General features: G+C 44.7%; 1 protein-coding gene across 3 annotated transcripts; it reads right to left on the bottom strand.

Moving 5' to 3' along the window:
- Positions 1–33,083: 33,083 nt before the first annotated feature.
- On the bottom strand, positions 33,084–111,594 carry eml2 (EMAP like 2; the record flags this gene model as incomplete). Of its 3 annotated transcripts, none has more annotated exons than XM_084313592.1 (22): positions 33,084–34,208; positions 38,208–38,338; positions 39,616–39,711; positions 41,730–41,817; positions 42,360–42,457; positions 42,935–43,023; positions 43,337–43,404; positions 44,766–44,897; positions 45,149–45,274; positions 45,822–45,976; positions 54,290–54,389; positions 54,865–54,999; positions 58,573–58,668; positions 59,684–59,794; positions 59,919–59,988; positions 63,057–63,206; positions 63,629–63,758; positions 69,060–69,088; positions 82,089–82,190; positions 84,570–84,687; positions 88,670–88,894; positions 111,519–111,594. In XM_084313592.1, the coding sequence occupies 22 exons, from the start codon at positions 111,592–111,594 to the stop codon at positions 34,083–34,085; spliced, it is 2,451 nt and encodes an 816-aa protein (XP_084169718.1). In that variant the 3' UTR covers positions 33,084–34,082. The 3 variants fall into 3 exon arrangements, with proteins under 3 accessions (XP_084169718.1, XP_084169719.1, XP_084169720.1); XM_084313593.1 differs by lacking the exon at positions 111,519–111,594 and adding an exon at positions 104,122–104,340; XM_084313594.1 differs by lacking the exons at positions 82,089–82,190; positions 84,570–84,687; positions 88,670–88,894; positions 111,519–111,594 and adding an exon at positions 77,276–77,380.
- Between the last annotated feature and the right edge of the window lie 32,585 nt (positions 111,595–144,179).

The following is a 144,179-nucleotide window of genomic DNA, read 5'->3' as shown; positions in this document are numbered from 1 at the left end:
CAGTGTTCGCTAGTTTTTGGGCAACAATCACACACCTTCCAAAGCGAGAGGTCTAAAGTTGCTTACCTGTCGGCCCTGCTCACGGGTGCTGCGCTGGAATGGGCAACCGCTCTCCACTTCAGTAATTCTCCCCTCTGCGAGTCATATTCTGCATATATTGACGACATGCGCAAAGTCTTCGACGACTACGATTCCTAGCGGACCAGCGCCAGTTGGCGGCGGGGGGTGCTTTGGGATTCTTACCACGTATGGCTACAGAAGTGCCATATGTCGGCGTGGATGGAGAGAACGCTGAGGGCGGGGCTTGTGTTACAGTTTGCACACCCCCACCCTGCGTTTTTGGGTTTGGTACAGACTCTATTGTCAGGGTCCGCGGCAGTGACAGCCCTGGCCGAAGAGATTCGTTCTCTGGTGGCGAAGCAGGCCATCGTCGTAGTCCCATGGGAGGACGTGATGAGTGGCGTTTACTCCCGATATTTTCTGGTACCCAAGAAATCGGGAAGTGTCAGACCCATACTGGACCTGTCTGCGTTCAATTGGTTGATTGTGGCAAGAAGGTTCAGAATGTTGACCGTCAAACACCTGTTAAGCGCTGTCAGAGTGGGAGACTGGTTCACCTCCATAGACCTGAAGGATGCGTATTTTCACATCCCGATCTTCCCTCCTCACAGAAAATACCTACGCTTCCTGTTTCAGGGCATAGCGTATGACAGGGCTATTCAACTGGCGGCCCGCGGCCCGCGGGATGATTCTGACCGGCCCGCCAAAGATTACATGATAATAAAATATATATATATATATATATATTTTTTTTTTTTTACTTTTTTCTTTTCATGTCAACGTTAACACGCACAATTGAGCCAAAAGTCACTCAATTAATGACAGATTTCATTGATAAATTGAGGGAAAACTTTGCAAGTCGATTTGATGAATTTGACATGTCCAGAGAATTGATGCATTTTGTGAGCAACCCATTTGCCAATGTAGCTGCTATTTCCACAAAAGGACAAGAGTTCCTTGCATCACTTCACATTGATGAAGGTCTCCTGCAACTTGAAATAATTGACATGCAAGCATCACCTGCTCTGAAGCAGGCACTTGAGAATGAATCCACCACAACATTTTGGATAAAGTGTATTCATGTCAAGACATTCCCCAAAATAAAAACGCTGGCAATATCTGTGCTAACAATGTTTGGCTCAACATACACCTGTGAATCCAGTTTCTCTCACATGAATGCCATTAAAACAAGCAACCGTGCCTCCTTGACAAATGAGCATTTGCATCACTGTTTGCGGGTAGCCCTCACTTCCTATGAACCCTCTTTCTCTGCCATTGCCCAGTCAAAGAAGTGCAATCGCTCTCATTAGATGTGTGTATGTAGGCTAGGCCTGTCTGCCCCCCACCCCCCTGATGTTTGAGAGTTAAGAGTGGACAATAAGTGCTAATAAGATGCTGTGATTTGCTGTTGTTGCACAGACATGAAGCACTTTTTCATAAGCTCAGCTGCACTATAAATGTGTTTTTTTGTTCAAGTGTTGATGTTAGAATGTTCAGATGCACATCATGCACTTGTTTGTTTTTTATTTTATTTTTATATTGAAATGTTGAAGAGGAGATAAATGAAGCACTTTTTGCAGGAGATGTTGCAGATGTGGCACATAAATTAAGCACTTTTTTTGAAAAGTATACTACTTTTGCAATGTAGTTAAATAAAAGTTGTGAAAATGTGGTTGCGTGTTGTGTCAAGTGTACATATATTCATAGCACGGGGAGGCGCCGTGGCAGTCCGGCCCCTGGCCCCTTGGGTTTCTGACAATGTGGCCCCCTGAACAATTTAGTTGAATAGCCCTGGCGTACGAGTACCAGAGGCTGCCATTCGGCTACTCTCTGGCTCCTCGCACCTTCACCAAGTGCGTGGAGACCGTGCTGGGACATCTGCATCGTCAGGGGATACAAATTTTATTCTACCTAGACGACATTCTGGTCCTCAGCCGGTCAGAGGAGATCGCCAGGTCTCATACCAGGCAGGTGGTGGAATTCCTCACCAGCCTGGGTTTTGCTGTGAACTGGAAGAAGAGTACTCCTCTTCCCAGTCAACAGGTGGAGTACTTGGGCTTAATTCTAAGCTGAAGGTCTATGAGGGCAACCCTCTCAGAACGGCGGCGAGAGGATATTCTCGGCGCGCTCGGGAGGTTCCGTCGTGGCAGGACAGTTACGGCGCTGTCCGTGATGCGCCTGCTCAGTATGATGGCATCTGCTCAAACTGTGGTCCCTCTTGGCCTCCTCTTCATGAGGAGGATACAGAGGTGGTTTTTCAGTATGAAAATAGACCCTGTGAGAGGCAAGTGGAAGCAGCTGAAGGTTCCCGTGTCAGTACTGGGGGACCTCAACCACTGGGGGGGGCCTGGGGCCCTCACCAGCGGGGTCCCCATGGGCAGCAGGCTATCACACGTCACGGTCTTCACCAACGCCTCCCTCGCGGGATGGGGGGGACGTGTCGGACCGACGCAGTAGGGGGAAGCTGGCAAGACCATGCTGCCCGGTCTGCACTACATATCAATGTGTTGGAATTGAAGGCAGTGCTTCTAGTCCTCAAGCAGCTCGGCCACCGTTTGGTGAGCGAGCATGTTTTGATCAGGACGGACAGCACGACATCGGCGTCGTATATCAACAGACAGGGAGGAGTACGCTCCCCCCATCTACACGCGGTCGAACTCTGGCTATGGGCGTCTCTCAATCTGCGCAGCCTGAGGGCTCTCTACATCCCCGGCAGGGAGAATGTGGGTGCAGATGTGATATCGTGGGGCGTTCCCCCCTTGGACGAGTGGGGACTACGTCCAGACATAGTCAGACAGGTCTGGGACCGATTGTTAGGTTTTACCTCATGGACATGACTGGGGGCTCTGTCTCCCAGGCAGTACTGAGGGCCGGGACCTCTCCTGCTCCCCGCCATTAGGTGGGCTAGCAGGTGTGTGTGGGTGTGGACCACGGAGTGCTCTGTCACACGTGGTCCCGTTTGCACTGTGCGTTCTAGGGTGACTGGTCCCTTTTTCGCACATTGGTTGTAGTTGACTGCCTCCCCCCCCCTCGTTAGGACGGGCGGGTGGACGCGACTCCCCTCCTAACCTGGCAGGGGCTTATGGGCCCTCAGGGGGTGCATTTGATGTGGCCACACGTCCGCTCTGCCCCTCTGATCTCATTATGGCAGAGCGAGACGCGATGTCAGTATATGAAATATAACGAAGGTTATTCTATAACCCTAGTTATATGAAAACTGACTGAGCGTCTCGCTCTTCAGCGCCCTGAGGACCCTTGGATGTTTTTCACGCATGGAATTCAGACTTGGAAGGGCGTGAGCATGACCACTTCCTGTGTTTTGTAGGTACACACGGGAGTAGGCGTGGTCACGTGCAAGTGACGTGCATGTGTCAACTTTTTCACGTGCACAATAAGTGCATGGAGATGACATCTCATTATGGCAGAGTGAGACGCTCAGTCAGTATTCATATAACTAGGGTTATAGAATAACCTTCGATTTCAGCCATACCTTGAGTCCTCTGCTGAAGACGTTGGCATTGGACTCCAGTTTTAAGCCAGTAGGCAGAGAGTTCCATAAGTTTGCCCTGTTAACCGAGAAGGCAGACTGTCCAAACGAACTCTTGCACATGGGAACAGTACAGTCACCATTATTGGAACCACAAAAAATAACCACAAAAGCAGATGCCTCTTATATGAATGTTACTGATGTTGTACAAAGTTCGCTATTTGAGTTGCGCGTGTGATGTATCTAACAGCAGTGTTGTAGTACTCAAGTCCAGGACTCAACTCTGGCTCTTCTTTGATAACTCAGACTTGGACTCGGACTCGAACACTGGAGACTCGAGACTCGACTCGGACTTGAGATTTAGTGACTCGACTACAACACTGTCTAACAGGTCAAACACATCATGGGCCAAGATGTGGTAACTTTAACTTCAGCTACACAGAAAGCTGAGTAGTTGATTGACATGTCTTGAAGCAATATTATTGCTGCTGTCTTGGAATTCCTGGCAAATATCAATGGGTTTTTGTTGTTTGCATAATTATATCCTTGCATTCTCACTGAGGGCAACAGTGTAGAGATGCTGCCCAGACATTTTCAGTCGTTTATTGAACAATATGGTGGAAAAAACACATTTATACAATTTGTAATTCAATAGGGAAATTCTAAGGGTTTAAAATACATGTGGCCTGTGGGGGTGATTTTAATTTAATGAGTGGTTACTGCTACTGTTGTATTTTGATCTCAATAATAGTAGTAATAATAATAATAATCAACTTTATTTGTACAGTATAGCACCTTTCATACAAGAATTGCAGCCCAAAGTGCTTCACAGCAGTAAAGTACACATAAAATAGACACAGGCATAACATTTGCATAAAACTGGCACAAATATAGACAGGCATAAAATGAGCAATGGGAATTTACTAAATAAAAGCAATGCATAAAGTGCAGACATAAAAAAAAGATCAATACTGCAATACTGTGCACAATCTGTTTCACTGCAACACACAACTGTACTGTAGGTGTGTGTGTGTGTGTGTGTGTGTGTGTGTGTGTGTGTGTGTGTGTGTGTGTGTGTGTGTGTGTGTGTGTGTGTGTGTGTGTGTGTGTGTGTGTGTGTGTGTGTGTGTGTGTGTGTGTGTGTGTGTGTGTGTGTGTGTGTGTGTGTGTGTGTGTGTGTGTGTGTGTGTGTGTGTGAGGGGAGCTTGGAAGAGAGGCCCTTCTAACTACTAACTTTGTGTGCTTGTGTGTGTGTGTGTGTGTTCGCAAGTGATTGTGTTCACAAGTGAGTGTGTGTGTGTGTCTCTCTGTCTGTCTGTCTGTGTGATCTGTGTGAGTGTGTGTGTCTGGTATGTGTGTGTGTGTGTCTGGTATGTGTGTGTGTGTGTGTGTGTGTGTGTGTGTGTGTGTGTGTGTGTGTGTGTGTGTGTGTGTGTGTGTGTGTGTGTGTGTGAGTGCGTGCGCGCGTGTGTGTGAGAAAGAGACAGAGATCACAATCTACAAAGGTTCTGTGAGTGTGAGCGTGTGTGTACCCATGTGCATGCGTGGTGTGTACCCATGTGCATGCACATTAACGCCACTACTGTGTATCTGTGTGAACCTGGTGACCCCGACATGCTGTGTCATAGGGAACGTGTGAAACGCCAAATAGAAACAGGCTCAGCTGATGGACGCCACTTCTGCAGACAGAGCGGCATCGCAGCGGAGATGAGAGAGACACTCTGCGGTCAAAAGAAACGATGCTTACACTGTGTTCTAGAGGACAGAGCTCTTCCCAGGCCGACTGTACAAGTGTAATGAATGAATGAATGAAAACGTTTATTTAAAATGGACACCATGCACAACCACATTGGACCAGCCACAGTGGACAGACCAGATGCGCTGTTTTGCGTGTTTATAGCACACGTGCTAGTTTTCGACACCAGTCCATTGAGGCTTTTCTAAAAGATATAATAAAATCAACAGTAAAATACAGAATTAAAATCACAAATCAGAACAAATTGTTATCAGAGCAAGAGTCCATGATCAAAACAACAAAACCAGTCCGCGTCTACATATGTGAGCACTGCTGCGTTGTTATATTTCATATACTGACATCGCGTCTCGCTCTGCCATAATGAGATGTCATCTCCATGCACTTATTGTGCACGTGAAAAAGTTGACACATGCACGTCACTTGCACGTGACCACGCCTACTCCTGTGTGTACCTACAAAACACAGGAAGTGGTCATGCTCACGCCCTTCTTCGTCTTTTTCCAAGCGAGACTGTTCATATGCATTTCAACCAGTGGAAGTTATTATGAAGCGAAAGCAGAAATTAAACAATGTTGGACTTCGCCGGAGGTTCGCCAGCCCCCGGACCCTCCTCGGCGTGTCCAGACGGAACGGCGGCCCTATTCTGGTCTGTCCTCGATTCCTGACAGTGGACCGACTGTCATAATCACAGCGAGAGCGTACTTCACCCCTCCTCCTTCTCCCCTCACATTCGCCACGCACTCCTCTTCATCCTCCCTTCCATCCACCACGCACTCCTCTTCATCCTCCCTTCCATCCACCACGGAAGCCTCACGCCCTTTTATGGTCAGCATCCCTTCACCTCCCGTCACTCAACCCAGCTGCACCTCATCCCCTGATTCACACGCTGTCAGGCACCTCACTCCTCACAGCTGTATCCCATCCCCTGATGATGAGGACCCTACTTCAACCGGACGACGCTGACTAGAAGTCGTCGTGGTGTTAGTATCATTACCTAGGTACGACGCCTCAGTCCGAAGACCTGCTAGGCATCCCTGTGTGATTATTCCCTGTTCTAACTTTCCTCTCTTGTGCCCAGGACCTCCGTGCCAGCGTGTCCCTGTCTGGAACCCCTGGAGCCTACCAAGGAGTTCCTGCTCCCTCTCTCAACACGGACCCGTGTCTTCCGTCTGCAGTAGCACTGGAGTGCACCTGCTCCCTTTATCCCCAATTCATATCTGTTGTACATTTCTGGATGTAATTCTTGCCTACTTGGGAATACCATTAAAACAACCTGAAACACTCCATTCTCCTCTCCTGTGTTCAGCGATTGGGCTCTGCTTAAAACCCATTCTCACAGAACACCACGACCAAGATGTCAGAACCAGCTGCACTCGAGACCGAGGATGAGGAGGACACACGTCCATCACGTAAAAGGAAGTTTCAGAGGCAGCCCGTGAGTATTATCAACGACCAGACTGCTCGGGTAGCCCAACTCGCTCACTCGTTGGATGAAATCATTGCTCAGCTTACCGCTCTCACACACGGCTCTGCGGAGCGAGACAGACTATACGGCCGTTTAGAGGCATACGTCACGGCTCAGCAAGCCCCGCCAGACTCCCCACCCACTGCTGCGATTCCCCTGCACACAGAGCCCCACGTCCCCGCGCCGGAGCGTTATGACGGGAGCGTCTCCAAATGTCGAGCCTTTATCTTTCAGTGTTCGCTAGTTTTTGGGCAACAATCACACACCTTCCAAAGCGAGAGGTCTAAAGTTGCTTACCTGTCGGCCCTGCTCACGGGTGCTGCGCTGGAATGGGCAACCGCTCTCCACTTCAGTAATTCTCCCCTCTGCGAGTCATATTCTGCATATATTGACGACATGCGCAAAGTCTTCGACGACTACGATTCCTAGCGGACCAGCGCCAGTTGGCGGCGGGGGGTGCTTTGGGATTCTTACCACGTATGGCTACAGAAGTGCCATATGTCGGCGTGGATGGAGAGAACGCTGAGGGCGGGGCTTGTGTTACAGTTTGCACACCCCCACCCTGCGTTTTTGGGTTTGGTACAGACTCTATTGTCAGGGTCCGCGGCAGTGACAGCCCTGGCCGAAGAGATTCGTTCTCTGGTGGCGAAGCAGGCCATCGTCGTAGTCCCATGGGAGGACGTGATGAGTGGCGTTTACTCCCGATATTTTCTGGTACCCAAGAAATCGGGAAGTGTCAGACCCATACTGGACCTGTCTGCGTTCAATTGGTTGATTGTGGCAAGAAGGTTCAGAATGTTGACCGTCAAACACCTGTTAAGCGCTGTCAGAGTGGGAGACTGGTTCACCTCCATAGACCTGAAGGATGCGTATTTTCACATCCCGATCTTCCCTCCTCACAGAAAATACCTACGCTTCCTGTTTCAGGGCATAGCGTATGACAGGGCTATTCAACTGGCGGCCCGCGGCCCGCGGGATGATTCTGACCGGCCCGCCAAAGATTACATGATAATAAAATATATATATATATATATATATATATATATATATATATATATATATATATATATATTTTTTTTTTTTTACTTTTTTCTTTTCATGTCAACGTTAACACGCACAATTGAGCCAAAAGTCACTCAATTAATGACAGATTTCATTGATAAATTGAGGGAAAACTTTGCAAGTCGATTTGATGAATTTGACATGTCCAGAGAATTGATGCATTTTGTGAGCAACCCATTTGCCAATGTAGCTGCTATTTCCACAAAAGGACAAGAGTTCCTTGCATCACTTCACATTGATGAAGGTCTCCTGCAACTTGAAATAATTGACATGCAAGCATCACCTGCTCTGAAGCAGGCACTTGAGAATGAATCCACCACAACATTTTGGATAAAGTGTATTCATGTCAAGACATTCCCCAAAATAAAAACGCTGGCAATATCTGTGCTAACAATGTTTGGCTCAACATACACCTGTGAATCCAGTTTCTCTCACATGAATGCCATTAAAACAAGCAACCGTGCCTCCTTGACAAATGAGCATTTGCATCACTGTTTGCGGGTAGCCCTCACTTCCTATGAACCCTCTTTCTCTGCCATTGCCCAGTCAAAGAAGTGCAATCGCTCTCATTAGATGTGTGTATGTAGGCTAGGCCTGTCTGCCCCCCACCCCCCTGATGTTTGAGAGTTAAGAGTGGACAATAAGTGCTAATAAGATGCTGTGATTTGCTGTTGTTGCACAGACATGAAGCACTTTTTCATAAGCTCAGCTGCACTATAAATGTGTTTTTTTGTTCAAGTGTTGATGTTAGAATGTTCAGATGCACATCATGCACTTGTTTGTTTTTTATTTTATTTTTATATTGAAATGTTGAAGAGGAGATAAATGAAGCACTTTTTGCAGGAGATGTTGCAGATGTGGCACATAAATTAAGCACTTTTTTTGAAAAGTATACTACTTTTGCAATGTAGTTAAATAAAAGTTGTGAAAATGTGGTTGCGTGTTGTGTCAAGTGTACATATATTCATAGCACGGGGAGGCGCCGTGGCAGTCCGGCCCCTGGCCCCTTGGGTTTCTGACAATGTGGCCCCCTGAACAATTTAGTTGAATAGCCCTGGCGTACGAGTACCAGAGGCTGCCATTCGGCTACTCTCTGGCTCCTCGCACCTTCACCAAGTGCGTGGAGACCGTGCTGGGACATCTGCATCGTCAGGGGATACAAATTTTATTCTACCTAGACGACATTCTGGTCCTCAGCCGGTCAGAGGAGATCGCCAGGTCTCATACCAGGCAGGTGGTGGAATTCCTCACCAGCCTGGGTTTTGCTGTGAACTGGAAGAAGAGTACTCCTCTTCCCAGTCAACAGGTGGAGTACTTGGGCTTAATTCTAAGCTGAAGGTCTATGAGGGCAACCCTCTCAGAACGGCGGCGAGAGGATATTCTCGGCGCGCTCGGGAGGTTCCGTCGTGGCAGGACAGTTACGGCGCTGTCCGTGATGCGCCTGCTCAGTATGATGGCATCTGCTCAAACTGTGGTCCCTCTTGGCCTCCTCTTCATGAGGAGGATACAGAGGTGGTTTTTCAGTATGAAAATAGACCCTGTGAGAGGCAAGTGGAAGCAGCTGAAGGTTCCCGTGTCAGTACTGGGGGACCTCAACCACTGGGGGGGGCCTGGGGCCCTCACCAGCGGGGTCCCCATGGGCAGCAGGCTATCACACGTCACGGTCTTCACCAACGCCTCCCTCGCGGGATGGGGGGGACGTGTCGGACCGACGCAGTAGGGGGAAGCTGGCAAGACCATGCTGCCCGGTCTGCACTACATATCAATGTGTTGGAATTGAAGGCAGTGCTTCTAGTCCTCAAGCAGCTCGGCCACCGTTTGGTGAGCGAGCATGTTTTGATCAGGACGGACAGCACGACATCGGCGTCGTATATCAACAGACAGGGAGGAGTACGCTCCCCCCATCTACACGCGGTCGAACTCTGGCTATGGGCGTCTCTCAATCTGCGCAGCCTGAGGGCTCTCTACATCCCCGGCAGGGAGAATGTGGGTGCAGATGTGATATCGTGGGGCGGTCCCCACTTGGACGAGTGGGGACTACGTCCAGACATAGTCAGACAGGTCTGGGACCGATTGTTAGGTTTTACCTCATGGACATGACTGGGGGCTCTGTCTCCCAGGCAGTACTGAGGGCCGGGACCTCTCCTGCTCCCCGCCATTAGGTGGGCTAGCAGGTGTGTGTGGGTGTGGACCACGGAGTGCTCTGTCACACGTGGTCCCGTTTGCACTGTGCGTTCTAGGGTGACTGGTCCCTTTTTCGCACATTGGTTGTAGTTGACTGCCTCCCCCCCCCTCGTTAGGACGGGCGGGTGGACGCGACTCCCCTCCTAACCTGGCAGGGGCTTATGGGCCCTCAGGGGGTGCATTTGATGTGGCCACACGTCCGCTCTGCCCCTCTGATCTCATTATGGCAGAGCGAGACGCGATGTCAGTATATGAAATATAACGAAGGTTATTCTATAACCCTAGTTATATGAAAACTGACTGAGCGTCTCGCTCTTCAGCGCCCTGAGGACCCTTGGATGTTTTTCACGCATGGAATTCAGACTTGGAAGGGCGTGAGCATGACCACTTCCTGTGTTTTGTAGGTACACACGGGAGTAGGCGTGGTCACGTGCAAGTGACGTGCATGTGTCAACTTTTTCACGTGCACAATAAGTGCATGGAGATGACATCTCATTATGGCAGAGTGAGACGCTCAGTCAGTATTCATATAACTAGGGTTATAGAATAACCTTCGATTTCAGCCATACCTTGAGTCCTCTGCTGAAGACGTTGGCATTGGACTCCAGTTTTAAGCCAGTAGGCAGAGAGTTCCATAAGTTTGCCCTGTTAACCGAGAAGGCAGACTGTCCAAACGAACTCTTGCACATGGGAACAGTACAGTCACCATTATTGGAACCACAAAAAATAACCACAAAAGCAGATGCCTCTTATTTGTATTTTATTTTTTTTATTCTTTTTTAAACAAACATATAAACAAACATGACAACACACGATAAGATATACAAGCATTAATTGTCAGGGCACATCCAATGGGATCACCTTTTGGTTAGTTGTTTTATATAAGATATACCCATAATACCTGTTATCTAAAAAAAAAAACCTACATACATATGCTCAGCTCGAACCCCCCCCTCCCGGACCCCACCTTGAGAAGTACCTCCACTATCCCTCGCACCTAACCAGACACTACCATTATAAGCTAGCTTTTATTCTCTCCACCACTTCTAACCACATTGACATTTTGGATTCATTGAGACCCAGAATTCTTGCTGTAGATATTTCATGGTAAATTACATCGAGATATGTAAGAAACCAAACTTTACGGCAAATTTTTTCCGGTTGAAACCAGCGTGATGCGATCAGCTTTTTGGCTACTGTGATACCCGATAAAACCAATCTCTTTAGCTGTGGATTCACTGCAAACTCAAAAACATCATTCAACAGCAATACCGAGGGGTGTACAGGTATATTCCAAGATACGAGTTTTGATATTTGTTGGGTCACATCTTTCCAGAATGCCTTAACTGGTGAGCAGTCCCAATACATGTGCATAAATGTCCCTTCGTCCCCATTTGTACATTGGGTGCATTTGGAATCTTGTTTGAGCCCCATTCGGCACAGTCTTATAGGAGTCAAGTATGTCCTGTGAATATAGTTAAGATTGATTTGTTGATGATCCGGGTTCCTTGATGTAAGTCGGACATTTGCCCAGGCTCCTTGCCAATCAAAGTCGTTTTCCAGGTCTGGTATATCCCTCCTCCAGACAGAGTCAAGTTGGAGGGTTTCATACGAGGACGTTAGTAATTGATGATAAAATTCTGAAACAAAACCTCTCGATGTCTCTCTTGAGTAGAAGAATTTGTGGTATCTGTGGTGTTCAATTGGTCTGTCTAATGGAACACCGTGAGACTTCAAACATAGCTCTAACTGTTTGTGAAAAAGCCATGTGGACTTGGTGAGATTAAATTTTTTGCGTATTTCTTTATCACTACAAAAACCCTCTTTGTTAAAAATATCCCCTAATGAGTGTATGCCTTGCTCTTCCCATATAGGGAATCTTATAGGTCGTTTTCCAATTAAGAGAGCATTGTTATTGAATAAGGGAGTATGATTGTGCCATTCTTGTGGGTTAGGATTTTTTTTTTGTGATTCACGCCATATCCGGATCGCATGAGTAATTATGGGGCCAAATTTTCGTTCACAGTGCTTGATTGGTAGTTTAGTGTATGCTATGTCCTTCAGTCTATGTGGGGCTACTATGTTTTCTTCTATTTTTCTCCAAGATGCTAATGCTTGGGAGTCAAACCATGTTGTCAATGGACTTAATGAGTACGCCTTAAAATATAGGAAAAAATCTGGAAATGCCATGCCACCATCTGCTTTATTTCTCTGTGCGGTGGATCTTTTTATACGTGGTGGTTTGTTATTCCAAATAAATTTGTATGTGGAGGAGTGTAATCTTTTCCAGTAACCCTCTGGAGGGGGTAACGGTAGCATTGAACAGAAGAAGTTGATTTTAGGTAGTACATCCATCTTAACTATTGATATCCGTGCTTGTACTGTGTTCTTAAGTTTTGCCCATCTATCGAGGTCGTCTTTGATTTTGTTTTGGATTTTTGTGTAGTTGTGCTTCACCGTTTGTCTTATGGTAGGGAATATTTCCACTCCCAAGCATCTGAAATGTTTTACCATCGGTATCTGTCCTGGGAGGGTTGTATCTTTTTTTGCAGGGGTGTTAAGTGGAAGGAAAGCCGACTTCGGCCAATTTATCTTAAATCCCGATAAATCACCAAAGTCCTCAATCAACTTGAGCAGATGAGGCAATGTGGTGTTGGGGTTTTTCATGAACAATATTACATCGTCCGCATATAAACAAATTTTTTGTTGTGTGCCCTTGATTACGATAGGTTCTATGGATTGGGATTGTCTTATATATTGTGCTAACGGCTCTAATGATAGATTGAACAGACCGGGACTAAGAGGACAACCCTGTCTGGCAGAGCGTGATACCGGAAATATTTGGGAGATGATTGTGCCTGTTGTAATCATGGCCGATGGGTCTTTGTATAATACTTTAATCATATCGATGAATCCTTTTCCTAACCCCATCCTTTCTAGCACTGCCCACAGATACGACCATTCCAGCCTGTCAAAGGCCTTCATAGCATCCAGGGACAGCATCGCCTTAGGTATGGTGTCCTCTTTGTCGGCATCAAGTACGTGCAGTATACGTCTTATGTTCTCAGTGATCAGGCGGCCTCCTATGAAGCCAGTTTGGAGCAGATGCCTCTTATATGAATGTTACTGATGTTGTACAAAGTTCGCTATTTGAGTTGCGCGTGTGATGTATCTAACAGCAGTGTTGTAGTACTCAAGTCCAGGACTCAACTCTGGCTCTTCTTTGATAACTCAGACTTGGACTCGGACTCGAACACTGGAGACTCGAGACTCGACTCGGACTTGAGATTTAGTGACTCGACTACAACACTGTCTAACAGGTCAAACACATCATGGGCCAAGATGTGGTAACTTTAACTTCAGCTACACAGAAAGCTGAGTAGTTGATTGACATGTCTTGAAGCAATATTATTGCTGCTGTCTTGGAATTCCTGGCAAATATCAATGGGTTTTTGTTGTTTGCATAATTATATCCTTGCATTCTCACTGAGGGCAACAGTGTAGAGATGCTGCCCAGACATTTTCAGTTGTTTATTGAACAATATGGTGGAAAAAACACATTTATACAATTTGTAATTCAATAGGGAAATTCTAAGGGTTTAAAATACATGTGGCCTGTGGGGGTGATTTTAATTTAATGAGTGGTTACTGCTACTGTTGTATTTTGATCTCAATAATAGTAGTAATAATAATAATAATCAACTTTATTTGTACAGTATAGCACCTTTCATACAAGAATTGCAGCCCAAAGTGCTTCACAGCAGTAAAGTACACATAAAATAGACACAGGCATAAAATTTGCATAAAACTGGCACAAATATAGACAGGCATAAAATGAGCAATGGGAATTTACTAAATAAAAGCAATGCATAAAGTGCAGACATAAAAAAAAGATCAATACTGCAATACTGTGCACAATCTGTTTCACTGCAACACACAACTGTACTGTAGGTATGTACAGTATGTGGACTTCAACAGCTGTATCTACTCTCTCTAAAAAAGTGCGGCTCTCTTTGAAAAGTGATTGTTGTTGTGATGAAGAGAGCACTCTGCAGGATGCGTACTGTAGCTCACAACGCCTTCAGCTCACAGTGCCTTCAGCCTGTCAGCAGTTATTCAGCTCCGCCCCGTACATCAACAGTAGTTGTTTAGCCCACCGCCAGCAACAGAGAGCCCCTGGTGAGACACAGAGTAGGCTGTAGTGTATTTTTAACATGCTCTGCTCTTTTCCTCTATTCCACTCCCTCTCTCTCTCTCTCTCTCTCTCTCTCTCTCTCCGTATCTTCTATCTCTTTGTGTCTCCACATTCATGGTTTATGCCCGATATTGTTATGAGAGTGTCTAGTGTTATTAATTGATGTTTGCATTAACCAAAACACAAGGTCTTGGCAGCCGCCGTGATGTATCAACTGAACGGGAACACTTGCACGCATTCGCACATTTTGTTGGCCCGACCGAATGTGTCAAACTACTAGTAAATACACAAACAATGAAGGTATTGAAGGCTACTTGCCAATTCTGAGAAGAAGCAGTATTAGCACATTAGCTGGAAACTGGGGTAGGGTAGAAAAAGGGGGTAGATAAATTGATAAGATGAGCACAATTTTGATGGGTAGAAAAACCCCACGGCTTCCCACTCACGAATACTGCAGATTGTGTTCGTAGGGATGACTGACCTAGCCGGAGGTACCACTGCCAGGAATTGAACCCGGGTCTCTGCTGTGCTAGGCGAGTGCTTAGACCTCTACACTCCCTAGCCACACCGGGGATCAGAGTTTTACCTGACTGCACAGCCCTGTTCCTGCGTGCCTTGGTAGGTAGAAAGGGTGGGTCCTCCCTCTTCAAGTGGATCTTCAATTCTCCATTCAAGCTGTCCCGTGGTGTTATAAATGGTAGTGGACCCAGAATTGTCAAGCTGAAGCTACAGTATCTCACTGGAAAAGGGGGTAGATACAAAATTTAGATTTGTAGAAAATGGGCATGGTCATTTTCAAAGGGATCCCTTGACCTCTGACCTCACGATATGAGAATGAAATTGACTCAATAGAACCACAAGAGTCTCCCCTTTATGGCCAAATGTATGCTAGTTGTGGGCCAAAACCATGCATTATTTTACATGCAGTACAAATGTGTTATTTAAGCTGCAACGTCCCTCATATGGGACGTTTTTCTGACTTTTTGCAACCGGCACATTGGCGACCCCTAGTGGCTCGGGTGTGCATATTTTGTAATACAATATATCAAATTGAAGGCTTATTTGTTGCCTGTCGATAGCGACAAAATCTGACAAAATCCGTTCAGCGGTTCTCGAGTTACATGCCGGTATTTGAGGCTTGTGCAAAGTACACGGTATTGCACAAAATACCACTCCCGACTCAGGCTGCAGTAGTTCCGTCAATCTAGATCCGATCTCAAAAATGATTGTGGGTCGTTGTAGCCAATGAGTGTGGCTTTCCAATGATACCCACATGGGGATCTAAATTAAAAAACAAAAAACACGAACAAACACGAAAAACAGGAAGAGCAAAACAGCCGAATGAATTGAAGTCTATGAGAAAACTGAGTTTTTCTTTGTACACAGTTTACCAAAATCACTCCTAATCACTCATTTCTGAATGGATATTTATGAAATTTGGATATGTACTACATAAGGCTTCAGGCTATGGCTCCGATTTGTAAGCCATACCACCTTCTGGGGAAATACTACCTCTGGACAGTGGACTTGACAGTGGACTTGACAGTGAAACGTGTCCAGGACACTGAATGCATGTGTTGTGCCGGATTATGTCATGGACCAGATGGACACCAATACTGGAAATCGCGATCAAACAATTGGAATATTCTTTTTGGAATAGCCCCGATCAAAGGTAAGGACTATCTGACGTCAATTCCACCTTGATCCTGCAATGATTTCATATCGATCCGGCTGATCAGTGTGTGTGGTGTTCAAAACGAATGCCGTTACTGGCAATCAAAGCATCAGAAACGACCCCCCCCCCCCCTTTCATGCATTCACGATGAAACATAATACCTATTATATACATTTGATTTGGAAATAGTAGCGTGTCCAGGGATGAAACGCCAATGCTTTTAGTAGAATTCACGTAGCGCCCTATAACTCAGCTTTTCAGGAATTAGCCCGGATCACTCTGAAATTATACAATATTCACCACGGGATAACGCGCGAACGTATACATGACATTTTTATTTCTTTTTTGCATGTTTGACGGAAGATACTGACTGTCAAATGACCATAGTATTGTCTCCATAGCTATAATATAGAATATAGATATAGCTCTACAAACAAGGTGACGCACCCCTATCTTTAAAGCGTGGCCTAGCTAGAACGGGATAAGGATAATGGCCGGCGCTGTTAATGTCTGATTGGGCTGTGGGGGTTGCTTAATGTCTGATTTAAGTTACAGTTAATGTCTGATTAAGTTAAATCAAATACCAGTCGACTATTGGCAAATTTTGGCTAATCAAAGTCGACTATACAAATCCTTAGTCGGGGACAGGCCTATAGTGCTAATCAGATGTATGTATACATAATTTTATTATATAAATAAAGACAGTAGGACTACTACTGGCCAGCAGTGTAACAAGTAAGAGTAGGATATGTACAGATATAGATATAGTAAAGGACTATGTGCAGGTAAGGACAGTTGTACATAATACTGCTGCAATGTGCAATTTATATATATTGGATTAAATAAAACAATATAATATATTGTTGATAATGGTATTTTAACTTTGCACAGCTCCATGGCTCCCTGACGAAGAAAACAATGTTAAAAACCTCTTAACAGGTGGGGCCCCGGGAATGGGCCGCCATGCCCATGCGCGGAACGCACACAAGTCACGGCACTTTGCAAGCGTCTAGCGGCTCTGGCTGCATTTTTCGCCGAACATATAATATACCTTTCGAAAGATCTGTTTAAGGCCGTTTGAACGCCACCTCACTCGACCAGATCCGTGCCACGGTTCTTGATTTACATGACGATATGACTCAGGCAAGCGTCTTTTTACGCACATCAGATGACCACCCCGGACTCCAGATGTTCTAGAACGGCCAATCATCCGCTGAGGGCGAAAATTATTGGTCAGCATTGTAGCCAACGAGTGTACATTTCCAACGATAGTCCAGGTGGGGGGGGGGGGGGGGGGGGGGGGGGTGCGAATAAGGGAACTAGGTGAAAATTGATGAGCGAAAACCAGAAGTGATTCAGACTTCAGAACACATGGCGGTGGATGAGGAAATGGATTTTGGAAAGCTTTTTCTTTTGTCGTCGGTTTTACTCACACGTCTCTCAAAAACCCATCTCTGAACGGATTTTTATCAAATTTTGACCTGTACTACATACGACTTCAGGCTCCAGTCTGACTATACCTCTGTGCTGGAATATTGGAATATGGAATCTTGCAATCACTACAGAAAAATGTGAGTACACAAGTTCAAGTTCAACTCAAGTTCAGACCTCTGCTGCTCTATTTCATTAGCACTAAAAGTGATTTTCCTTTTTTGCATTAGTAACTTCAGAATGTTATCTTTCAAAAGAGACCAGGCTCATGCAAGTGCTATAAGTATAAAGTATAAAGCTAAGCTTTGCAAAAAAAAGTATGCAGTCTTCAAGTAAAACATTTTTTGAGGAAGAGCTCTAAAATCACTGGCTGTGATCTGAACGACCCCTGCCTTGTTTACCAGAAGAGGGTCATTAAGAAAGCTCAGGATGTTGTTCAGGACCCTCTCTGCACCTTCTTTATCCCGAGTGCTCCCTCCTTCCCTCTGGGCGTAGGTACAGGATGCCCAGATGTAACAGGAACAGATACGCTCTCTCTTTTGTCCCAGAGGCTGTTCCCAGTTTGAACTTGTAACCGGAGGGCATGCAGACCTGGATTGATTAATTGTGATATTGTTTTTGTTTCTGTTAGTGTCTAATTTCACTTTGTATGGTCTGGTTATACAGTACTGTAACTGTAACTTTAACTGTATGTCCTTTTAACTGTATGCTATGGTTATACACTACTGTAACTGTAATTGTAACTATAACTGTAACTGTATGTCCTTATAACTGTATGTTTTGGTTATACACTACTGTAATTGTAATTGTAACTGTAACTGTAATTTTAACTGTAACTGTATGTCATTTTAGCTGTATGTTCTGGTTATACACTACTGTAACTGTAATTGTAACTGTAACTATAATTGTAATTGTAACTGTAACTAACTGTATGTCCTTTAGCTGTATGTTCTGGTTATACACTACTGTAACTGAAATTGTAACTGTAACTAGCTGTAAGTTGTAACTGTAACTGTAACTGTAACTGTGTGTACCTTTATCTGTAGGTATTTTAGGACTCAATCCATTAGTGTTTTAATGTTTCTCTTGTAATGTTTTTACCTGTGTGCTGCAAGATGAATTGCCCCAGTGGGGATAATAAACATGTCTCTAATCTACTCTACTCTAAGTATCCCTTTTCTTTTTTTCTTTTTTTGGAACAACTGACTAACTCAGTCTTGTTTTGTATTCTTAGTAGACAATGTGCTTACCCAAATAATTAAGTAGAAAGTCATTGACTTATTGTCCTATAGGCAGGTGTCTATCTTGCTTTCTCTCTCACAGAGCTGTCTGTGGTAGTGTCTCTCTCTCACAGAGCTGTCTATGGTCGTGTGTGTCTCTCACAGAGCTGTCTGTGGTAGTGTGTGTCTCTCACAGAGCTGTCTGTGGTCGTGTGTGTCTCTCACAGAGCTGTCTGTGGTCGTGTCTCTCTCTCACAGAGCTGTCTGTGGTCGTGTTTCTCTCTCACAGAGCTGTCTGTGGTCGTGTGTGTCTCTCACAGAGCTGTCTGTGGTCGTGTGTGTCTCTCACAGAGCTGTCTGTGGTAGTGTGTGTCTCTCACAGAGCTGTCTGTGGTCGTGTCTCTCTCTCACAGAGCTGTCTGTGGTCGTGTTTCTCTCTCACAGAGCTGTCTGTGGTCGTGTGTGTCTCTCACAGAGCTGTCTGTGGTAGTGTGTGTCTCTCACAGAGCTGTCTGTGGTCGTGTCTCTCTCTCACAGAGCTGTCTGTGGTCGTGTCTCTCTCTCACAGAGCTGTCTGGTAAGTGTTTGTCTCTCACAGAGCTGTCTGTGGTAGTGTCTCTCTCTCACAGAGCTGTCTGTGGTAGTGTCTCTCTCTCACAGAGCTGTCTGTGGTAGTGTCTCTCTCTCACAGAGCTGTCTGTGGTAGTGTCTCTCTCTCACAGAGCTGTCTGTGGTAGTGTCTCTCTCTCACAGAGCTGTCTGTGGTAGTGTGTGTCTCTCACAGAGCTGGTAGTAGTGTCTCTCTCTCACAGAGCTGTCTGTGGTAGTGTCTCTCTCTCACAGAGCTGTCTGTGGTAGTGTCTCTCTCTCACAGAGCTGTCTGTGGTAGTGTCTCTCTCTCACAGAGCTGTCTGTGGTAGTGTCTCTCTCTCACAGAGCTGTCTGTGGTAGTGTGTGTCTCTCACAGAGCTGGTAGTAGTGTCTCTCTCTCACAGAGCTGTCTGTGGTAGTTTATCTCTCACAGAGCTGTCTGGTAAGTGTCTCTCTCTCACAGAGCTGTCTGGTAAGTGTCTCTCTCTCACAGAGCTGTCTGGTAAGTGTCTCTCTCTCACAGAGCTGTCTGGTAAGTGTCTCTCTCTCACAGAGCTGTCTGGTAAGTGTCTCTCTCTCACAGAGCTGTCTGGTAAGTGTCTCTCTCTCACAGAGCTGTCTGGTAAGTGTCTCTCTCTCACAGAGCTGTCTGTGGTACATATTGTTGCTGTTGTGCAGAAAACCTTTTATCTCGAAAAGTACACCTTTCAAGCATTAAGAAAACAACCAGGCTTTTATGTTGATAACCATGTATATTCAAAATTCTACAATGGGATAATTATTGAATTGCAAGGTTTTCATGCAACAGCAAACATTTTATTAGATTGATATATCAATTGTATCATTATTACCATTCTCCCCTCCACATTGCCTATGGTGCTTTTTTCCTATTGCTAGGTTTTGAGTGAGTTTTTCCTTACCTGCGCGTGGCCGTGGGGTATGTCTGGGAGTGTTGCATTTATTTATTTAACATTTTATTTTAGATTTCATGGTGTTTTCTTTTTGTTCTTGATTTATTGTGATGTTTGAAGACGTGTCCGGCACATTAACGTGTGTTGGCGGGCCTTACAAATAAATTTGATTTGATTACGATTACCTCTGCAGGGGGGTTATGTTTTCGCCCCCTGTGTGTGTGTGTGTGTGTGTGTGTGTGTGTGTGTGTGTGTGTGTGTGTGCGTGCGTGCGTGCGTGCGTGCGTGCGTGCGTGCGCGCGCGCGCGCGTGTGTGTGCGTGTGTGTGTGTGTGTGTGTGTGTGTGTGTGTGTGTACCTGTTCTCAAGATATCTCAAAAAGTTATCGAATTGCCATGAGATTTGCTGTGCACATTTATGACCCCAAAAGGAAGAAACCTCTCGATTTTGGTGACCCCATGGCCTTTCCTCTAGCGCCACCATCAGGCCAAACATTAAATTTGGATCTACTGAATAGTCATACAGATGATCCCTATTGATCTTCGTCCTGGTAGATTATCTTTTGTCCTCTAGCGCCACCATCAGGACAAACTGAGAACAAGATATCTCGAAAAGTAATGGCCAGATTGCCATAAAATGTGCTGCGCACATTCATGACCCCAAGGGAAGGAAATCTCCTCTAGTATCCCCATCAGGCCAAACCAACCATTTTCAAATGAGCATATACATTTACATTTAGTCATTTAGCTGACGCTTTTATCCAAAGCGACTTACAAGTTCTGTACGACAAGTCATCAGGAAGGGTACAACTCTATCAGCTGAGTAACAATGTTCATCAAAGTGTTGCATGTTACAGTGTAGGTTCGTTTATTAGGACAAGTGCATGACAGTAAGGTTAGTTGGGGTTAGATTTTTTTCATTTCTTTTTTTAATAATTTGTTTTCCCCATTATTTCAGATAATGGTTGAAGAAGTGCGTCTTTAGTCGACGGCGAAAGATTGGACGGGATTCGGCTGTCCTAACTGGGGTGGGTAGTTCATTCCACCATTGTGGGGCAAGGACTGAGAATAGGCGGCTTCTCTTTGATGACCCTCCCGGAGCTTGGATAGGAGTAGGTCTGAGGCGGCCAGAAGATGCAGAGCGTAGGGGTCTTGAGGGTGTGTAGTTAGAGACCATTGACCGGAGGTAGGCGGGAGCAGTTCCCTTTGCCGCATGGTATGCTAGGTCGAGGGCCTTGAAGCGGATACGTGCAGCAATGGGGAGCCAGTGCAGGTCCCTAAGAAGTGGGGTGACATGGGCCGACTTCGGTAGGTTTGAGATCAGGCGGGCCGCTGCGTTCTGAATGAGTTGAAGAGGCTTGGTGGCAGTGGCCGGGAGGCCAGCGAGCAGTGCGTTGTAGTAGTCGAGGCGGGAGATGACTGTTGATTGGACGAGGAGTTGGGTGGCTTCTTTTGTCAGGAAGGGGCGGATCCTTCTGACGTTGCTCAAGAGGAATCTGCAGGTTTTGGTTGTCGCTGCGATGTGAGCAGAGAAGTTCAACTGGTCGTCGAGGACAACACCAAGGTTCTTGGCAGTCGGGGACGCGGTCACAGCTGCATTCTCGACTGTGATGGAAAGGTCGGTCAGGGGGGAGGATTTGGCTGGCAGGTGGAGCAATTCTGTTTTGCTTAGGTTCAGTTTGAGGTGGTTGGTCGTCATCTCATTGTTATAGAATTTCTTCTGAATATTCATGACTCCAAGAGGGAGACACCTGTTGGTGACCCCTTTGACCTTTACCCTAGTCACATAGTGACATGTGGTTCTGTTGAGAAGGGTATTATCAGCAACTCTTGTCATCTACGCAGTGAAAGGTTGCATGTGAAGGTAATAGCAGAGTGGGGAGGGTTAGGCCTTGGCGGAGGTCTGCACTCTACTGAGTGCCTTCTTCTACTAAAAATCAAAGATATATTTTTATAACTGAATAAGATGTCCTCAGAGGATAACCGGATCCCTTGGAACACTGTTTGAAGCTAGAAAGCTACTTGAACCACTTGTTACTGGTTCATTGTTGTTGTTGTTTACAAAGGCAGAGCCTGCAATTCTGTTTACAGACATATTATTGGCTGTTTCATTCACACAGTGCTTCAAAATGATTTTAGACATACGATGGAATAATTCTAAGAATTACATATTGTGAATATGCTCAAACTGTAAACTAATTGCAGAAACTACACCTTTAATATTATTATTCTTGATATGTTACTCTGAAGTCTGAACTGAGGCCACAGTCAGTTTGCTTACTCAGCTGAGGGTGAAACGTGGACAGCTTGGCTGTTCAGGGGGTAACGTCTGTCTATGTGATCACAGCGGTATGCATTCTTTGAGTTTGTGTAGAAATCCAATCAATCTTTCATGTTAGAAATTACATCAGGGCTTCAGGGCTTCAAGAAAAAATACGATAAAATAAGATATGATATTCCTTTATTGATCCCCTTGGGAAAATTCAGGAGGTACTTGATTGATCCCAGGGCGGCGAAAGATCCAATCAGTTTGCTACTCTAGGTATTAATGTTTGTGGTGGTGGTGATAGTGAATCAGAGTTTAGCATGTGGATCAGTCAGAGCAGGGTTATAGAATAACATAGAAGTTATTTAAACATTTTATTTAGTCAATTCAGGAGGTGGATTTTCCTCAACATAAGATGTGTGCGTGTGTGTGTCTGTGGGTGTGTGTGTCTGTGGGTGTGTGTGTGTACCTGTCTCCAATATATCTCGAAAAGTAATCGGATTGCCTTGAAATTTGTACATTTATGACCCCAAGAGGCAGAAACCTCTGGTGACCCCATGGCCTTTCCTCTGGTGACCCCATGACCTTTCCTCTGGTGACCCCATGGCCTTTCCTCTGGTGACCCCATGACCTTTCCTCTGGTGACCCCATGGCCTTTCCTCTGGTGACCCCATGACCTTTCCTCTGGTGACCCCATGACCTTTCCTCTGGTGACCCCATGGCCTTTCCTCTGGTGACCCCATGGCCTTTCCTCTGGTGACCCCATGACCTTTCCTCTGGTGACCCCATGACCTTTCCTCTGGTGACCCCATGACCTTTCCTCTGGTGACCCCATGGCTAAACTGAGAACAAGACATCTCGAAAAGTAATGGATGAACTGTCATACAATTTGCTGTGTCCATTCATAACCCCAAGAGGAAGACATGTCTTCATTTCGGTGACTCCATGACATTTCCTGGTATTTATAATAATATTTGTGGTGGTGGTGATAGTGAATCAGAGTTTAGCAGTGTTGGCTCTAGCCTGACATGTCAGACTCATTGAAGGCTATGCAAAGCTATCACTCCAACAGATTTTCTTTTACTTAGGAGGTGGATTTTCCTCAACATAGGATATGCCATTTTGTGTGCATTATTATTATAATAATTTTTTTAAGTGCCCCAGTGGAAATCGATGTTAACGCTGGCAGTGATAGTAGGTCTACCACTGAGCTATAGGACCACATTTCTGAAAAACTCTTAAGGTCGCATTCACATCAGAGCTGTTAGCTTGGATAGTCCACTTGGTTTGGGGTAGTGTGAAAGCTCATTCAAACTCTGGTGCGGACCAAAAACGCGAACTCTGGTGCGCCTGAAAACGTAGGTCTCGGTTCGCTTCCAAGTGAACCCTGGTGCGTACTAACCTCGTTCCCAGCTTTATCTCGAGCGATAAAGGTGCGTACTTTTGTGGTGTGAATGCTCATCGGACCAAACGCAAGACCAAATATAGGAAGTGACCCGATAAACTGTGCATCTTGAGTAGAAGGAAACAAAACAAACACTGCGGCGCGTACTGCAAAACAAGCACTCGTGGAACATGTCTCGTGGACAGACGTGGGCAAAGGAGGTAAAAACCCTGATAGAAATATGGTCAGACGAGCTAAATAAACAGCTGCTTGTGGCTACTCACAAAAACAACGAGGTGTACAAGTTGTTTAGTGAGAGAATGATGGCAATGAGCTTCAATCGAACAATCGACCAATGTCACATCAAAGTAAAAAAATTACGTCAGCATTTCAGCAATATATGAGAATAATGTGTGTGCGCTGGGCTGCTCGGGGGGAATAATGTGGTGTGTGTGTGCGCTGGGCTGGGCTGGTTCTCAGAATAATGTGGTTTGTGTGTGAATGTGTGTGCTGGGCTGCTTTGCAGAATAATGTGGTGTGTGTGTGTATGTGCGCTGGGCTGCTTCGCAGAATAATGTGGTGTGTGTGTGTATGTGCGCTGGGCTGCTTCGCAGAATAATGTGGTGTGTGTGTGTATGTGTGTGCGCTGGGCTGCTTCGCAGAATAATGTGGTGTGTGTGTGTATGTGTGCGCTGGGCTGCTTCGCAGAATAATGTGGTGTGTATGTGCGCTGGGCTGCTTCGCAGAATAATGTGGTGTGTGTGTGTTGTGCGCTGTAGAGCTGTCCCCGAAGCCTGTTTTTGGGATTCTATATATCCAATAGATGAGCACCCTTTTCGATCGCGTGACATTGTTCAGAAAGTTTGGTGCACTTGACAAATTGCAGTGTGAAAGCAAACCGAACCAAATGAAGAATGCAACAATGTTGCAACTTCACCCCCCCGAATCGCACCGAGTCCACCAAACTATGTGAAAGCGACCGTACCTATGAAGAAATAACTGAGACTTGACTGTCGTTAGAAGATGAACTGCAGGTTCTTTCTACATTATAATATCTCTTAAGCTGCTCTTTTCGGATTTTTTGCAACCAGCACTTTGGCGACCCCTAGTGGCTCGGCTGTGCATATTTTGTAATACAATATAGAATTGAAGGCTTATTTGTTGCCTGTCGATAGCGACAAAATCCGACAAAATCCATTCAGCGGTTCTCGAGTTACATGCCGGTATTTGAGGCTTGTGCAAAGTACACGGTATTGCGCAAAATACCACTACAGACTCAGGCTGCAGTAGTTCCGTCAATCTAGATCCGATCTCACCAATGAGTGTGGCTTTCCAATGATACCCGTGCACATGGGGATCAAAAAAAAAAAAAAAAAAAAAAAACACGAAGAAACACGAAAAAAGGAAGAGCAAAACAGCCGAATGAATTGAAGTCTATGAGAAAACTGAGTTTTTCTTTGTACACAGTTTACCAAAATCACTCCTAATCACTCATTTCTGAATGGATCTTTATGAAATCTGGATATGTACTACATAAGTCTTCAGGCTATGTCTACATCTGGATTTGTAAGCCATACCACCTTCTGGGGAAATACTACCTCTGGACTACTAACTACTACAGAAAAACTTGAGTAACAAGTTTTTTTACAACTCAAGTTCAGACCTATGTAACTCTATTACATTAGCATTTAAAGTGAATTTTCTTCCTGGAATCAGAAACTTCAGAATGTCATCTTTCAAAAGAGACCATCATGCATGTGCTATAAGTATAAAGTATGTTGTTTTGGTTTGCAAAAAAAGTATGCAGTCCTCAAGTTCAAGTAAAAAAAATGTACCACAGCCCTACAGTAGACTGATATACCATACTATACCTGTGAAGAGCTAAGCTAACAATAACCCCTTATGGCCAGACAGTACTCCCTAATAGGCAATTATTTTTTAATAGATATCACTATGAAACTTTCCCAGTTTGTTATGTACATATAAACTAAGAAAAAATATATTGCACGTTTTCTGAATTGTATGTTCATATATGCAAATGAGGCACATCCTCATTAAATATGCGCACATTTGCATGTATCACCAAGACTCGCATCATCAACATGGATAATGCCAGATTCAAAAACTTGGTTTCATTTTGTTGATACATTCAAAACGAAACTTTTTTCAGAGGGGATTGTGGCTACTGTATGGCCTCTTATCAGCCCATACATCAGGAAATACTGTCTACTGTCATAAAAAAAAATTGGTATAAAATGTACTATAAACCCAGCTATGAATGATATATCAACAAACCCCTCTGAAATAAGAAGCATAATATGGATGGGAAGAAATGTGGAAAGTTTGGTGTGTAGGTACTAGGTAAATGGAGTTCCGTGTCTTTGTGTGTAAGTAAAATGCATAAAAACTAGTTTTTCAGAAAATGACCTCAAACTTCTATTGTAATTGTGATCTATGGACATAATCAGAGAAAATGAAGTAAAATAAACAACTAATTGTCTGTTTTCGATATTTTATTGCCATTAGTTTGAAATAAGACATGTTAAGGAAGCAAAATATAACAAAATCTCAATATCGTCGGAAAAAAAGCAAAAAGGCGATTTTGGGGGTACTGTCTCGCCTAAGTGAGTACATGTGGGACCAGGTGGATATGAGTTTCTGGGGCCTGTGATACAATTCAATCCATGACGCCTGTTCCACTGTTCATAGCAGGCAGCAGGATGAGTAAGCTAACGTTATCCACACCTGGAAAATACATATGTGGCTGCTTCAGTATATTGAACTGGAGAACAGCTGCCAGAGAGAAGGAGTGCGAGAAGAATGAGAAAGAGAGAGAGAGAAAGAGAGAGAGAGAGAGAGAGAGAGAGAGAGAGAGAGAGAGAGAGAGAGAGAGAGAGAGAGAGAGAGAGAGAGAGAGAGAGAGAGAGAGAGAGAGAGAGAGAGAGATTGTACTACATGTGACTTCAAAACATCTGGAAATTGGAAAACAATAAATCAAAACATCCTTGCTGTATTTGTGTGTGTGTGTGTGTGTGTGTGTGTGTGCATGCATGCGCGTGTGTGTTTGTGCGTGTGTGCGTGTGCATGTGGTTAGTGCCAGCGATGGAACTCATAAAACCCAGTTCACATGACAGCAACAAACACTCTCAGCGTGGTTCCACTTTGTGTTCCAATCCCATGCTTGTAAAACCTGTGTGTGTGCGTGTGTGTGTGCATGTGTGTGTGTGTGTGCGTGTGTGTGTGTTGTTTCAGCCTAATGGGTTGTACATTCTGTGGTTGAGACCCCAGACTGTCAAAGTCTTCCATTCTCCTTTGTTTGATTAGGAGTCTCTGAGGACGTCCCCCTCCAGCATTATGTTCTGTCCTCACAGCTCGTCTTGTCTCTATTTTCACTGCCCCTGTGAATGTACCCTCCACACAGACGCAGACGCAGACGCACACACACACACACACACACACACACACACACACACACACACACACACACACACACACACACACACACACACACACACACACACACACACACACACACACACACACACACACACACACACACACACACACACACACACACACACACACACACACACACACACACACACACACACACACACACACACACACACACACACACACACACACACACACACACACACACACACACACACACACACACACGATTGGTCCCTTGATTTTGGAGATGTGCTTTTAATTAGCTATGTTTGATCTAACTACAGTATGTTTAATTTTGAATAATAATAGTAACAATAGTAATAGACAACAGTACAGTACCTGAGTACAAGGTGCATAATGCTAGAGTCACCGCACGCCGTCTTCCTCGCTTGGAATTAAATCATCTTTATTGGGACGCTTTTCATACATTGACCTGGTTTTCAGGTCAGATTAACCTGATGAATGTCCTCGTAGCAAAAGCATCGCTCCCCAATAAAAACATCTAAACGGCCAGTAAAGGAAACGCCATGTGAAGCTCGGAGCGCTTTGTTTCTCCAGCGGTAAGACGAGAGAGCGGCTAAATGGACCAGCTTGTTTGTCTCAGTCCGGTCCAAACTTTTTTCACGGTGCAATGGAACTCTCACAAATCACTCTTTCAAATCTTTAAAACCGCAGGGGAAAAGCAACAAAGCACATCTGATGATTTCTGAGCAGCGGGGAATGGAGATAAAGATACTTTGGCTCTGCGGAGGATTTATAAAGCAGAATTTATTGTGCTCCATATTTGGTCCCATTGGAAAATAAGCAGACATATTAGGCTTGTGACTTCTCTTCTGGGAGGTTTCCTGGTTAATACGACAGGTTCCACATCCTACACACTGATATCCTATTTTAAGGGCAGGAGGCCAGAACGTCCTGATAATGACATATTCAGTTCATATTTCTGAATAAGATGTGTTTTTTTTTATTAATCCCCTCAGGGGTCATAGCAGCACAGCGGAGGGGAGGTAGAAGCAGGGCAATAGAAACAACAATAAACAAGAATAAAAGGTAAAAACAAGATAAAATATTAAAATAAAGATGAGGGTCTGATCTGCTGGACAGGTGAGACATATCTCTATCAATGATAATAATAACACAATGCATGTATGTACAGCCCCTCCTGGTATAAAATACAGATTCTACCCTAAGTTAACATGTACAAATATATATAGCAAGTCTACTCTGTACAATGTGCAATACTCCATACTGAGTCTTAGTCTACCCTGGTATAAATAAACATATAAAACGTGCATATACAATTAAGAGGAAGTCATCTTTGTATTGTCACAGTCAGAATTGGACTCCGGCCTAGAAAACTATAGCTTATGTGTTTCTCGGTAACAGTTCAGTAACTAAGGACACAAGTAAATATTTGTAATGAATCTACCAAAGTCATCATCAGGTGTTCTGTGTTAATATTAGACATAGTTTGAAAGCAGAGGTAGAATATGATGCTGTGGAACGGCCTAACATGGCTGCTGTATTGACTGGGAGCAGCATTCATAAATACATTCATAAATACAAATACATTCATACATATATTCATACATATATTCATAAATGCATTCATAAATATATTCATAAATAAATCTACAGCTGGCTTCTTCCCTTTCTTCTCCTTAGTCTCATGTGAAACCACACAGTGGGTTAAAGGCCCAATCCGTAATCAAACCATGAGCAAATGGGTGGACCCACCAGCAAAACTAAATAAACAGATAGGAATGGAGACTTGTTTTCATTCCTTAGTTAATTGATTGAGCTTGTTTGTGTGTTTGTTTGTTTGTTTGTTTGTGTGTTTAGATTGGTCATTTTTGTAAACACTGGAGTCCAACAGACCTAGTATAATCCGATTTACAATGGGTTATTAAGAAAAATCCCAAAATATTTTATTTAGAATATGAAAAAAAAGAATCTGGATTATGGGACCATTGAGGCCATAACCAAGTTAATTAAGCATCATTGCAAAGTGTGAACAACAAACAAATGCCTCAGTTGTGACTTGTGATTTAATTTTCATTTGTTCCCGTTCATGGTAATGCAGTTCCATAAAGGAAAGAAATAATAATTTCATAATCAAAGCACCTCTTAATTTGCACATTCCATGAGCGAAAAGGAGCAGGGAGAAGAAAATCCCTGACTCAATAAATTAACAAACAATAGACATAGATTTTCAATAGACAATAGACATAGTCGGTCAATTACACATATTTAACAATCAATACAATAACTGAGAAAAAAAGAAAAAGATTGTCATATGGAAACCCGTTACCCCTCAACTTCATAAAATCGAATTGTTCTTTCTGTATAGATTTTCTTGAACTGAAAGATATTTGTACAACTCTTTAAATCATTCTGTAGAGCATTCCAGTGTTACGCCACATACTGAAATACACATCTGCTTTAGTAGTCCTACATACTGATGCTTCAAATGACATGTCCTTCTATGGTTCTCCTCTTGAGCTAAAAACAAACAAATGGTAAATGGGCATTTATATATCTCTTTTATCCAAAGAGCTTTACAATTTGTTCCTCACATTGTTACCCATTCACTCACACCTTCACACACCGACGGCGGAGGAGACCATGCAAGGTGCCGATCTGCTCATCAGGAGCAGTTAGGGGTTAAGTGTCTTGCCTGGGAGGAGCGGGAATCGAACCGGGAACCTCCAGCTTACCATACTCCTTTTCCCCCTGTACAGTAACTAATAATATTTGTAACTCAACTATTATATATCTATCTTACACTTTATGAACAATTCTTATGCTCTTTTCCATCATATAAACTGGCTTTATGATGTTCATATGTGTTGCCACATACTTCTACACGGTAACTCAAATATGGCAAAGTAAGTGAACAATACAGAATTTGTCTTGTAGTCGAACACATACTTTGCTTTGTTCAAAACAGAAATATTCTTCTTAGACACCTTTGTTTTTACATGATATGTGAGATTTCCATGTCAAATTGTCATCCATTATTACACCCACGTTTAAGATTATGTGAAAGGTTGTGTGTCAAGTTAGTTAGTAGTTTCGTCTCAGTTTATAGTACACAACAGTAATATTTACAAATGTTTATTTATGTCTTAACATTTGCCTGTTTACAGAAAATAAAAAAGAATGAATCAGTTTGACTTTGTTTAGAAACAAATGAAGTATTATTTATTAGCGAACAGTCATCAGAGAAAATCTCCATTACACCAGTATAGGTCAGAGAATAACCATGTAACTCTGTTTTCAGAAATAATTATCTTAAGATCGTGAGTTGGAGCGTCATGTTCATTCATCGCTAAAGACAGAAGTATGATCCCCGAATTTCCCAAGGGGATCAATAAAGGAATATATTTTCTTGTAACTTTATGGTTCTTTGTCCATAGGATTAAAGTAGTTAACTACAGGCAGCTGTTAGATGATCAAACATGGTCATAGTTTCAGAACAGTTGTGCTAATCCTGACTATTGAACAGGAGAGTTAAATAACTAAGGGGAAAAAGTGTGTACTGGACACTTAATGGGACGTTTGGCTGAGAAGTGACGGCCAGGCCGGAACCATTACTCTTCCTCCTCTCCAGCAAACTCCCAAGATTCTACACAAGGCACACACTTCAATCTGAAGAGAATTCCATGAAACTATAGCAGATATAGTATAGCCTGTATCACTGTACATATTAATATTAAAACTCTGTATATACATCTGATTATTAATACATTTGAATCTAATCTAATCAACTGGCACCTTCCTGCCGTCTTCCTCCCAGCTCCTCATCCTCAGGCTGTTTACCGTATGTGGATTAATCCGTGTCCTTTTCGGAGGTTATTGTTTACCGTATGTGGATTCATCAGTGTCCTTTTGGGAGGTTATTGTTTACCGTATGTGGATTCATCCGTGTCCTTTCGGGGGTTATTGTTATAGTGTGTGTAGGTTGTTGTCTGTGTAGATGTAGGGTCCTTCCTCCTCCTCGACTCAGAGGTGTTGACAGTCAACACGGCGTCTTGACTACAACACTGACCTGAAGTTCACCTACTTAAAAGGTTAGTTTCCATGCATGTGATTAAAGCTACAGGGTCCTTCCTTCTTTTAAAGCCCCTCCTCGACCACTCATCCCAGTGATCTGTTGACCGTCAATAGGCAGTCCAACTGTCCCCAAAACATCCTGAGAAGACTCGTCCTCTGGTGCTCCTCTTTACGACAATCAGGGAGGTAGTGGAGGCTAAGACGACCTAAGCATTCCTTTTGGCTGATAAACCTTTATGACTGAATTTCATTGTACTGATGTAGCCGCGCTCGTCTTGCCATCTCTGCGTTGTGTTAAAGTTCGACCCCTGTTAACTCATTCCGGGCAAATATAATAGCAATAGATCTAAATAACACAGTGATCGTCAATGAGTTGCTTCCAGTCAACATGCACGAAACAGATCATTTTTTCATACATACATTTCCATTTTATACCGTGATGAATATCAATATATTTCTAGAGCGTTCTGTCTCATCTCAATAAACTCGAGCTTAAATGTATTTCCTGTATTTCCTGTATTTCCTTGGCAGTCCCAGCCAATCCAATCCAATGATGTGCAATACCATCCGGGAGATGATAGGCGGCAGTATTTGCTCTTTGCGAGCTCAGACCCATTCCCAATGATAACGTCAGGCTGGATGGATGAAAAATTTATGGATATTGCTAATAAAAGAAATAACGATTAAAACCCGACTATACTCCTGATTAAGTGAGTCTCGAGACATCGCAGACCACTACTATATCATAAGATAGTTATATATTGATGATATATATATATTTTTTAATCCTCTTTTTCTCCGCCTGATTTTTCTATTTTTTTTCTCCCCATCCCAATTTAGTCGTTATGCCAATTCCCCCCCTCCCCTACCTGGTTGTTGTGCGCATGTCGGTACAAGGGAACCCTGAAGTCTACCACACGCTTCCTCCGACACATGTGGAGACAGCCAGTGGCTCTCTTCTCACCTGGCAGCGAGGACTCTCATTGGTGAAGCGTAACGCGTGGGAGGTCACGCTGCCTTCACCATTTCCTGCCTTTCGCTGAGCAGGCGCCCAGACCTGACCTGTAGGCGTCGCTGTCCACAACGCCAGATTACCACCCTCGACTTCCCTCCCGCTAACTCAGCCAAACGAGTTAGTATGACGACCGGCCCAAGCCGTAGGCAATGCTGACTCCGGGAGTCGAGACCGCAGCCTCTTGCATTGGTGACGCTACGCCATCCGACCGCCATATATTGATGATTTCTGCCGTTATTATGTGGGATTGTGCGGAGAAAGGACATCGGTCATCAAATTCCAGTTAATGGTTTTACATCAATGAGTCACTGTCTGATAACAACCTGCTCCTATCTAGCACTCATTAACCCATTAAAAACCATTTGCACTCATTAACATTAAAGTGCAAGTGTCCTTTCTCAGCACAATCCACGCTGGAGCCATCCCGCTCTGACTAGTTAGCCACAAAACAAATGCAGTCAATGGGGCCACACACAAATAAACACCGAAACCTACTCCACAATGCACCCAAAGGATGTTTCAACATTTATTTCAGGGCTTGTATAGACTGTGTGGCCCCATTGACTTTGCATACATTTTTCATTTTCCAGCCAGAGGTAGGACCACGATGGAAATAAGGAAATAATCCTTTAAATACATTTTGTTATCCTATCCATCTGTCGCAGTGCATGACCTTATATATATATATTTCATATGTAAAATAAATCAAAGCTGTGGGTATGCAGTATGAAGAACAGCATAGGTTGTGCTGAGAATGGATTCTACCGATCATCATTGGGTAGAGTAGGAAAAAGGGATTGGGTTCCAAAATTCTGAATTTAACACTTTTAACTTGTTGACAACAAGACATACAGACAGAATCCCCTTTCCAGTATTTGGGTAAAAACTTTATTAACAAAACAGAAGAAGGCAAAGCACAGCTTAAGCACACTCCTACAATACAGTTCTATATATTATCCTCTGTTGGTTCACTAAAAGTGCAACAAGAATAATAATAATAATAATAATAATAATAATAATAATAATAATAATAATAATAATAATAATAATAATAATAATAATAATAATAATGACATCCATCATTGTTAAGAGTTATATTAATATACCACAGCCACTTGGATATAATGCATAATATATATTTTATTCTATAGACCTTTGCAACATAAATAGCATCTACAGCAGTCATGCTAACTCTCTTATGTAATAGCGCCATCTAGTGGCTCCTCGGCGCAGCACAGTAACAGTGGTACACTCAAGACACACAGCAGCCAGGGGGCGTGGCTAAACGGGAATTTGGGAGAATACAGCCTCTTTATATAGTTTACAATCTCTGACAACAATCTTTAAAAATTACAATCTCAAGCTTAAGGTTGCGGTTTTGTCAGCACGGTTTGGAAATGGGAAAGGGTTAATATAGGGATGTCAAGGGTTACGGTTAAGGGATGGGAATAATGTTTAGGCACTGGGTTAAGTTAAGACTAATTAAAAGAGCACGGTCATCCCAAGGATCTCATCTAGTCACCACCTCCAGCAGGGGGAGAGAGTTAAGGGATAGATAGTGTTGGATAGGATCATTTGTGGGGTTGGTTTTATTATAATTAGTCATATAATTGATCAGTTCTACCATTGATGGGATTAATTACTAGGGCATGTTTGTTTTCTGGTAATAAGTGCTTTTTCTACGTCGTCTGTTTATTTCAGATGATAATATTCTCATTATAATGCTTCTGTTTGGTCTGAAAATGGGGTTGGAAGAGTCGGTTCAGGCACAGCAATGCTGCCATCAGGTGGGCAGGAGGATACAGTGAAAGGTATAACGGGGGTTAGGATGCTGTTCCTACAGTGATCAGCGACAGGAGAATGTTGTTGCCTAGGCAACCACCCACTGCAGGATGCTGGTATCTTTCCCACCAGTGGAGATCAGGTGACTGTCGTCATGTAGAAAGGCAACGTTGGTCACGTGACTGCTGTGGCCACCGTACATGTGGCTTGGAGCCTGGAGGCACAGGAGAAAGTGACACAACAGAGGGAGCGTTTAGTTGGATGACACGCTTTGGACGTGGATACAGTATAGTAGCATAAAGCTGTATGTATGACAACAAGACCATGTTTTATCCATTTGCGACTTCTGAGTTTCTGCCTCAAAGCTGCTGTGGGTAAGAGCTGGTTGAATTTCAAGAGGGCGTCTGGTCAAATTGCCCTGAGCCCCGCATGGCCCTGATAACTGCATTCACATTTAAAGGTCCCATGCATTGCTATTCCTTGTACTATTTTGGCAACTTTACACAATTCCTGTGAGTCTATGGAACACATCTGTAAAGTTTTTTTCAAAAAAATTCATTGTTTTGTATTTTTTTTTATCTACTTTTTCTCCCCATTTTTCTATTTTTCTCCCGTCCCCAATTTCGTATTATCCAATTCTCCCCTCCCCTGTCTCGAACGTTGTTAGACCATGCCTCCCACTGGTCGGCTGCAATGTGGACGAAGCCTTGCATCACGTGTCCCCTCCGGTACACGAGGAGGCAGCCGTTGCATCTTTTCACCTGAACAGCACAATCTCTCAGTGGCGAGGAGTCACGAGTGGGAGGCTCACGCTGCCCCCGATACTTCCTGATTCTGCTGTACAGGCGCAGCAAACCGACCTGTAGGAGTCGCTGTCCACAACGTCTGATCCCCACCCACCGGCTTTCCCACCCCCTAATACTGCCAATTGTATTAGTATGAACGACCAGCCAAGCCGGAAGCAACGCCAAGAGCTGGGCTCGAACCCAGCATATCCTGCGTTAGTGGCGAGCGCCTTGCCCACTGCGCCACTTAGCCGCTCATTGTTTTGCATTTCTTTTTTTTAAATCTTTTTCCCCCTCCTTTTTCCTCCGTTTTTCTCCCATCCCAATGTTAGTCGTTATGCCAATTCCCAATCCCCTTCCTGGTCGCTGCGCACCTACCCCCTACGGTCGGTCTGGGAGAGTGGAGGCTATCACATGCTTCCTCCGACACATGTGTAGCCAATCGACCGCTTCTTTTCACCTGTCAGCGCGGACTCTCACTGAGAGGGTGTAACGTGTGGAAGGATCACACTACCCCCTTAGATCCTTTCCTCGCTGAGCAGGCGCCCCGACCGAACTGTAGGAGTCGCTGTTTACAACGACCAGGACCCACCCACCAGCTTTCCCACCCCTAACACTGCCAATTGTGTTAGTATGAACGACCAGCCAAGCTGGTAGCAATGCCGAGAGCTGGGATCGAACCCAGCATCTCCTGCACTAGTGGCGAGCGCCTTGCCCACTGTGCCACTTAGCCGCCCATTGTTTTGTATTTCTAATGAAGTACTCAAAAGCATAGTTTTTCTATTTGAGGATTTCAGGCTGTTCTTGGATGGGCTCCGCTCATAAGCGCTTTGAGTGACAGTCACCCACAGTCTGCACTGGCACGGAGAGAGACTGAGAGATAGAGGTCAGGTTGTGTGTAAAATGCGTGTGTGTTATGAGCGTGCTCCGGGAGAAGTCCCTTCACGCGCGCGGCCAGGTTGTGTGTAAAATGCGTTTTGTTTCCCCGACAGAAGCTCCTCTCCCTCTCTATCTATCTCTCTCTCTCCCTCTCTCTCTCGTTCTCTGCCTCGCTTCACTTTGAGGAAGTGAAGGTATTTCCACTCTCTCTGCTGTTGAGGGGGCGGAGATATGCAAATCAGTGCCTTATTCACGTCAGCAATACTGTCAAATCAGAACGGCTTAGTTGAGTGAGGGAAGATCTCGTGAACTCGAGACTAGACTGATGAGTCAATATGATAATTAACGACACAGACCACATTGATATAATCCCCCATTGCTAGGAAACAATGGTAAACACTGGAAAAGGCCATTTATAATGCATGGCACCTTTAATGGTTCCAGGCGATGCCCACACCTACTTCCTTGAGATCAGGGGCAGGGCTACAACACTTAACCATGGTTGAGACCAGGGCCCTCATTTATCAATGGTGCGTACTGTACGCACAGATATGTGCGTAACCCATGTCTACGATCATTTCTAAGCAAAGTGTGGGACTTATCAATTTGAACGTTTGAATTTGCTTGACTTTGTGCGTATATATACGCACAGCTCTGACCGTGCGTACTTGGTGCCCGGTGTGGCGCCCAGTGGTAGAATATTATTATTGCAACGCGGAAATAAGCTTCCGTGCATTAGTTTCAACACTGGCGCGTGTTCTGTATGAACCGTAATTCATTATAGTTCTTTGTAAAATAGCGACAGTAGTGTAATTATAACGTGCTCACGCACGAACCAAGAGGTTCGCCTGCTTGTTTGGCACGGGGGGGGCAGACGCAGAACACCCACCTCCAAACACGATTAAATATTGTTTTAAATAAAAAGCGAAATACTATTATTTTGTGTGTCATGTTTCCAAATAAGATTGGTCACAACGAAATGCTTTCTACTTCAATTTGTTGGTTAGAATACATGACCTCCGTTGAAACGTCACTGAGACTAACAGTCTATTTGTGAGCTCCGGCACAGACGTGATAATAATAATAATAATAATAATAGCTTCATTTTATATAGCGCCCTTCAAGAGACCCAAGGTCGCTTTACATAGATAGGGGGGGGAAATAACAAAGTAACAAACATAGTGGACAGACACAACATATAAATATGATGATGGAATTCAAGTTCAAGTTTGTATTGATCACATATAGGCAGGCTACACATGGCGTAGGCTACATCATACATGGCAGTGAGATTCATTGTTCTTGTATATGCTCTCGTATTATTGTTTATATAGGCTATACCTAATACCGACATCAAAATAGATTGTATGCCTCTACAAATCATATGCAGGTAGAACATTTACGGAAAATCCATCGCGATTTGGAATAAAATTGAGGAGAACTTTAATCCCAGGGTATTAATAGAACGAAACGGGAAAAGGCAGTCATATTCCAGCACGGTCTTTATTAGTGTTTGCGCTGCCCAGGATATATATAATATCCGGCATCACCTGTCTGTCTGTCAGCCTGTCGCGTATTTCTCCCATAACACGCTTCGCTCGGCTTAGTCCACTTTTCCACATTTCATGGGAGTGTTTCATGACCGTATAACTTAATTACGGGCGGTTCTATATGCAAATACTTAAAATCGTGCACGAGCGCGGAGCGTAGAACAAGTGACATTTATCAACACGGAGTGTGCGTAGAACCTGTGTGATAAATCCAGATTTTTCTGTGCGTACACACATTCTAAATTCTGTGCTTAAGAACGAAAATAGAACACTTTCTACGCATTGTTGAGTTAAAACATGTAACCATGGTTGAGATCAGGGGTTAAAACACTTACCCTGGGTTGAGATCAGGGGTTAAAACACTTACCCTGGGTTGAGATCAGGGGTTAAAACACCTACCCTGGGTTGAGATCAGGGGTTAAAACACCTACCCTGGGTTGAGATCAGGGGTTAAAACACCTACCCTGGGTTGAGAGCAGGGGTTAAAACACCTACTCTGGGTTGAGATCAAACACCTACCCTGGGTTGAGATCAGGGGTTAAAACTAGGGATGTCCGATATTATCGGCCTACCGATATTATCGGCCGATATTGGCATTCAAATGTGATATAAAGTGTGGCAATAAAAGGAACTTGAACTTGAATATCGGAAAATATCGGTATAATTTTTCTTTTTACATTTCTATACACTTTATTTACCCAGGCAAGCAAGTAAGAACACATTCTGATTTTATTTATTGTCAAAAGTATGCATAATGTTGTGTTAATTCCACAACAAGAGATATGTAATGTTAATTACCTGAAATGATTCTGTTTTTTGGGGGCGGAAACCCTGCGGTATCGGTTGATATTAATATTATTATTAATTAAGAGTTGGACAATATCGGTATATCGGTAAAAAAGCCAATATCGAGCATCCCTAGTTAAAACACCTACCCTGGGTTGAGATCAGGGGTTAAAACACTTACCCTGGGTTGAGATCAGGGGTTAAAACACCTACCCTTGGTTGAGAACAGGGGAAGGAAAACACGTGCACTTTGCCAAAGTCATCAGCTGAGGCCAGGAGGTTGTTGTTATGTGACCTGCACACGGCGTTGATGTCTGTTCCGTCTGCCCCATCTGGCCACACTCCTGGGTTAGAGAGAGACAGAGAGACAGAGAGAGAGACAGAGAGCGAGAGAGAGAGTGGGCGGGGAGGGGGAGAGAGAGACAGAAAGAGAGACAGAGAGCGAGATAGAGTGGGCGGGGAGGGGGAGAGAGAGACAGAGGTCATTCTTTGCTTCCTGTTTCCAAGCTAGAACGAGAAGTTGTGGTGTTTGGTTTGATCCGTTTCACTTCCATCAACACAAGAAGGATTCTCACTTTAGTTAATACGATACCCTGGGGAGCTACAACCTCCCCCTCGGAAGAGCTGGTTAGTACCTGGTTAGGACCTTATTATTCTAAAACACGTCGTTAGTGGTAAACCAATCTGGAAGCCCAATGAGGGGAATATCCTGCCAATAACCTACAGACATGTTTATACTCATACCAGCTATAATGACTGGTGCTTGTTTATCTATGAAGCCCTGGTAGGAAAATTACCATCATCACCAACATTACTTCTATGTTAGATTGGAACCCTGGTCAACTTTTAACTCACTCCAGTGGCCGGTTCTTCTAGTACCTCATGCCAGGACCTGTCCTGGAAAGACTGCTCTTAGTTTTAGTGCAGCAGAGTCGTGGAATCTCTTGCAAAACGTGACCAAAAACATAATACTTTTATACCTCTTGGACGCTTTAGGTTTGCATTTAACAACCGTCCATTACCTGTCTGTAACCGTTTTAACGGATTTTGCTTGTTGATTTGTATGGTTGTATTTATATTTTAACTGATTGTTCGCTGATGTTGTATGCGTGTACTTTGTTTCTCTGTGTAATCGCGGCATCATTGTCAATGGATTGTTCGAATAAAGATTGATGACGATGCTCAACAGAACCCCACCAAATTATATGTAATCTTTATTGATTTTAATACAAGTTTAGTGTCAAATGCCGTGTCAACACTCTGCAAGATACTATTCTGAGGGTAACCTTGCTGGTTCCAAGTTCCGACTGTATACGAACTGCTACACTTGGCTCGCTTCATATTACAGCCGGACAAATTAACATAGACAAATACATTTTAGATCTCGGGAGACGGCAGGTCACGTAATTTTACTTCCTCAGAAGCATTTCATATTACCTAAAAATAAAATCCGAGCCACTTATTTGTCAAATACTTACCCCAAGGTTGAAATAGTCCATCTTCTCAAACATTCTCAAATTGTACTGTGCACTACTCTGATGAATCGAATGAGAAGTTGGACTCTTTCAACAGCTTGGGGTGCTGGCACAGTGGACCCAGCGAGGGTGAACCCTGAACGTACCGAAGGTGCTGAAGGCCAGGGGGCAGGTGGAGGAGGCCCATTCCAGGTTACGCAGCATGTCCATACTGGTCACATGTTTACCACTGGATGCCTCCCCTGCAGGAAAAGACTGGTTATTACATGAATGAATGGATGCATGATGAACACTTCTTCAAATCAATATCTGAAATATATATATATATATAGGTTTGGCCTGATGGTGGTGCTAGAGAAAAGGTCATCTATTTGGGGTCATTCTTCTAGGGACATTAATGTGCAAACGGGTCAGGAGATGCGCTCATTATAATATATTCCCCAGATGGTGGCGCTATAGAGGAAAGATCATGGGGCTACCAAAATTATACAGTGTTCTTCCGCTTGGTCATGAATGTGCAGGGCAAATTTCATGGCAATTCGACCATTACTCTTCAAGATACGGTGAGAACAGTTCCACACACACACACACACACACACACACACACACACACACACACACACACACACACACACACACACACACACACACACACACACACACACACACACACACACACACACACACACACACACACACACACACACACACACACACACACACACACACACACACACACACACACACACACACACACACACACACACACACACACACACACACACACACACACACACACACACACACACACACACACACACACACAAAAACAGTACCTCCCGCCAGGGCGAAATAATGAATGTATAAATAATGATCTATGGATGACTGGTTGCATGATGATCTACACAGTATGAGTGAATGAATGATGATCTACAGTATGAGTGAATGAATGATGATCTACAGTATGAGTGAATGAATGATGATCTACAGTAGGAGGGAGTGAATTAATTAATGTTTTACAGTATCAGCTACAATAAATAAAAAATAAATGTTTTTGTTGATAAATAAATGATAAACCATTATGGCAAAGCTGTGATGTATGTTATTATTTTTCTTTATTAAAGAGGTCATATTATGCTCCTTTTCAACAAGTTAACAGGGGTCTCCGAGGTCTGCAAAACATGTATTTGAAGGTTTTTACTGAAAAAAACCCATTCAGATTATGCATTCAAGCAGCCTCTATACCCCCATGTTCCAGTCATGTTCCCTACAGGCTGTTTCTCTGCCTGTAGTTTTAAATGGAAATGAGCTGCTGCCTCCCACGCATGAGCGGAGGCGTCTGGCTCATGAAATTCAGATCAAACTGTCAAACTAGGTGTTGCGGATGAAATCAGATCAGATACAGCAATTGCATATCCTATTTCTCGCCTAAAATGTTGTCAGAGAGATATTTTAGTGAACCATTTAGGTGGAAAAAGAGAAAATTCATGAGCAAGCCGCCATCTTGAAAAATGGAGAAACAATAGAGTCAAGCACTACCCGTATGCAAAGTGTTACTTAGTGAGGTAGAGCAATGGAAGAAAACGATGGAGTACAAACGAGGCGTTTCAGGCAGTACAGGAGCTGTGTTTTCTGTCAGAGAGAATAACTCTCTCTGGACTTTGGGCTTTTTGTAACTGCAGATGTTTTTACAAGTACCTCCAGCTATACAAACACAGGAAAGGAGAAGCCCTTTAAAGCAGAGCCACTCGGTTAGCCCGTCTTACCTGCACTGGACTGGGTTTACTAACTTTAATATACTGTGCACTGTGCAGCTGTGTCTGGGAAAATACTAATATTGAACCAGGACTCAGTATAAGCAGATACTCAATATTAAACTTGATCCATCCGGGCGCCGATCAAGCAGCACAATCTATGAATGAATGGATTAATGAGGATCTATGAATAAACAGATGCGGGACGACCTATGAATGAATGGATTAACGATGATCTATGAATAAACAGATGCGGGACGACCTATGAATGAATGGATTAACGATGATCTGTGAATAAACTGATGCAGGATCATCTATGAATGAATGGATTAATGAGGATCGATGAATATGGTGACGCAGGATGAGCCATGAATGAATGCATGATCATCTGTGAATGGATAGGCTATGCAGTGGGCTTTAAAGGTTCCTACAGATGAGACAGACAGACAGGAGGGACAGTGGGACAGACAGACAGACAGACAGGAGGGACAGACTAGCAGACTTACAGAAGAGGATCTCATAGTCTCCTGAGTTAGTCATAAGGTACTGGCTGTCAGCTGACCAGTCCAGATGAGTGACGAAGCTGGAATGGCCCTGGAGAAGGAGAATAAAATCAATGGTCATTTTAATTGAAAAACAGCTAGGGTTGAAATACAGATGGGAACATTTTAGGCAAAAATTGCCTGTTGCTTTTATTGCACTCGGTACAGTAACAAAATACTTTTTTCAGCAACGTTGTAAAATAACTCAACACAATCGTAAAGAAACTAACATTGTAATGTTGTAAGTAACTTAACCAAATTATAAATAACTTAATATCGACAGACTGGGGTTGAGGTTTAGGGGGAGCTGAGGAGAGAAGTGGGGGAAAAAAAAGATTTGATAAAAGGATTCGTTAAGATCCCAAGCATAGCTAATCTGGATATTTAATACAAACTTGGCACCAGGAACAGAATTGGCTAATAGAACCCAACCCTACAGCTCTGGCCCAGATTCTGTACTGTACATGCAGCTGTGCAGCCATTGACAGAAATCATACACTTAAACATTAATCATTACACCATACAGTAGCTGCTACTGTGTACTGAGAACGTTCCCCATAAACGACATGAAACGACGTGAAAGCCATTACTTACGGTGCATTTCCCAACGCGGCTATACTTCCTGCCATCATCTGACACCGCGTAGATGTAAACAAAGTTGTCATGGGAACCCACAGCCAGGAAGTTACCATCTAGGGACGGAACATAGCAGAGAGATTGGCAGACAACCAGCGAAGCGGTTCATAACTACAGATGAATGTACTGATGAATAGGACAGCATGTGAAAGAGAGAAGAGAAGAATAGATTTTGATCAGGTATGTAGGGCTGACCTGAATGCGTCAAAGCCTCAAAGCTGCACTCGATCAAGATCAAGATTCAAATGCTTCATTTTTATTTATTTATTTCAACCGCGCTAAAATGTGCCTACATCAGCATAGGAACGTTTTTAAGAAAGTATATAAACCAAAATGAATATTGAAAATCTCAGAATAGAAAATCCTCAAACAAGGACATCTACTACCCCATAGCTCTCATTTACAGTATGTGCCACATTGAAACGGTGTGAGCAGGAAGAATGAAGCTTCGATTATTCACTGGTAATTACAACTGATATATCAGGACAGCCCTACATATACATCATTATAACTACATAGTGCCGTTTGTATACCTGGGGAATACTTGACGTTGGAAATGATCTCATTGCCATCTGTGTGCATAGAAACTAGGTCCCTAGTGTCAGTGTCCAGCACCAACCACCTGTAACACACACACACACACACACACACACACACACACACACACACACACACACACACACACACACACACACACACACACACACACACACACACACACACACACACACACACACACACACACACACACACACACACACACACACACACACACACACACACACACACACACACACACACACACACACACACACACACAGTAATAAATCAGTATGTTGTCCTGGTACCTATAAAGATAAATGGTACAGATGAATGTGATCAAATTGGTAAAGTATGGACGTGCTGTAGAGGGACCTCCAGTGAGGGAGGGTTACCTTCCAGACATGGTGCCCACTGCCAGAACAGCTCCGCTGGGGTGAAAGCCAGCAGACCTCCCGGGGTCCTGGAGCATGGAGATGGGAGAGAGAGAGATGACCGTTGGGCTGTTACATTTTGTTCACTCTGAACTGCACCTCTCTACCCTTCACTCTCTCAAGAGCCATCACCATCATTGCCAACACTGTCCATTTATTCCCTATCATTTTCATCGTTCTCTTCCTCTAATCTCCACATCAGTGTCTCCGTCTCTTTCCTTCCACTAATCTATTTTATCATCTTCTTCTTTTCCACCCTCCTTCCTCACTCCATTTCCTCTTCCCGCCCTTCACCTCCCCACTCTGCTCCCCTCTCCCTTCCTCACCTCCCTCCTCTTCCTCACTCTGCTCCCCTCCCCTCTCCCTTCCTCACCTCCCTCCTCTTCCTCACTCTGCTCCCCTCTTCCTTCCTCACCTCCCTCCTCTTCCTCACTCTGCTCCCCTCTCCCTTCCTCACCTTCCTCCTCTTCCTCACTCTGCTCCCCTCTCCCTTCCTCACCTCCCTCCTCTCCCTCCCTCCTCTTCCTCACTCTGCTCCCCTCTTCCTTCCTCACCTCCCTCCTCTTGCTCACTCTGCTCCCCTCTCCCTTCCTCACCTCCCTCCTCTTCCTCACTCTGCTCCCCTCTCCCTTCCTCACCTCCCTCCTCTTGCTCACTCTGCTCCCCTCTTCCTCCCTCCTCTTGCTCACTCTGCTCCCCTCTCCCTTCCTCACCTCCCTCCTCTTCCTCACTCTGCTCCCCTCTCCCTTCCTCACCTCCCTCCTCTTGCTCACTCTGCTCCCCTCTTCCTCCCTCCTCTTGCTCACTCTGCTCCCCTCTCCCTTCCTCACCTCCCTCCTCTTCCTCACTCTGCTCCCCTCTCCCTCCCTCCTCTTGCTCACTCTGCTCCCCTCTCCCTCCCTCCTCTTGCTCACTCTGCTCCCCTCTCCCTTCCTCACCTCCCTCCTCTTCCTCACTCTGCTCCCCTCTCCCTTCCTCCTCTTGCTCACTCTGCTTCCCTCTCCCTTCCTCAGCTCCCTCCTCTTGCTCACTCCGCTCCCCTCTCCCTTCCTAACCTCCCTCCTCTTCCTCACTCTGCTCCCCTCTTCACCTCCCTCCTCTTGCTCACTCCGCTCCCCTCTTCACCTCCCTCCTCTTCCTCACTCCGCTCCTTTCTCTTCCTCACTCCGCTCCCCTCTCTTCCTCACTCCGCTCCCCTCTCTCTTCCTCACTCTGCTCCCCTCTCTTCCTCACTCCGCTCCCCTCTCTCTTCCTCACTCCGCTCCCCTCTTCCTCACTCTGCTCCCCTCTCTCTTCCTCACTCCGCTCCCCTCTTCCTCACTCCGCTCCCCTCTCTCTTCCTCAATCCGCTCCCCTCTCTCTTCCTCACACACCCCTGTCCCCTGCTAACCTCGATGGTCTTGCTCCAGAGGGGCTGATGAGAGCCGGTGTCCCAGAGGTGGACCTGTCTGTCCTGGGAACAGGTGACAAACTGCTCCATGGAGGGATGGACGTCTAGACCCCATAACTCATCCGTGTGGCCCTGGAGAGAGGAGAGAGACAGACAGAGACAGAGACAGAGACAGACAGACAGACAGACAGAAGGAGAAGCCTTATTCCATATTCTACACTTTAAGATACAAAGATTTACAAAATAAGTATGGAAGTAATATCAACATGTAGCTTGTTATAATGTACATACAAAACCTGTGCCAGTCACAAGCATCTTAATGCGTGTGTGTGTGTGTGTGTGTGTGTGTGTGTGTGTGTGTGTGTGTGTGTGTGTGTGTGTACCTGGACAATAGGAGTGAGTGTATCAGGGAAGGCAGCTCTGATGATGGCGTTCTTGGTGGTTCCTATAAACATCTCTCCAGGTCTGCCCTCAGCCAGGGCGCGCACCGGGCCGAACGCCTCGCCCACCTGGCCGCACAGAGCAGATCACATCATACATCTAAAAACATATTGCATTCCGTCTCGTGGTTTCCAGTAACGCTATATTACCAGGTGTATTTAACTGTAAGTCGTCTGTTCTGCTCCATGTATTACATACCTTGTAATCGTATTTGTTTGTTTGATGTGTGTTTTAAATATTTACCTTACCTCTGTGATGTATGTATCGTCTGTCTCTTTTCAATTTTATTTTATTTTTTTCATGTCCCCTCCCCGTTACCCTTCGAGAGGCCCGAAATAGTATTTCCTGCATCATAGCTGTATTACCAGCGGGGTGGGAAATTAAAACCAGCCACCAGAATAATGTGAATTTACAGTACGTCAGTTCTACCAGCCATGTTGACAGGAAACGATGGCAACTTCTGGAAGTAATTTTCTGACCTAAGAATAAATGTAGCCGTTGAAAACAGTGACATGGTCTGTGGATTTTGGATTCAGCCAGTCTGACTGGCTACAGCTAGTTTCCTACTCTGATTACAAGTATAATAACACAGATACTAGATACGGTTGTTTTTACCTCCATCTCAGACTGCTTGTTGTAGTCGTGGTCCCACAGCACCACCTTGCGGTCCTTGCCTCCTCCAGAGATCACCGTCCCGTCCTTCAGGACGCACAGGGAGAAGATCCCGCCCTCGTGGGCCCCAGACACCACCTGGCTAATACGGTTACCACCTGTCAATCAAAAGACGGGTGACTAGACGGCCAACAGTCCATCAGAGAGAACAGCTCCCACAGGGCTCCCTCACTGCCCTCAGTTATCATCTTTCAAACGTGGAAATACTGCATCGTTTAGTGTTCTGATATTATTGACTGATATTATCTGACCGCAGGACTGATATTTTCATGCAATAGGTAACAGCAATTACAGGGTTATTTCATATTTGACATTTGTGACATACATGGCGAAAAGTTTAATTCATGTTTCAGAACAAACAAAAAAAGGATTACTGTAGTAGTACGGTGGTCAGGAGGGAACATACAGTACTGTAGTAGTACGGTGGTCAGGAGGGAACATACAGTACTGTAGTAGTACGGTGGTCAGGAGACAACATACAGTACTGTAGTAGTACGGTGGTCAGGAGACAACATACAGTACTGTAGTAGTACGGTGGTCAGGAGGGAACATACAGTACTGCAGTAGTACGGTGATCAGGAGGGAACATACAGTACTGCAGTAGTACGGTGATCAGGAGGGAACATACAGTACTGCAGTAGTACGGTGGTCAGGAGGAGGGAACATACAGTACTGTAGTAGTACGGTGGTCAGGAGGGAACATACAGTACTGTAGTAGTACGGTGGTCAGGAGGGAACATACAGTACTGTAGTAGTACGGTGGTCAGGAGGGAACATACAGTACTGTAGTAGTACGGTGATCAGGAGGGAACATACAGTACTGCAGTAGTACGGTGGTCAGGAGGAGGGAACATACAGTACTGTAGTAGTACGGTGGCTAGGAGGGAACATACAGTACTGTAGTAGTACGGTGGTCAGGAGAGAACATACAGTACTGCAGTAGTACGGTGGTCAGGAGGGAACATACAGTACTGCAGTAGTACGGTGGTCAGGAGGGAACATACAGTACTGCAGTAGTACGGTGGTCAGGAGACAACATATAGTACTGTAGTAGTACGGTGGTCAGGAGGGAACATACTGTACTGTAGTAGTACGGTGGTCAGGAGACAACATACAGTACTGTAGTAGTACGGTGGTCAGGAGGGAACATACAGTACTGCAGTAGTACGGTGGCCAGGAGGGAACATACAGTACTGTAGTAGTACGGTGGCTAGGAGGGAACATACAGTACTGTAGTAGTACGGTGGCTAGGAGGGAACATACAGTACTGCAGTAGTACGGTGGCTAGGAGGGAACATACAGTACTGCAGTAGTACGGTGGTCAGGAGACAACATACAGTACTGTAGTAGTACGGTGGCTAGGAGGGAACATACAGTACTGCAGTAGTACGGTGGCCAGGAGACAACATACAGTACTGTAGTAGTACGGTGGCTAGGAGGGAACATACAGTACTGCAGTAGTACGGTGGTCAGGAGGGAACATACTGTACTGTAGTAGTACGGTGGTCAGGAGACAACATACAGTACTGTAGTAGTACGGTGGCCAGGAGGGAACATACAGTACTGCAGTAGTACGGTGGTCAGGAGACAACATACAGTACTGTAGTAGTACGGTGGCTAGGAGGGATTGATTGATTGAAAAGTTTATTAACAGATTGCAGAATGGGTACAGTACAGTACAGCTCAATACATACAATTGTTAAGGGGATGCAGACCAGAGAAAGACTTTCGTCTTGTTTACATCAGGGTCCCCCATTTTCAATTCATCATAACATATATGACATACATGACATACAGATAGACAGTACTGCTACATCTATACATTTATGACATATCAGATTTGCAAATACAGTACTGTTTGTGATACAAAAGTGTCCAGAAAAGGAGTGTATATACATTTGGCATAGAAACGGCGAGGAAAGAGAGCTGGAGTCCGTAACAGGCTGAGAACCAGGCGGCACAGGACACCACTACCCAGTATATTGCTAGCCAATGTACAATCAATAGACAATAAACTAGACGACATCAGAGCAAGGATTCAATTCCAGAGAGACGTTAGGGACTGTAACGTTCTCTGCTTCATCGAGACGTGGCTGGCGCCAGAAGTCCCAGACCACGCCATCCAACCGGCCGATCATTTCTTCATTCACCGCAAGGATAGAACAGCAGAATCCGGTAAACAACGTGGAGGAGGTATTGCCTTCATGTTGAACAAAAATTGGAGTGACCCAACTAACGTGAAGGAATTATCCAACCACTGCTCCCCAGAACTGGAATATATAACCATCAAGTGTCGTCCTTTCTTCCTCCCGAGGGAGTTAACGGCGATCGTCCTGGTCGGAGTGTATATTCCACCGCAAGCCAGCAACAAGGTTGCGCTCTCCAGACTACACGACGAGGTAAATAGAATCCAAGAGGCGAATGTTAACGCCGCCATTTTAGTTCTGGGAGATTTCAATAGCGCCAATCTGAGAAAGGTATTGCCCGACTTCTATCAGCATGTGACTTGCAACACCAGAGGCGGTAACATCCTAGATCACTGTTACACGCAATTTAAAGGTGGCTACAAGGCTCATTCTGATAGTGGCTTCGGTAAGTCAGATCACGCATCAATTTTTCTTTCACCAAAGTACAGACAGAGAATTAAAAGTACTCCCGTAGTCTCGCGAGAGGTGCAGAAATGGGATGTGACGTCAGAGGATACGATCCGGTCAGTGTTTCACAACACAGACTGGAATGTGTTCCGCGACACAGATAACATTAATGCCTACACGGAGACAGTGCTGGACTATGTTTGTACTAGGGTGAAAGAAACAATCCCCACTACCAAAATGAAAGTTTACCCAAATCAAAAACCCTGGGTAGACAAATCCGTCCGTGAAGCTCTGAGAGAGCGCACCAAAGCATACAACGACGGCCTAGAGGCAGGCAACATGGTGGCGCGATACAACGTAAGGAGGACTGTGTCAGAGGCCAAACGACGCTACAGGGATAAAATTGAACTCCAGTTTGAACAAGCTGACTCTAGAGCTATGTGGCAGGGGCTCAAAACGATGACAGACTACAAAGGCGCCTCCCTCAAACTGAACAGTGACATCTCCTTAGCAAATGACCTCAATACCTTCTATGCGAGGTTTGATGCTGGTAATAACAACACCAGCTCACAAGCCTCGGCAATGGGGGGGGGGGGGGGGTCGGCTGCTGATGGAGGCGCAGTGTTCAGGGTAACAGAGCATGAGGTGAGGCGGACCTTTAAAAAAGTGAATATCAGGAAGTCAGCAGGTCCAGACGGCATCCCCGGCCGCGTCCTAAAAGTCTGTGCCGACCAACTGGCCCCAGTATTCACTGACATATTTAACCTGTCCTTAGAACAGGCTGTCATCCCCACCTGCCTGAAGAAGTCCACTATTATCCCTGTACCCAAAAAATCCAAGCCTGCTTGCCTCAACGACTACCGCCCTGTAGCTCTCACCTCCATAGCCATGAAGTGCTTCGAGAAGCTAGTAAAGGGCTACATCTGCTCCTCCCTCCCCATCAACACGGACCCCCTGCAATTTGCATACCGCCCCAACAGGTCCACGGAGGACGCCATATCCCATGTGCTGCACACAGCAGCATCACACCTGGACAAGAGGCAGGGGAACTATGTGAGAATGCTATTCATCGACTACAGCTCGGCATTCAATACCATAGTCCCCTCCATACTCATAGCCAAGCTCAGGGACCTGGGCTTGGGCTATGACCTCTGCCAGTGGGTCTTGGACTTCCTGACTGGCAGACCCCAGGTGGTGAGAGCAGGCAACTGCACCTCCTCATCCATCACCCTCAACATAGGGGCCCCCCAGGGCTGTGTTCTGAGTCCCCTCCTCTACTCCCTGTACACACACGACTGTGTGGCTCAGCGGAGTAGCAATACAATCGTCAAATTTGCTGACGACACAGTGGTGGTGGGCCTGATCTCTGCCAACGACGAGAGGGCCTACCTGGAAGAGGTCAAGGTCCTGGCGGGATGGTGCCAGGAAAACAGCCTCTCCCTGAACGTCAGCAAAACAAAGGAGATGATTGTGGACTTCAGGAGGTCGGGGGTCAAGGACTACAGCCCCCTCAGCATCGACGGGGCACCGGTTGAGAGAGTCAACAGCTTTAAGTACCTCGGAGCCTACATATCCGAGGACTTGACATGGACCACACACATTAACAGTGTTGTGAAGAAGGCACGACAACGCCTCTACTTCCTCAGGCGCCTAAGGAAGTTCCAAGTCAGCCAGAAGATCCTTAAGAACTTCTACTCATGTACAATAGAGAGCATCTTGACCGGCAACATCACCTCCTGGTTTGGGAATAGCACTGCACAAGACCAAAGCAGACTACAAAGAGTGACACGTTCAGCCGAACGCACAATTGGAGGGGGGCTCCCCACCCTCCAGAACATTTACTACAAGCGTTGCAAGGGCAAGGCTAAGAGAATCATTAAAGACTCCAGTCACCCGAACAACTGCCTCTTTGAACTGCTGCGGTCAGGCAAGCGATACAGGAGTCTCAAGGCGAGCACAGAAAGACTCAGAAGAAGCTTCTATCCCCAGGCCATCAGGCTGCTAAACGAACAATGAATGAACACTACACAACAACAACCACCAAACGCACATAGCACACACATCCACACGCACACACTCACTTTAAACAAACACACTGTAGCACCCACTCCACACACTTATAGCACACACCCACTTTAAACAAACACACTGTAGCACCCACTCCCCACACTTTATATTTATGGATGAAGGATTGCACTACAACTCGTACACCTTACTGTAAATTGTACCTAAAATTGTACCTCATCCCATTTCTGCTTTGCACTAGATAGTACTGTACATTAGTACACTGCATAGTATTGTGTATTGTATATTATATGGTAACTCAGAACATTGTACATATGTCTATACCGAACACTGTGACCTCATTTTCTTCTTCTAAATTCATGCTATATTATGTTATTATGTTATTTGATACTATCTTGTCTAGCACAGTCTCTGGAGCGTAACAGTAAGAAGCATTTTGTATGAAAGTATTCTGTACTTCTGTATGACAACTATTAAAGAACTTGAACTTGAACTTGAAACTGTACATTGGAGGAGGTTGGTTGGGTGGGGTGGGGTTGGGTGGGTTGGGTGAGGGCTGTACATTGGAGGTGGGGGGGGGGGGGGGGGGGTTGGGAAGGGGACACACACACATTTTACACTGTACATTGGAATATTGACAAAGCCTTACTTGGTCATTTACTGTACAACTAGGTTAGGACATTTGTAGGGGCCAGTTTCGAATTGCAGTCTCACGTAGGTGTTTTTTGAGAGTGTTTTTGAAGGTGGGTAGTGATTCACATTCCTTTACAGCTTTAGGTAGGGCGTTCCACATTGATGTGGCATAATTGCAAAACGTGTTTAGTCCCTTGTTTGAGCCGAATCTGGGTTTTACATGATTTGTGGAGCTCCCTCTGGTGTTGTGATCGTGGTATTCACTGACCTTTGGGAAGTATTTTGACATGTACATGGGTACCTTGGTCGCGTAGTGTATCTTGTAGACCAGGCCCATTGCAAGTTGCTGTACTCTGTCGTCTACTCTAAGCCATCCTAGGTTGTCAAAGTGGGCAGGGGTGAGGTGGGTTCTAGGAGTCAGGTCAAGTAGTAGTCTGACTAGCTTGTTTTGAGATGTTTGTAATTTGTTTTTTAGTGCCTTTGAGGTGCTTTGGTACCATGAGGTGCAAGCATAGTCGTAGTACCCTTGAATGAGTGCTCCTGCTAGAGTCTTCAGGGTATTCTTGTTTACCAGAGAGGAGATCCGGTACAAGAATCGCGTTCGTTGGTTGACTTTTTTTATTACATTGGATGCCATTTTGTCACAGGAAAGATTAGCCTCTAGGATGGAACCCAGGTAGGTAATTTCATCTTTCCTTGTGATAATATTGTCACCCACTGTAACCGAGAAGCCGTCGGTCATGCTGAGTTTGTTATTTGAACAGAAGAGAATGGACTCTGTTTTGCCCATGTGTAATGATAGTTTGTTGTCGGCGAGCCATATGCAGATTTTGCCTAGTTCCGAGCTGAGGGCTTTTTCAACCTGTAACTTGTTCTTGTCAGAGACCAGCAGGGCTGAGTCGTCCGCAAACAGGAACAAGTTGCAGTCACAAGCTGACGACATGTCATTTGCATAAATTAGGAATAGTAGCGGTCCTAGTATGCTTCCTTGTGGAACACCACAGCTCACTGTGAGGGGGGGGGGATAGGGTACCGTTTACTTCCACCATCTGTTCCCTCCCCTCCAGGTAGGATTGTATCCAGCTCACTGATAAACTATCAAAACCAATTGCTTTTAGCTTGTCAATCAGAATGGTGTGATTGACAGTGTCGAAGGCCTTTTGTAGGTCCAGCATGACCATGCCGCAGTATTTGCCCGCGTCCACCTCTTGTTTGATGTGGTCGTTCAAGTAGAGAAGGCATGTGTCAGTGGAGTGGGATGTTCTGAAGCCAGATTGGAATTCGTAGATTAGATTTTTTTCCGCGAGGTACTTTTCGATCTGTTCGTATACTATTTTTTCCATGACTTTCGAGATGGATGTAAGGATAGAAACAGGGCGGTAGTTACCCGGGTCTAATTTGCTGCCCTTTTTGTGCAGGGGTGTTACTCTCGCAATTTTGAAGTCCTTGGGGACGTGTCCCTGTTTTATGGAGAGGTTTATTATGTGTGTGATGACTGGGGTGATGGCTTCTGCTGAGTCTCTGAGGAATTTGGAGGGGATGTTGTCATGGCCAGTGGCCTTGTTTGGTTGGAGGGCGCTCAGTTTTTTGAGTACCTCATCTGTAGTTACTATTTCCAGTTTGAAGTCGTCTTTGTGGACGCCTAGGTTCATGTAGTATGCTACTATGTGTTCTACCCCATACTGCCCTGAGTGGGAGGGTAGTTTGTTTACCAGTGTTGTGGCTATGTTTGTGAAAAAAGTGTTTAAGTAATTGGCTACATCCAGCTTGTCTGTGATGAGCGTGTTGTCCGTCTTTATGTTTATGTTTGAGAACCTGGTTTTGAGTTTTTTTACTGCAGCCTAGTTGATTGTTGAGTAATTTCCAAAGTTCACGTGGTTTATTTTTGTTTTCCTCGGTTTTGTCATTGATGAAATTTTTTTTAGCAGTTTTGATCATGGAGTTTACGTCATTTCTTAGTCTGTTTCTTTCTAGTTTGAGTTCAGTCACGTGGTCTTGGAGTTCACTGCTCGTGCTTTTGGTAAGCTTTGACTGACTTTTACGAAACTCAGAGCATTTTTTGTCTCTGGCTTTCATAGCGGTCAGTATTTCAGTGTGCATCCATGGCTCAGCGCGATTTTTTACCCTGGTGGTTCTTAGGGGGGCCATTTTGTTTAGTATTGATGAAAATTTGGTTTTGAAGCCAAGCCAAGTTTCTTCAACCAGTGTACCATTGAGTTCATCTGACCAGTCCAGACTCTCCAGTTCAAGGTTAAAGGCCTCGCTAGAGTAGGTTTTGAGGTCTCTAGATGTGACTGTTTTGTGACAGCCAGCCTTTAGTTTTAGCTTTTTGCAGGTACAGAATATCATGTAATGATCACTTAACCCGCATGCTATAACCCCTTTACTGGAGATCTTGGACTTGTCAGAGGTCAGTATGAGGTCAATGGTAGTCTGAGTTGATTCACATATCCTTGTGGGTTGGGTGATTAGTTGGCTGAGGCCGTGCAGATCACAAAACCTATTGAAGGATTTGAAGACGGGTGCATTTTTTTGTTGCATATCCGTGTTCCAATCCCCAATAAGAATTTTTTCCGCATCCTCAGCTCCAGCTAAGCACACATCCAGAGTATCATAAAAGCCAGTTTGATCTGGCGGTCTGTATATTGTGCCGACTAGAACAGATTTTGCCCTTTCAAATAAAATTTCCACCCATACGGTTTCAATTGTCTCATGATGAAGGTCAGTATGGGTAATGAATTTGGTGTCCTTATGTATGTACATACAAACACCACCTCCATACTGGTTTCTGTCATTACGGACTATACAGGGAACATACAGTACTGCAGTAGTACGGTGGTCAGGAGGGAACATACAGTACTGTAGTAGTACGGTGGTCAGGAGGGAACATACAGTACTGTAGTAGTACGGTGGTCAGGAGGGAACATACAGTACTGTAGTAGTACGGTGGTCAGGAGGAGAGAACATACAGTACTGTAGTAGTACGGTGGTCTGGAGGGAACATACAGTACTGTAGTAGTACGGTGGTCAGGAGGGAACATACTGTACTGCAGTAGTACGGTGGTCAGGAGGGAACATACAGTACTGTAGTAGTACGGTGGCTAGGAGGGACCATACAGTACTGTAGTAGTACGGTGGCTAGGAGGGAACATACAGTACCTTTAGCCCAGACATACATGTGTCCACTGGAGTCCCCTGTGATGGCGTCTCCATTCTCAGCAAAGGCCACACACAACACGTACTTCGGCTTCTCGTTTTTCTGAAGGACGAATGGGAGACAGACGGGGTCAAGGGTCAAGCACGTCGGAGTTCACTTCTAGAGTGTTATCGCCTCTCTATAGTAAGAGTTGATTTTATTTTCTAAACATTGGAATAGTTGATTTGACATGACACCCCGCCCTGTCTCATGAGCAGTTATTGTTCAGGCATCGCTTTCACCATAAACCTGTAGGGGGCGACAGTGGCTCAGGACGTAGAGTGTTCATCTGGTAATCAGATACATCGCTGTTATCTAAAGCTCTTTATAACTTGTACCTCACATTCACCAATCCACTCACACACCGATGGCGTGTGGCAACCATGCAATAGCAGTTAGGGGTTAAGTTGTCTCACTCAAGCCGGGAACCTTCCGATTAACCAGACGACCACTCTACCTCCTGACCCCTGATGATGTTCAATAATGTGAAACCTGTGAAGCAAAAAGGTTCTATTCCTGGAGGATCGCCAGTCCATACCTCAAACAGCCCCTGCTTCTTGGTGAGCGTGTTGCCCTCCATGGTCCAGAAGTTGATATGAGATTTTCCACATGTGACGATCAGGTTGGCATCCATGGGATGGAACACGGCCCCGAGCACAGAGTCGTTGGAGCACTGTGGAGAGAGAGAGACAAGGTCTCAGTGTCTCTGGTATAAACACATGTCTCTGGGACAAGATGCTCAGTAACCTGAAGAGGAACGAGGAGTTACAAACCTAGTGTCATATTACAGCACCTGTATGGTGTTGGTTTATGTATTAGAAGTAGGATTTAGCTACTTTGTTTGCAATACCAATGGAAATGGGGAGAGAGAGAGAGAGAGAGAGAGAGAGAGAGAGAGAGAGAATCTCCATTGTCCACACAGGGACCACAGGAGCAACAGGTTATACCAAGGTTCAATCCTGCTTTAAACTATTATTTCAGGAAATATGCTGCACTACATTATTTTGCCAGTCTCCAAACAGACAGAATGTGGTCAAGCATTCAGGTGTCTGTCGTTTCTTTCCTAAGAATTCTACCAGTTAATAGCTTTCCCACGCCACTGTGACATCATTACAATGTTCAGTTTGCAAATATTTTATCTCATATATGAGACGGTACACCTGAAAGAGTCAGGGGTCTAGGGTCAAGTCAAGTCAAGTCAGTTTTATTTATATAGCACATTTCCAGGCAGCGGCAGCTGACACCAAAGTGCTTCACAAGCAAGTTGATAAAATCAAAATAATGTGATGCAAGGTATAAGATTAAAAACATAGCAAAGCAATGAAAGCAACAAAAACAAAACAATATGGTGCAAGATATAAGATTAAAAACATAATAAAGCAATGAAAGCAATAAAAACTGGTAGGACACAGTAAAACAAAGAGGATAGAAGGGCCAGGGGTCTAGTGGTAATTAAGTAGGGGGGAAGGCCAAAGAGAACAGGTAGGTTTTCAAGAGTGATTTAAAAGCCTGCACGGTCTGGGTGGTCCGTACGCTTGTAGCTTAATCCCAGCGGAAGAGTGCAAGAGCGCTTCCGCATTCTTCGCCATATGCCAGTATGGTAATGCGCATTTCCTTTTCCTTCGCCCAGGTGCTCGCGCGCATGCGCATGAGATCCCCGCTTGGTTCGACGCTTTGGTTCATATTAATCACATATTAACACGCTTTGGTTCATATTAATCACATATTAACGCTAACGCGCCATATTAGCACACATATATACACGTGATGGACGCAGCAGGCGATCATATTAATCACATATTAACACGCTTTGGTTCATATTAATCACATATTAACGCTAACACGCCATATTAGCACACATATATACACGCGATGGACGCAGCAGGCGATCACTGCTACTGTTATTCAGCCGCGCCAAGGTACATGATTGATTGAGTAGTTCATACAAGACATTATCCTCTAAGCCAAGCTGCACTTTAACATAGGCCTGGGTTGTTTTTATTTCTGTTAGCGCTGCCACTCTGCAGTAAACAGACATCACTGATATAGAGTGTGTGGTCAGTAACATGGGTCTAGAACCCACCTCACCCCTGCCCACTTTGACAACCTAGGATGGCGTAGAGTAGACGACAGAGTACATTTTCCTTTTTGAAAATCATCTGACATGAAGGCGTAACACATTTTTGTTGTTAATATGATTTATATTACTGGTAGTTCATACAAGACATTATCCTCTAAGCCAAGCTGCACTTTAACATAGGCCTGGGTTGTTTTTATTTCTGTTAGCGCTGCAGATATAACAAAGAGGTCTAGCTGAGTCAATGTTGGCGGTTTTGTTGAACATTTGTACGTCACAGGAGAGAAACCGTGTATTCAAAGAAAGCTATTAAAATAGTATTTGAATCTAAATATACTTTCTTTGTAAAACTTGTCATAATGTAGCATTTGTGTAACGTACTGTAAAAAATAAATGTTTTTTCACAGGAAATTCACTATTATTTTACAGATTACTTTTGTTTTTCTACTTTAAGTGTAAATGCCATACAAATATAGTAAATTACCTTTTATCAAAATATTAACCATTAAATAAAGGTTGTAATTAGGGCTGTCAGTTTATCTGTATGTCATATATGTCCTGATGAATTGAAAATGGGGGACCCTGATGTAAACAAGACGAAAGTCTTTCTCTGGTCTGCATCCCCTTAACAATTGTGTGTATTGAGCCGTACTGTATTGTACCCATTCTGCAATCTGTTATTTTCATTCAATCAATTTCATTCAATCAATTTTATGAATGACCGAAAAAACAATGTTACAAAGTAAAGTTGACAGCTGCGTTGTGTTATCATTACAATGTACAGGGAAATAACATTATGGCGTTGCGAGTGAATCGCGTCGCGATAATATACATGTATTCCATAATATGTAAAGTACAGTTGACAGCTGCGTTGTGTTAACGTTACAATGTACAGGGAAATAACATTATGTGGTCCTCGTTTGGATAATATGTAAAGTACAGTTGACAGCTGCGTTGTGTTACGTTGCAATGTACGCGGAAATGCTGCGTTGTGTTGCAATGTACTACATGCATTCCATTTCGGCGTCTGAGCGGGGGGAAAGAAAATGCGCATTTGGAGGGCGTTACCGCGGCCAATCAGGGCAAAATGCGGAAGCGCTCTTGCACTCTTCCGCTGGGATTAAGCTACACTGAGGGGGAGGCTGTTCCACAATCTAGGCGCTGCGGTGGAGAAGGCTCTGTCTCCCCTAGTCTTAAGCCTGGTTCTGGGTACCACCAATAGCAGCTGGTCAGCTGATTTGAGGGATCGGTGGGGGGTGTGGCGGTGCAAGAGCTCGGACAGATAGGAGGGAGCCGTGCCATTTAATGATTTAAAAACATTTAGGGCTAATTTAAAGTCGATCCTAAAGCTAACAGGCAGTGTGTGTTCGTGTTTTCTTGTTTTGGTGAGGAGGCGCGCGGCTGCGTTCTGGTCAGGGTCAGGAGTCTAGGGTTAGCAGTCTATGGTCCAGGTTAGGAGTCTAGGGTCAGGAGTCTAGGGTCGGGGTCAGGAGTCTAGGGTCAGGGTTTGGAGTCTAGGGTCCGGGTTAGGAGTCTAGGGTCAGGAGTCTAGGGTCGGGGTCAGGAGTCTAGGGTCCGGGTCAGGAGTCTAGGGTCGGGGTCAGGAGTCTAGGGTCCGGGTTAGGAGTCTAGGGTCTGGGTTAGGAGTCTAGGGTCTGGAGTCTAGGGTCAGGAGTCTAGGTTCAGGGTTAGGAGTCTAGAGTCAGGAGTCTAGGGTCAGGAGTCTAGGGTCTGGGTTAGGAGTCTAGGGTCAGGAGTCTAGGGTCTGGGTCAGGAGTCTAGGGTCAGGAGTCTAGGGTCGGGGTCAGGAGTCTAGGGTAGGGTCAGGAGTCTAGGGTCAGGTTCTAGGGTCAGGTTCTAGGGTCAGGTTCTAGGGTCAGGTTCTAGGGTCAGGTTCTAGGGTTAGGAGTCTAGGGTCAAGAGTCTAGGGTCAGGTTCTAGGGTTAGGGTCAGGAGTCTAGGGTCAGGTGACCTCATTTTCTTCTTCTAAATTCATGCTATATTATGTTATTATGTTATTTGATACTATCTTGTCTAGCACAGTCTCTGGAGCGTAACAGTAAGAAGCATTTTGTATGAAAGTATTCTGTACTTCTGTATGACAACTATTAAAGAACTTGAACTTGAACTTGAGGTTCTAGGGTCAGGGTAATGGTTAGGAGTTCTTACCTTAACATCAGCCAGCTGTTTCTCTTTCGCCCAGTTCCAGACAGACAGGATATGATCGTTGGCGTCATCCACAGCACAGAGGTGAGCGCCACCATTCTAGAGAGACACAGAAGAGGAGTCATGTTGTGTCTTCAGGACCAGGATGATTGATTTTCAACATGTATGTATGCCCTATTGATTGCTTTAATGGACACATTTTTGTGAACTACTGCCTTCCACTAAGAAACTCTGCCTGAGAAGGAAATTACTTGACTGGATGAATGTCAATAACCTGACACCCTGAAAGAAAAATCATTGATCACAGATTGTAAAAACCTTCCACAACTAGAGCATAGGGGGGGAAATGTGTTTACTTCTGGATTAGGGATGGGTCATTATTAGGGATGTCCGATATTATTGGCCTACCGATATTATCGGACGATATTGGCATAAAAATGTGATTGGAAAATATCGGTATCGGTTTAATTATTATTATTATAATATTTTTTTTACATTTATTTAACCTTTATTTACCCAGGCAAGCAAGTAAGAACAAATGATTATTTTATTTATTGTCAAAGTATGCATGCAATTTCAGGAATGTTCTAACACAAAATCTACTTAAGGGTGCACTATGTAGTTTTGTGAGTCAGAGAATATAATCATTTCTATGGTATATCTTCACAACTGCATAAACAAACTGACCTCAAAGGAAAATTGGATCCCTGGAACACTGTTTGAAGCTAGAAAGCTACGTGAAAAGTGACTATTTCATTGCTGTCGTTTACAAAAGGCATGGCCTGCAATTTAGTTAAACATATTCTAGGCTTACATTTGGTTCACAGTGCCTAGAAATTACTGCTTTCAATTATGATAACATAAAATAGAATAATTCTAAGAATTTGACTAAATGTCTTTTGCAGGCTCTGCAAACGAGACCCTCTTCTCCTAAACTGCATAGTGCACCTTTTAATGTGTTTCCCCCCCTTCTTTTTTACATTTCAGATACAGTATTTAAATTTCAAAACCGCAGAATTTCTGATTATTTCAGTGTGGAATCCTGGGGGGGCCCGATTGAGGGGGTTCTGTACTGTAGATAGAGGAGAAGAGGAGATGATGTGAAGAGGCTTACCGACTTGGAGAAGGCTACACAGGTGACAGCCCTGTCAAACACTCCCATCCCTATCACATGCAGGGTGTTGAGGCTCACAGAGTCCCACACGCGCACATGAGGGGCCAGCAGCTGGAGACAGACGGACAGAGAGACGGGAGGAAGACAGACCGGATGAGGACCAGGAACACGAGAACAGAAGGAGTGTCGTTACTTCAGAGGGCATTGATGCTGCGGGGGGGGGGGGGGGGGTTACCTTGCCGTCCTTAGAGGTTCCCGCCACTTGTCCTGTTGCTATGGTAACCATATCAGGATGCACACTCAAGCTGAGGAGAGAAAAAACAGATTTGAATTATTTTCAGACTGATTGCTTTAATCGGAGCAGGGTAAAAATACCGGATGATGGATGATCACACCCTTCCCCCCCCCCGCGTTAAGAAAACAGCTTTGTGGAGAATGCCGCATGAAAGAGCACTATGATAACACCGACAAACATAATGACAAGCTAGCAGATACCATCTCTCTATTCTTTCTGGCACTTAAATCATCAAACGGCAGTTTCCCCAGTTCAGTTTACCACCACCCCCAGGGGGAAATTACTTTGCGACTTAGAAAGTTTAGTTGGTTTCGTTCCGTCAGTGTCGGGAAGAGCTGACTTGACATGACTTTGTTTCCGTGCCCGTCTCTCTCTGTGTGCGTGGGCCAACAGCCTCGAGGTCTAATCATCTAATGCGGCTCTTACTGTAAACCATTTGAAACATCAGTAACGATGAGACAGAGATCAGGTTATATAAATAGTTAACGATAAGTCTTTGGGGTCAGGGGTAAATTGATCATTCTCAAAAAGATTTCAAAGATACCATATATGTACTTATGGAATCAAATTACATTAGTATAATAATCAAATACTCTATAAAGAGGTTATCGAGAACATAACCGGTTTACAGCAGTCTCCTATTTAGACCTCTATGCATCTCTTGTATTATAAATACCTCTATTCAAAGATGTACCTTCATGAAAAGGAATCTAACCAAGTGGATCAAACAAGAGCCACCTCTCTGTGGGATGGAGGATGGAGCAGGTTCTAACACAGGACCGGAGGTGTATGAGGTCTGACCTGAGGAGTCTAGGGTCAGGGTTAGGAGTCTAGGGTCAGGGTCAGGAGGTTCTAACACAGGACCAGAGGTGTATGAGGTCTGACCCGAGGTCCCGGTGAACATGTTGTAATATGCTGGTGGGGGTCACTTCAGCCTAGTGCTGTTGCTCAAAAGAACAGAAGGTTCTTTTAAGGGAACAGAAGGAAACACTTTTGCAAACCAGTTATACTTCCTGTGTGACTGGAACAGGTAGAATACAATGGCCACAAATTGGCCCAAATATAGATTGTGATAATTTAGGTAATTAATTATCATCAGGTGAAAGTGAATCGTGCCTATGGAAATAATACCTGACATTTGCGGAGACTCATGGGAATTAACCATCAATAATGTTATATTTTTCTCCAAATCAAGTGATTGTACCATTTAAACACCAAGACAATGCATCAATTAATAAAAAATTAATACATTCTGCCATTTTACACCCATTACATCTACACTATGATTATTGTATTGTAAATGAGAGCTGTATTATTGTTGTTCATGCTGCTATTTTAATTAATCCTGCCACTTTGTAAATGAGAGCTATTTTATCGTTGTATCAAACAGGAGGAAAGACTGTCAGGTTTTAAACTGTGTGGGTGATAAAAGGACATAAGACATGCAAGTACAGAGCACTACATATTTTATAAATGTAGTGCAAACTCGAATTCGAGATTCCCGTTGTATGATGATACCCTGTGTGTCCAAAAGCTGTATCATAGAAAAGGGCTAGCATACCCACGTTCAAGTTTCAAGTTTCTTTATTAGTTGTCATACAGAAATACAGAATACTTTTGCATGAAATGCTTCTTTCACTGAGGATGGGAGTCATCCTACCCTAACGTGTTAAAGCAACACAATAAAATAGGGTAATATACAATGGAACTAAATGAATGACAGGATAATAAAAAAAGATAAAGTAACTTCAAACTAAAGTGTTTTATGACCGTCTGACCGGGAAGAACGTTTTTAAAGAGTCAATATTTGTATATTTTTTGTTTGTTATTACCTGCATTGCTTTTACCTCTATTCTTATTATCTGCATTGCTTTCATTCTGTCTATTTTACTACTTTGGGCTGCACTTCTTGTATGAAAAGTGCTATACATATAAAGTTTATTAATATCCCAAAGAATCGGTTCCTTTGTGTGTGTGTGTGTGTGTGTGTGTGTGTGTGTGTGTGTGTGTGTGTGTGTGTGTGTGTGTCTGTCTCTCTCACCACTTGACGTCATCGTTGTGCCCCAGGTAGTGCCTCTGTGTGTGTGTGTGTGTCTCTGTGTGTGTGTGTGTGTGTCTCACCACGTCGTCGTTGTGCCCCAGGTAGTGCCTCTGTGTGTGTGTGTGTGTGTGTGTGTGTGTGTGTTTCACCACGTCGTCGTTGTGCCCCAGGTAGTGCCTCTGTGTGTGTGTGTGTGTGTGTGTTTCACCACGTCGTTGTTGTGCCCCAGGTAGTGCCTCTGTGTGTGTGTGTGTGTGTGTGTTTCACCACGTCGTCGTTGTGCCCCAGGTAGTGCCTCTGTGTGTGTGTGTGTGTGTGTGTTTCACCACGTCGTCGTTGTGCCCCAGGTAGTGCCTCTGTGTGTGTGGGAATCGCCAGAGACCTCACAATACGATACTATCGCGATACTTGCGTCACAATACGATAGTATCGCGATACTAAATATATCGCGATACGCATTGATATTAATATTGCGATATTTTTTTGGGATAAAATGTAATTTATTACCTTTTTTTCAACTGCAAAGTAAAACTTTGTCAACATGTTTTTATCTAATAAAATAAAGTTCAGTCTGTTCATCTCACTTCAATCATTTTTATTGCAGAACATGGTATTTTCTCAAGCAGACAGATGTCAACACTGTAATCTGTGTTGCATGTACCTGACAAACTGAACTGTTTGTATTACAGTCATATTCCAACTTAACTGAATGCACATGTGTGTGTGGACTACTGTACTATTACAGGTATTGAAATGAACAATGCAACTTCCTTACACAAAAAGATTTTTTTTTATTATTATTATAATTTTTTATGAATAATTAAATATCGATACTTGGCGTCCCTGTATCGATACAGTATCGCCACGCAAAGTATCGCGATACTACTACGTATCGATTTCCCCCCCCACCCCTAGTGTCTGTGTGTCTCTGTGTGTGTCTCTGTGTGTGTCTCTGTGTGTGTGTGTCTCCGTGTGTGTGTGTGTGTGTGTGTGTGTGTCTCCGTGTGTGTGCGTGTGTGTGTGTGTGTGTGTCTCACCACTTCACGTCGTCGTTGTGCCCCAGGTAGTGCCTCTGCTGCTGCTCCTCGGTGTTGTACAGAACCACCACGGAGGCGTTGAAGTAGACGATCTCTCCGGTGGGCAGCAGGTAGAGGTTGGAGCGGCAGTCGCGGCCGCGGTAGCCGTACCTGGTGAACGCCGGGGGTTACGGAACAAAACGGTACGGAGCGGGCGTGACCCGGCACCCAGAGAACACGGTACACCCCTACCACACATCTGCTGTACGGTTGGGGGTTAGTTACCTTTATGTTCAGTGAGTGGATTTAAAAAGCTGAACAGTGAAGATGAAGTGAAGTTAATTCATTCTCCATCATTATATTTAGAATCTTGTTGAATTGAAAGGGATCAGACGCCAAACCTGTGTTCCATTGATGGTTTTATTCGTTTGAGCGCATCTAGCCATCATCGGTTGATTACTTGATTGATTGAATATTTAAATTATTCATCCACAAACCAAGAAATGAAGATGTTTCAGGGTCCATATTTCATTAATGCAGTCATTGAAACACCTCCTTGTGAACTATCAGTGCCCCCCCCATCTGAAGGATACACCCACTGCAGCTTGAGCTTGAGGTCAGGCACTGCCACCTTCTGGTCCATGCTGTAACTGTCCCTCTGATCGTCCGGCATGTGCATGGTGACGGGACGGCCCCGCAGAAACATCCGCACGTAGCCGTCCTCTGGAGAGACGGGGGAGGACGGGAAGAGAGACAGAAAGAAGGAAAGAATCAGGGATGATAAGAAATAGGGAGACGTCACAGAGAGAAGGGAGACAGAGTGAGGGAGGAAAGAGAAGGAGACGGATTCTACGCTCAACGTCTTTACAGCACATTACAGTGCTGCAGTAAGGGAGGGATATCACATTAATGGAGCCTCCTTGCACACACACACACACACACACACACACACACACACACACACACACACACAGTCTCGCTAGCCATCCATTAGCACTGCGGTAACTGTGGCCCAGAGCAACTCCCACGGCCTCAGCTTTATGTCCGAGCAGAGCACTAATTCTCTCTGACAAGCTCCCTGGCCAGCACAGCACAGAGAGTAGTACAGTATACAGTACTACCAGATCAGACAGCACAGCACAGAGTAGTACAGTATACAGTACTACCAGATCAGACAGCACAGCACAGAGTAGTACAGTATACAGTACTACCAGATCAGACAGCACAGCACAGAGTAGTACAGTATACAGTACTACCAGATCAGACAGCACAGTACACAGAGACGTACAGTATACAGTACTACCAGATCAGACAGCACAGCACAGAGTAGTACAGTATACAGTACTACCAGATCAGACAGCACAGCACAGAGTAGTACAGTATACAGTACTACCAGATCAGACAGCACAGTACACAGAGTAGTACAGTATACAGTACTACCAGATCAGACAGCACAGCACAGAGTAGTACAGTATACAGTACTACCAGATCAGACAGCACAGTACACAGAGACGTACGACACAGACAACACTGACAGCACAGTAGAGAGAGTAGTACAGTATACAGTACACAGAGTAGTACTGAGTATACAGTACTACTGGCTCATTAAACAAGAATGCACTTGGACAATAGCAGCCCATCAGTTATTGTTTACATACGTCAATATGACGAGCAGACAATATAATATAACAAATAAGAATGGGGCCTGTTATTTAAATCCCTTCTTCCCAAACAGCCAATCAGATGTTTATTTTATTCAACGGACTGACGGCTAACAGTCAACCAGCCGTTGTTTATGTATTTCGATATGAATGCGCTGTATAAAAGAAACCCCTTGGTTGTTTACTTCCAAGTGAATGCTCTGACAATAGCAGAGCATTTACTAGCTGTTCAGTACATTCCTCTCTGCCCTGCCTCAGCTCCATAGCTCTCAGCTCCATAGCCCTCAGCTCCATAGGTCTCAGCTCCATAGCTCTCAGCTCCATAGGTCTCAGCCCTCAGCTCCATAGCTCTAAGCTCCGTAGCTCTCAGCTCCGTAGCTCTCAGCTCCATAGCCCTCAGCTCCATAGCTCTCAGCTCCATAACCCTCAGCTCCATAGGTCTCAGCCCTCAGCTCCATAGCTCTAAGCTCCGTAGCTCTCAGCTCCATAGCTCTCAGCCCTCAGCTCCATAGCCCTCAGCTCCATAGGTCTCAGCCCTCAGCTCCATAGGTCTCAGCTCCATAGCTCTCAGCCCTCAGCTCCATAACCCTCAGCTCCATAGGTCTCAGCCCTCAGGTCCATAGATCTCAGCCCTCAGCTCCGTAGCTCTCAGCTCCATAGCTCTCAGCTCCATAGCTCTCAGCCCCCAGCTCCATATCTCTCAGCTCCATAGGTCTCAGCCCTCAGCTCCATAGCCCTCAGCTCCATAGGTCTCAGCTCCATAGCTCTCAGCCCTCAGCTCCATAGCTCTCAGCCCTCAGCTCCATAACCCTCAGCTCCATAGGTCTCAGCCCTCAGGTCCATAGATCTCAGCCCTCAGCTCCGTAGCTCTCAGCTCCATAGGTCTCAGCCCTCAGCTCCATAGCTCTAAGCTCCGTAGCTCTCAGCTCCATAGCTCTCAGCCCTCAGCTCCATAGCCCTCAGCTCCATAGGTCTCAGCCCTCAGCTCCGTAGCTCTCAGCTCCATAGCTCTCAGCTCCATAGCTCCGTAGCTCTCAGCTCCATAGGTCTCAGCCCTCAGCTCCGTAGCTCTCAGCTCCATAGCCCTCAGCTCCATAGGTCTCAGCCCTCAGCTCCGTAGCTCTCAGCTCCGTAGCTCTCAGCTCCATAGCCCTCAGCTCCATAGGTCTCAGCCCTCAGCTCTGTAGCTCTCAGCTCCATAGCTCTCAGCTCCATAGGTATCAGCCCTCAGCTCCATAGCTCTCAGCTCCATAGCTCCATAGGTCTCAGCCCTCAGCTCCCTAGCTCTCAGCTCCATAGCTCTATGCTCCATAGCCCTCAGCTCCATAGCTCTCAGCTCCATAGCTCTCAGCCCTCAGCTCCATAGCTCTAAGCTCTGTAGCTCTCAGCTCCATAGCTCTCAGCCCTCAGCTCCGTAGCTCTCAGCTCCATAGGTCTCAGCCCTCAGCTCCATAGGTCTCAGCCCCATAGCTCTCAGCTCCATAGCTCTCAGCCCTCAGCTCCATATCTCTCAGCTCCATAGGTCTCAGCCCTCAGCTCTAGCTCTAAGCTCCGTAGCCCTCAGGTCTCAGCCCTCAGCTCCGTAGCTCTCAGCTCCATAGCTCTCAGCTCCATAGCCCTCAGCTCCATAGGTCTCAGGTCTCAGCTCCGTAGCTCTCAGCTCCATAGCCCTCAGCTCAGGGCTGTACGTTAACTTTTTTTGCACATAGCACTGGTGCTACAGAGGTTGATCGTTTTGTAGCACAGGCCAAAATCTTGTAGCACAAGTATAAAATGTGTTATATTTGTAACAGTCACAAATGTGCCTATTGTATTTGTGTTATTTAGTTGCAGTGCCATGTTTGGCTGTCATTTTATGCTGACAAGTTGACGTCACACAGCCAGACACGTTACGTGTAAGGAATTATGGGATTTGGTGTTGGGTGTATGGACTCTACTAGGGGTGGGAATCACCAGTTTCATCACGATACAATACGATATAGATTCTTTGGACAACAATACGATATTTGCTGATATATGCCACGATATGATACGATGCAGGTGCCTGCAATCGATATGAGACGATATCATAACATAAGCCCATTTAACACAATCAGTAACATTTAGATCAACTCAAAAAAGGCAACGGAAATATCATTTGACATTTTTATTTTTGACCTCTTCCAGACTTTAAGGAAAAACAATCTATTGTTTTAATACACATAGACCTCCTGTTCACTGTAAAGTGCCACGTTTTAATATATTGAGCTTTAAACTTTAAGTTAAATGTTTTGGAACTCACAACACGCAACCATTTTATGTTGCATGATCATGAATACATTTATTTTGTATTGTATTTTTTATGTTTAAATATCAACATTATCTGTCCACCCTCAGTACATTTACTATCAATATAATATACTCGTCTGACTTCATGTGATCTTTCCAAACGCACACACACACACAGAGAAGGGAGAATTAGGGCTGGGCGATATGGCCTAAATATGATATCACGATATTTTCTGACCTTTCGGCGATACACGATACACATCATGATGTTTTTCTTTTTTACCCCAAACAATTCATTATGAGGCTTACCAAGACAGTATTTGATTTTGCAAGCTAACATTAAAGACAAAATAAAATACCCATGCATTTAGCATTTTTATATTATATATTAGATTTAGATTATTAGATTATATATTGCATATATTTAGCAATGAGATATTATATGATTTAGATATGAAATATGATGAATTGAAAATGGGGGACCCTGATGTAAACAAGACTAAAGTCTTTCTCTGGTCTGCATCCCCTTAACAATTGTATGTATTGAGCTGTACTGTACCCATTCTGCAATATGTTAATAAAGTTTTAAATCAATCAATCAATCAATCAATCAATCAATAGCATTTTAATGAAACTACTGTATATATGTATGTCTCTAAATGTTTTGATGAATTGAAAATGGAGGACCCTTATGTAAAAAAGTCGAAAGTCTTTTTCTGGTCTTCATCCTCCTGTACTGTATTGTACCCATTCTGCAACCCTTTAACAAAGTCTTCACTCATTCATTCTGACGGAAACATATAATTTTGATTGACAGTCGAGTCTGCCAATTACGTCACAGCGCTTGCACCCGCCCTGCTGTTCTTAGCACCAATCGGCAAGCTCCTAGTTTTTTACTTCCTGAATGTCCTGTGGCTGAACAACGTCAACAAAGCTACTAACGTTAGCTCCCCGCGGCCGTCGAGTAGGAGACCAGTGCTCAACAGGATGACTAAATGAGGCATAATGATTTTACTACAACGAATGTTATAATAAAAGCCTTTCCATACATCTGTCTGATTGAAAACTTTATTAACAGACCGCGGAATGGGCATATCTCAGCACGGGCTGAGATATGAACGAGTAACGTGTGGACAGATTGACGCGACACAATCCTCTTGGGCAAAACATCACGATATCCACGATACGTTGAAAAAGTGTATCGTTAATGAACTGTACCCGATATTTATATAATATCGTCATATCGCCCAGCCCTAGGGAGAATGTCTGCCCCCTCCTCCTCACTCTGCCCGTCTGCTGTTCTCTCTATATGGCTATGAACAGCTTGTTGTTAGCTCATGCTAACGTAACGTTCATTTCGGACTTTATGACGCGAGGATTGCAAAGCATGTTATATGCATTTGACCCGTTGCCGAATAAAACAGCAGGGATTTGTTTTGGGTCGCGACAACACTATCCACTAGCTCTGTTTCAATGTCCGCGTTACAAACGCTAGGGTCTGCTGCTGAGACGAGTCCTGCTCACCTGCTGTGTTGTGAGCTGAGCCGAGCGGATATGAGTCACTGCTCGCAACTCGCGGGGATATTGTTCGCTAGGGATTATGGGATTTGGTGTTTGATATATGGAGTCTTACGCAGAAGGGACATTGTATTTAATCGCACAAGACTACAAGTACCAAGTGGATAGCGTGGCGCCGTGGCCCATTCAATTTACCGCGTCACTTTTTTTTTCTTTTTTCCGCCAGGCACGGGCCATCGCACCAGTGCTATTGAAATCCTTTCATCGCACAGACTGACGTCAGTGTCGCACGTGCGACATATATGTCGCACTGTACAGCCCTGCCTCAGCTCCATATGTCTCAGCCCTCAGCTCCGTAGTTCTCAGCTCCATAGCTCTCAGCTCCATAGCTCTCAGCTTCGTTAAGGGGAAATGTTGAGCAGTCGAAGAGGATGTTGAGACATACTTCTCGTTAGTCTCTGATGCTTGTCGTCGTCGTCCCCCCCCCCGATAGGTTGTTGGTTGAAGTAAATGTGCATAAGCATGCATGCATACACAAACACACAAATACATTCTCTGGAATAGAAATACAACTTACCTGCATTGAGGGTGCATTCTTTGGATTTGCTGAAATGGAAATAACAGTAGCATTAGTCAAATGCTACGTATATATCAAGTATTACACAAATATATGATCAATTTCATCTCCATCAAATTTGTCTTTAAAATTGTCTTTTACCAAGGTAGGTTCTTTGAGCATTGCTGCTCTTTTTTACACCGTTCCATTCACACCTGGGAGCTGCCCGGTAAAACCACTGTTGGCCACTGAGCAACTCCACTGGAGCAGTTGGGGGTTAAGTGCCTTGCTCAAGGGCACTTAAGAGGTTGGTATTGAGGGACGGGAGAGAGTTATTCATTCACTTCCCCGCTCAGATTTGTCATGCCGGTCCGGGCGATCGAACCGGCGACCTTCTGGTCACAAACCCGCTCCTCTAACCTTTAGGCCACCGCTGCCCCGGTTTGTGAGAAGCCATAACGTCAGGAGCTGCTGCGAGGATCTTTTATTTAACAACACCCTCAGTTGCCGGACCAGTAACTTATCGGTCCCAGGAGAATTCAAAAGACATGTCTCAAAGAACTGCAGAAAACAGTCAGCATAATCCACTGGCGCCTTATGACTGGGCACGAGGACTCCCATGGAGCACAGCTCTGTCAATATTCAAGAGAAGAGCAGGCTCACTGCAAACAGAGCCCGCCCATGATTTACATGTTCACACGGAGGGTGCCGACAGGCTTGTTCTCTTGATGACATACAAGAATATAAAGGATCTGGAAGCTCATCAATAAACAGCTGACATTAATTAGTGTCGCAGTTCCAGAGTGAGAGTGAGATGTAGAACGAGGACACGGTGTCTTACAAAGAACAAAGAACTAACAGCTGAAGAACTCAAGAACTGTTAGGAATGTCTGACCACTAAGTGCGTCTGACTCTTAACCACCAACACCTGCACAGACTACAACATATGACGTATATCATGCCAGTTAGGGTACCTTGTGTATACTGTACCTTGTGTATACCAAGTTCAAGTATGTTTATTATTTGTCACAATAAAATACATGTACTTTACACTACAGTGAAATTCTTGGTTCTGTATGAGCCCCTGAGAGTGTGCTTCATACAGTAAAAAAGTTAAAAGTAAGTAAAAGAGGAATATACAATACAATATACAATCTAAAGTACAGCCCAAGTACAATCTAAGTACAGTGAGTACAAATTTGTAAACAGTGAGGTACAATGCAGACAATGAGGTACAACACTTTAGGGTAAGGTGCAAATGCAAATGAGGTATGAATGTAGTGCAAATCTCTTTAACTAATTGAGCGCCAAACATTTTATTTATGAAACGAGAAATCTAGTTTTTTTCCGTTTTTTATTATTATTATTAGTATGTTCTAGGGACCTCTGTGTTAGTTCGAATTGAAATGACGATCTAATCCCGACAGGTGGCAGTATCGCCTACCTTTTGAACTGGGCTAGTTTAGTGTGGGGACCCCCCACGCCGCCAACAGGGGATTTCTGCAGTGCCGCAGGACTACAGAGCAGCGAGCAGCAGTGAGTAGAGAGGTATAATGGCGATCGCGACTTTTGGAGACTATTATGAAGAGGACAAAACTATCACACTTATGGATGATGACGTGCATTTTCACCAGACTACACCAGACTCAGCACCTCTGGTAAATCATAAAAATACTATAGTCAAACCGCCGAGGAGGCAACATCATCTGTCGCCAAGACTACAGCCAGCTAATGTTCGGCAATGGCGATCGCCTAGAGTGAACTATTGGAGATCATTATGAAACGGTGACGATCCATCCACCATCATTTCTGGTGGACCTGCTGACAAAGGTAACGTCTATTTTACCGAACCCCATCATAAAACATGCCTTTGTTTTTGTGAACAGAAACATTCCATATAAGGTCGTGTTTACATTTGACCTGGAAATAATATAGGTTTCAGGCGAGCAACCCGCACGAATATGCGCATGCTGCACAAAACACGTCATATCTCGCGTTCCAGAAAACGAGACTGGCTTATTTTGAAACAGGACTATTTTTAGCATGGGATAGCGCACGGAACGAAGGCATGTAGAAATAAACGTTTTTTCCCTGTTGGAGAATAAATAGTGCCTGTCAGATGAGCCATGCTATTGTCTCCATAGCTATAATATAGTATATACGAGGGGTCTGCAAACATTGTGAAAATGGTCAAAAGTAAGCAGTCAAAGAGTTAATAAATAGATAAATATAATGTAGTGTTAAAGTGTCTAAAGTGAGTTTTAATAAGGTGAGTGTTTGTTTAAAAGTGAGTGTGTGCATGTGGATGTGTGTGCAATGAGTGTAGATGATGGGTTGTTACATAGAGTCATTGAGCATCCTGATGGCCTGGGGATAGAAGCTCCTTCTGAGTCTCTCTGTACTCCCATGAGACTCCGGTAGCGCTTGCCTGCCTGGCGCAGAGAGAGTCGTAGTCTGCTGCGGTCGTGTGCGGTGCTATTCCCAAACCAGGAGGTGATATTACCAGTCAGGATGCTCTCTATTGTGCATGAGTAGAAGTTCTTCTGACTCACTTTGAACTTCCTTAGGCGCCTAAGGAAGTAGAGGCGCTGCCATGCCTTCTTCACTACACTGTCAATGTGTGTGGTGTGGTCCATGTCAAGTCCTCGGATATGTGGACTCCGAGGTACTTAAAACTGCTCACTCTCTCGACCGGTGCCCCGTCGATGCTGAAGCCCCAAATATACTTCCTTCCGCAATCCGCATCTGCACGTGCATGTGACGTAATTTGTGTAACGGATGCGAGGTCGGTGCGGACGAGCACGCTGATGAGAATTACACAAATGACGTCACGCGCACCAATGCGCACGCGGATTGCGGAAGGAAGCATATTTGAGGCTTGAGGGGGCTGTAGTCCCTGGCCCCCGACCTCCTAAAGTCCACAATCATCTCTTTTCATACCATACCTTGTGTATAGGGATGGGTACCGTTCACATTTGAACTGATACGGTATCGGTACCTGTGAATCGATACCGGTACCCAACGGTACCTTTTTTCGGTACTTTAGTCTCTAAAAATTTAATCCCTACCTCAGTTGTAAAAAAAAATATCCAAACTTCAAATAACCATACTTTCGACAGTTTTCGGCTTGCCATTGCCCCGACTGCTTTGTTGTTGAATCAAGTCAAATCCTAGGTAAGCGTATATTGTGCGTGTGAACGTTGACATGAAAATAAAAAGGTAAAAAAAATAAAAAATAAAGTGTCAAAAATATATATATATATATTATTATTATTATTTAAAAAAATATATATATTATTATTATTATTATTATTTAAAAAAAAATTAACAGTACCGGCAACGGTATCTCACGTGAATCGATACTCGGTAGTACCGACGTGTTTCGGTAAGTACCTTTAAAAGTACCGAATTCGGTACCCATCCCTACTTGTGTATACCGTTTACTCTTAGTATATATATATATATATATTCAGATTAAAATTCTTTACTGCCTGTATTTATTGTAATGTATAATATATTACATCTCATATTTTAATATTCACACACATATTTTCTCAGATCTAATTGTATTGCCTATATTCATGTCTTTCTACTATTACCCTGCCCATACCTGTACCACCCTCCCCCATGCTGCTATGACGCCCAGATTTTCCCAAGGGGATCAATAAAGGAATATCTTATCTGACAAAGTGCTATAACAAATGTGAGCCGCCACAAGGGGGCAGAGTGGCTACATGTTAGTGAACGACTGGGTGAGTGAGTGAGTGAGTGAGTGAGTGAGTGAGTGAGTGAGTGAACGAGTGAACGAGTGAGTGAACGAGTGAGTGAACGAGTGAGTGAACGAGTGAGTGAACGAGTGAACGAGTGAGTGAGTGAGTGAGTGAGTGAGTGAGTGAGTGAGTGAGTGAGTGAGTGACACTGCCGGTTACAGGGGTGCTTCGCATCTGAAAAGAGTGAGAAACTGAAAGGCAGGCAGTTAGACAAGACAGCCAGCTAGACAAGACACTGACAGCCAGCTAGACAAGACAGCCAGCTAGACAAGACAGCCAAGCACACATCAGTGAGCCCGGTTAGCCCGGTTAGACGGACAGCTACACAGACAGCCTGCCAACCTTTATTATTAGACCAATCCGTCTAAAACTCAAACCGCTATGCCCAGCAAACTCATCAGGCGGCGTGGGCTGAACGCAGCGACAGCTCTCCCTGGTTCAGCCCTCCGTCAGCCCACTCAGAGCGCCGCCCCGTGCAGCGCTACACACGCTGGCAGCTCAGCCGAGCGTCCTCCTGTCGGGGAGGCCCGTCAACCAATCACACTGTGGCAGGAGGCTGATGACATGCTACCTTCTGCAGAGAGCATATTGAAATCGCCATGGAGACGGAGATAAGGTTGAATTAAGATGAGGGTTTATTGCACCTGCTCAGCACAACGGAAAATCCCTGGAGAATATAATAGAGCGGTGTTTCACTGAACTGACCGCTGTGGCGTTTGGATCACAGAATGTAATTTCACACATTAGGAAGTGACTGGCGGTTATCCCACACCGAGAAGAACTTTCATTTCAACCCTCAAATCAACCTGGTAATGAGAACTGAATGACAACTCTGCTTCCCAGTACAGTACACGGCGAAGGCCCCGGTATTGGGGTCACATTTGTTTAGTGGAGAGCTTGCTGGATAGTAGCAGCCTCGCAATCCTTCGACAAGCGTCTCGCTGGGCTGGTGTGGGACTGGTCTCCACAGTGAAGCCGGCAGTATCCGTCAACTTTGCAGAGCAGCCTGTGAAAGGCAAGCAGGGTGTCGGTTCTTTAGAAATGACCACATAAAGGCCCGTTTGTCTGTGTCTGTGTCTGTGTGTGGCCTGCCAAGAGGAGGAGTGATCTGGTTCTAACCAATGAGACGCGAAAACATTATCCAGAGGCTCTAATTAGTGCAAGGCATGCTGGTAAGTTGGCAGCGGCACGGCAGAGAGAGGGTACAGAAACATCTAGTCCCAGTTAGCCTGTCCCTGGGGCAACCGCATTGCCAGACCTGACAGAGTCTATTGTGCACCGTTCTGTTCTACTGTTTAGAGACCACTCTACTTTGTTGGGAGTCTAATCTATTATATTCTAGTCCGTATCACACGTTTGTTTTTGTGAATGAGAAAATCGTCTGAATTCTCTCATTTTGAATTCCATGAGCAATGAGATTCTCATGTGAATTCCATTCCATTATAATTTGACCAAAAGCAAATGGATGGATGAATGAATGAATAAATGTTTTTCTATCGCGCTTTTTAAAATGGAATACATTTTTTACAATGTACATTTTTCAGTATGGATGGCCCCATTGGGAATCGAACCCCCGAACCCTGAAAGTGGTAGTTACTGTATTGCTACTGTACACTGCTGTGAACTCACTGAGCTCCGCAGCAAGGAGTTGCATTTGACCGCAGTGGGCTGCTGGAGAGAGTACTTCAAGGCCAACATGACCCAAGTGCTGAAGTGAAATGCACAGCGGGGTTTTTTCTTATCCAAATTAAATTAGTCAAATGCACTCTAATGCTTTCCCCTGTGGCATCAGACACATCAGGCCAAGTTACTCTACTTCAGAGAAAATGGGAAAAGAGAGAGACATTTGATTTAATAAGATTAAGATCTTTTCCTTATACAGTATTTGCATGGATTCAGACCTACTGGACGTGATGACATAAACCATCAAGCCATTTGAATTTGTTCCAACCCCTTTCACCTTCAAAGGCTATGATGCATGGTCAAATTCAAGTGTACTAGTTCTGTATAATTCATTATAATTAACATTCATGCAACAGAACTCCTCTACAAAACCCCAGCAGGTCTCCCTCGGCGTCGAGGTCTGTGTTTCTACAAAACGCTGCTCTGTATCTCTGATCAGGGGAGAACATGATCTGAATATCTGCTCCCGGTAGTTCATGCGTTTAATGCGTGTCGTTAAGCACGGCTTCCGATCAATGCGGCTTCCGCGGGGTGCGCAGCAGAATCACTAATCAGCTCAGTCAGCCGATGAAGATCCACAATGTGACCTAGGGCTCGGTGGAAAGGAAAGGAAAACGCATCACAAAGAATATTCCATAACCATATATGTAAAATATATATAAAATATATTTTTTTGTTCCGATACACGTGGTTATTCTACTAGGCGCGCTGCTGGAGGCTGTTTCACTTTGCCCAAATCAAAGACTACATGATAAGATATATGGTTTTAAGAAAAAGATTAAAGATCATTATTTAAAAATGTATTTTGGTAAGTAATAGGGCGGTACCGAATATAATTTTTTTGGTTTCTCGCATTTTAATGTTCCGTTGAGGTTTTCGAATGGTTGCTGTGACGTCATCATTGGGCAGTAAGGTTACACGGGCTGTCTATGTTAAAATTATATTCATCTATTAATTAGATCATGATGGATTCAGTCGGAGACTGTCTATTTGCTTTGTCTAATTGCAGTGTTTTTGTTTTGTCAATATATTGTGATGAGTGTGAATGTATGTTTGTGTCGTCACCATGTACGTTATTGGACCCCAGGAAGAATAGCTGCTGTTATGCCAAAGCTAATTGGGATCTAAATAAAAAGAAACGAACAAAATGTTACGCAAGTAATCAATATGGTTTTCATGATATTGGATTACATGGTAGTGGAACGTATGATACAGTATGAAAGTATGTACTCATTTTCTTTCACTTAGTAAGCAGTATTGTCATATACTCGTGTCAGTGGTTTTATATGCTAGTCGATCGGAAGACCTAACAAACTACCCACCTCAATCAGTTACACACCGAATTGCAATTTAGTATAATATATAGTATATTGTTAGACCAGCTGAAACTCTACCAATTCTTTTGCCATCGACTAAAAACACATTTCTTGAATCAATATTTGAAATTTTAAAAATTAAAAGAAAATGTAATACAGAAAAACCTTCTTACTGTCTTATACCATCATGCACTTTTCCTACTATACTAATGTCTTTAATACTATCCACTCAACAGTGCATCACCCAAGTTTCAACTCATGAACATTGTTAAATCAGCTGAAAGAGTTGTACCCTTCCTGCTGACCTGTCGTACAGACCTTGTAAGTCGCTTTGAATATGAGTCACCTAAATGACAAAAATGTAAAAAATGTAAACAGTATATTATTATATTCTCTCTCCGCTCTACTAGTTCAGTGAGTCTCAACAGTCCAGTCAGCCAAATGACAGAGTACTGTGTCTTCTAGCCTCTTTGATGTCCCCCATCCCCCTGTCTCTTCTTTCACAATCAAACACAGATGAGATGGGACGTTTTGTTGACAAACAGCCATACTGTAATGAGAGGTCCGTGTGGACAAAGAGCTAGAGCTAGACCGTGCACTAATGCATCTCCCTAAGAAGTGGAGCACAGCTAGAGACCATAGTGCAACAACAGTCCATTTACTTCACAAGAGATAATTGTTCCGGCGGCATGTGCCAGACCTTATGAGCCCTCCCGTCTACAACAGCCAGGCCCTTCAACAGACAATACAGTCTTTCATAGGTTTTTGGAAAGCTATTTGAATGCCATACTTATTCCAATATCTACCCCGACTGTATTTGACACAACACATATACCTGAAACATGAAATATTCAAATGAGAAGGGGTTTGGAATTTCAGTAAACACACTGCAAGACTGAGCTACTGAAATTTGATCCATGGCTACAATTGCAATTTTTGTTTCTGCATTATTTAAGCCATTACTAGTGAGGATCCGCCCCTCCCTAACCCCCCCCCCCCCACACACACACACACAGAGGAGTGAGGACATCAAAAAGGTATGCGTGACAGAGTTACAGTACATGAAAGAAAGCGCAGAGCTTCCTCAGGGAACAGTACATCCAGATCCTCCCAACCCAAACACACAACTGAAGTTCAGAAAAACCACAACTACTGTTTCAATAGAAAAGGTATTCCAAACCTTACTAGACTCTTCACACGCATTTACAAACTCCCAACCACCCTGATGTAAACAAGACAAAAGTCTTTCTCTGGTCTGCATGCCCTTAACAATTGTCTGTATTGAGCTGTACTGTATTGTACCCATTCTGCAATCTGTTAATAAAGTTTTCAATCAATCCATCAATCAACCAAATAGAATAGAAGTCTGCATCAACTTTAGTTCCACTGTGCCACATAGAGTACATGCAAACATCGTTCTACTACATGCAGTATTGTGTTAAGGTTAGTTCCTACAGCATCTGTTTACCTGGGTGATCTCTTCATGTTTGACTGGTTCCGTTAGGTAACAGTGTTGAGTAGTCAAAGCGGTTTCAGGAGCCTGCTCTGTCGTGTCTGACAACGGCACAGTAACAGGACTGTCTTCCTGGTTGACTGAGTAAACTTTTAACTGCAGCCTGTGGACTGCCTTTCAACCAATCAGAATGCACTTCCCCATCCTGTAGCCCCACCTCCCCACTCTGTGACCCTGCCCCCCTTCCTGTGAAATTTGATGCCCTCAGCAGAAAAGAGTGGTAGAAGAGAGTGGGGTTGAGTGAAGGGTGCAGATGAGAGGGAAGAGGGAGGGACGGATGGAGGAATTAGATGGGAATACAATTTCTTAAAAGAAAGAAAGATGGAAACAAACAAAAACAAATAAACAGAAAAGTGGATGGGCTATTGTTGTCCTTAACTCATTGACCACCCGGGATTAGACGGGGGCCCGTTCTAGCACTGCCACACTTTAAAAGATAGGAGTGCGTCACCTTGTTTGTAGAGCTATAACTATATTCTATAATATAGCTATGGATACAATACTATGGCCCATTTGACATCACCTATCTATCGTTCAATATGTGAAAAAGAATAAATTTTTCCATCCACTCGTTCCTGTGTCATACCGTGGTGAATATAAGTATCGTTATAGCGTTGTCTGGGGTAATTCCCGAAAGGCTGAGTAATAGGCTTATACGTCAATTCTACTATAAATGTTGCCGTTTCTTGCCTGTACACGTTATTATTCCCAAATCAAATCTATATCATAGGTATTATGTTTCATCATGAATGCATGAAAGGGGGGGGGGGGGGTCGTTTGTTTTATGCTTTGATCGTCACCAACGGCATACGTTGTGGAGTAACATTACACACATACTGTATGTTGCGATCGGGGTGAAGACATGGTTGGATCAACGCAGGATTGATATCATAATAGCCCTTACCTTCACTAGGATGTACCCCAAAAAGAATATTTCAATTATCTGATCGCTAGTCCCAGTATTGGTGTCGATCGTGTCGCCAATATAATCCACCACACATCATGCATCGGGAGCATTAGACGCGTCTCAATCCAATCAATATAACCGCTCCATTCGCCCGACAAAGAAAAGTGAGCCCGGTGACATTTGACCGTTGCACAGGCCAAGATACAAGGTTTCAAAGGGTGCTCGATACCGCCGTCTAGATGGATGCAGCCGGTATTGCACTTTGGCAATATCAGACTCATTCCAATTGGTAACACCGAGGTCCCCGGATGAATAATGAATACAAATATCGAAAAAAAGGAAAAACGATCAAATACCATATATACGTGGTTGGCGTTCAACGGTTGTCGGCCAAACACGTGTATAAACATTGTTGGCAGGGATTGAGTTAAAAGAACAACCCAACATTTTTGGAAATTAGCATATCATCTTCTCCAAAGAGAGACAAGAAGATAGATACCAGTTTAGCACAATGAATGGAAGTGGACATGGCCGGTTAGCCTAGGCATTGTGCAACTAACACCTCTCCTGAAGGCTAACCGGTCATGTCCGCTTCCATTCATTGTGCTAAGCTAGGCTAACATGCAGCCAGATACGCTTTCTACTGAACGCACAGCGAGGAAACTGGTATCCATCTTATCGTCTCTCTCTGGAGAAGACGGTAAGCTAATTTCTCCAAATGTTGGCGTGTTCCTTTAAAACCAGTATCATAGTATTGTGTCAAGTAGAGAACCTAGCGACTGCGTTTGAGTGGGAAATATGGTTATTTATTTCACAGTCCATTAGGCCTGTACAGTACAGGCAGGTGTGGAGGCGTGGCAGGCAGGCACCAGACAGCAGTCCATTAACCGTGATCCATAATTTAGAAAAGACGGAGGAAAGTTGCAGCGGGGCAGGGCAGAAGTGCTGACGGAGGACGTGGAAACGCGATGGGTACACGCGATGAGCCACGTCAGACTGGCACTCCTTTAGTGCGGACTCATCACTCTGTCTCCAAACATCACCGTCACACACACACACACATGCATGCATGAACACGCACACACACACACACAGTCTGAATTATTGAAGATAGCTAAATACCCTGTGTGTACTTACTTAGAACCTCCACACCATTCTGTCACAAAGAAACACCTATGAAGAAAGGTTGATGCCTTTGCACACTTAACCCCCAAGCCACAAGCGTTTAATAATGACACCGTTTCAATCCTATTCGGATCTTCCGTCAGGTCGGACCTGACGTTAGATTCTGACCCGACGAAGATCACAGTATAGGATGGAAACCTTTTCATTATTAAAACGTTCGTGACTTGGGAGTTAAGTGTGCAGGCGTCACCTTTTTCTCATTGATGCCATTCTCTGAAGTCAGGTGAGATGTAAAGAGTTTAAAGGAGGAAATGGGTAAAATTATTCTTTATTTGGGTGTCCCTCTTAGCATAACTGAGCTGAATAAAGAATATTCTTAAAGGTAAAATGTGTATGTAGAGGAATCTTTTTTACAATATATCCACACAGTTTTTTTTTATAGAAAGGTGTGGAATAAAAGTATTGCTTTTCTCCCCCAAAAATTATTGATGAATGAATTTATCATTTGATATATTTTGGCAGGTCCAAAATGAATGTTGTAGGCATCTATCCCCTCCCTACTTCCCACGTGGAATGCACCCGATTGGATAAATGACGTGCTGGTGCTCTACTGCGACATCCAGTGGCTGACTGCCATCTATAGCACCTTTAGATACTATCTGTTAGGGGTGTAACGGTACACAAAAACGGTTCGGTATGTACCTCGGTTTTGAAGTCACGGTTCGGTACGGGTTTTCGGTACAATGGGGGAAAGTTTGGCTTTCCATGTTCCACTCAGGGGTGATGTAGTGTGCAGTAACTTAATTTTACTTGTAGGGCTGTCAATGAATATTATATATTGAAATTAATAATCGACATAAAATATATATATATATTTTAAATGACCGGTAATGTCTGTGTTGTGTGTGGGTTGAACCAACAGCCGGCCCTTTGCGCAAATTATATTTTGGGAATGGGTGAACTTGACGTTTTTAATTAAATTCTGCAGTGGTTAACATACCGTTGTATTCGTTCGGTACACAGCCGTACTGAACCTACTGTAAGGTCCAGTACTATCTGTCTTGAGGAGGTTCAGTGTCAAGGAACAGAGAGACAGGTGAGTCTCTCTACAGTAACTTACTATAATTATAACCTGTACCCCAGCACACCTGCTGTCCACAACCCCACTGGCCCTTCAGATATAATGACCCTATCTGCTTGTTAAGAGTGGACAAGAGAGGACACGTGGACAGATGGTGACTATGTGTCTAAATGTGTGTGTGTGTGCGTGTGCGTGTGTGTGTGTGTGTGTGTGTGTGTGAAGAACAATTAGCCTTATTCACTTTGTCGGCCATCTTTACTTTCTTAGATCGATATTAATGCATTTCAATGAGAAGAGTATCGCTAGATTTAGTCATTCTGATGGTGTATTGTTTTGACAATTTTGGCTCTTGAAGTGGTATTTTTACAGCAAAGGTTTAGGTTGGAAGGCCGAGAGGGAGACAGAAGGATCAACAGGGGTACTTGTGGTACTTTTTTACTACCTGTACATCCCCTCCCCCATGCTGCTCTGATGCCTGAATTTCCCCAAGGGGATCAATAAAGGAATATCTTATCTTATCTTACTTGTGGTCTTAACTACTACACAATTCCTGGATCAACAGGGGTACTTGTGGTCTTAGCCACTACACCAGGGGTCTCAAACTCAATTTACCTGGGGGCCGCTGGAGGTAGAGTCTGGGTGAGGCTGGGCCACATCAAATATTCCACAAAAAAAGGGTTTCAAGTATTAAAAAAAAAAAGTACAACTGATCCAATCTTCTCAATCTTTAGCAATAACATTTCAGAACATGAACAGTTCTTCAGAACATGAACGGTTCTTCAGAACATAGGCTTCTCAATGGTGTCAGTGGACTCATCCACAGCTATGGAAATGCACTGTGCATTTCTTTTTATTCTATTACAAAGCTGTTTAATCAAATCACCCTTCACAAGAGCTACCGTTTCTTGGCATATAGTCACATTGGTTTGGTGCTGGGACTCAGGATGAATGCATATTTTTCAGTTCATTCACCTTTGAATTGCAGTCGACTTCTCTTTTACTGACCATCTTTGCAAATGCCATATTTTTCTGCTGGCTCTGCATCTGATTCGCAGACTGTGGGTGAGGGGAAAAAACGCTGATGTGATGCTGAATGTGATTGGACCAGACCCGTACACAGACACACACAGACAGTGGCAGTGCAGCCGGACATGCAGAGCACTGCTCGCAGTCAGAGGAGATAGCGAGGATGCATTTGCTTCCAATTTACTTGATATCACTCCGGAATCACGTTTCAACCAAGTCACTAACGTAACGTTGCTGTCATGAGCCTGCGCTATGGTAGCCTACAAGTGATAAAATAAATAAAACGTCCAACTCTCGCGCAACGACTCGGCAAACAGTTGCGAGCATTAACCGCATTAACACTAAACTTTGATGTCAAGTAGGGGGCCGCAAAATATCATCCAGCGGGCCGCAATTGGCCCACGAGTTTGAGACCCCTGCACTACACTATTTCTGGATCAACAGGGGTACTTGTGGTCTTAACCACTACACCATTTCTGGATCAACAGGGGTACTTGTGGTCTTACCACTACACCATTTCTGGATCAACAGGGGTACTTGTGGTACTTGTGGTCTTAACCACTACACACCATTTCTGTGCACAAATAAAGTGAAGTTAGGCACGTTAGAGTAGAGGATAACCCTGTCACCTTTTACCACAGGATGAACTGCTGGAGGAGGTGGTTCGACTCCTGCTCTCGACTGCCATCTCTTTCTTCACCAGCGTGAGGCGCTCTGTGGACAGACTCTTCCTGAGGAGAGGGGAATAAAGGAGAGGAGGAGTGGAAAGGACAGTATAGTGGAATAGAGGAGAGGAGAGAAAGAAAGAAAGAAAGAAAGAAAGAAAGAAAGAAAGAAAGAAAGAAAGAAAGAAAGAAAGAAAGAAAGAAAGAAAGAAAGAAAGAAAGAAAGAAAGAAAGAAAGAAATGATTCATTATAACATGGTGTTTCATTATAACATTCATGCATACCTTTATTTATTCTCGAAAGGACAATTGAGGTCACCCTAATTTTCAATGTCGTCAAGACTACAGACATTTCAATGCATACATTTTTTACAATATAATAATAATAAATATGAATAACTATCTATATAGCACTTTTCACACATGGACCACAGTCCAGAGAGCCCCACAGCAATTACTATAAAATGAACATAGACATAAAATCAGCACACAGTTGACAGAATAAAAACAATGCATAAATTGCAGACATAAGAATAGGTATAAAAGACAATAAAAGTAGTGCAACGTAAACGTGCAAAGAATAGGCATAAAATAAGTACAATAAGTACAATGTAGCTCGAAGGCATGTGAACCCCCCCAAACACCCCACACATCAATCCCTACCACATCCAAATGGTGTTCCATTATAACATAGTGTTTCATTATAACATAGTGTTTCATTATAGCTCTTGATGGAATATTGTTTCATTATAGCACTTGATGGAATAGTGTTTCATTATAACAGTGTTTCATTATACCTCTTGATGGAATAGTGTGTCATTATACCTCTTGATGGAATAGTGTGTCATTATACCTCTTGATGGAATATTGTTTCATTATACTGTATCTCTTGATGGAATATTGTTTCATTATACCTCTTGATGGAAAAGTGTTTCATTATAGCTCTTGATGGAATAGTGTTTCATTATAACATAGTGTTTCATATAGCTCTTGATGGAATAGTGTTTCATTATACCTCTTGATTGAATATGGTTTCTTTATACCTCTTGATGGAATAGCGTTTCATTATAGCTCTTGATGGAATATTGTTTCATTATAGCTCTGGAATCGTGCTTCATTATAACATAGTGTTTCATTATAACATAGGGCGGGATCCACAAAGAATTGATTGATTGATTGAATATTTTATTAACAGATTGCAGAATGGGTACAATACAGTACGGCTCAATACACACAATTGTTAAGGGAATGCAGACCAGAGAAAGACTTTCGTCTTGTTTACATCAGGGTCCCCCATTTTCAAATCATAATGAATTGCAATTAGCACTGTGCAATCCATTCTTTGTGGATCCCGCCCATAGTGTTTCATTATTGCTCTTAACACTTTCAGTGCCACCAGGGGGCGCACGACTTAGTGCTTGAATGCCACCATCGGCACCAATGTTAACGTTAATATCGCCTAATCTATGTTTTAAATTATGTGTCTAATCTGCCCGTCGCTTATCAAAGAATCATTTTCCAGTCAGTGTTGTCAAGTCAGATTGGTTTTTTATCACTTCATTTCCGTTTGAGAGCATTTTGAAAAGCGCCCGTTTTCAGGGGAAAAACAGCCCATTCTGTGATAATCGCCTTTTACTGGAATATTCCAGAACGTTGATATTTGTCGGCCTATTTATGAATCGTTTTCAAATAAACGCTAGATGATCAATAGTATACGTGCCCGCACGCACGTTCGAGGCGCGCGCTAATGGATTTTACAGTGAAACCGATAGAGCACATATCAGAAAAAAGCTTATATCTTCATGAAAACGAGTCTGATTATCCTAACACTGATAACATAGATTCCTTACCCGACATCAGATGGTATCCAAATGGTATATTCCAATTCCTGATCACAATTTGAAAAAAACCATAAGTGTATAGATCTGACGTGTGTACAGTAGAACACATGATTCCCCGCGGCTCAGAGGCTCCAGAATGAACTCTGGTAACCCCGGCTGCATCAGTGGACTGGAAAATGTGGACTGGAATATTTTTTTTCCCCATCCATTTTCATTGAGTCCATTCCATTTACCATTTACCATCTGGGAGACGATAGGGGGCGCTTTTTTCACATCTGATCGCCGGCGGCCCTTGGGTAGGCTAGGGTAGGCTCGCGTGATGCAATATGATTTCAGATCGCAAAAAATAAATAAATAAAAAAATTCAGAGAAATCTCGTGAGTGGCTTTCAACGTAACTATCGTAAACCCGAGATTAGCCGTGAGTGGCAGTCAAAGTGTTAATGGAATCGTGTTTCATTATACCTCTTGATGGAATAGCGTTTCATTATACCTCTTGATGGAATAGTGTTTCATTATACCTCTTGATGGAATAGCGTTTCATTATACCTCTTGATGGAATAGTGTTTCATTATACCTCTTGATGGAATAGTGTTTCATTATACCTCTTGATCGATTGCAGAATGTCCTTCTTAGGAGATGATGGAGAGGAGAGCAGGCGCTTCTGTTGAATATAGCCGTTACTGAGGGGTCTGGAGGGGAGGGCCTGGAGCAGCTGACGCACTGAGAGAGAGAGAGAGAGAGAGAGAGAGAGAGAGAGAGAGAGAGAGAGAGAGAGAGAGAGAGAGAGAGAAAATTAAATTGGGCTTAATCGACAGAGGAAAAAGGAGAGGAGCGGGAGAAGGGAGGGGAGGAGTTTAGGAGGTAGTGGAAAAGAGAGATACAGTCAGGTCCATACATATTTGGACATCAACACAATATTCATCATTCTGGCTCTGTACACCACCACAATGGATTTTAAATTAAACAATCAAGGTGTGCTTTAAGTGCAGGCTTTCAGCTTTAATTTGAGGGTATTTAAATCCAAATCAGGTGACCTTTTATCTGCTCCTTTGCAAATGAAATAATGAGGGAAGAACACACACCCAAATGTCCAATTACCTTTGGTCTGTTAAAAATAGCACATACACAGTAGAAACGGTTGTAATTCCTACGCCGTTCACCTGATATTGTATTGATATATTGATACAAATACCCTCAAATTAAAGCTGAAAGTCTGCACCTTGGTTGTTTCATTTCAGGTCCATCGTGGTGGTGTACAGACAGAGCCAGAATTGTGAAAAATGTGTCCACATATCTATGGACCTGACTGTAAAGAGAGGGATCTCAGATCTCAGACTTGAAGAGACGGAAAATCAATGACACCAGTGCTTGTTGTGACACTTCGTCGTCCGAGGCTGCAGCTGCACTTATGGTCGCTGTACACAGTGATCTGTATCATCCCCAGCATGGCAGAAAATAGATCTGGGCACCACCCTCCCTCCGAAGTTGGATGTTTCTAGCAATGTGATTAAGTGGGACTACATATGCCTCAGTACTCAGGCTCTTAACTGTCAAAGGTGTCAGTCAGTCACGGTGCTCAGTTATCGCTGGCCTTCCACAGCTGGCGCTGGAGCCCAAGGGAACACAAAGACCTTCCACACACCATCCAGGGTCGGGTATCATTGGAATTCCTTCAATTCTGGTATCAAAACAGATACTTTAAAACGACACCGCTTCATAAACGGTGCCCAAACCTGTAACTGTGTTCCCTCTGACCTGCCTCTGTTACACCTGTAACTGTGTTCCCTCTGAGCTGCCTCTGTTACACCTGTAACTGTGTTCCCTCTGACCTGCCTCTGTTACACCTGTAACTGTGTTCCCTCTGACCTGCCTCTGTAACACCTGTAACTGTGTTCCCTCTGACCTGCCTCTGTTACACCTGTAACTGTGTTCCCTCTGACCTGCCTCTGTAACACCTGTAACCGTGTTCCCTCTGACCTGCCTCTGTAACACCTGTAACTGTGTTCCCTCTGACCTGCCTCTGTAACACCTGTAACTGTGTTCCCTCTGACCTGCCTCTGTAACACCTGTAACTGTGTTCCCTCTGACCTGCCTCTGTAACACCTGTAACTGTGTTCCCTCTGACCTGCCTCTGTAACACCTGTAACTGTGTTCCCTCTGACCTGCCTCTGAACAGCATGCGTGCAGTTTATTCATTTGGTTTCATTATTGTACTTAAAGTGTAACAGAAAGAGCTCCAGCCGTTCAGAGGACACCGGCTATGTTCTTATTGTCCCCTGGCTGTTACTGAATCCTCAGGATGAATGCTTTATGGGGTTGTGCAATAGATTCATTATATGATGTGAGAGGTCGTCAATAGACTCGTGACATAGGGCGGCTGGGTAGCGCAGCGGACTAAGCGCCTGCCTACCACCGCAGAGACACTGGTATCGAATCCAGCTGTCAGCGGTAGGGATGGGTACCGAATTCGGTACTTTTAAAAGGTACTACCGAGTATCGATTCACGTGAGCTACCGATAAAAAAAAATATATATATATTTTTTACATTTTTTTTACACTTTTTTTTTCATGTCAACGTTCACACTCACAATATACGCTTACCTAGGATTTGACTTGATTCAACAACAAAGCAGTCGGGGCAATGGCAAGCTGAAAACTGTCGAAAGTGTAGTTATTTGAAGTTTGGATTTTTTTTTACGACTGAGGTAGGTAGATTACATTTTTAGAGACTAAAGTACTGAAAAAAAGGTACCGCTGGGTACCGGTATCGATTCACAGGTACCGGTACCGTATCGGTTCAAATGTGAACGGTACCCATCCCTAGTCAGCGGTACCTCCGGCTTGGTCGGTTGTCCATACTAACACAATTGACAGTGTTAGCGGGTGGGAAGCCGGTGGGGTGGGGTGTGTATCCTGGTCGTTGTAAACAGCGACTCCTACAGGTCGGTCGGGGCACCTGCTCAGTGAGGAAGGGAACTGGGGGAAGTAGTGTGATCCTCCCACGCGTTACGCTCCCCCAGTGAGAGTCCTCGCTGTCAGGTGAAAAGAAGCGGCTGGCTGACTCCACATGTATCGGAGGAGACATGCAATAGTATCTATCAACCCTCCCTAGACCGGCAAGTGGGGGGGAAATGCGCGCAACGACCAGGAAGGGAATTGGCATAACGACTAAATTGGGATGAGAGAAAAATACAGAAAAAAGGGGGAGAAAAAGTAGATAAAAAATAAATAGACTCGTGACATGATGTGTGGGGTTGTGCAAAACGTCAGTCAGTGTTCTTATTACTGGTTGTGTGTATACAGTATGTGTAATGTGTGGTTGTGATGCTACAGTATGTGTTGCTTTGTTTATATGCTGCTTGTTTTTAAAATTTTATTACTACTATTATGGAGGCAAGAGTCCAAGACAAGTGTCCCTACGGGGACAATAAAGTATATCATATCATATCATATCATATCATGTGCTCATGTTGATGCTGCACGTGATTCAGTCCAGGTAGTACCGACCATGTTAGAATCAGTGCCTTGGGACTCAGTTCTCGCTACCCGACCTCTCCTCCTCCCCTCCCAGCCGCCCTGCTGACCACTCCTCCTCTCCCAGCTGCCCTGCCCTCTCCTCCTCCCCTCCACCGACCCTTCCTCCTCCCCTCCCAGCCGCTCTGCTGACCCCTCGTCCCCTCACAGCCGCCCTGCTGACCCCTCCTCCCCTCCCAGCCGCCCTGCTGACCCCTCGTCCCCTCCCAGCCGCCCTGCTGACCCCTCGTCCCCTCCCAGCCGCTCTGCTGACCCCTCGTCCCCTCCCAGCCGCCCTGCTGACCCCTCGTCCCCTCACAGCCGCCCTGCTGACCCCTCCTCCCCTCCCAGCCGCCCTGCTGACCCCTCGTCCCCTCCCAGCCGCCCTGCTGACCCCTCGTCCCCTCCCAGCCGCCCTGCTGACCCCTCGTCCCCTCCCAGCCGCTCTGCTGACCCCTCGTCCCCTCACAGCCGCCCTGCTGACCCCTCGTCCCCTCCCAGCCGCTCTGCTGACCCCTCGTCCCCTCACAGCCGCCCTGCTGACCCCTCGTCCCCTCCCAGCCGCCCTGCTGACCCCTCGTCCCCTCCCAGCCGCCCTGCTGACCCCTCCTCCCCTCCCAGCCGCCCTGCTGACCCCTCGTCCCCTCCCAGCCGCCCTGCTGACCCCTCCTCCCCTCCCAGCCGCTCTGCTGACCCCTCCTCCCCTCCCAGCCGCCCTGCTGACCCCTCCTCCCCTCCCAGCCGCTCTGCTGACCCCTCGTCCCCTCACAGCCGCCCTGCTGACCCCTCGTCCCCTCACAGCCGCCCTGCTGACCCCTCGTCCCCTCACAGCCGCTCTGCTGACCCCTCGTCCCCTCACAGCCGCCCTGCTGACCCCTCGTCCCCTCCCAGCCACTCTGCTGATTCCTCGTCCCCTCACAGCCGCCCTGCTGACCCCTCCTCCCCTCCCAGCTGACCCCTCCTCCCCTCCCAGCTGACCCCTCCTCCTCTCCCAGCTGACCCCTCCTCCCCTCCCAGCTGACCCCTCCTCCCCTCCCAGCTGACCCCTCCTCCCCTCCCAGCTGACCCCTCCTCCCCTCACAGCCGCCCTGCTGACCCCTCCTCCCCTCCCAGCTGACCCCTCCTCCCCTCCCAGCCGCCCTGCCGACCCCTCGTCCCCTCCCTGCCCTCTCCTCCGGCCGGTCCTCACCCTTGGTAGGTGGTGTTAGGGCCGAGGCGGTCACAGGCCTCCTCCCGGCCGCATGCAGCCCACGGGTCCCCAGGCCCAGGTCCTCGCAGCCGCCCAGTCTCCGCAGGGCGTCGGCCAGAGCGGCTTTCAGCAGCTGGATCTCGTCCTCCTGCAGCTGCAGCCTCTGCTCCAGCTGAGACACGCGGTCCTCCATGTCCAGGTTACTGCCTGCTGAGAGAGTGTCGTCTGGAGGACAGAGGAGAGGACACAGGGTCAGTGTGTGTGAGTGAGTGAGTGAGTGAGTGAGTGAGTGAGTGAGTGAGTGAGTGAGTGAGTGAGTGAGTGAGTGACGAATCACAGAACAGCCTCTGCTACAAGTGATGGCAATAGGCGTGTTCGAGATGGATTTCGGTTCACCTCGAAAGTAGACGAGAGTAGCCGAGTGAAGCCGGGGGAGGAGTTAAAAAGGCGGACACTTCCGATTTCACGAGAGCCTCTCGCCTAGTCTCGCATGGCAGATACTCTTTCACATCACCACGCACACATTACACACCTGTCCAGCTCATTATAATGCGATGGCCGTGTGCAAAATTAGATCAGATTCAAATGTACAGCACACCATATACTGCTATAGTGGAATATACTATTCATGGGTCAATGACGTGACGCCAATTTTTTCTGTCCCACTGAATTTCTTACCTTAAAAAAAACATAAAAATTCATAAAAAGATTACATGTATCTCTAATACCTTCCCCATATACAGACCCACTCTAACTCCTCCAAACATTCGAGTTATTGGTAATTTTTCTGCTATCTGAAGTGTCAAATGTCCATGTGGGGCGACCGTCCAGCATTGACTTCTATTTGGACAACTGGATTAAAATCACTTTAAATCTATTTAAATATTTCCCTTGCCCTATTTGGCATAATTTCAAACATGTTTTGCATTCATTGACAAAATTATGAAGCATTTGCACATATACTTCCATCATAATATACAAACGAATGTTGTCCGCATATGTTAATTTTATGAAATATCATCTGGGGCGACCATCAAGAAAACACAATTGTGGGACTTTTATTTTGAAACCACCTCAAGGACAGGATGTTGCATCAGCCAGTCACATATGAGGGACCCAGAGAAACAACTAGCAGGTTAGTAAGTCTCTTTCATATTGGCAAATAAATCTCTTTTTTAACTGCTGTAATGTAATTGCCACTTTTGGATGTCTTGTGGGACGACCGCCCCAAAACTGTGAATAATATGTTTTATCTGAAAATCTATATTTTGATGATGAATTTGATAGTGACATGTGGTAAGAGCTAGCTAGTTTGGTTTCTGTAGCTAATGGTTAGCCTGTAATCTTTGACTGACCTTAAAAACATCATCTGGGTGACCGAGTATCATGTGGGGCGACCACTGCTGAGTGTTTTAGATGATAGATATATGTCCTGTATTTGTAGTTTCTGTATATTTATATTTTATTCATGTTTTATATACATAAAGTTCTTTGTTTTAGCATAACTCTTTGTATACTTTAACATATATTTTTCAACATTTCTGTCATTTTTCATTCCTATTTAGGAATTAACGTTTCTTTTTGAGTATTGTACCATCTTATGAGAATTATTTTTAAACGGTATAGCATGACATTCCATTTAGGTAATTGTACATGTATTAGTCATGTTTAACTAGTTTAACCTATTTTCTAGATGGCACAAACAAGCAAACAGACACTCACTACAGACAGCGGGTCAATGTAGACTATCTTGCCAGGAAAAGAGAGGTAAAAAAAACTATAGGTGACATGCAGTATATCTTTCTCTGGTGTATTTCAAACTGTCATGTTAGTAGGATTAGGAATGACCTTTTCTGTAATATCTTGAACTTCAGTTTGTATGTAATTTAGCCCACCAGAATTAGTATCACATTATACACTATTGTTTCAGCGAGAAGAAAACAACAGGGCAAGATTCCATGTGAAGTCAGATGAGCTATCGGAGAGGGAGAAGGCTGCATCCAGAGGTTACAGGGAGAAGGAAAAAGATGGAAAAGGCGATGCTGGACCTGACACCACCATCCATGGAGAACACTCCACCAGTTCTGGCTCGTGTAGAAGTAGAGAAGAGCAGCAGGGCAAGCTGTGGTGGATCCCCTACCTCTAAATGAGGATTTGAATCACTAACATTTACTTTGATTCTACAGTAGGTTTAACATCCCTTGAAACCATAGGTTATATATCCAGCTCATGATCAACAGTGACATATTTCAACAATAAATGTTCAGTGGATTGCACTGTGCAACATCTCCATTATAATCTGATCAAAGTTTGTTTCGTGTTTGATATATCTTTGGGGAATGTTGACTGTAGGAGCCAAAGCTATATTGTATTGTATGAATGTTTATATGTTTATTTTTATAACCTTACATTGAAACGGCATTAGGAATATTGATTGGATTTAGATAAAGTCATTGAACCGGCTTATTTGTCATAATAGAACATTTGTGACGTCACAGTATGATGTCATGACCGAACGTTCTAGAACATTTGTGATGTCACTGTATGTCATGCTCGAACGTTCTGGAACATTTGTGATGTCACAGTATGATGTCATGACCGAACGTTCTAGAACATTTCTGATGTCACAGTATGATGTCATGATCGAACGTTCTGGAACATTCATGATGTCACCGTATGATGTCATAACCGAACGTTAATAATTTAACTAAATGTAAAAAATATCAGTGTTTTGTTTTTTGGTGTGCTTCTTATTCTAGGTGTTCAGGTTGCCTGATTTGTTAAAACATGCACATGTACCTCAATTTGAAATGCCTGCAGTTTACCATGAGATAATATAAAAGGAACTAGGGATGGCACCAATCCTCAGTATCGGTATTGGTCTGATACTGGCCAAATTCACAGGATTGGATATCGGCCGATCCGATACAGGCCGTAAAGCATGCCATCACGTGAACAGTAGTAGCGTGACAACAACGTTAGCATTAGCTAAACGTAAGTCAACTTGTTAGCAGCGTGCCGCAATCATGTCAGCTGTGTGGAGTTATTTTAAGCTCAAAGAAGAAAAAGGCAAAACAGCCTGTGGTGTTATGCTAATGTGTGTGCATTAATACGACACAGAGTACAGGCCACCGTACTGGGGTCACAGACAGGTACGCAGGGCAGAGTAGACTAAGAGCGGATAATAACGGACCTGTATGGTGGAGCTAACAGAATGAAGACACGCACAAACAAATACAGAGGGTATACTTGTGGAATAACACGACACAGCCAAGTGTAATATCTGCGACCCAAGTATTTCTAGGGGTGGCAGCAACACTGGAAACTTCAACACCACACAACACTTGCAGATTAATCATGGGAAGGGAGTATGCAGAGTTCAGTGCAACGAATGCCAAGAGGAAAAGTTTTGTTGCAGCAGCTAACATAGCTGGAAACCATTCAGAAGAGAGAGAAACTCTCTGCAGACAGTAACAAAGCAAAGCTGAAGAAAACCGAGAAAATAACCACATTTATTGTGCTGGACGACCAGCCCCTTTCTGTTGTTGAAAATGTAGATTTCCGACACTTAGCCTCACTTCATGTTGCCAAACCGTCATTATCTCTGACACGGCTATCTCAAATAGGTACAATGTTGTGTTTCTTTTTCAAATGTAGCCAAGAGTAAAGACCCTAACCCTATCAAAACAGCAGTCAAAGTGTATATTTTCAGCACTATGTTTGTTTACCAATGATTGGAAACTCCACGCATTGTACCGGTAAACAGACGTTTTAGACGTGAGGACAGGAAGCCGTCATGAAATAGCTGTAGTCTTATTAACGTATTAACTAAATAATTTGAACAAAATAAAAAGCAGCAGCACTATTGCATAACTGAGTCATGTGTGGTATGTATTTCTTCCTTTAGGGGAGTTTTTGATGTTTTATAGATGGCTAGGTTAAACACAGGTTTTTGTTTTTTAAGGGAGTATCGGATGGGTATCGGTATTGGCAGATACTCAAGGCTGTGATATCAGTATCGGACATGAATAAGTGGTATCGTGCCATCCCTAAAAGGAACTGATACAACTGTGTTGTAGTTGTTTAGCGTTGATTTCATCCATGCAACTATGTTGGTGGTTATTGTTTATTGACTATAGAACTGTGTTGGTGTTTAATTTTTATTCCATACATACAACTCTGTTTACCTTTTATTATTGACTTAAATTGTTAATCCCTGTCCAATGTGACTACCATCACAAAAGTGATGCTACTTAACCCACCTTCTCGCTCTCATACATTGACAAAACCAATGATGATATGAGGACATGAAAATGGACATTTGTGAAATGTTCAAGTTCCTGAAGCATGTAATGTGTATTGCACTTTAACTTTTTGAATGTTTAATGTTTTTAACATTTGTAATATTTGAATGTTCCTTATGAAGCTTGTAACCTACCGTGCCAACTGATTGACGGAGCTAGAGCCCCGGGAGTCAGTGTTGTATTTGTACAACACTGTGTACTTCGGCGCACACCTCACATATCGGCATGTAACTCGAGAACCGCTGAACGGATTGTGTCACCTGAAATGGCTATCGACAGGCAACAAATAGGGCTTTAATTCGATATATAGTATTAAAATATATGCACACCCGAGCTGGTAGAGGTCGCCAAAGTGCAGGTGGGAAAATCTTCCTCAAGAGGGCCCACATGTGGGCCCTCGCATGTTAACATGTTTTACTTTTGTGATATTTGAATGAATTGAAGAATATTTTTGTTGACCACTTGAAAAGATTGTAATAAAAACATTGTTCAGTTTTCTTTTGTCTGAACTGCATTGTGTAACATTTTAAATAGACTTTTAACTACTCTCATCATTTGGGGCGACCATTTGTCATGCGGGGTAACCAATGATTGTCAATAACTGTACTAAATTCAAAATAGAATATCCATCAGTTTTGGCTCAAATATTAATCACTGGTATACTATGCTTAAGTGGATACTATCTGTACACATTTTAAATCAGTTTTATGGGTTTTAGAGCAAATATGGGTATTGTAACTGCATTACGAGGGAGACACTGCCATTATAGAATAAACTTGTGAAATCATGGTTTACAAAAAATTAAAGGGCACACAAGCCTGTCTTTCTTAAGATGTATATTTAATTACTGATACCCGTTAAAATATTAGTAATGTTAAGGAAATATATTAATTTTGAGATAAATTACGGTCGCCCCAAATGACTTTTATTAAGGCCATGTCCTATTAATTCAACTTTAAAAACACCAAAATCTCTTAATTTTTTTTCCCTTCATAAATGCATGTATACACTACATTCAAAATGTTTGAAAAATGGCCAAATATATCCTTATTTTTTGTATTTTAAAATTGGCCTATTGAAAAGTCTTATCCGTCAATGACCCTCATATACCATAATGTATACCATCTTGTTGCGCGCTCCTGGCCGGCCGCACGCACACACAACACACTGCTGAATAATTCTGTTTTGCATCAATATATATATGTATACTGTGTATATTGAGGCAAAACAGAATTATATATAGAGTATTGAGGCAAAACAGACGACGCATGTGTGTGTGTGTCTGACAGCTTGAAGTTTATCATGATGATATGATGATAACGCATAACATTAAAGTTTTCAATCAATCAATCAATCAATCAATCAAACAACTCATAACTCCCTGGCTGTCACGTGGCTGGTGACTGACAACTTTTCTGAGCCAATAGGCGCTTTGCGCGACCATAGCAAGTCGCTTCCCAGCCGGGAGCAGCCGAGTGAGAGGTACTGTGGCGCCTATCGCTCTGAAGGCTGTGCGTGGCTCGCTCCCGCGAGAGTTCCGCGCCTTGTCTTGTCAGATTTTCAGAGCAAGTCGGACAACATTCTAACCGTCATGCAACGTGCTTGGCGAGGCCGTAGTAAAACCTGCGCAGATCTGCGTCCGCCTATCCCATCTCGAACACGCCTAATGATCCATTTAGAAGAGGAGTGAGTGAGTGAATGACTGACTGACTATCTGACTGATTGTTGGTGAATAGATGAGAGAGAGAGAAACAGCTAGTGATGTTGTATTAGTGTAGGATAGAGAGCAGGAGAGACAGTGAGGAATAGATACTAGTGATGTTGTATTAGTGTAGGATAGAGAGCAGGAGGGAGACGTGAGGAATAGATACTAGTGATGTTGTATTAGTGTAGGATAGAGAGCAGGAGGGAGACGTGAGGAATAGATACTAGTGATGTTGTATTAGTGTAGGATAGAGAGCAGGAGGGAGACGTGAGGAATAGATACTAGTGATGTTGTATTAGTGTAGGATAGAGAGCAGGAGGGAGACAGTGAGGAATAGATACTAGTGATGGTGTATTAGTGTAGGATAGAGAGCAGGAGAGACAGTGAGGAATAGATACTAGTGATGGTGTATTAGTGTAGAGTAGAGAGCAGGAGGGAGACGTGAGGAATAGATATTAGGGATGCAGATGGAATAACAAAGCTGTGTTGTTCTCCTCCTGGGCCTGAAGCAGACGGTGTCCCCGCCTGGCTGTCTGTTCTCACTGTTGTTGATCACACCTCGTTCAAACCTTACACCACCTTAAACCTTCCACCTATAAAGATGGAATTAGCTGCATTTATAGTTTTCTGGTTCAGATCTCAGGATCTCAAGCCGATATGTTTTATGTATTAGGCTAACCCTATAAAATAAAAAACCTATATACAGTATTTGTCAATGTAGGCCAATCCATGATTATCTTTTATGATTTCTATTGGGACTGGGTGATAAACCAAAAATGTACAAATGCAGATATTAATATTATCTCTTGCCAACCTAATTCTGCCCGTATAAGTATCTTCTGTAAATGCGTTGCTCCAGTGCGTACAAAACAACAAATTACAAACATGTTGACAGAGGGCCAACAACACGGTGGAGAATGTGGAATTTGTGCACTGGAGTCTAAAAAATGTATTACCGTTTCATTTATCGTTGCAGAGGTAAATGTGATAATACACCGTGACATGGATTTCAGGTCGTTTTGCCCCGTTATCTCTTCAGAATAACACGATGATCAAACTGAAGCATTTAGATACAGAACCCATCCATATACCTGCTCCTCTCTCTCTCTCTCTTTCTCTCTCTTCTTCTCCCCCACCTCCCCCTCTCCACCCATCGTTTCACAGGGATTATTAATGATGTTGAACTCTTTCCAAACGAATCACCCAGCAGCCTCACCATGACATCACTAGTCTAGTCAGATTATCAAACGGGACACTTCCCGAAGCCAGATTATTAGATATGTGGCCCAGATCAACAGATTACAACTTGATAAAGGTCTGTGGGCTGGACAGAATATCTGTGGACCCACCCTGTGTCCTAAATCCTTCACTCCGTCCCTCACCATGACATGAGCCCTGAAGGTCGTTACTGGTTCAGAGAATGTCCACAACACCTTCCAGGCACCTTCCGATCACAGTGCATCGATCAACTAATCAACAACTAATCTATTGTGAAAATAGTTGGCAGCTATTTTTATAGTCGATTAGTTGGGTCTGTTATGATGCACCTCCATGGCCTGTTGTTGAAGCCATTTGATGTAAAGCAAAGCCGGTTAACACTTAGGGCTAGATCCACAAAGAATGGATTGCACGGAGCAAGTTGCACCCTTACTTAAAATTCATTATGAATTGAAAATGAGGGACCCTGATGTAAACAAGATGAAAGTCTTTCTCTGGTCTGCATCCCCTTAACAATTGTGTGTATTGAGCCGTACTGTATTGTACCCATTCTGCAATCTGTTAATAAAGTTTCCATTCAATCAATCACCGTGCAGATTGATTCATTGAATGAAAACTTTATTAACAGATTGCAGAATGGGTACAATACAGTACGGCTCAATACACACAATTGTTAAGGGGATGCAGACCAGAGAAAGACTTTCGTCTTGTTTACATCAGGGTCCCCCATTTTCAATTCATAATGAATTTTAAGTAAGGGTGCAACTTGCTCCGTGCAATCCATTCTTTGTGGATCTAGCCCTTAGTTTGTGTTTTATGTTTTTCTTATATTATTGTTATTTAAACCGTTCAGCTTATTTCATCTGAAGACTTGTTTTGTAACAGATTACAGAAATTCAAGAAGCCTATTGGAACGTGAGGTTCTGATATGATAGACAGATATCACAAATTATTTTATGAAAGGGAGACATCGAGAGGCTTCGTCTCTGATTTTTATCGTCACTTACTTACATCTTCGTATGAAGTCCTTCCCCTAGACTCAGTTTGGAGGAAGGATATACCAGACTTGGAAGTAGATTTTGATTGGGCTGAAGTATGGGCAAACGTTCGGCTATCGTCACGCAACCCGGATCATCAACAGATTAATCTTAATTTTATTCATAGGACTTACCTGACTCCGATACGACTGAACCGAATGGGACTTAAACAAGACTCTCGATGCTCCTTATGTCTAAAGGGTGATATCGGTACATTTATGCATATGTATTGGGAATGCCCCCCTGTTAAGATATTCTGGGAAGAAGTAACCACGCAATTATCTGAATTTTTATTTCTGACCATACCTGTACTTCCTTCGGTATTGTTGCTGAATAATGTCTCTCAGTTATCACACTCTGTACATGTAAAGAGGCTAATCTTGTCCGGTCTTACGGCTGCCAAAAAGCTAATAGCATTACGTTGGATTCAACCGGAGAAAATGTGCCTGAAGGTATGGATTCTTTTATTTTTTTTTAAACTTTGACCAGTCAGCTGGTTCTTTTAGCGTTTATCGCTTTTTCATCGCATTCATACTTGGTCAAGTTCGACCGACAGAAGCAGGCTGAAAGGGTTCAGATGGGGGGGAAGACACTCTGGGAAAGGCACGGCTGCCGTCCGGGATTCGAACGCGCTCAGCCCCAGATCCGTGACGAGCACGGTTGTCCACGGCGCTGAAATAGCACTTGCGGTACGTGGTGAGCTACTGGAGCTCCCCAGGTATGGATTCTTACTAGGGGTGGGAATCACCAGTTTCATCATGATACGATACGATATCGATTCTTTGGACAACGATACGATATTTGCCGATATCACAAAGTCTCTCACGATACAATACGATACGATTAGATTCAGGTGCCTGCGATCGATATGAGATGATATCATATGCCCATTTAACACAATCAGTTATGAGACTCGCCACAGGATTTTCAAAATAAGAGTATCGATATGAATCGATCTTATTACATCGCATCGATCCGATTCGATCGTTGATAATTACATCGATGTATCGATCTGGATCGATGTATCGTCCCACCCCTAATTCTTACCTATCTTGATGTGATTTATTTAGAGATATCTACCGCACGAATCCTAGGTGTTAATGAAGCCAGCATAGCAATTTGGTCAGTTGTGGTGGAGAAAATAAAGCATAGCATATGAATTTGTAATCCTTTGTTTTAAACGAAATAATGGTTGGACTGTCCAAGGGGGGTCCCGAGGGGGGGAGAGCGAGCAAGAGCATATGTATGTATTGTATTGTAATTATTATGTATATATCTTGTAATCTACATTTATATTGATTCAAATACTAGACTGTCATAGTCCTGTGATTTATTGTGGATTTTTACTGTTAATGTTTGTGTGTCTAGTTTTATGTCATGTTAAAAATTGAAAATAAAAAAATATTTATAAAAAAAAAAAGAGGTTCTGATATGATTTGATTAATATATCCGCTTTATTTTATCCCACTTTATGCTTAGCTCTTGCTGCTTGTTTTACACAGATTTGATGTCTTATTTCTTACTGCTGTAAAGCACTTTTAACTGCAATCCCCTGTATGAAAGGTGCTATACAAATAAAGTTATTATTATTATTACTTAAACAGGTTTTTGTTTTAAGTGTAAAATACCTGCTATGTGCTCTTTATAAAAACCAAGATTTTCTCACAATCTCGATGTATAGCATACATTTACGTTTGCTTTTTTTATTACCATCAATTTGCAAGTTGTTTGAAAGAGCATTGTACAAAACAAGGAATATGTTTAGTTTTTTTTGCATATTTGCGAATTTTTTGCATATTTGCGAAATTTTACTTTTTTATTTGTATCCAATTAATCGATTAATCGTTTCGATAATCGATATTCGATCCCGGCTCCTCCCGACACTTAAGCCCCTAATTGCTCCCGATGAGCAGGTCGATACCCTGCATGGTGGCCTCCGCCGTCGGTGTGTGAATGTGTGAGTGAATGAGGCATAAAAGCGCTGTATAAACGCAGTCCATTTACCATTTAAATCTACAATCGTATACCGGAGCTTTTCAAAGCCATAGACTCTATAGAATATGAATATGATTCACCCCCCAGGCCTCAGTCATGGCACATCAACACCTCATGCTGAGTTGGTCGACGTTTTCTCCACCAGTGCATTGTTACTGTATCGCTAAACTACACCATCCATCTCTCAGTCAAATCAGACATCGGTGGCAGGAAGTGACAGGAGGGAAATCAAGCGTCAGATTTACATACAGAGTGGAGGCGGGACGGGATCTCTGCCCTGAGAGATTTGCATGGCACAGCTTCCTAACAGACACACGATGATATCAGCGCGTATCCTGTAGCAGGAGGGAACGTCATTCTTACCGTATGTTTTAATGGGACTTTCATTTCACAGTTTCTTACGGTAAGTTATAAGTACTGTATGCAGGATATTGCATTGGAGTGCTCTACACGTGTGATGGGAGAATGCACTGTGCGTGCAGAGGGTTGGGATTCTACCGAGTTCCCTTTAAATGGGGACGCTGCAAAGAATGAGAAGTGGGTTCACCCGGTCCCCATCGTGATGACGGGGACTAACGAGACAAAATCCCGACTCCTCTTGAATGAGGAGTCATCAATATCAAAGAATAATGTTACATAATACTGTATCATCTTTTTTACTTCATATTTGAAGTCACTGGTCACCTCATAATGCAGTAAATTGTCATTTTAGTCAACATTTAATTATTTTCTCTGAATAGATTTATTTTGTAGTAAGTAGTTTTGTTGTTGCTGTCATTATATAGACAGGACTCTATGTCTCTGGGAGTTACCTGTACATGTGATGAAGGAGTGCACTGTGTTGCAATTCAACTTACTTTCCATTAAATGGGGATATTTTTACCAAAACGTGACCTAGTATTGCCTTATGTGTATTTCCCCCCAAAATTAGTTACAAGTACATTACACAAGTGACTAATTAATTAATCAATTCTTTTTTTCTCCTTTTTTTTCCAGGCAATACTTTTATTCTGCACCTTTCTAAAAGCTCTGTGGATGTATCATTTATGATGTTATCTATAGCACCTTTAACTTCCCATGGAAAATTCTCCTTTGCAACCCTACTGCCACCTCAGTACTTTGACAGGGAAATATCCAATGACGTTTTTTGTTTTTTTGCCTGAAATTCAGCCCCTTTTTCTGATACACGGCAGTTCAACGCGTTGCCTATAACCTTTAGGTCCGAGATGTAAGGGGATTTCTGCTGAGCGACACACAAAGAGCAACCTCCCCAGGACAGGCCACGAACAACACCTCCTAAATACACTGTATGACCATGCAGCTATAAATAAAACACAGTCTAGCAAGCAGTCATATGAATACAAACATAGTCTAGCAGTCATCATTTATAACAAAACAAACAAATCCTATGATCCATACACGGAAGCTCAGAATTTTGTTTTGAATCTGCTGTAGCAAATGGCAGTTACAGTAGTTAAGTCTGGTTTTGCCTCTACAGAATAGTTTCCCAATTAACCTACAACCGTGGCTCCCCACAGTGGACATTAGATCATAGGTACTGCCCCTGAACAGTGGACATTAGATCATAGGTACTGCCCCTGAACAGTGGACATTAGATCATAGGTACTGCCCCTGAACAGTGGACATTAGATCATAGGTACTGCCCCTGAACAGTGGACATTAGATCATAGGTAGTAGGTACTGCTTCTGAACAGTGGACATTAGATCATAGGTAGTAGGTACTGCTTCTGAACAGTGGACATTAGATCATAGGTACTGCTTCTGAACAGTGGACATTAGATCATAGGTAGTAGGTACTGCTTCTGAACAGTGGACATTAGATCATAGGTAGTAGGTACTGCTTCTGAACAGTGGACATTAGATCATATGTAATAGGTACTGCTTCTGAACAGTGGACATTAGATCATAGGTAGTAGGTACTGCTTCTGAACAGTGGACATTAGATCAGGTAGTAGGTACTGCTTCTGAACAGTGGACATTAGCTCATAGGTAGTAGGTACTGCCCCTGAACAGTGGACATTAGATCAGGTAGTAGGTACTGCTTCTGAACAGTGGACATTAGCTCATAGGTAGTAGGTACTGCCCCTGAACAGTAGACATTAGATCAGGTAGTAGGTACTGCTTCTGAACAGTGGACATTAGATCATAGGTAGTAGGTACTGCTTCTGAACAGTGGACATTAGATCATATGTAATAGGTACTGCTTCTGAACAGTGGACATTAGATCATATGTAATAGGTACTGCTTCTGAACAGTGGACATTAGATCATAGGTAGTAGGTACTGCTTCTGAACAGTGGACATTAGCTCATAGGTAGTAGGTACTGCTTCTGAACAGTGGACATTAGATCATAGGTAGTAGGTACTGCTTTTGAACAGTGGACATTAGATCATAGGTAGTAGGTACTGCTTCTGAACAGTGGACATTAGATCAGGTAGTAGGTACTGCTTCTGAACAGTGGACATTAGATCATATGTAATAGGTACTGCTTCTGAACAGTGGACATTAGATCATATGTAATAGGTACTGCTTCTGAACAGTGGACATTAGATCATATGTAATAGGTACTGCTTCTGAACAGTGGACATTAGATCATATGTAATAGGTACTGCCCCTGAACAGTGGACATTCGATCAGTGGTTCTCAACCTGTGGTATGCGTACCACTAGTGGTACTTGGTGGTACTGCTGGTGGTACTTGAAAAGATTTATAAAAAATAAAAAATAAAGTTATTTTATTTATTTTTTTGCAGTCAGGCCACTGAACTTAGAAGCAGGCCAGGCCAGTGTTTCTAGTTGCGGCGGTGCGATAGTTAGATAACCTAGGTGGGGAACAACCAGGAGATCACTGTGACAGAGAGTATTGCAGTCTAAACAGTCATAAATATTTTATTCAACTTCAGCCCTGATCATAACCATTTTTATTTTTAGATTTTTTTGTAATGTCAGATAAAAAAATTAAATACTCTGAAATATTCTGAAAAGAGTTAAATCTGACATTACAAAAAATCCATCAAAATCTGTGTTGTTGCTAATCATTGACACATGCCTAGCCTGTAATAATCCCCCCCAGAGAAATGTACTTTGCATTTGATCTATTGAAAATATTTTACTTTGTGTGTTTTTTTAACAATAATTTGTGATGCCATCACACACACTGGCATTTAAAGGATTACAATTCAAAAATGTATTGAATATGTTTTTTCTTTTTTACAATAATTTGTGATGCCCATCACAAACACTGGCATTTAAAGGGTACATTTAAAAAAAAAAAAAAGTCCTGCACCAGAATGCAGAAAATTAAGTCTTTGTAACAAAATAATTCCTGGTGGGGGACCCCCACTTAGAAAGTGGCCTGACTGGGGCTATATTTCACACTATATTTCCCAGCCTGAATTATTTCCCCAGTCCGGCCCTGCTTATGTGAGTTGTCAATGGACAACAACATGCTGTGTGTGTGTGTGTGTGTGTGTGTGTGTGTGTGTGTGTGTGTGTGTGTGTGTGTGTGTGTGTGTGTGTGTGTGTGTGTGTGTGTGTGTGTGTGTGTGTGTGTGTGTGTGTGTGTGTGTGTGTGTGCGTGTGTGTGTGTGAGAGAGAGAGAGAGAGAGAGAGAGAAGGAAGGACAATTGCTTGCTGTGTGAGAGTGAGAGAGAGAGAACAGTTGTTCTTAATTTTCTCACTTGCTGTGTGAGAATGTTAGTTATTATGTTCTCAATGCCCCTTGCATTGTATGAGTTGTGTGGAAGAGTTTGCTAGTTCTAGTGCTAACCCTTTGTACATTGTGGCTGTGTCTGACAAAAGTTAACAATAAATAATGCTATTAGGAATACATTTGCCTCCTGCGTGAACTGTGCATAGCTGAATAGACTGTATTTTAACGTCGGTCATATGGTGGTACTTGGAGAGCCAGCTACGTTCTCAGGTGGTACTTGGTGTAAAAAGGTTGAGAACCACTGCATTAGTATTAGATCATAGGTAGTAGGTACTGCCCCTGAACAGTGGACATTAGATCATAGGTACTGCCTCCACACAGTAGACTGCAGGTGCTGCCTCTGAACAGACCAACAGACATTACATCCCAGGTATTGCCTCTGAACAGACCTTGTTCCAGACTAAAAACAGCTGAGCAGCAGTCTAGTGGCCATGTCCCCTGTTGCTTATAGCTCCACTGCTGCACTAGAATCAGATGTGGCTAAAAGTAGGCTAGCTGTACCATGATGACTTAACATTAAATCTGGGGACGCACCAGATAGCAGGCTAACACTGGGTACCTGCATTGAAGAATTCCCCAGATGCTAAAGCCCCACACCTAGAACCATGTAACTAGAAAGCAAAGAGACTTCATTTGTTGAATGTCTAACGCATAGAGATGCATGTTAGATCTCTCTATAGATAGACATGGATTATATATACAGTATATCTCATTTTTGTCCAATGACCCTGAACTGTCTGTCTACAGTATATACAGTTTAGTAAAAGAGATGGATGGAGTCTGTACTTTGTATCCGATACTGACTCGGAATCGGTATTGGCAGTGGAAAAGTGGCATCGTTGCATCCCTAATTACATCTGGACCTCTCCCTCTCAGGTAAAGAAACACAGGAGGTGAGAGAAAAGAAAGACAGACAGACAGACAGACAGACAGACAGACAGACAGACAGACAGACAGACAGACAGACAGACAGACAGACAGACAGACAGACAGACAGACAGACAGAACTGCTCAAAGCACATTGCCTGCGCGTGCACACACACAGTACTAAAACTGTTGCACATCAATGATATCCTATTACAATGCCTACTGCTAGATAACTTTCCCTTTCAGCCAGAGCAGCAGAGGACAGACTAAGCTGTTAAGCAGTAGTTAGTTACAGTAACTTACAGAGCATGACAGTGAGATGATGAATGTATGGCTATTATAATTATGACCAGGGAGAAATAAGGAAGGAGGATTAAAGGGAGGGGAGAGGGAGGGAGGTATAGAGATGGATAAAGGGAGGGAAGTATGGACGGATGAGCCCTGTGTGTGCGTGTGTGCGTGTGTGTGTGTGTGTGTGTGTGTGTGTGTGTGTGTGTGTGTGTTCCTGGGAGAGAGAGGATGATGCAAGGTTGATGCAGGCGCAACTGAAGGTTGATCAAATATTCATGGTGCAGTGAGTGGAGCCTACTGTACCTGTCATCATGCCACAGAACCGCCTAGTCACTCCTCCAGCCAGACAGCCAGCCACCCAGCCAGCCAGTGGGTCAGTCAGTCAGCCAGCCAAGCAAACAAGTCAGTCAGTCAGTCAGTCAGCCAAGCAAACAAGTCAGTCAGTCAGTCAGCCAAGCAAACAAGTCAGTCAGTCAGTCAGCAGTCTGTCCACTTGCCGTTACCCCCCAGAGGCTTCAAAACTCCACGCGCTTAGCCCTTCCCACTGCATACAGCCAGTGCTTCCTCCTTCTCTCTCTCTCACATAAACACAATCTTTATCTCTCTCACTCCCTCTCTCACCCTTCTCCTCTCTATCCTCCCATCATCTCCTCCTACTCTGTAGCCCCCACCATGCTTCCCTGGACCACTCCCTCCTCCTCCCCTCACTCCCTTGCTGCTACCTCCCTATTTTGCCCCCCCCCCCCCCCCCCCCTCCTCTGTCCCAGGACGTTCTCACATCCGCTCTCCCTCCACCCCTTCTCTCCCAGTCCCCCTCTCCTCTCCAGAGAAGAGATTGGAGGGTGGAGTTTGGCTCAGGGCCAGACCCCCCCCACCCTTACACACACACACATCAGCAGCAGGATCAGCACAGCCAGGCAATACCAGGAAGTGATACTGCAGAGGCTGTCGCTAGTCTGGGATCAATGACACACACGCAGCACAGATATGCATACATAAGTAGCACACACAAACCACCCTTATGTATGCATAATGTGCATGAAAACACACAAAATAACTAAATGAAATACACATACACACACACTGTTAAAGAAGATAGGGGTATTTAGCTTGACATCATGCTTGATATAATATACCATATTGGTTGTAAATTACAGTAATCAATAGTTGAAAAAGGGGTATGTAAATTATAGTTTGTGTTTGTGTCTGTGTTGACCATGTGAGCAGGTGGTCAAGGCCACCAGATCTGATGACCAGTAGGTCTCTGGTTACAGGACTCAAAACTGACAGAAAACGCACAAGACCGTAGCAGACTACAAAGAGTGGCCCGTTCAGCCGAACGCACAATTGGAGGTGGGCTTCCCACTCTCCAAGACATTTACAACAAGCGTTGCAAGAATAAGGCCAAGAGAATAATAAAAGACTCTAGCCACCCAAACAACTGCCTCTTTGAACTGCTGTGGTCAGGAGTCTCATGGCAAGCACAGAGAGACTCAGAAGGAGCTTCTATCCCCAGGCCATCAGGATGCTCAATGACAATTAACACTATGTAACAAACCAACAAACACACTCACAGCACACATACGTACACACCCACTTGAAATAGACAACTCACTGTAGCACCCACTTTACACACTTTAGACACTAACACACTTTATATTTATTGGCAACTCATACCTCACTGCACATAGCCAAGCCTTGCACCTTACCTTACCACCACAAGGTGGCACCACAAGCTACCTCATCCCATTTACCTCATCCCATTTATATTGTAACTACTCTGAATTGTATATTGTACATGTATATTGAAAATGTTTGTCTTGTTTACACTTGTTTAAGTACTTGACTTTCTATTTTATACTTATTATACTTTTGATAATTATCTATTTTTACTTAGCACACTCTCAGGAGCAAAACAGAAAAAAGCATTTCATACAAAAGTATCCTGTATTTCTGTATGACAACTAATAAAGAAACTTGAAACTTGAAGGACACATGACAACGAGGAACACAAGGAAAGAAAGAAAGAAAGAAAGAAAGAAAGAAAGAAAGAAAGAAAGAAAGAAAGAAAGAAAGAAAGAAAGAAAGAAAGAAAGAAAGAAAGAAAGAAAGAAAGAAAGAAAGAAAGAAGAGCCAGGATGACAAGTATGGAAGGCTTCCCAACAACATTCCCGTGAAACAGATCCAGCTCCAGGAGACGACGCTATGTCCAACAACACACTTCGTCTCCCAGTGGAGGACATGTCCTAATGGGTTTATGACAACTCTAGTCACGTCATCCTAGAAGGAAGGCAGGATGGAGAGAAGGGAGGAAGGATGTAAGGAAGAAGGGAAGGAAGGGAGCAAGAGAGGGTAAGGTAATGGGTTTCAGTTACAAACCAGGTGATGGCCGTTAGGAGGGAAGACAGATGCTGTCCATGTCTGTTTACAACACCAACCCCCCCCCCCCCCCCCCCCTTCTACCCGAGTTACAGTATAACCGATGGCTGCAACTCCACACTACTGATAATAACCGCTCCTAAATCAGCACCACAGCTTTATTTTTTTTATCCACTTTTTTTTCTCCTCTTTTTCTATTTTTCTCTCATCCCAATTTCGCTGTGCCAATTCTCCCCTCCCCTGTCTTGAACGTTGCTCGCATATGCCCCCCACTGGCCGGTTGTAGGGAGGATAGAAGCCTTGCATCACGTGTCCCCTCCGATACATGTGGAGGTAGCCTGTCACATCTTTTCACCTGCCAGCGCGGACTCTCATTGGCGAGGTGTAACGTGTGAGAGGCTCACACTACCCCCGCCATTTCCTGTCTCTGCTGTGCAGGCGTCCCCCAACCGACCTGTAGGAGTCGCTGTCCACAACGTCCAGATTACCACTCATCGACTTCCACCCGCTAACTCTGCCAATTGAGTTAGTATGACGGCTGGCCCAAGCGGGAGGCAACGCCGACAGCCGGAGTCGAACCCGGTGTCTCTTGCGTTGGTGACTAGCGCAATGTCCGCTGCGCCACCCAGCCGCCAGCGCCACAGCTTTTTAAGGGTCTAACATAGCATCCTCAAATAACAAACTGGCTCGATTCCAATTTGTCTAAAGTAACCTGGGAACAAAGGTATTCTCTTCCGTTCTATTCTATTCTCAGACGGCTCCCTGCTCCTCTACTGACGTCCCACCTGCTGCCGTCCAGCACCGTACTGAATATGTCTGTCCATGTATTCAAAGCAGGCTCCGACAGCCACAGATGTATGGAGCACACGCAGGGTTACAGGTGGCAGAGGATTCGTTTGTATATAGAGCATTTATTTCGGTCCGCCGCAGTAAACTGTGATTGTGTGACACGTAGAGAGAGCAGCGTAGAGAGTTGGACTTTGGAGTCGTTCCACTGTCCAACATCTCTTCCCAAACAGTCAGGAAGTAGACCAGCCGGCGCAACCGATTGTCTGAACTCATTTTCAAAAATGAAATAACATATTGAATAAATATTATTAATCATATTATCTTACTTCTCAAATAATAACTAAAAAGTAGTAAAAGAACAAATAATAATTCATTCATTTTATGTCGTACATATAATAAGCTAAAAGCTTTTAATAAAAACTCTTGTTTATTCAGTGTGTCCATGGAAATGATGATGCATGGGAGCCATAAAGATATCGTTTACTTACGCAGAAAAGATAAGACTGTTTACTTTTCTGATAACTATATGTATCACTGCGTAAATGTTCAGATGAGCTGAAAGGAACAAGCAATTTTTTGGGGAAATTAGCGTATTTGCCATCTACCCTGGAGTTAGACAAGCAGATATATACCTTTTCTCTGTGCATGCATTAGGCTTAGGGAACAGCCGCACCATTAGCCTAGCTTAACGGCATTCACTAGCCTAGTTCCCAACAGACACGAAATACACTCCAAAATGTTCCTGTAAACATGTTGTGACCTAGGCTACACTGGCACACCTACTTCCAGTGAATGACGCTAAGCTAGGCTAACGGTGCGGCTGTTCCCTAAGCCTAATGCATGCACAGAGAAGAAAAGGGTATGCATCTGCTTGTCTAACTCCATGGTAGATGGCAAATAAGCTAATTTCCCAAAAAGTTGGTGTGTTCCTTTAATATTTCGTTATTTGTGATACTGTAAGTAAGTACGTTTTATTTCTAAAGCACATTTAAAACAACTGCTGTTGCACCAAAGTGCTGTACATATAAATGGCACTATAGGCTAAAAAAAAACACAGTAAACATGGTAAAAAAAAAAAGCACTACAAATACAACAAAAAGTATGGTAAAAAAAAAAGTAGAAATACATAAAATAAAATAAAAATACACAACATAAAACAGGGTAGGTGTGAGATCAGACTATAGTATCCAGGCAAAAAAAAAGCCCAGTTTAAAAGCTAAAAGGCCTGCTGGGTAAACAGGTAGGTTTTTAACCTGGATTTAAAAGGCAGACAGGGAGGGATCTCACCTTATGTTGTCACCTTAGTGTGTAGCCTATACATGGATTTTCTTACAAACTAATAAGGCAGAGCTGTTTGGCAGGCGGTAGTGCTGCACTCAGAACTGCAACACTGGAACTTGAGCGGTGTCACTCCGCCTTGGCTACATGTAATTACTGTAATTAAGATAAGATAAGATATTCCTTTATTGATCCCCTAGGGGAAATTCACTACACATTGGTCACCCGTTGCACATCATCCGAGGATCAAAATGTAATTATCAAAACCAAAAGCTTGTCTTTTATTGTCGTTGCTAGAAAGGATTATATATTTGTTGTGTAAAGGCAACACAATAGGCTGAATGAGGTTGTGTTATATCATGGTATATCATCATGGCCGATGGCCTCGTTCTTACACAGGACTGGGTATAGTTTGAAAACACGTCTTTCTGCAATACGATACTTTTTTCAATTAGATACAAGCGAAAACTTCTCAAATGCTTCAGTGTATATTGTGCCGATGGACGACGTCATAGACGATGGGCTGTGTGAGCGCTTATGTGACTTTCATGAGTGTTTCTCTTTTTCAGTATCCATGTTGCTTGCAGAATAGCCATAGTAGGCCAAAACAACCAAAACAATAGAACGCTCAGTAAGTCAACGGAAGAAGCGAGATGACAGACTACAAACCTGCTAACTCAGGGTATCTGCAGGTTTCAACAAGTTAAATTCAAGACTCAAGACCTTTTTAATACCACTTAGAGCAACATTTTATACTAATTTCACGACCATACTAGCACAAAAAAAACACAATAACACTGAACTGGCGGCTGCACTTGCGCGTCAATTTTAATTCTTGTGTGTTCCATACAGGCTCTCGCCAGATGCACCAAGACTTGAATACAAACATATTTCATATAGGCCTATTTAATATTATTTCATCTCCTGACAGCCAGGCTGCCCCCCAATTAATTGTTATACCCGTGCAAATTAAATGTAAGACTTTTTAAAGCCTTAAATTGAGAATTATGAATTTAATACTTTAAGAATTTGTAATACCCCGCAGATATCCTGCATCTGGAAATAAAATCACCATTCGACACTCAAGTCAGTTTTTGATACTCTGTGCTAACTAAGGATGTAATTCGATCAGCGCTCAAACAGTACCAATGTACACACCAATAGGTTCCAATAGGCACTACCAACCCAACATAGCCTAGCACTCCCTCTCATATGTTATGGCTTAACTACAGTATATTGTTAGTTTGTATTTCCCTCCATCAGAGTGAATACATTCCACCCTGTGCCTTTCTATCAACTTAAAGAGTTTCAACTACATCCCCTTGTAGTCTAGTCAGGACAGTACAGTAGGCTAGTCAGGACAGTACAGTAGGCTAGTCCCAGCAACAGAGATGCCACGGCTATTAGGGATGCACCAATATCCGATACCAGCCTAAAATAGGGTATTGATATCGGAGAATTTCCACGATACTACAATCCGATACCAGGAAACACGTCTTAACATGCCAGAAATCAATGCAAATTTACTTGATTTGCTGCATTTTTCACACATATCAGCAAGTTACTGTAGATCTCTAATGGATTCGTCCATGTGTCTCAATCACATGTCCCATGACTCCAATCTCTCCTCTTTCCCGTCATTCTCTACTGTTAAAAATTAAACTGAATAAAACTAAAATAATAAACTGAATACTGGCTTGGTCCAAAAGACACCCTGCGGAGCCCTGGCATGTAGGAAGGTCAAGTCGCGGTCAGGCAGGCCCACTCCACGAGACCTCCCTGGACCTCCACATGTCACCCAATATGTTGGGTCCCACTGATCGGCACGGACAGCACAGTCTGCTGAGACGGGTAAGACATGCTCGCTCATGGATCTTTATAGAATAGAATGTAAATCTCATTACGTCGAAGGTGGATCGGTGACGATAAAGTGGCTTCCATCTGTATTATCAATACGATGTAGGCTGGATCATGGAAAATATGAGTATGCGTGCGAGCGGTGGTCAGACCAGACAATATGACCCCTCACTGGCTCCCCATCTGTCACTCAATATGGCCGTCTGCCCGTCCACCCTGTAAACTGCATGGATTGCAGACAAACAGAACTTCCACCTACTGTATCCTTTCGTTTGTTTTCATAAACACTTTATTTTCCACTATGTCATACATTGCATACTAGCTACAGTACATGTGCAAAAAGCTTAAATGTAGCCTAAACAAACAGCTAAATTGGGGGATTATGAAGAATATATATGAAAAGCAACCATAAGTCTGGCAACTAGGGCCAAATACTAATTACAGCAGACAAGTCGCCCCTTTCCTCCATGTAAAACAGCTGCGCTTTGTTTGAAACAGTGAAACAAAGTCCTACAGTACTTCAATCGTTTCACCTGACAGAGAGAGAGAGCAAGGTGAGCTCGACTATTAATCCTCCATTCACTGACACTGTCACAAAAGATATCATCTCATTTCCATTTATTCAAAGCAGGCCCTGGCAGAGCAGATGATGTGAGCACATGCACACAGGTGGGACAGTGAGAGAGGAGTAGTGTTTCCCTCAGGAGTCATTCTAGGTCCATCAACTTTAAAAGCTTCAGCTAAATCACAATGCTGGTTAGCCTAGGGGGTGATACTGATGATATCACATAATCAGACTGCAAACGGTGTGATTTGTACATACATTTGTGATTTGTGTCACTGCAACTCGGCTCCTAACATTAGCCTATCTCTATTCCTAGACAGTAGAATACCATGGGCTACGGTTCTGTGATACATACTGTACGTGGTCCAGTCGGTTTATTACAGTCAAACTGAGCCACAGGTGCACAATATAGTAAACCAGTGCACACGCAGCTGAGAACATTGATGTGTTTATGATGAATTGAAAATGGGGGACCCCGATGTAAACAAGACGAAAGTCTTTCTCTGGTCTGCCTCCCCTTAACAATTGTGTGTATTGAGCCGTACTGTATTGTACCCATTCTGCAATCTGTTAATAACATTTTCAATCAATCAATCATTCCATGTCCATCCCGTCCATTCTAACACAAGGGGTGCTCTGATCTGTCTGATGGTCCTCCTGTGTCAATCAGCTGCCACGTCTGATGGCAAGAGAGAGAGAGAGAGCCGTGGTACACAACACTTCAGCAGCAGGTGCGGTAAAGGTAGCGATCTGAATCAGCAGCAGGCTACATCACGATTTGTGAGATCATTTTGTGTCTATTATATTAATGAAAGATGAGAAGCAGCCTTACCATTGTTGTTGCAGTACTGTAGCAGCAGGTTGGTGCTGTCATACAGACTTCCACACGAAGCCACCCTCTCCGACATCTCTCTCTCTGCAAACGTCTCCTCTCCGGTTCACACTTTATTAACCCCCTCCTCTGGCTTATCCACGCTCAGAAAACCAACACCTTTACCTTCTCTCGCTCCCCCTCTCCCTCTACTACAGCCCGTCTGCTCTGCCTACCGCTGTTACTATAGCAACAGCCTCTCTACCGGCACCGGGTTGATCAGCCGTTTGGAACGGCGGCGGAGTGAAAGCATTACTGTATTTTGTTAGCAATGTTCACACTTGCGCCTAGACCGCCTGCGTGGCATCATCAAACTCCGATGTTATTGCTGTGTATTATTACCCTAGAGTAAATATTTCATAACAGGAGAGTTTGGTTTCAGTTAGCGGCGTCTCTGTGCATCATCGGTTAATAATTCATAGTAAGGCGCAGTCTACACCTGGCGCGACGCGACGCGACGCGCACCACGCGCTCTAAAGTGATACCTGCTCAACCCCCACGTGACTTAGCAACACCACGTGATCTGCATTTTGCCCCCCCCCCCTTTAGCTATGCTAAACGTCGACATACTTCGATTTAACTAATTTAATTACTTTAGTGTTTAATCATCAACATGCCAACCTACTAGCTCAATTGACGAGCTTTGTACGAAGCCCAATAGAGCTCGTAGACTGTGTGTAGGCCTAAAGGAGTCAGGAGAGTGAGGTAAGACGACCCAGTGGGTAAATAGACCCTGTAGTATTTTGCTCTGTTGGTTGGTTGGTCCAAGTGTCCCCCCACCCTCCAGCACAGTGGTTCTCAAAGTGGGGTCCAGACGGTAGACCGTCCAGTGACCGCCAGGGCCCCAGGGGTACTTGATGGGGTTCCAGGGGATCCCCAGCAGAATTGGGAATAGTTAATGCAACACTAGTCAATACAAACGTGTTTACATAGTCCACAAAAAATTTTTTTTCTAGCGCTTTCTGACACAGACACCAGCGAAGAGGTACAAACACAGACCTTTATTGAAGAAGTGTGGGAAGATGTTACAAGCCAGAGCAGATGGAAGAACATGTTGTCAATACAAATGGCTCTTCTCTGGTGTGTTTGGGGAGACGCTGATTGCCTCAATGTGCAACAGGTGCACAGCCACTCCTACTCTTGGCTCTTACTTAGCCTGACCCAGGCCAGGTGTGGCTGCTTAAACCAGCCATCCCCACACCACAGTTAGATTTCACGAATGTTCTATGATTCTCTAGAAGTGAGCCCAATGAGATAATGAATAGTAATGAGTCTGACTATTCTCATAGGCTTCACTCTCTGCTCTGTTATCTTCCCACTATAGTACTGAATCTTGTGGAATTCTGGATTAAATCATCAATAAATATCTGCTCAGATTGGCTCTCAGACTGTCGACATTTACATCAGGCGGAGAATAGTCAAAGACTCTAGCCATCCAAACAACTGCCTCTTTGCACTGCTGCGGTCAGGCAAGCGCTATCGGAGTCTCATGGCCAGTGCAGAGAGACTCAAAAGGAGCTTATATTCGGCCCAGGAGTTCAATTTTTTCTTTTATCCCTATCTGATCCGATCAGATTTTTAAATCCCATTTTTTGTGATCCAGGATCAGACAACTCGGCCAGAATTTGTCCCGGTATTTCAAAGCAATCCAGGATAGGATCACCCTGATCCAGATTCAGACTTTTCAAGATTACTAGATCCTGAATATCAGTGCTTTAATCCGATCTCCATCTAGTGGATATGAAGGAAAAAAAGGATGACAAGGACCACATCGCAGAGACATAATGTCTAATTATGTTGTTAAATACATAAAGGACATAAAATCACAATGGAATTGTAATAAGAAAAATACTCCCACTAGGGTAACTAGGGTAAAAAAACATTCATTCAAAGGCAGCTGATCATCCAGGCGTGCTTTGACGGGCTGAATTGAAGTGAGGTTTCAGTTTGCTGAAGGTGATGAGTGATGACAGATGATGGACTTTTCTTTGTTGAAGATATTTTTTCTTTAATCTAAATTACATTTGTGATTGACAATCTTTGTTGTGATACTTTTATTAGCATAAACATTTATGTCATCAGCATTTGGTTGAAAACAAAATAGGCCACCACAAATGTGACCAAAAGATAAAAAATGTAATTGATTTGCCATGAAGCTAAAATTATTTCAGCGTGCGTGCGTGCGTAAAGCTGCAACAATAATTTTTCGACTATTTTTCACATTTTAAAAACTTCGTATGACCACCTGCCATCAGAAGGTCTCGGGAGTCATGCTGTTCTACTCAAACAACTCACGCTACCAGCAGCCAGTCTGTTGTTCATTCTCCTACGCAGAGAGTTGGACGCATGGAGGTATTATTCATTGATTTTCTTTCACATTTAAAGTCACAAAGAATGGTTCATCTGTTCAAAGGGGACAGAGAGTTGGACGACATTACATTTACGTTACACTGACAAACATCTCTGCCCAAAGAGGCGTTGCCTCCGGCTTGGGCCGGCCGTCATACTAACTCAATTGGCAGAGTCAGCGGGTGGAAGTCGATGGGTGGTAATCTGGACGTTGTGGACAGCGACTCCTACAGGTCGGTTGGGGACGCCTGCACAGCAGAGACAGGAAATGGCGGGGGTAGTGTGAGCCTCTCACACGTTACACCTCGCCAATGAGAGTCCGAGCTGGCAGGTGAAAAGATGTGACAGGCTGCCTCCACATGTATCGGAGGGGACATGTGATGCAAGGCTTCTATCCTCCCTACAACCGGCCAGTGGGGGGCATATGCGAGCAACGTTCAAGACAGGGGAGGGGAGAATTGGCACAGCGGAATTGGGATGGGAGAAAAATAGAAAAAGAGGAGAAAAAGTGGATTAAAAAAAAGGTCTATAGTAGATTAAATACCACACTTACGCAGAAAGAGGGAGTCACTCACCCAGGGCTTGAGGTGTTGCAGGACCAGCCTTTCGAAGGTCTTCATGACATGTGATTGATTGATTGATTGATTGATTGAAAAGTTTATTAACAGATTGCAGAATGGGTACAGTACAGTACAGCTCAATACATACAATTGTTAAGGGGATGCAGACCAGAGAAAGACTTTCGTCTTGTTTACATCAGGGTCCCCCATTTTCAATTCATCATAACATATATGACATACATGACATACAGATAGACAATACTGCTACATCTATACATTTATGACATATCAGATTTGCAAATACAGTACTGTTTGTGATACAAAAAGTGTCCAGAAAAAGAGTGTATATACATTTGACGTAGAAACTGTACATTGGGGGAGGTTGGGTGGGTGGGGTGGGGTTGGGTGGGTGGGTGGGGTCTGTACATTGGAGGTGGGGGGGGGGGGGGTTGGGTAGGGGGGACACTGTACACTGTACATTGGAATACTGACAAAGCCATACTTGGTCATTTACTGTACAACTGGGTTAGGACATTTGTAGGGGCCAGTTTCGAATTGCAGTCTCTCGTAGGTGTTCTTTGAGAGTGTTTTTGAAAGTGGGTAGTGATTCACATTCCTTTACAGCTTTGGGTAGGGCGTTCCACATTGATGTGGCATAATTGCGAAACGTGTTTAGTCCCTTGTTTGAGCCGAATCTGGGTTTAACATGATTTGTGGAGCTCCCTCTGGTGTTGTGATCGTGGTATTCACTGACCTTTGGGAAGTATTTTGACATGTACATGGGTACCTTGGTGGCGTAGTGTATCTTGTAGACCAGGCCCATTGCAAGTTGCTGTACTCTGTCGTCTATTCTAAGCCATCCTAGGTTGTCAAAGTGGGCAGGGGTGAGGTGGGTTCTAGGAGTCAGGTCAAGCAGTAGTCTGACTAGCTTGTTTTGAAATGTTTGTAATTTGTTTTTTAGTGCCTTTGAGGTGCTTTGGTACCATGAGGTGCAAGCATAGTCGTAGTACCCTTGAATGAGTGCTCCTGAGTCTTCAGGGTATTCTTGTTTACCAGAGAGGAGATTTGGTACAAGAATCGAGTTCGTTGGTTGACTTTTTTTATTACATTGGATGCCATTTTGTCACAGGAAAGATTAGCCTCTAGGATGGAACCCAGGTAGGTAATTTCATCTTTCCTTGTGACAATATTGTCACCCACTGTAACCGAGAAGCCGTCGGTCTTGCTGAGTTTGTTATTTGAACCGAAGAGAATGGACTCTGTTTTGCCCATGTGTAATGATAGTTTGTTGTCGGCGAGCCATATGCAGATTTTGCCTAGTTCCGAGCTGAGGGATTTTTCAACCTGTAACTTGTTCTTGTCAGAGACCAGCAGGGCTGAGTCGTCCGCAAACAGGAACAAGTTGCAGTCACAAGCTGACGACATGTCATTTGCATAAATTAGGAATAGTAGCGGTCCTAGTATGCTTCCTTGTGGAACACCACAGCTCACTGTGAGGGGGGGGGGGGGGGGGATAGGTATACCGTTTACCTCCACCATCTGTTCTCTCCCCTCCAGGTGACGTCAGAGCATAATGGTTTCACAGGTAGCATATCAATACATCGACATAAAGAAATTATAAGGTTATAGGCTACATCTGCCATAGCATGTAGACTCAAACCCAATGGCATTTGTGGGTTATTAAACATAATACAATATAATACAGCCCAAAATGTATCCACTGTTTGAGTGATGTTGCACATCACTCTAGTTGCACAATCAGGACGCACAGTGGGGCCTTCCACTTGAATGCTTCCAAGGAAAACTATCTTTGCTACATTCACATTGCAAAACTCACAATCCACAATCAGTGCTGCAGCTGCAACGTGGGTTGACAGATTGTTTAGGAGGTCTTTGTTGTACAGTATAACTAACACTAAATAACATGGTAATAAAACCTCCTATAATCCTTGTAATTCTTACATTTGTTTAAAATAATATGGTAATAAAACCTCCTATAATCCTTGTAATTCTTAAATTTATTTTAATTAATATGGTAATAAAACCTCCTATAATCCTTGTAATTCTTACATTTGTTTTAAATAATATGGTAATAAAACCTCCTATAATCCTTGTAATTCTTACATTTGTTTAAAATAATATGGTAATAAAACCGCCTATATAATTCTTGTAATTATTACATTAGTTTCTAACTCCCCGACCCTGGTTTGAAAAGAAGTTTCAGTAGTGAGGATGAAGAACATACTAAAACCAGTAGATGGCGCCAAAGTCATGGCAGACAAAATGCTCACTCTCGTACAGGCGTTTGGTATAGGCTACCCTACCGGATTGGAAAGGAAATTTTGATTGATTTACATTGATTCCCTCGCCTCTAACCGTAACCCCTATCCCTAAACCATAGCCTTTAAGGGGAAATTCACCAAAAAATACATATGCTGGTTTATTTTACACAAATTGTGCACACATTCATTTTGTTGATTGATTGATTGATTGATTGATTGATTGATTGATTGATTGATTGAAAACTTTATTAACAGATTGCAGAATGGGTACAAGTACAACACAGTACAGCTCAATACACACAATTGTTAAGGGGATGCAGACCAGAGAAAGACTTTCGTCTTGTTTACATCAGGGTCCCCCATTTTCAATTCATCAGGACATATATGACATATTTACATGACATACAGATAGACAGTACTGCTACATCTATACATTTATGACATACCAGATTTGCAAATACAGTACTGTTTGTGATACAAAAAGTGTCCAGAAAAGAGAGTATATACATTTGACGTAGAAACTGTACATTGGAGGAGGTTGGGTGGGGTTGGGTGGGGTGGGGGGGGGGTTTGGTAGGAGGGGTTGGGCTTTAGGTAAGGCGTTCCATCGCATCGGGGACATTGAATTCTTGTGTTGTCACTAACGAACAAATGCCTTCCATTCTGAAGTGAAAACTCCATTTGGGCTATAGGCTATAGGACATTATCAAAACAAATACTTTATGGATCTCAAACAAAAGAACAAAAGAGTTGAAATGCATTGGTTAATAATAATACCACAAGAGAGAAAGTGTAGTATAAGTCTGTGTTCCAGAGCAGTTTCTCGGGTCTAATTCTTTTAACTTTTACTGTATGAAGCACAGGCTCATACATTCAAGTATTTCACTGTAATGTACATGTTATATATATGACAAATACAACAAAACTTGAACTTGAACTTTTCTCTTCTCATCTCATCTCCTCTCCTATTCTCTTCTCTTCTCTTCTAATCTCTCCTCCTGTACTGATCTACTACTACTGTCCTGGTGGAGGATGAATCTCACACCAGTTGGGTACAGCCTACACTATTACAGTAATAACGATAACTCTACCATATCAGGCTTTAAGAGAGAGATTTAAGAGAGCTTTCAGGCAGACCTCAACCTTAAAATAGAACTCTTGTATATAATTTGGAGTATGTCTGGTATTCAACTGATGTCTAGTATTTGCCATTCATTTTTAAATGATTACTCATCTGCAGCACACTATGCACCCAGGCAAACACAGGCTTTTATTGTTTAATCTTCTGCTGTTGTCTTTTCATCCAAGCACCCTGTCAAAAATAATAAACACAAAAAAATAGGCAGACAGCCAATCGAGTTGTGATGTTCGCTCAATTACTTGCTACCGTTTGCTTTTTTGAGGCTTAAATAACTAAGCAGAGAAGTGGTCCATCCATACACGGTACATCCATCAGTAATTTCACCTCCCAACATAGGGTTTGGAAGTAATGCATTACATGTAATGGCATTACAATCATCTGACCACAACAAAGCTGTATGTGTAATCTGTTACATTTACTGTAAAAAAACAAAACAAAATAAAACACAGTAATCAAACTACAGATACTTCAGAAAAAAACAACACTTTACTAAGACACAGTCAAAGGTGAAAAGGCATTGTCTTTGTAAGATCACCGATGCAAATGTGATTTTGATTTGAAATAGTGGTTAATTGTGTTGTTGTGATGACAGTGACATTAAGTATGTAGTTTAAAGACATCCTGCACACAGCTCCTAAATGGTAAATGGTGCATTTATATAACAGCTTTTATCCAAAGCACTTTACAATTCCTCACATTCACACACTGATGGCAGAGGCAACCATGCAAGATGCCAACCTGCTCATCAGGAGCAGTTAGGGGTCAAGTGTCTTGCTCAAGGACACTTCGACAGGCTGCCCGGGAGGAGCGGGAATCGAACTGGGAACCTCCGGATTACCAGACGACCGCTCTACTGAACCAAGTGCCGTATACATCACTTAATTCACACACATCGCTTCAGTCGCTAACTAACATTAGGTATTGTAGTGAATTCAGGGGGCAGCTGGGAATCGAACCCTGATCGACCAGACCATGCGACAGTGCTACCAGTCAACTAAAGTGTCCGACCTGTTAGCCGAGGGCTCGCGGGTCGAGGCATCTCTGGTCAAGTCAAGTCAAGTCAAGTCAAGAGTTTTATTTGTCACGGCATACAAGTATACAATGAAATGCGGGTGGTCTTGCCCGCAACGATGTGCAATACAGTAGTACAACATATAATAGAATCCAATAAAACAACATTGTGCAATAAACAGGTAACATAGTGGGGCATCTCGGTATTTGTACATAGTTATTTACAGAGCATGGAGGACATGCTAGGTCCTTTGGTAGTGCAATACACTGTTACTGTTGCTATACTATTTTTAAAGTGACCTTTCCTTTGTGGCCATAAGTGTGGGCGTGTGCAGCATGAGTGTGTGCTTGCTCATGTTAAAGTGGCTGCTAGTGTGCGAGCGTGTACAGCGTGCGTGTCGTGTGTGTGCTCATGTGTGCTTGTGTGTGGAGAGTTCAGTGTTCTGTGGCACTCAGTGTTCAGTGTTCAAGGCTCTGATGGCCTGGGGGAAGAAGCTGAGCCGAAGCCTCTCTGTCCTAGTAGCTGGGGTTCGTAGGCGTCTGCCTGACCTCAGCAGCTGGAACAGGCTGTTATTGGGGTGGTGAGGGTCTTTCATTATTCTGCAGGCTCTGGATTTGCACCTCTTGTTGTATAGAACCTGCAGGGGAGGTAGTGCAATACCCGTGGTACGCTCGGCTGAGCGCACCACTCTCTGTAGGGCCTTCTTGTGCCGTGCTGTTTCCATACCAGGCAGTGATGTTTCCAGTCAAGATGCTCTCTACAGCTCCGGAGTAGAAGGACTGGAGTATCTTCCCAGATACTCTGAACTTCCTTAACTGTCTCAAGTGGTAGAGGCGCTGCTTCGCCTTTTTTACGACTGTGTCTATGTGTGTTGACCATGTCAGATCCTCTGAGATGTGGACCCCCAGGTACTTAAAGCTGCTCATCCTGTCCACGGTAGCCCCGTTTATCCTCAGTGGTGTGTGTGTCTCCTGCTGTCCTCTCCTATAATCCACGATCAGCTCCTTGGTTTTACCAATGTTCAGGAGCAGGCTGTTGTCCTGGCACCAGTGTTCCAGTACCTCAACCTCCTCCCGGTAGGCCTTCTCGTCGTTGTCCGAGATCAGCCCCACCACCACTGTGTCGTCTGCAAACTTCACTATGGAGTTGGAGCTGAACTTGGCCACACAATCGTGTGTGTAGAGTGAGTACAGCAGGGGGCTCAGAACACAGCCCTGGGGGGACCCGATGCTCAGGGTGATGGTGTTGGAGGTCTGACCCCCCACCCTGACCGCCTGGGGTCTTTCACTCAGAAAGTCCAGTACCCAGGCGCTCAGAGCGGAGCTCAGACCCAGCTCGATCAGCTTGTCCACCAGTCTGGTGGGGACTATGGTGTTGAACGCTGAGCTGTAGTCAATGAACAACAGTCTCACATAGCCCCCCTTCTGGCGGTCAAGGTGAGAGAGGGTGCTGTGCAGTACCTGGGAGACTGCGTCGTCAGTGGACCTGTTTGTCCTGTATGCAAATTGCATAGGGTCCATATTACTGGGGAGGGAGGCCAGGGGCGTCATTTTGGTATGGCAAGGTATGGCACTCGCAATTTAAATTTTTTTTTTTTTTTTATTACAATTTTTTTTATGTTCATTTAGAATTTGAATGTCAACATTATGAACGAAGCTTCGAACTAGCATGTTTTGATATGGTCAATTATCTCAGTTTTACTAAGTGACTTACTATGCCACACAAAAAGGAAAATGGACATAGACGTTTTTTAATCAAAGGGCAGCAGAGACAAGTAATACAGGGACACAGGTAAGGTCTTACAATGGCTTAGTGATTATAACAGTGCAGTTCAGCATTCAGCAACCCATACTTTTTGTGAATGTGTTTTTGATACTACATTCTGTTGAACACACACCTCAAAACCGTACCTAAGGAAAATTGGCTCAATTGCAAGAAAAATAATAGACAGTTATGATATTACATTTAGCATAATTTGTATGCAAAATATTGTGGTTCCCTGCTTTAGTCTGTTGACACATTTCTATAAAAAAAATGCTTGTGTAGTCCTGTGTCATACCTAAATGTCATATAAGTGAATTGTATAGAAACAACTCACCAAAAGTGACTATTGCGCAACGGATTTGACAAAAAAAATCCACCAAGGCGGGGAAACCCCCCCTTCACCCCCCACCTTCCCTAATTGCCATACCTTGGCTTTTACTGAAATGACGCCACTGAGGGAGGCACAAATGTGATCCTTGACCAGCCTCTCGAAACATTTCATGACCACAGAGGTGAGTGCCACCGGTCTGTAGTCATTGAGACATGTTGGGGAGGGTTTCTTCGGTACAGGGATGATGGTAGACATCTTGAAGCAGGCAGGGACCACTGACTCCGCCAGGGATTGATTAAATATGGCGGTGAACACAGGGGCTAGCTGGTTGGCACAGGACTTAAGTATGCGTCCTGTTATACCATCTGGGCCAGCCGCTTTCCTGGTGTTCACCTGCATAAATGCTCTTCTCACACTGTGTTCCGACAGTGTTCGTTACAGATTCAGATTCCTTTATTGCCACGTGATTCAGTACCTTACAGCAAAAAAATTGTGAAATTCACTTTGTTGTGGTTCCTCAACCATAGCAGCATCCAATAATATAAATAAAATAAAATAACCACAGAATAAGAATAAAATAAGATTAGAGGGGTGTTCCCCGCTCTTCAGCCTATCAGTTCCCTCACGCCTCTGGGCACACATGCTGACGATGGCCTTGTGGTCTACCATCCCACTTCTGACAACAATGTAGTGAATTCAGAGGGCACCTGGATCGCCCAGACCACAGGCGACAGCGCTAACCAGTCGGCTAAAGGGTCCGAACCGTTAGCTAAGGGCTAGCGGGTCAAGGCCTCCGTGGTCATTACAGTACGCTTGTGCCTCAGGTTTGTGAGGACAGAAACGTTAGTCGTGAATGCAGTGATGTACTTGTTGCAAGAGCAACGTCTGGGATTCTCTTTAAACAAAACAATCTTCCAGTTCCTACACACAGACGCTCAGAGGTTTGGACTAGAAGAGAGATACTCTTTGTGGCAGCCTTTATGTCCAAGACTATATATTTGTCCAATTTCCCCTATGGACAAATAAAGTAATCTTGAACACTACAGAGCACACGTACATCGACCGGTAAACCTGCTCTCCGGTCATTAATATTTAAGAGTCGGAGTGGACGGAGTAGTCTCATCATAGTGTTGTGCCCATACCAGTACACCCATGTCTGGGACTTTGATCACCATTACCATGGTCTATCTTTGACCAAATTGGACCAAATTGTATTTTACAGGCCCTTGGCTGGCTGTCAAGCTAGCAAATTTAAGCCAAATTGGATAATCGTTACTTAGACTGTCTGGAGATATCAATAGTCCTCAACCCGAGTGCGTCATCTGCAGGGAAAAGTTATGTTAGCTAACTTCGCTAATGCCAACTGATGCCAACAGTGCTGCCAAGGAAGTTGAAGATGGGTGCGAGCATGCGTTTTGTGTGTGTGTGTGTGTGTGTGTGTGTGTGTGTGTGTACACGGTTGCCCCCACGGTTGAAAAACGTGCGCTAAAAGTGCCCTTTTGAGTGGTGAAAAATGAGAGGGTGTGCCCTATTGGTGCTCTTCCAATGGTCTAAACTTGACCATGTGCCCCACGGTTAATAATGTCAAGCAAAAGTGCCATTTTGAGTGGAATAAATTAGAGGATGTGCCCTATTGGTGCCCCTCTAATGGTTAAACGTGATCATGTGCCCCCACAGTTGAAAACATTGCACTAAACCTAAAGTGCCTTTTTGAGTGTAAAAAATTAGAGGACGTGCCCATTGGTGCCCTTCCAATGGTCTAAACTTGACCATGTGCCCCCAGTCCCCCACAGTTGAAAAACATCACGTAAAAGTGCCCTTTTGAGTGAAAGAACTAGAGGATGTGCCCATTGGTGCTTTCAAATGGTGAAGCAGAGCGTGCAGTGCAAACTGTCGAGGCTTTGGTGCAAGGCACCAGACAAACACCTTGCGCTGATGGATTACAGGACGACTCCACTAGAGACAGTAGGATTGTTGCCAGCTCAGCTACTCATGGGCAGGAGGCCACGTGATAAGCTGCCTACTGCTCGTGAGCTACTTGCACGACAAGTAGTCCCCTGGAGTAATAGTGAAACCCCACAGTGCTCCGCGCTCCTATGTTGTGGACTGTGGAGATAGAGAGTACCGCCGCTGCGCCGCAACAGTCAACATCTTCGCATGAGCACTCCAGCCGCTAACCATCCTCGCCGCTGGGTACAGGAAGAACCGTGGACTGAAACATTAGGCCCACCCGCCGAGGAGTTACAACCTCCAGCTCTTCCTGGAATACCCCACTCCCCACCCAAACCGCCTCCGAGCCCCACTCGAACCCAGCCACCTGGACTGAATGTTACTAGGCGGGGCCGAGTTTCCAGATAGACTCAATCTTTAAGTGAGTTATGCCATGGACTGAATCTATAAGTGACTGTTCTGTTTGCACTTTAAGTACACTCATTTTCAGGTTATTGCCAAAGTCATTAGCTAAAGTAAAGTTCTCACAATGACTGTTTTTCGTTAATTATTATAGTCATTATAGTACTGCAGTTGGATAGTCTTTTTTTCTAATTTATCTAGTTAGTGTAAAATCATTTAAAATAACAAACAAGCAGTTTGATGTAAAAGGTTTGGAGTGGAAATTCATGCATGTGTTATTGTGTGTTGTTTTTGCTCAAAGAAGGGAGATGTAACATACTGTGTGTTATCTCACTACACCACACTAACACACTGATGTGATTAGCTTTCTGCATCCGTCGTGTCCCAACGGAGTTTCCGTAGGTCGGTACTGTCAAGCAGCAATAAACAACATGTCTTCCAGCTAAGTCATTCATCATTCAATCTTTATTTATACTCGATAATACACTCATTTACAGTGCCGTCAAGATTTTACATACACAAGTGTCACAGTGTGTTCATAAATATAAAGACATCAGACAATCAGAATAATTAAGAGCACATTTTAAAATACATAAAAAAAAAATAAAAAAAAATCTTTTTAAAAGAATAAAATAGCTAAAAAATAAAACAGAGGTAATAATTTAAAAACAATTACATATTGTGGTGACCGTGTCTGTCAAGTACATTACATAGTATAGACCCCAGGTCCTAAAGCTGCGCTGAACTAAACACACCGGCTTAATGCCTTTAATGGACATGCAGAGTTATTTTCAAATGAGAACACTGGGTCTTAAAATTATATTTTTTCATATAATCTTCTTGAATCAAGTGTAACTTATAGCTTAACATATAGCATGTTTTTATCATAGAGGTGTGGTTATACTTTTATTCTGGATTGCCTAGACTACATGTTAATCTAATGTTAATCTTAATCAAGGATGAGGACTATTTCACCATAGATGACGCATCATAGCTTTTTGCCCGCTGATGGGGTCCAGGGGCGGATTTAGGATTATAGGAGATCCGGGGCTTAGCCCAGATAGGTGCCTTTTTTTATTTTTATTTTTTTATTATTTTATTTTATTTTCTAATATTTTTTTTTGCAGGCAAGGGGTGGTTTGGAGGGGGTCAGGCACGACCCCCTCCACGGAAGATTTTTTTAAAATTTAATTAACATGTACGTGCAATTTCCTGCAATATAGAGCCTTCAATCTTGACCAATAAAGCTGCTCTTTTCACTATAAAACTCAGTTAACCATAACGTAGTTATAGGGCTGGGCGATATGGCCTAAATATGATATCACGATATTTTCTGACCTTTCGGCGATACACGATACACATCACGATGTTTTTCTTTTTTACCCCAAACAATTCATTATGAGGCTTACCAAGACAGTATTTGAGTTTGCAAGCTAACATTAAAGACAAAATAAAATACCCATGCATTTAGCATTTTTATATTAGATTTAGATTATTAGATTATATATTGCATATGAGATATTATATGATTTAGATATGAAATATGATGAATTGAAAATGGGGGACCCTGATGTAAACAAGACTAAAGTCTTTCTCTGGTCTGCATCCCCTTAACAATTGTATGTATTGAGCTGTACTGTACCCATTCTGCAATATGTTAAAGTTTTAAATCAATCAATCAATAAATAGCATTTTAGCATTTTTATGAAACTACTGTATATATGTATGTCTCTAAATGTTTTGATGAATTGAAAATGGAGGACCCTTATGTAAAAAAGCCGAAAGTCTTTTTCTGGTCTTCATCCTCCTGTACTGTATTGTACCCATTCTGCAACCTTTTAATACAGTTTTCATTCATTCATTCTGACGGAAACATAATCATTTTGATTGACAGTCGAGTCTGCCAATGACGTAACACCGCTTGCACCCGCCCTGCTGTTCTTAGCACCAATCGGCAAGCGTTATGACTTCCTGAATGTCCCGTGTGCTGAAGTGAACACTGAACATCAACAAAGCTACTAACGTTAGCTCCCCGCGGCCGTCGAGTAGGAGACCAGTGCTTCACAGGATGCTAAATGAGGCATAATGATTTTACTACAACAAATGTTATAATAAAAGCCTTTCCATACATCTGTCTGATTGAAAACTTTATTAACAGACCGCGGAATGGGCATATCTCAGCACAGGCTGAGATATGAACGAGTAACGTGTGGACAGATTGACGCGACACAATCCTCTTGGGCAAAACATCATGATATCCACGATACGTTGAAAAAGTGTATCGTTAATGAACTGTACCCGATATTTATATAATATCGTCATATCGCCCAGCCCTACGTAGTTATGGTTAGATTTATATATTGGGGGGGGATATATCATATTTTTCATATGATCAAAAAGTGGTGGAGCAAGAGCATACCTTTGCTCCCCCAAGTTGTGAGGATTCGCCTGTCCCTGGACCTTTTTCCTGTGTTTTCCCTGTCTACTCTCCTCTACTCTTCACCAGCCCCCACCCTTGCGATGATTTACTCTCCTCTACTCTTCACCAGCCCCCACCCTTGGACATCCTTGATCCTCTACCTTCACGCACCTGTTGGGAGTTTGCAATCACCTCGGGAGAGTACATAGGTTGCAGACTCCCCTCCAGTCCTTGTCGGGTCGTTCTGTGTTCTGGACTCTGTATCTGTGTCTGTGTTCATGGAGTTCCGTACGTTACCATTCTGTATGTCACCATCACCTGCCGCGTCTCCGGCGTGAGACGACGGCCCAGCCATCACCACCTGTCGCCGTTTTGCCTGGAGTGGGACACCGTCTTCGCTCTCTAATTCTCTACGGGAGGTTTTCCAGTGTTCCCACTCCAGACGTCAAGGCGGCACGCCATCACTCCCGATTCCACGGGAGGAAGGCGTCTCTTCGTGATCCTCGTTCCTGGGGTGAGGCTCGTCGTCGCTCCCTAGTATTCCACGGGAGGACGGCGTGTTCCCATCCCGGTCCCCTGGGACCCCCTTTGTTCTGCGCTGCCCGTCTGCAGCATCCGAGTAGGGACGAAGAGGATCTCCGTGCCAGGCCCCCGCTGTCGCCTCCGCCGTCGGGCCCCTGTCCTCATCCCTGTAAGCAGCTCTGGCCCTCGCCCTGTCAAAGGCCTTAACCCTGTTCTCTGTCCCTGTCTCCAGCCCGCCTCTCCGGGCCTCTGTCCCTGTCCCCCTCTCCAGTGCCCCTGGTCCTGGTCCTTGACATTTAGCCCTGGCCCTGTCCCTTAGCCTTAGTCCCTTAGCCTGTTCGCCTCTTAAAGGCACAGTGCCGCATTTTCCACATTTCTTTGACTCTAGTGTTTTTGTGTTCTCCCTTAAAGGGACGGTGCCGCCTTTTGTTTTGTAATAAATAAATGCCCTGTTTTGGCTTACTCTCATACCTGTCTTGTGTTGTGCGATTGGGGTCGGTTACAAACCATAACACAAGTTCAATAGTGGGAGAGCAGAGATGCTCCGAATGCTCTTATGGCCAGGCGTCTATGATTCACTGATACAAAGTAAAATAGTGCAGTGCAATAAAATAGTTAGTAAAATAGAATAAAATAATGCAATAGTGCATTGCAATAAAATAGTTATCATCGTATTTTTTCGGGAGGCCGGTAAGGAGTGCATTACAGTAGTCGAGTTGGCTTGAAATAAAGGCATGGATCTGGTTTTCAGCGTCCTTTTGATTTATAAATGGCCGTACTTTAGCTATGTTTCTAAGGTGGAAGAATTAAGTTTTTGTCAACTTGTTGATTGTGATTTAAAGCTTAGGTCTGAGTCTACCATGACACCAAGACTTAACTCACTCAAATACAGTTAGCAGCTGGATAGACCACAGATGGAAATTAGCTTCTGCTAAATCTGGCGCAAACATATTTTCATGTAACAATGATGAATTGTAAAAAAAAAAAAAAAAAAATCTTTTAATTTTTTTTTTTAATTTCTTTTTAAATAGATTCAGGGCTTTTCAGAAAACATTCGGGGCTTGAGCCCAAGTAGCCACCCCCTAGCCCCGCCCCTGATGGGGTCCCATGTTGTGCAGTAGGTGCCCTTTTTTCTTTTCGCCCTTGCCCTTCAAACAGCCTGAGTCCGCCACTGTCGAGGATTATGACAGTAGTGTGTACCTTAAGTGGTCTGCACACGGCGGGCCTATTACAAAAACATCTAGTAGGTGCATCGTGGCGCATTTGTCAGTTAGTTAATGACAAGCGGCCACTAAACCTTGATGTTCACAAGGGCTCGCTCACAGCCAGTGAATCATGTTCATATCGTTACGCTAAAGGGAGCAACCATAGAAAATTTTTCATCCTACAAGTATCTTGGGCTATGGCTGGATGAAAAGCTATCTTTTAAAGTGCATATTGGAAACCTCACAAAGAAACTTAAACTAAAACTTGTTTTTTTCTTTCGCAACAAACAATGCTTTTCTTTTGAGGCCAGAAAGAAACTTGTTCAAGCCACATTCCTGTCTGTAATTGACTATGGTGACATAATATAATTATATGCATGCTGCCTCTTCAATGCTAAAAAAGCTAGACAGTGTGTATCATGCTTCTCTGCGCTTCATCACTAGTGCCAAAGGGCTTACTCACCATTGTGTGCTTTACCAAATTGTAGGATGGACCTCTCTGTACGTACGGAGGTAATCCCACATGTTTGTTTTTATATATAAGGCCATTGTTACAAAGGGTCAGATTAAACCGAATATATATATTTATTGATTGATATATATTGCATAATATTTGTATATCGTTTGATATCCCTTGTGTATTCTTTGTACATATACACGGAATATCCCTTTAACCTACTACAGACCATAATATTTCGTTCTCTTATTGGATGGCGTGCCACCAGCGCCAGTGTTTTACCCCCAGAGTCGAGTTCAAAGCTACCGTCAAGGCTTGTCTCAACATGCCCGGCTTTGCCCAGGACTACGAGACAGAGAGGAGGCTGGCACTAGATTATTCCCCGTACATATAAATATGGCGCAGGTGGATACAGAAGTAGTTCAGTTCAGTCCGCAGTCCGTTCAGTTCGAGTTCGAGTTACCCAAGTGAAGCCTCACCCACTATGCAACGTGCGGTGAAGTGGGCCCGTATTGCCCCAAAATAGAGTCTTGTTTTATCCTAATACGTTTGTTCAACGTATCGTTCGCTCCTTACTAGTAAGCCTTCATTACGAGTCAAAGACCAAGTGAAGTGAGCAATTGTGTGTCTAAATAGAGCACTTATAGCCGCGTGCGAATAGGATAGTGGAGTATCATAGCTTGGTTGAGTAACGTCAAGTTCAACATAGTTAATGTGAAGTACCGCGCACCGGAGGATCTACACCGGCGCCAGCAGAGCCCCTTTCCGGCTGGATTATTATTATTCTTATTGCTTTGGACCAGGCTGTTTGGAGCGGAGAATAATCGTCTACACCCACTGCTGTGGGACCTGCCCGTGAGGACCATCATTCGAGCCCGTCTCTATTGGAGAGGCTGACCGGCTTTCACCTGTGCGACGCGCATACTGGGATTACAGCGGCTGCCTTTCGTCCGCTGATACAGGGAGTAATACCGCCTCCAGGAGCCTATATTGAGTACCCGCTGACCAGACTTTGCATTCGAACATTTGCTCCCCCTGCTGGCTTACAACCGGTGGAACCCCCCTACCAGTACAATAGATATAATTCCTAATATTCAATGTATATTATGTATCTGTTGCTGTAATAAATACTTAAAGACAACTTTGTGTGGAAACCGTATCATTGTGGAGGTGTTCTCATCAGATATACTCGTGTACGGTATGGCCAGTATAATGTACATAAGACGGTAGTGGTTTAATGATACCATACTTGATTAATACAGTCAGGGAATTGTACCCCTCAGTTACAATTGGTCCTTCGAGCCGGATAGAATTAGCGTAATATTAATATAATATTAATATTGACATGGCCGATGATGAACACTCCACAAACGGTTCTCCTAAGCTAGATCGCCCGCAGCGCAGACGGCAGCCACCTCCCTATCTAGAGGCATACAATGTCAGTCCAATACCTAGCTTTAAAGGGAAGTTAAATACGGATAAAGTAACTAAAGCGGATAGTAAAATTATGTCCAACCCTACCGACCAGGCTACCCCGCCAGTAGAGACCCTAGTGGGTTCTAACGTAACTGACCAAGCTCACGGTGGGGACCAGGAGGGACCTGACATGACTTTACCCCCAGACAACGCCAACGGGACAGTCCCCGGAGAGCTCCAGGATAAAGAAAGCCCTCCCGGGACGGAACCCGACCCACCACAAGAAGAGACGCGCACCCAGGAGATGGATCTCCTCGGTACGCGACAGGAGAACGGATCTCCAACGAGTACTGCCGGGAGCCGATCGCCTCGAACGGCGTCTTCCCCCAGCGAGGCGGACAAGATGCTGGCGCAGGCACTCATCGCCACCCTGGCAGCCTCCACCGAACGCGATCGACTTCAAGCGCAACAGACGCGCGAGCGCGAACATTCTGCAACCGAGCGAGAGCGCTTCCAGGCGCAACAAAGGAGTGAAGACGACCGCATAAGACTGGAGACCAGACGCCTTCAGACAGAAGAGAACATTGAAAGAAGCCGCGCCGATGCACAGCACGCCGCCGCCAATGCACAGCATGCCGCCGCCAATGCACAGCGCGACGTCGCAAATGCACAGCTCCACGCCGCCCATGCCAGCGCCAATGCCCAGCGCGACGCCGCCAACGCACAGCGCGACGCCGCCCAGGCCAGCGCCAATGCGCAGCGCGACGCCGCCAATGCCCAGCGCGAAGCAGCGCGCGACGCAGCCCATGCCCAGCGCGAGGCAGAGCGCGACCGGCTGCAGGCGGAGCTGATAGACAAACTGGTTGCCATGGCGACACCCCCTCACTCCGCACGGAGCTCTCGGAGATCGTCAAGACAAGGGTCTAGGACACATTCCCCTACCCAACCAAGCGACCCGGGACCCCGCCAACAGGAGGATCCTGTCCACGTCTCCGAACCCCCTCCCCGGCCGGTCCATACGAGACCCAGCAACCGGGAAGAACCGGACCACGCCGAGAGACTGAACAGAAGACTCCAGGTCCTAGCAGAGGAAGATGAAGAGGAAGAGGAGGAATGTCAAGCCGACCAGCAGCAACGTGCTCTGGACCAGGAGGCCCAGTACAGCCCCGACCAGCAGCAACGTACTCTGGACCAGGAGGTCCAGTACAGCCCAGAAGTCAGCCCCGAGGCACTGCGCTACAAACCCCCGACTCAACTCACGGGTGAGTTTGACGCACCGCCAGCCCAGAGGAACAGCACCTGGGTACCCGGCCCTTGGTACCCACCAAGTACCAGCCCAAGACGACACGTAAGAGGAGACTCGCCTAGGAGGCCTCTCCCCCAACGCTCACCGATGTGCCAGTCATCCATGGCATCGTACCTTGGCACACCGACGTTCCCGGACTTCACACACGAGAACAGAGCACAGTACACAGAGCTACGAATGTGCTTAGAGACAATGATGTCCGATGTAGTTGATGAACCGTACAAATATGCTATCCTACTGAAGCACCTCAAGGTGCCCCGAGCGCACAATATAGCGCTGGCCTATGCCACCTCTACTACCCCATACACCGCGGCTCTAGCAGCACTCGACCAAAGATATGGACGCATATGGGACTACGTAATACAAGAGATAAGGCATATTGACCGCCTACCCCCAGCCACAGACAATCGCTCACTAGATGACCTGTCTATCAAGGTACAATCCCTGGTAGGGATGCTGGGGGCGCAAAGAGAAAAGGGTATGCACGAACTGTACGCAAACTCTAATGTCGAGAGGATTTTAGAGAAGCTTCCGCCCGCCCGACAAGAGCGCTTCAGGCGGCAAAGAGACCACCGTGATCCTAACGGTCCCGAGCCATCCCTCCTAGACCTAGCCGACTTCCTGGCGAGAGAGGTCAACAGCCTACGGTTGGATACGTTCATGCGGAGCACCCCAAGCTCCAGAGAGGGACCTAGGAGAGCAAACGATGGCCGCAGATTGGTGACCGTCATGCACCAATCAGAATCAGTACCGAGCAGCAAGAACCACAACACCCCCTCGACGAAAGAGGACCAGTGGAAGATTGAGTGCCAGTACTGTGAGGGAGAACATCGGCTGTACCAATGCGACACTTTCGGGAAGCTGACCACGGACGAGGTGAGTCAGTGGATCAAGGACCACCGCCGCTGCTTCCGCTGCGCGCGCAGCCACCTAGCAGCTGAGTGCCGCTTGAAGAAGAAGTGCAGCAGGTGCGGTGGCACCCACTTGGAGGTCCTGCATGACATCAACAGGCGTCAGCCAGGACAACAGAGTGGGCCCGTCGCGGTAATGTACCATGCCGAGGCGGTGGCACCAGTACCGAAGAGCCACCAGACCGCTCCCTACTGTACCTACTGCGACGGCGGACACTGGCTGGCACAGTGTGCCGAATATAAGACACTGAACCCCGTCCAAGTTGACCAGTGGCGTGAGGCGGCCCAGGCGGGCGCCGCTTACCGCGCAGCACGGTGCGGAGCCCACCAGAAGATCCAGGGCAACCGACCAACAGGAGTGCTCCACATTGACCAGCATAGCGGGACCCCCAGAGTGCTCCTCAAAGTGGTCAGAGTGCTCCTGAGCTGCGAGGACAAGGTCCTGGACACTTACGCCGTCCTGGACGATGGGTCTGAAAAGACTCTCCTCCTCGCTTCCGCAGCAGCCCAGTTGGGCCTGCGGGGTGTCAAAGATACCATGACCATACGCACCATCAGAAGGGACCAGAAGACCATAAAAGGTGAAAAGGTCTCCTTCAAGATAGCAGCGGTGGACCAGCCCGAGAAGCAGTATAGTATAACCAACGTCTTCACCAGCCACGACATAGGCTTGTCTCAGTACACCTACCCCATCCCACAGCTGATGGCCAAGTATGTGCACCTACGTCAACTACCTATACCGCTTATCGACGGCGCCACACCGACCCTGCTCATCGGCTCCGACCACGCGGACCTCATTCTCCCAATTGAGGCGGCCCACATCGGACCCAAAGGATGCCCAGTCGCGGTTCAGACCCGACTGGGATGGACGCTCCAGGGCCCCCTCTACGGACTTGACAGTCAACCCACGTCTACACGCTGCCTACACACAAAGGCGAGCGACACCGGCCACTCCCTCGTACAGCAGAGGCTATTGACATTAAGCGAGAGGCCCGTGAGAGAACCGTGGGCACCAGAGGGAGTTCGGAACTCCACCCCCCTCAGCTGCGCTCCAGACGTAGCTGACCTCGAACCCAGCACCCCAAGCGACTCCTTGACGGGGCGGCCGGGACCGGCCCCTCCTCAGACGGGGTACAGAGCAAACAAGAGAAACAGACGGAGGAGGAGGAGGCACAGCCAAGCACAGATCAAAGCAGTCTCAGGCCAGCTTCCTCCTAAGCCCCCCTTCATCCCGTCCAGTCGTCATGACCATAGACCAGTCACTACCCCGAGCTGCGTGGCCGGCCGGCCGCGTAAGCAAAGTGACCACTGGTGCCGACGGAAAGGTCAGAGTGGCAGAATTGCTCGTCCAAGGGCGGACCTACAACCGACCCGTGGCGAGGCTGATAGAGCCGCCAAGGCTCCCCGACTCGCTTAATGACGACCATGACCCCTGACTTTGTGAACTGCCTACCCTCACAACATACATTGAGTAGTGGACAGTGCGGTTAATCTGTCTCTGTTTAGCTAATTAGGTGGGACTAATTAGGGGGCGGCTGTTACAAAGGGTCAGATTAAACCGAATATATATATTTATTGATTGATATATATTGCATAATATTTGTATATCGTTTGATATCCCTTGTGTATTCTTTGTACATATACACGGAATATCCCTTTAACCTACTACAGACCATAATATTTCGTTCTCTTATTGGATGGCGTGCCACCAGCGCCAGTGTTTTACCCCCAGAGTCGAGTTCAAAGCTACCGTCAAGGCTTGTCTCAACATGCCCGGCTTTGCCCAGGACTACGAGACAGAGAGGAGGCTGGCACTAGATTATTCCCCGTACATATAAATATGGCGCAGGTGGATACAGAAGTAGTTCAGTTCAGTCCGCAGTCCGTTCAGTTCGAGTTCGAGTTACCCAAGTGAAGCCTCACCCACTATGCAACGTGCGGTGAAGTGGGCCCGTATTGCCCCAAAATAGAGTCTTGTTTTATCCTAATACGTTTGTTCAACGTATCGTTCGCTCCTTACTAGTAAGCCTTCATTACGAGTCAAAGACCAAGTGAAGTGAGCAATTGTGTGTCTAAATAGAGCACTTATAGCCGCGTGCGAATAGGATAGTGGAGTATCATAGCTTGGTTGAGTAACGTCAAGTTCAACATAGTTAATGTGAAGTACCGCGCACCGGAGGATCTACACCGGCGCCAGCAGAGCCCCTTTCCGGCTGGATTATTATTATTCTTATTGCTTTGGACCAGGCTGTTTGGAGCGGAGAATAATCGTCTACACCCACTGCTGTGGGACCTGCCCGTGAGGACCATCATTCGAGCCCGTCTCTATTGGAGAGGCTGACCGGCTTTCACCTGTGCGACGCGCATACTGGGATTACAGCGGCTGCCTTTCGTCCGCTGATACAGGGAGTAATACCGCCTCCAGGAGCCTATATTGAGTATCCGCTGACCAGACTTTGCATTCGAACATTTGCTCCCCCTGCTGGCTTACAACCGGTGGAACCCCCCTACCAGTACAATAGATATAATTCCTAATATTCAATGTATATTATGTATCTGTTGCTGTAATAAATACTTAAAGACAACTTTGTGTGGAAACCGTATCATTGTGGAGGTGTTCTCATCAGATATACTCGTGTACGGTATGGCCAGTATAATGTACATAAGACGGTAGTGGTTTAATGATACCATACTTGATTAATACAGTCAGGGAATTGTACCCCTCAGTTACAGCCATCATAGGGAAGCTTCCCCTATATCTTTCCAACCTAATTAGCTTTGCCTCTAGCAGCTACCATACCAGGTCCACAAGATGGCTACTTTTAAAAAAACCGAGAATAAACACTGAACTAGGAAGAACGGCTTTTTCAAGCTTCGCACCTTGGGCATGGAATGGGCTACAGGACCATATCCACTTAGATACCCTGGTCTCCCTCTGCGAGTTTAAGGTCTGTATTACATAACTTCCTACAGGAAGAGTGTCGCTGCTTTCTCTAGTCGGGTCCCAGCTGCAAAACTGCAGAGTTACATATTGCCCTGTATTTTACTGTCGTACACTTTTACTGTTATGTAGACTGTTCTGTTTTGTGTGTGATGTATTGTGTATTGTGTACATGCACTTTTATTATGTTCTTGTGTGATGTACCGCACATTTTATTGCTGTCTGATGTTTGCGGGTGTTATTGCTGTCATCTTGGCCAGGTCTCCCTTGAAAAAGAGATCTTGTATCTCAATGGGACTTCCTGGTTAAATAAAGGTAAAAAAAAAAAGAAAAAAAAAAGGCGATTTTTAGCCAGGCGACAGAAATAGCTGCGCGACCGTCGCTTCAAAATCTTCTGCCGTATGGGTTCTCCCATTCATAACAATGGAGGCAATACAATTCTGTCGGTCGCCTCGCTAAAAAAAATCGGTCGCCTGGCTAAAATCGCTCGCCGTGTGGGGACCCCTTTAGTGTAAACTGAGCGCTGACATACGAACAGCTTCCAGTCATGCAAAACACCCATCCGTCTGTCAGCGCACCAGTTCATATACAGCTGTGGTCATAGTATACTTTACTGTACACACAAAGATATGCAGGCACGCGCACGCACGCACGCACGCACACACACACACACACACACACACACACACACACACACACACACACACAGATAATATGCACACACACGTACGCACACACAGAAACACACACATACACAGATACGCTCACACACACAGATACGCACACACACGCAGTCACACACACACTTACACACACACTCCTATGGAAAAGCATGTGATTACTTCCAAGGTATTAGGATCATAACCTCCAGACGCAGAGATCAGAACTTAACTGCAGAGACTACAGGCTCTGAAAAAGGTGCAGCTAGACTATGGCAGCCATCTGGGCTCCCTCTGAAAAAGGTGCCAAACCGCCGGCAATCAGTGCTCCCAAGAACACACCAAGGAGACTTTTATCATTATTATTTATTACAAGACTCTTTTAAGTCTGAAATCACTCCCCTCTGACTCATGGAATTGTTTTAAGGTCGGGAACAGACCTTTTTTCTTGGATTCCAGAAAAGAGATTAATGTCCGGTTGTCAGTATCATTCTTTTCCACAAGTGTGTGCTTGAGACTTTCGTGAAAAAGACAGACGACCAAGTCCTCATACCTCTAGATCAGGGGTCAGCAACTAGGCGAGTCAATATATGGTTTAACCCCAAAAAAATTGATACAAAAGGTTTTTCAATGGATTCTGGTAGTATTGGGCGTGCTAAATAACATACTAAAAGTCGACCAAAATCGACCCCTCCGAAAGCCGTCATTTCCAAGATGGCGTCCCAGATGGCGCCGGGGCGATTAAAATGGGTATATCTCAAATTAAGAAAATGGTGCAAAGGATTTCTCAACTGATTCTGGTACCTCTGGGCATGCTCACTAACATACTAAAAATCTAGGAAAATACACCTTCCAGAAAGGCTTCATTTTCAAGATGGCGTCCAAAATTGCGGCTGGCCAAGCTTAAAATGGCTATATATATGTCAATATAAAAATTATATAAATGATTTTGTCATTTGATTCTGGTACCCCAAGTACCCCTAGACATACTTAGGAACATACTAAAGTTTTAGGGAAATACACCTTCCGAAGAGGCTTAATTTTCAAAATGGTGTCCAAAATGACGACTGGGAGCTTAGAATGCCTGTATCTCAAATGGGAAAACATTTCTAAAGGATTTATAAACTGATTCTGGCACCTCTATACATTAATAACGAGCAAAATATCTAGCTAAATATATCTGCTAGGAATGCATCATTTGCATCATCAAAATGGCTGCCTGTAGCTTATTTTGGCAAAAATTTAAATTGGTTATTATATTCAACCTAGAAAGCTGGCTTTGGTGTTGAACACAAAATAAATGACACACTTATTGTGGTCTTTAGGCCTACTCATCATCATCTTCAGGATCCTCTGGGAGAAACTTGTTATGTGGATTGTCACATTCATGAAGTTGACATGGTCCACAGACAGTAGTACAAGGTAGTCCATATTTTCTGCATGAGCAGCGAAGTGTCTTGCAGGCAGTGGTACAGTTACAATGAATGACCTTCAAGAGACTGTCTGGAGCAGCATTCATTGTTGACATGAGTGGGACAAATCTATTGTCCTGCAGGTTCCAGCCCCAGTCTAGAGCATCTATACCATCATCTGTTCCCATCCAGACCATGACCTGGTAGTGTGCTCTACGACAGTGGAATTTGGTAGCAGATTCAGTTGGTGGTAGACGTTCAGGCGTTACCGTTGATGAAGCTGAGACAACCTTCTTGCTGAAAATGTTATATCTCATTTTTGCAAGCGAATCTGTGCACTTTCCACCAAAAAAGACAGCCATTGCTTGGCACCCAAGGTCATCGATCACATCTGTTGTCTGGTTTGGTACAGTGAATGCATTGGCACAAGCCTGAAGGACAGGATCCCCTTTTACAAGTTTTTGGAATGCTGTCTTTTTGCCAACTCTGAAGATCCGGGAAGTTGTGTCACAGCCAGTCACAGCATGGATGAACAGCAACTGAGAACACACATCCTGTCCGAGTACTTCTTTCAAATGGTTTATGGCGTACACTTTAAAACTGCCATCAGCTTTCGACTTGTCTGATCTGAAATAAAGGCCCTTGCTATCTCTCTGTGCATAGTAAAGAAGTAAGACGAGGAGATCAGTATCTTCTCCAATCAGCGTTGTGGTGTGAAGAAGAGATGATCCCACTGCGGCCCTTACTATGTCTACATCAGCATCTCCAAGTGAATTGACCACAGTGCAATCCCGTTCTTTCAGTTCATCACTTATCATGTGGATCAGTTTCTGTTTATTCAGATCTCTTGACAGGAACTCCTCCTTCTTACCTGAGAACTCTGTCTCAGCAGTGAAGTTGACAATGGGATGAATATTGTTTCCTCTTCTTTGATGTGTGTTGTCTTTAATGGATGGCCCATCCTCATAGCCATCAAACACAATGGTTGTAGCTGAGCCATAATGTTGGATGGTGAAGTCTGCATATGACTGTGCAATTTTACCATAGCTTTGTCCGTGCTTCCATTGTATTCGGTGAAGGAGTGAACCACCATCAAGAACATAATGCTCCGTTTCTGGTACAGAATCTAGGATTGCATCACTTGCATGATCACAGATCGCGTGCGCTAGTTGTGGTTTATCAGCTTTGCGGAAGACGTTTCCGGCTTCAAAGAGGGCAGGAGGGAAAGGACTGAGTTCGTAACGCATAACCTCCTCCAATGACAGCTCTCCAGTTTGGGAGACAATAAGGAAACGTTGAAAAAGAAGTGCAGAATCAATGATTCGATCAGGAGCAACCTTGATAGACGATTTTTGTCCAAGGGTTATGGCTTTATAGGCGAGTCAATCTATGAAAAAAAAGCACTGTAACTGAGGGGTACAATTCCCTGACTGTATTATATAAGTATGGTATCATTAAACCACTACTGTCTTATGTACATTACTACTGGCCATACAGTACACAGGTATATCAGATGAACACTTCCCACAATGACACGGTTCCACACAAAACTGGGTTATAATAATATTTATTAGCAGCAATGATAGTATATAACAATACTTTACGTAGGGTCGCGCTTATAAGGCGAAAGAATGTGCGTAAGTAAATCAATAACATAAGTCCATTATCATATTACGCAGGAGATAATGAATACCACCTGTATCTTAGGAATTATATCTATGGTACACTAGTAAGGCAGCGGGAGATACTGGTAGGGTCCCTCCGGTTGTAGGCCAGCAAAGGGAGAGGATTTGTCGGTAGCAGAGTCTGGGTCAACGAAGAATAGGGAGACTCCAAGTACAGGAGACGGTGCAATAATCTCTTGATCCGCAGACGAATAACAGCTATCCTCCGGCATGCAGCTCCGCATGGAAGAAAGCTAGCCAGCCTCAGGCTTCTTAGAGGCGGGCTCGACGTTGCTCCTCACAGGGTAAATCCCACACAATTGTGGGTGTAGACGATTCTCCGCTCCATCAGCTACAGGACCAAAGCAAATATAATCCAGCCGAAAAGGGCTATGTAGTCGTCGGGTAGGGTTATCCAGTGTACATGTCCACACGGTCCTCGTCTAGGGCTCCTCGGGTGAAGGCGCCAGGGTAAGCTGCCCAGCCTGGATAAGCACACTAGCTGGTACGAGGAAACGTTGGTGATGCTGGTCACTGTAGAACGGTAGCCGCACGATACACTATACATAAATAGACTATTACTGAATTAATAGAATAGGTCGAACTCGACGGTACAGCGTTAAACTCTGATACTTCAGCTATTAATTCGCACGCGGTCTCAATGCTCTATTTGGGGCCAAACAGGCCATACTTCACCGCACGTTGTATCGTGGGTGAGGCTTCAACTTATTGGGTAACTCGAACTACTTCTGTATTCACCTGCGCCATATTTATACGTTAGGTGAACAAACTAGTACCAGCCTTATTCCTGTCTCGTATTCTTGCGCAGAGCCGTTCATGTCCAGGCATGTCTTTGGCGGTGACTTTGAACTAGACCTTGGGGGTATGGCAGTGGCGCCTAAGGGACCGCTGTCCAATAGGAGAACGAAATATTATGGTCTGTACTAGGTAAAGGGATATTCCGTGTATATGTACAAAGAATACACAAGGGATATCAGACGATATACAAATATTATGCAATATATATCAATTAGTAAATATATATATTCGGTTTAATCTGATCCTTCGTAACAGCCGCCTCCTAATTAGTCCCACCTAATTAGATAAGCAGAGACAGATTAACCGCACTGTCCACTACTCAATGTCCGTTGTGAGGGTAGGGCAGTTCACAAAGTCGGGGGGTCATGGTCGTCATCGAGTGAGTCGGGGAGCCTTGGCAACTCTATCAGCCTCGCCACGGGCCGGGTGTATGTCCGCCCTTGGGCGAGTACTTCTGCCGCTCTGACCTTTCCGTCGGCACCAGTGATCACTTTGCTTACGCGGCCGGCCGGCCACGCAGCTCGGGGTAGTGACTGGTCTATGATCACGACGACTGTGTCCACTTTTAAGTTGTCCCCGTCCTTGACTCGCTTCTGACGGGCTGGAAGGGATGGTAGGGGGGTTAGGAGGAAGCGGGCCTGAGACTGCTTTGATCTGTGCTTGGCTGCGCCTCCACCTCCTCCGTCTGGTTCTCTTGTTTGCTCTGTACCCCGTCTGAGGAGGGGCCGGTTCCGGCCGCCCCATCAAGGAGTCGCTTGGGGTGCTGGGTTCGAGGTCAGCTACGTCTGGAGCGCAGCTGAGGGGGGTGGAGTTCCGAACTCCCTCTTGTGCCCACGGTTCTCTCACAGGCCTCTCGCTTAATGTCAATAGTCTCTCAACGGGCTGTGCGAGGGAGTGGCCGGTGTCGCTCGCCTTTGTGTGTAGGCAGCGTGTAGACGTGGGTTGACTGTCAAGTCCGTAGAGGGGGCCCTGGAGCGTCCACCCCAGTCGGGTCTGAACCGCGACTGGGCATCCTTTGGGTCCGATGTGGGCCGCCTCAATTGGGAGAATGAGGTCCGCGTGGTCGGAGCCGATGAGCAGGGTCGGTGTGGCGCCGTCGATAAGCGGTATAGGTAGTTGACGTAGGTGCACATACTTCGCCATCAGCTGTGGGATGGGGTAGGTGTACTGGGACAGGCCTATGTCGTGGCTGGTGAAGACGTTGGTAATACTATACTGCTTCTCTGGCTGGTCCACCGCTGCTATCTTGAAGGAGACCTTTTCACCTTTTATGGTCTTCTGGTCCCTTCTGATGGTGCGTATGGTCATGGTACCTTTGGCACCCCGCAGGCCCAACTGGGCTGCGGCGGAAGCGAGGAGGAGAGTCTTTTCAGACCCATCGTCCAGGACGGCGTAAGTGTCCAGGACCTTGTCCTCGTAGCTCAGGAGCACTCTGACCACTTTGATGAGCACTCGGGGGGTCCCGCTATGCTGGTCAATGTGGAGCACTCCTGTTGGTCGGTTGCTTTGGATCGTCTGGGGTGGTGCCGACTCGCGGTCGTCCGAGTAGCACCGTGACTCCCAGTGTCTGCTGTAGCAGTCGGGGCACCAGGGAGCGGTCTGGTGGATCTTTGGTACTGGTGCCACCGCCTCGGCCTGGTACATTACCGTGACGGGCCCACTCGGTTGTCCCGTCGGACGCCTGTTGATGTCATGCAGGACCTCCAAGTGGGTGCCGCCGCACCTGCCGCACTTCTTCTTCAAGCGGCACTCAGCTGCCATATGGCTGCGTGCGCAGCGGAAGCAGCGGCGGTGGTCCTTGATCCACTGACTCACCTCATCCGTGGTCAGCTTCCCGAAAGTGTCGCATTGATACAGCCGATGTTCTCCTTCACAGTACTGGCATTCAATCTTCCACTCCTCTTTCGTCGAGGGGGTGTTGTGGTTCTTGTGCTGCGGTACTGATTCGGCTTGGTGCATAACGGTCACCGACCGGCGGTTATCATTTAATCCCCGAGGTCCTGGTCTTGGGCTTGGTCCACTCCATACGAACGTGTCCAGTCGTAAGCTGCTGACCTCCCTGGCGAGGAACTCAGACAGGTCTAGGAGGGATGCCTCTGGGCCGTTGGGGTCACGGTGGTCTCTCTGCCGCCGAAAACGCTCTTGTCGGGCGGGAGGGAGCTTCTCTAATATTCTCTCTACATTAGAGTTAGCGTACAGTTCGTATATCCCTTGTTCCTTTTGGGACCCCAGCATCCCTACCAGGGACTGTACCTTGATAGAGAGGTCATCTAATGCTCTGTTGTCTCTGGCTGGGGGGAGACGGTCGATGTCTCTTATCTCTTGTATCACGTAGTCCCATATGCGTCCATAACGTTGGTCGAGGGCTACTAGAGCCGCGGTGTATGGGGTAGTAGAGGTGGAATATGCCAGCGCTATATTGTGCGCTCTGGGCACCTTCAGGTGCTTGAGTAGGATAGCATACTTGTACGGTTCATCTGGTACGTCGGACAGCATAGTCTCTAAGCACATCCGTAGCTCCGTGTACTGTGCTCTGTCCTTGCGTGTAAAATCCGGGAACGTCGGTGTGCCAAGGTACGATGCCATGGATGGCTGGCACATCGGTGAGCGTTGGGGGAGAGGCCTCCTAGGCGAGTCTCCTCTTACGTGTCGTCTTGGGCTGGTACTTGGTGGGTACCAAGGGCCGGGTACCCAGGTGCTGTTCCTCGGGGCTGGCGGTGCGTCAAACTCACCCATGAGTTGAGTCGGGGGTTTGTAGCGCAGTGCCTCGGGGCTGACTTCTGGGCTGTACTGGGCCTCCTGGTCCAGAGTACGTTGCTGCTGGTCGGGGCTGTACTGGGCCTCCTGGTCCAGAGTACGTTGCTGCTGGTCGGCTTGACATTCCTCCTCTTCTTCTGCTAGGTCCTGGAGTCTTCTGTTCAGTCTCTCGGCGTGGTCCGGTTCTTCCCGGTTGCTGGGTCTCGTATGGACCGGCCGGGGAGGGGGTTCGGAGACGTGGACAGGATCCTCCTGTTGGCGGGGTCCCGGGTCGCTTGGTCGGGTAGGGGAATGTGTCCTAGACCCTTGTCGTGACGATCTCCGGGAGCTCCGTGCGGAGTGAGGGGGTGTCGCCATGGCAATCAATTTGTCCATCAGCTGCGCCTGCAGCCGGTCGCGCTCTGCCTCGCGTTGGGTATGGGCGGCGTCGCGCACTGCTTCGCGCTGGGCATTGGCGCTGGCATGGGCGGCGTGGAGTTGTGCATTTGCGGCGTCGCGCTGTGCATTGGCGGCGGCGTGCTGCGCATCGGCGCGGCTTCTCTCAATGTTCTCTTCCGTCTGAAGGCGTCTGGTCTCCAGTCTTATGCGGTCGTCTTCACTCCTTTGTTGCGCCTGGAAGCGATCTCGCTCGGTTGCAGAATGTTCGCGTTCACTGAGGGCTTGCGCTTGGAGTTGCGCGTGAAGGCGCTCTCGTTGGTCTGCAGCCCGTTCACGCTCGCTCGTCTGTTGTGCTTGAAGTCGATCGCGTTCGGTGGAGGCTGCCAGGGTGGCGATGAGTGCCTGCGCCAGCATCTTGTCCGCTTCGCTGGGGGAAGACACAGGCGGAGGTGATCGGCTTCTGGCAGTGCTCGTTGGAGATCCGTTCTCCTGTCGCGCTCCGAGGAGGTCCATCTCCTGGGTGTGCGTCTCTTCTGGTAGTGGGTCGGGTTCCGTCCCTGGAGGGCTTTCTTTATCCTGGAGCTCTCCGGGGACTACCTCGTTGGCGTCGGCGGGGGGTAAAGTCATGTCAGGTCCCTCCTGGTCCCCCCGTGAGCTTGGTCAGTTATGTTAGAACCCACTAGGGTCTCTACTGGCGGGGTCGCCTGGTCGGTAGGGTTTGACATAATTTTACTATCTACTTTTTCCGCGTTTAACGTCTGTAGAAAGCTAGGTAGTATACTGGCAACGTAGTCCTCTAAGTACTGAGGTGGATGCTGTCTACGCTGCGGGCGATCTATTTTAGGAGAACCGTTTGTGGAGTGTTCATCATTGGCCATGTCAATATTAATACTATATTAATATTACGCTAGTTACCCTCCGGCTCGAAGGACCAATTGTAACTGAGGGGTACAATTCCCTGACTGTATTATATAAGTATGGTATCATTAAACCACTACTGTCTTATGTACATTACTACTGGCCATACAGTACACAGGTATATCAGATGAACACTTCCCACAATGACACGGTTCCACACAAAACTGGGTTATAATAATATTTATTAGCAGCAATGATAGTATATAACAATACTTTACGTAGGGTCGCGCTTATAAGGCGAAAGAATGTGCGTGAGTAAATCAATAACGTAAGTCCATTATCATATTACGCAGGAGATAATGAATACCACCTGTATCTTAGGAATTATATCTATGGTACACTAGTAAGGCAGCGGGAGATACTGGTAGGGTCCCTCCGGTTGTAGGCCAGCAAGGGGAGAGGATTTGTCGGTAGCAGAGTCTGGGTCAACGAAGAATAGGGAGACTCCAAGTACAGGAGACGGTGCAATAATCTCTTGATCCGCAGACGAATAACAGCTATCCTCCGGCATGCAGCTCTGCATGGAAGAAAGCTAGCCAGCCTCAGGCTTCTTAGAGGCGGGCTCGACGTTGCTCCTCACAGGGTAAATCCCACACAATTGTGGGTGTAGACGATTCTCCGCTCCATCAGCTACAGGACCAAAGCAAATATAATCCAGCCGAAAAGGGCTATGTAGTCGTCGGGTAGGGTTATCCAGTGTACATGTCCACACGGTCCTCGTCTAGGGCTCCTCGGGTGAAGGCGCCAGGGTAAGCTGCCCAGCCTGGATAAGCACACTAGCTGGTACGAGGAAACGTTGGTGATGCTGGTCACTGTAGAACGGTAGCCGCACGATACACTATACATAAATAGACTATTACTGAATTAATAGAATAGGTCGAACTCGGCGGTACAGCGTTAAACTCTGATACTTCAGCTATTAATTCGCACGCGGTCTCAATGCTCTATTTGGGGCCAAACAGGCCATACTTCACCGCACGTTATATCGTGGGTGAGGCTTCAACTTATTGGGTAACTCGAACTACTTCTGTATTCACCTGCGCCATA

This window comes from Notolepis coatsorum (genome assembly GCF_963971535.1).
Source record: "Notolepis coatsorum genome assembly, chromosome: 1".
Taxonomy (NCBI): Eukaryota; Metazoa; Chordata; class Actinopteri; order Aulopiformes; family Paralepididae; genus Notolepis; species Notolepis coatsorum.
The sequence above is the reverse complement of the archived record's forward strand: the minus strand, read 5'-3'. Positions and strand labels throughout refer to the sequence as shown.